General features: G+C 43.0%; 2 protein-coding genes across 2 annotated transcripts; both read left to right on the top strand.

Annotated features, from left to right (window-relative positions):
- Positions 1 to 43,173: 43,173 nt before the first annotated feature.
- Positions 43,174 to 108,680, top strand: PARD6G (par-6 family cell polarity regulator gamma). Its single transcript, XM_048289546.1, has 3 exons — positions 43,174 to 43,291; positions 56,040 to 56,262; positions 105,920 to 108,680. The coding sequence occupies exons 1-3, from the start codon at positions 43,220 to 43,222 to the stop codon at positions 106,777 to 106,779; spliced, it is 1,155 nt and encodes a 384-aa protein (XP_048145503.1). The 5' UTR covers positions 43,174 to 43,219; the 3' UTR covers positions 106,780 to 108,680.
- Positions 108,681 to 109,748: 1,068 nt separating this feature from the next.
- On the top strand, positions 109,749 to 116,789 carry BLOC1S4 (biogenesis of lysosomal organelles complex 1 subunit 4). The gene is made up of 5 exons (XM_048289361.1): positions 109,749 to 109,996; positions 110,355 to 110,426; positions 111,639 to 111,740; positions 112,408 to 112,542; positions 115,807 to 116,789. Exons 1-5 carry the CDS (start codon positions 109,784 to 109,786, stop codon positions 115,903 to 115,905), a joined length of 621 nt encoding a protein of 206 aa, XP_048145318.1. The 5' UTR covers positions 109,749 to 109,783; the 3' UTR covers positions 115,906 to 116,789.
- Positions 116,790 to 124,937: the final 8,148 nt, after the last annotated feature.

Genomic DNA, 124,937 nt, shown 5'->3' with positions numbered 1-124,937 from the left:
GCTTTTCTTCAGCAGCAATGAACGGTTTAACAAAAGCACAGGTCCCCAAAACCACATCATGTAGGGGTAGAAATGGATGTGAAAAGGCTGATGCATTAGTCAGTGACAAAGATGTTTCTTACCTTAGTGGAAGAATAAAAAAAAGAAATTGCTTGTGTGTGATATCTTCTGCTGCATAGTAATGTGTTAGTATGTTAAAATACAGTACATGTCTGCACATTGTCTCCTTCAGGAGATTGTCTGTTTTTCCTTTTTTTAAAGACCACCTCAGTAAGGATCAGTGTTCTAGCACACTGGTAATTTCTTTGGAGTTTCAGTAGGGAAGGAGACACACAGTAGCTGCCACCTCCAAACTTTGGCAGGCTCTTCCATCTCTGATTTGAACCATCAGCACAGCTAACTTGATGCTCACAGAAAAATAATAGGAAACTCAGCTGATTTTAGCACACATAGATAGGCTCCCCAACCACCCAGACATAAAAGACTTCTCACAAATAATTGGTGGTGAATAACTGATGCAATTAAAACATCCACTTTTCCTATCCATGGGAGCAGATCGTTCATTTCTGATTGCTTCAGCACTTTCTGCGGGATCTTTGATCAGCTCTATAAAGCACACTGTGCATTTCCATTTTCTGCTTCAGATAAGTTTTATCACTGGACCAAAGGCTTAAGGAATTAATTTAGCCCATGAGTCTGTCAGGCATAGATTTCAGTCTAGGGAGAAATGGAAATCTCTTAAATGCCAAAGCCTTCCCTCTAAGAGCCATGTAAGTCTGCCGTAGGTGCCCTGCTTTGAAATAGGAGTGCATATGAAATGCAGCACTTGACTGCAGAGATAACAAAGCCCATCACTGGTACAAATGAATCAGATATTTGTTCTTGTTTAGTTTTACAGTCCTGTTAGAGACTTTTAGGCCACACCACTACATAAGCTGGCATGTGTCCATGTGTTTCTGTGAGTCTTACTGCAGTAAAGGGAGTTCTTTGAAAGAGCAGGAAATTAGTGATTCATTAATTTAAATTGCTGCACATTCCATTTGAGAGTTGTATTAAGGGTACTCACTGCATCCAGATCTCAGTTCTTCTAACACTCCTGTAAATTGCAATACTACATCCATATAAAATCATCACAATGCAGAACATCAGCTTTGAAAAATCTAAACTGGTTTCAAAAAATCATCTTAGTCTCCCTTTTTTGAGTTCTTCTTTGAGTTTTGAGTGTAATTTTCCAGTGGAGATTATTTCACAGTCTTAAAATTCACTTACCACAAACCAATGTGAAAAGCAGACTTCAGACAGTCACAAGCATACAAGAAATGAAGGAACAGAGACCAGTGGTCAATGGTCTTCTAAATTTCAGCCAGAACTTCCAGGAGTATTTTCACATCTTCATTTCTACAGAAAATTTTGCATGGGTCAATATTAAGACAAATTATAGCTCTGGGTAGGCTCTATCTTGTTTATGTCAGAGCTGTTCTCTTGTCAGCACAGAATCTCTAAGTCTTTTTTGCTGTACATTCAGCACTGCGACCATTGTGCATAGTTCATCCTCTCCCTGCTCCTTTCCAAAGGAAGCAACTATGTGTGTAGCATAGTGTGGTAGGATTTTGTAATTGATGTAAACACCTGCAAGGAAAAGCAGCCCCAGTTCACAAGTTAAATCAGTCCTGTGGATATCTGCAACAGATGTGAGCTAATTAAAATTAACATTAAATGATATTAACTATAAATTAACTACATTATATTTGAAAATCCACTTGAATTAAATTACTTCTGTTTCCTTCCCTTTATTTTTTCTATTACTAATATTGCCATTTAAAAGGCACTCTATTTTCTGAAGCCTTGTCATGAGGTTTGTTGTTTTGCTGGTGCTTCTCAAATCCCACAGTCCAGATGAGCAGCGCTCTGTGCTTGCATGGTTGAGCCCCCTTGCCCACAGACATGACTCCTGATGCAAACAAGCATCTGAAACTACAAATTAGAATATTAGATTCAATTGCCTCATGGCATTCAAGGAAATGGCCATTTCATGCACAAATTAGAGGGTTTGCCAAAGTGAAAACACAGAGCAACATGGAGGAAGATGGCCTGAAAATGCCACCTGCAGAACGTATACCCACAGCACCCAGGCTGATGTGCACAGACTCTGGGACATTTTCTCTTTTTTGCTGTATCTGCAGTGGGCTGCACAGGCATCCCTTTATGATCTGCAATTATGCTTAAATGCAGTATATTTAACTTTATTCAGACTTCTGGCCTGTAGGGCTCATAGAGCTTTCCATAACTTTCCAAGGATTTTTTTTCTGGGTTTTTCTTTGAATATAGAAAAGCAGAGTGCAGCTCTTTCCAAGGAGGATATGGCCCATAACATCTTCTAAGTATCAGCTTAAGCTTGTCCTAACCTTTATTTCACCAGCACCATGCACTTATTTGCTAATAGGAACATAGGAAGGTTTCTGTCCAGGGGTGATGCTTGTATGATTTTGACTACAGTGCCAGTTGACATTTGTACCTCCATCCCATGGCACCTGGCTGAACATCTCCCAGCCAGACCCGGAATTAGCACAAAGCTGGAATCTCACAGGGCCCAGCCTCTGCCAAGTAAGGCTCTTCCTTCATGTCAGTCTAACATGCCAGTCTCCCACCAGTAAGGGAATCCCTGTATTCCATTCTCAGCCTAATTTCCAAGGACACAGAGAGTCCCTTCTCATCCCCCTCCTTTATTTTTCTGTGCTTCTCTCCTGTAAGAATAGGCACTTTGTTTCCTATTTGTGAATGATGCTGAAGGATAAAAAAACTGTGTTTATGGCAGTTATGCTTAGCATCCATAACAAGGATCTGTTTTATTCATAACCAAGGAAAAAGAAGCAGTGAAAGCCAGGAGATTTGTTCAGGTAATTACAGCAGGAGAAGAATTGGGTCTTGATCAGGAGGCTTTCATTGCTCCTGTCCCACCCTGCATGAACACTGGGAGCCAGTGTTAAACCAATAGAGAGCTTGAGAAGGATTATCAAGGCTTTTTGTTTTAACCTGCTTATCCTGCTTCCCTCAAAGCTCTTGCCCAGAGCACTCCCAAACACCACTTGCCTGACAGGGAAGGGAGGTGCGTGGGCACTCGAAGGGGTTGTGGGTGATGGGGAATCAATGGGGCGCAGCAGCAGCCTTAGTGCTGCATCCCCAGCTCCGAGGCTGCTCAGCAACTCTTGGGCACAACACAAGTTAAAAATCTTTTATCAGGTTGGCCAGAGATCACAGCTCAGTGGCACGAGCCTTAAGCTCTTTTCTGACTGGGGCTAGAGTGTTCACTCAATGCTCCAAATGCCATGTTAATACCTTCCAGTCGCTCATAACTGATCAAACTCCAAGTAAATATTTTACAGAAGACCCTTAAGCATCACTGTAGATGAACTCCTAATCAGTAGTCTGGGAACACATGTGGAAAAGTCCAGATGTGCTTTACTCCTACTGTGGTGTCAAAATAAATCATGCGCTCCAGAATTTTTCATGGTTTCTTACCTATCTTATTCAGTCTGTTTTACTAAAACAGATTAATATTTCCGCTCACATTGGTATGAGGACAGAGCCACAACCTGCAGGTTTGCCAGCCTTGCCTGGCTCAGGAACACTTTTCAGCAGGTACACTTTGGGCTGAGAGCACCTTGCCTCTGACTTGAAGCCCTGTGCACCAAGGGGACATTTGTGCTGGTAACAGCTTTGGTGTGCAACAGTGCTTCACAGACAGGAATCCAAAATGCAGTTGTAACTAGAATCAGGTAATCCCAAATTTCTGGGGGCAACATGTATCAGTCACACATTGCTACACATAGTGGCCATGTATAAGCACATATATTAACATAGATGCACAGATTAAATGCCAGAATTTCTGTATAGTAGCCAAGCATGTGCATATTTATTTTATTTGGAGGTTGCATGTACGCTTTCAATCAAACAAAAAACAACAGGGATGTCTTATTAGGAAAACCATGATGGAAGCATGCATGGGATGCCAGAGACAGTAAAATTACCCTCTAAGCAATTAAAGTCTTCTGGAGGTTTGCTTTACACTGTAATTTAACATTTCTGGTGTAAGCAACTCAGTCAGACTGACATTTAATTTCGATGGTTTGGAACTGTGGAGCCACTGCAAAGCTGGGAATAGCTGGCTGCCACTGAGTCTGGTCCAGCCTGCTCCAGCAGCCAATTTCTGCTGTTGGCGGGGAAAGAAGGCTTTGACATAGCTTCTCCCCAGCTGCAGGACTAGCCAGCATGCATCCACCAGCCACGTGGGCTGGGAGCTCCACAGGGCTGCTAGGTAGAGTCCCTGAGTAAACAGAGTGCCTGCCATTAACAGCACCTTTGGACCAACCAGCTGTTAAAGTTATCCTACATAATGATTAGTGCACAGGTGGTAATTATTAGTAACAAGTAACTACTAAATTACACCTGAAAACCTTGTTGTGCCAGCTTCTGAATAAAGACACCTGAGGAAAGACATCCCTGCCCTGAGTTCTTAAAGCCTTGTTTGGTCACTGTTGCCAGGCTGTGGCCAGAAGAAAAAAACCAAATCACAAAGTATGTTTTGAGCTTTATAATTCAGGGGAAATTCTGTACTAAGAATTTGCAAATAGTGTGTTCCCCCCAGCTGCTGGTTATCATGACTCCCAGAGGTGAGCTGGTAGAGGAGAAGTTTGCAAAAAGCCTTGCAAAAATTTTTTGAGACAGCATTCCACATTATGACATAGGGCCATAGAATCTTTTAGGTTGGAAAAGAGCTTTATGATCATTGAGTCCAACCATTAACCCAGCACTGCCAAATCCACCACTAAACCATATCCTCAAGTGCCGCATCTGCATGTTTTTTAAACACCTCCAGGGATAGTGACTCCACCACTTGCCTGGGCAGCCAGTTCCAATGGCTGACCATCCCTCCAGTGAAGAAATTTTTCCTAATATCCAGTCTAAACCTCCCCTAGTGCAACCTGAGAGCATTTTCTCTTGTCCTGGCACTTGTTACCTGGGGGAAAAGACCAACCCCCACCTGCTTCAACCTCCCGTTGGGTAATTGCAGAAAGCAAAAAAGTACTGCTCCTGAGCCTCTTTTTCTCCAGGATAAACACCCCCAGCTCCCTCAGCTGTTCCTCATAAGACTTGTGATTCAGATCCTTCACCAGCCCTGTTGCCCTTCTCTGGACACACTCCAGCACCTCAATGTTCTTTTTCTTGTTAGGGGCCCAAAAGAGAACACAGGCTTTGAGGTGAGGCCTCACCAGTACTGAGTACAGCAGGATTATCCTTCCTCTGGTCCTGCTGGCCACACTATTCCTGCTACAGGCCAGGATGCCATTGGCCTCCTTGGCCACCTGGGCCCACTCTGGCTCATGTTCAGCCACTGCCAGTCAGCACCCCCAGGTCCTTTTCCACTGGCAGCTTTCCAGGCACTCTGCCCCCAGCCTGTAGGGCTGCCTGGGGTTGTTGTGACCCAAGGACAGGACCCAGCACTTGACCTTGTTGAACCTCACACAGTTGGCCTCAGCCCACTGATCCAGCCTGTCCAGATCCCTCTGCTGAGCCTTCCTGCCCTCCAGCAGATCAACACTCCTGCCCAACTTGGTGTCATCTGCAAAATGACTGAGTATGTGCCTGATCTCGTCAGGTCATCAATAGATATATTATAAAGGACTGGCCCTAATGCAGAGCCTTTGGGGACACCCCTTGTGACTGGCCACAAACTGGATTTAACTCCAGATGTACTTAATGCCTCCTTTACCCCCGTGTTTAACAGTAAGAGCAGTTGTCCTAGGGGTACACAGCCCCCTGAGCTAGAAGACAAAGATGGGGAGCAGAATGAAGCACCTACAATCCAAGCAGAAATGGTCTACACCACGGAGACACACACAAGTCCTGCACTTGCCTTACAACAACCCCATGCAATGCTACAGGCTTGGGAAAGAGTGGCTGGAAAGCTGCCTGGAGAGGGATAAGCACATCCAGCATTTTGAAAGAAAGTGTGCAAAGCATTAAATAGCTACAAAATATATCAAGACTAAGTGATGACATGTAGATGAAAAGCATCCTTTCACTGTGTTTAGCCTGACTGGAATTGTTTCTGTGCATTTGGAGGCTGGATTAAAGACAGGATTTGGACAACATAGTATCATGGTCCCAGGGGACTAGTTATTCAAAGTTATCCTCATATAATCATTGCAGTGTACAGTGCAACATAAGAAAAGGATTTTAATCTGTTTCTGTCTAGATATGTTTTCTCATCACAGAAAGCACCACTAAAATTTTTAAGCAAAGAATGTATCCTGCCACCACTGGGATAGACAGCAGCTCATTTGCAGGCTGGAGTGGTCCTCATTCAGCCTACTGTACCGATGGCCCATTGCAGAGTGGGTGGCCCTTTCCTTTTGGCATCAGGATCTCTTTCTCCTCTAAGTCCTTCATTTCAAGTGAAGATCATAAAAAGGCAAATCCTCTTGAGATGTGTGTTTATTGGGCAGTTGTTAAAACCTGCCTGAGCAGAAACAAACCAGACACACGGGATCCCAGCAGGTCCCAGTACCCTCTGCCCTAAAGAAACACTCATGTCAGGCTTGTTCCCTTAAAGCTTTCCCTTACCTTATAAAATTTACTATCCTATTTTTCCTGGGATCATTTGTTCATTAAACATCAACATCCTTATTTTCAGAGTAATGACATTTAAAAGTATTGCCACAGGGAGCCCAAATTAGATCAGGGTCGCTGCCGTGCCAGGCACTGTGCGTGCACAGAAATAGTTGTGTGGCTGGGAGGACTTTTTCTCTTAACCTCTTCCTACCAGACCTACCACACTTGTTGAAGCCCGATGATGACTGTGGTAGGTACTGTCAGCATCTGGCTGACCACAGGGTGGGGAAAATCGCATGCAGCCATGAGGAGGTAGACGTGGTATTCATAGCAAAAAGTTGGTATCTCAATAAGAAGAGACTCTGTAACAGGTTTCCATACTTGTCCATAGCTTCACTCCTAGAGTACATGGGCTTCAGTAGGGCAGGGCACCAATTCCCTGCGCTATGTTCTAAGCTATTTGCTTAGCTATGAATCCGCAGAGAAAGCTAACGAAGCCAGCATTGCTTTCCTAACTTCAGTATTCTGGGCAGTTTCACAGACTTCATGTGCTGCTTCAGGTTTCTGAGTCCTCTCAAGGAAGGATGACAAGAATGGTATTTAAAGGAGATAATTTGCATTCAGTACTATTTAGGTTCCTCTCAGCCAGGTAGCCTTCAAGAACAGCATACACATGTCAAAACTCACCAAGCAAGCCAAGCAACCTCCCTGAAGCAAGCGAGGCAGATGCCTGTGAGGCCTTTGCCGGGCTGTTTGCCCTGGCACCTGAGCAGAAGCAAATGCATCCTTGCTGATAAGCGTAGGCTTGCTGTGTAACCTGGTTACCCTGCTCAGGCTCAGTGTGGCTTCCAGACAGCTCCTTTCCCTGGTCCATGTAAGCTCTCTCTGGCAGCATTAACACACCTTGTATGTAAATGACTGCAATACACCCTTGGAAATAATTATTTGCCTACTTTTAATGAGGCATACTGATAAACAAGCAGATTATAATGTTGTTGTTGCCTTAATGCTGATGTGAATGTTTAACTAACTCACCTAAGTGTGGGTAACTGGTGTCAGCTGGGTAAAGAAGCTTCCAGTATGCCTTTTAAAGACAAATATTTTAAACCAGACACAAACAGAAAAAGCAGTAGGGATCTAGGCTTGCTTGACTGACTGCTCACACTCATGGCCAGGACAGCTGCTGGGAAAGCCAGCCTGGTCTCGAGGCACTCCTGGGAAGGATGGCAGGCTGGAATACACCACTTTCTAAGGAACCCCTTGGTGAGGCTGCAAATGCCACATGGGAATATCAGCTGAATATTGCTGGTCTAGAAGTCACTAAACCTCTTAATTTTATTTCTTGACTGTAACCTAGAGATAAGGGTCTTGCTGTGACAAATGTGTAGGAGATGTGTAATAAGGCTTCCAGTGGCACACAGATGATGCAGTTTTCCTTAGTATTTAAGGCTGAGGCTGAAAACTCAGCCTTTGCCAACCAATATTCAAGCCTACGGGTATACTTTAATCATGCCAGTTTAACTGCTGACAACGTTGTATTTGTGCTTTTGTTTCTCATGTTTGTACACTGAAAACAAGGCATTTCAAACTGCAAAGCACAGCTGATGTGAATAAGAAAACACAGTTGTTACCAGGAAACAGCTGATCAATATGCAGTGCCACAGGAGCATATGGAGAGTAGAATAAACCTGGAGTAGAATAAAGGGCTGGCAGGAGCCGTGCCCAGGGTATTTTGCACATGGGGGACAGGAAAAATATCCAAGAAATGAAAGAATGGTTCTAGATAAGAGCTTTTTCTGCAAAAGCAAGGCTTCTACTCACCTGCAAGGGATGAAGTTCAAAACAGATTAACTGGATAACATGGACCTCTCAAGGAGTTCAGGGATTAACCATCAGAACAGGTCCAGATGCAGCTGCTGGTGATTAAAGGCTGTTGACCTCAAAGCTGCAGGAGGACATCGGGTGTCCTCATCTATGTCACATTACAAATTTGGACAGTGATAGCAAACAGCAAAGCTTGCAGGAATGACCCTTCTAATTATTCTTTTCTGCTCTTGATTTACTGTCATCAGGAGATCAGCAATTCTCTTAGGTTAAAGCAGAATGACCTTGTTCTGCTGCCTTGTGAAAAGGCTTTTCTGTCTTTACCACTGTCTCAAAGATTGGTGAAGGCACTGAACAGCTGGAAGTCATGCTGTTTGTCTCCCTGGGTTTTTTTGCAGAGTTACTCTTTACTGTCTTTAGGAGTTAAAAAATCTCCTTTCCTTAGGAGATTTTCTTAGTGTTATGTGTGTTCATTGCAGGGATGAGAAAAAGTATTTTCTGGCAGACCTTTCCCCTTTCCTTGGTTATATACCTTCTTCCCTTGCTCACCTCTCCCAGATAACTAATTGGGACCATCTTCCTGAGTAAATAGTAGGTGTTGGAAAGAATGGAGGTTTACGTTATATATTGTATGCTTCTATCATCTTTTATATTTTCTCCACACTGTGTAATAAGGTATTTTATGAAAACATTAGGGCACAGTTCTAGAACGGGAAAGTTCCTTGAAAAATTCAGTTTGCATGTGGTTGTGGCACCTAAGTGTGTGCTAATCTTCAAACTCCAAACAATGGAAGTACCCCTATGAAAAGTGAATCTATGTGAGGTTTGGGGGTTTGTTTTATTTTTCCTTTTGAAAGTATGTTGCCCTGTGATCCTTCTTTTATGTTGTTTATGGTGAAAAAGCGTTCTGATCAACCAGGGGGTTGGTGGGAATTCTTTCTGCTCTTGTACACTGTACCCCTTGCAGAGAGTGGAAGAGAAGAATCTGGAGTGCACAATAAAGATATTAGATTACAACAGAAGGACTAACAGGACTGATGCACAGGGGGCTCTGCATCTGAGAGACAAATTATTCTAAAGAGAAAGAGTGAGTTTCACTTCTTTTATGGGGAATGTCTTCGTTTTATCAATATTCTATGGTTTGTGCAGACATCTTCACACTAATTAATCTGTCAGAAGAGTTGTTGTGCAGGATTCATAGAAATTTGGTCAGTCCTGAGTCTAGAAAAATCACTGTGATCTTTTTCACTTTCCCAGTTAATTCTGTGCTGATAATGGCTTGTGTCTCACTGCACAAAACCTTTATCTGGTATTGCTCAATTCTGCCTGCCTTCCCTGAAAGACTAACACAAATAATTCCTTCTAGGTAGAGCAGCCATCGCTTGCTTAAGATCTGAATCCTGCAAACATGCAAGATTTGTATTTAACTGTGCTCTAGTTTTCATTCCCATTGACGTCAGGAGAGCTGTTCAGACAGGGAAAATGAAGTGTTTATGTGCTTTGTAGAAATATTAAGTTTTGCCCTTCCTCTTGCTATCAGTCCTGCCTCTCCCAAGTGCCTGTGAAGGCATGAGACTGTCCAAGCATAGATGACCCATGAAATAAGCTCTGAACAATTAAAGGGGAAGTCCAGCTGTGCATCCATGGCCTCTGCTTTCAAATGCTGCTTTTAACAGTGTAGCAAGAACTGTTTAAAACAGCAACATTTTCTTTGAGAGAGGGAGAAGTTGTATCACAAGGATTAAATAACTCATCAAAGAGGCGGGAGCAAGCTCAGTTACAGGGAATTTTCAGTCCTGCTTTCTTTCTGTTAGACAACTGCTGCAGAGACACAATGGCTTTAATGCCAGCTGCTGATGGGAGAAGGTTAAAGCCTTTGGCTCCAGAGGGAAGGATCCCAGGCACTTTGCCTGCAGCATAACAGGGAGGCAAAGGCCAATGAAGTGGTTGCTTCTGGCATGATTTTTTTTGATATAACAGAAACCTAGATGGAAAACACATGACAGTCACAGGCTGTGTTAATACAAGTGGGGGAAAATAGAGAAATGCAGAGGCTGTCAACCTCTGGGGTATCCCTGAGCGTGTCTGAAAGCAGATCATGATGGAGCTGAATTTGCTGTGCTTAGGAGTATTGACAGACTGCCAGAGGGCAAGGTATACAGAAAAGCCTGGAATCAACCTCAATTCCACTAGAGAGGATGGTGTCTGTTAATCTTTGGGGTCCTCTTGTTTTTGTCTGATGTCAGCTACTCTGGTAAATCAGGTAACACAACGAGCTTCTTTCACTTGGAAATTCTACTTATCTGTTCAGCATGAGCCTCCCTGGAGCAGAAGTCCTCCTCCCTGAGACAAAGGGGCTGAGTCACTCCCCTTCTCTCCACCACAACTGACCACAAATGCCCAGGGCCAAGTAAGTACATTCAGTGCCTTGTGATGAGATGGGGAGCAGGTGTAAAGGGCTGGGACTTAGGAGCCAGAGACAACCTGTGGGCTGTGAGCCTGAAACCTGTGTCCTCCTGATCAGTGAAAGGTACAGAGAGGAATCTGGTGACAGGAAGACATGAAACTTTAAAGATGGGGAGTGGAAACTGATGTCTGGTATTGCTCCCCTTGCTCAGTAGGGGATGTAATGCCAGCATCATCAGACTGCCAGAAAGAAGAGGCTGGGCTGCTCTCTAGGTGATGACTGGGCTAGGGCTGCCCAAAACCAAGGCATCTTATCCTCAGCATGAGCACACAGTGCCGCAGACCAAGCTAGTCCCGGGCTACAGCTTTTTCCCAGGCAGAAAAACCACCTTCTAGGAATCAGGAGTCTCTTACCCTGGAGGGTTTGGCTTTTGTAGAGCACCAGAAGTATCATTAGCCAAGCATGAGGGCAACTCCTGCCGAACTTGGTCACCTGTCAGTCTTGTCAGGAAGCACCATACTCGGCGCTGGGCAGATACCAACAGTGTAGCTGTGAATTTAGTGTGATGGACATGTCCTGAATGAACCTTGACATGTCAGATGTAAGGATCCTTTACAAAGTGATACAGATGATGTCAACAAATTTAGATTCATTATCTTAATGAATTTGTAGCCATTAAAAGAGAAGCTGGGCCATGATCTTTACTTGTCTTAATAATAAATTGTAGTAATTTTGTCATAAAGACGTTTAGAAAAAATTCATTTTGCTTAAGATATTACATAAAAATGTAAGTTACTTAAACATAAGTCCTATTTCCCCACTCAGAGCAAAGACTGAATTGACAGGTGGAGGAAAAAGTAATTTTCTGAGCTTTCGGGAAAAGGTGCCTGGCACGACCAGGCTCTACATTTTAACTTCATCATTTGGAATAGTCATTCATGTTGTTATAAGAGAGGCAGCATGCTACAAAACCAGACCTTGACTATCTTGTACATAACCTGTATCAGAAGTAATGGCCCTAAAGTGGACAGAATGGCAGAGACCTGGATCTGCGAGGACAATGAAGGAGTTCTTGGAGCAGCTCCTCCACTCTGTTCTCCTTTCTGCAGATCTCCTCTGCTGCATCTTCCAGAGGTTCAGCTGTACCATGCCAATATGTGAGTGCAGTACCAGGAAACATCCTCACACCAACTTCAGGGTGTGAGCTAAAAGGGAACAGTTCAGAGAAAATGGAGAGCATGAGCTTGGAGATGTTGTGTGTCTTCCACACTCCTCTTCCCCTCACTGCTGCACGTGTGCTCAGGGAGTTCCCCACTGGGCAGAGGAACCTGCTGCTGAGCTCCAGGGTGGGCAAGTGCATGGTCCATCCTCAGAGACAATTCCTCCGGCAGTTCAGCTTGGTTTAATCCCTTTAATCCTTTCCTCAGCCACCTGTTGGAACCACAGAGAACAAAGCACCTTTTCTTTTTGCTGCGTGCTGATGAAACATGGTGTCTTCATTACAAACATCTATCCCAGAGGGAGACAGATTACCCCTCCAGCCCCACTTCAGCATGGAAGAGCTAGCTGAGCTCCAATCACATTGATTCCTGTACAGAAACCATATTCACCTATGCTGCCCTCAGTTTTCTGGTTGTCTTTTAAGCTGAAGAATATATAGATACAGCACTTAATTAAAAAAACCCAAACAAACCAAACCCAACAAACACAACACAAAAAACCTGATTGTGTAAATGTCATTTTAAAAAATCTATATATTATATTTTTCCCGCAGCCATATCTTTTCTCTGATTTCCTTCAATACTCCATTCATTCATTTACATACTGCATGTAAGTCAGTATGGTACCAGCTGGTACAGATATGGATTAATGTTTTAAACTGTTCATTTGTAGTGGGTGCAGCTTTCTTGAAAAACAGCTCTGTTTAATTGCATTTGGACAGTGGACATTAAGACAGTACTCTCCGGTATCCAGTTCAGGCTCAAGTATGATGTGAGTGGGGGCACTCTTCCTCAAAAATCCTCTTTAGTAAATTGAACTGCTTCTAGGGCTTTTTTTTATACGTACTGTTGGGCAATTCAGTTCTTTACACTGAATGTGTGACTAAAGGCACAGCGGAGTACTCTGGTACCTGAGACTGGGATCTGGTTCCAAATGGCGGGAGGTGGAAGATGGCTTGCCCTGACCTGTAAGAGTTTAAAGTACAAGGCAGATGTGGGGGTTTTAGAGTTCAAAAAAATGTATATGTGGATGGACTTCATAAGAAAATCTTTATTTTGAAGTAAGGTTAGAGGAGACCTAACAGTTCATAATAATAGTTTCTAAGTTTACCTTCCTGTTTGTCATAAGACCACACACAAAGATGAATGACAGGCAGCGGCCTCATGCTGACAGTTCGATAAACCAAAGCTTTGTGTGTCTTATCACATTTAATTAAGGCCTGAAAAACTTGTGGCCAACAACACTTGTTGTGGCTGTGTTCATTTGTAATTAGCATGTCAATCCCTTCCACTTAGCTGGCTGCCAGTCTGAAAGTCCATAGCAGGCCACCATCCAAAACATGGACTTGTGGGTGGTGTTGGCTGCTAAGTCTTTTATGTCCCTGCTGAAAGGAGAGGTGCCCTCTATGGTGTTCTTCATAAATATCCCTGCCTCTCCCTGCCTCTGTTATTGTGTCTTGCTCATGTAGGATTTGACTGTTCATTTCTGAAGGCAATTTTAAAACATCTGGAAGCAATTACTTTGCTTTCAGGGCTTTTTTTACACTCACCCTTTTTTTTGCACTTCAATCAACTTCATTTGGCCACTGGGGACTCCAAAGAGCCCTTTTCTGAGCATACCCCAGCACGTGTGAAATAAAACATCATACTTTGCTTACTGCCACAAGGCAGGTTTTGTTTCAGCTTAATCCTTAACTGATGTTCTGAGGCCTAATCCTGCTTCCCCTGTGTGCTCCTGTGCAGGGAATATTGTCCAGAGCAGGCTGCAAAAGCCTGGTGGATGTCTGTGCACTCATCCAACAAGACCCATGTGCCCAGAACCAAAAAGGACTGTGTTAATTCATGTTTTCTCAATACCTCCTTCCAAATAGGTGGCTCCAAGGACTTCCACGGTGACCTCCTCCCCAGGTCTTCTGAGAACTTCCCCATTACAGCCCACTGTCCCAGCGCAGTATCTCCCATTGATGCAGGGATCTTTTCAGTTGCATCTGTGCAGATTCACCCATAACTTCTCTCCTGGTCTCCTGGAGCTGGTGCTAGTAAAAAAGCCGAGGGAAAAAATGCCACTGGCCACTTGTGACCTCTGAGCTTTTTGACTGGGGCTCCTGAGCACAATCACAGGGTAGCCAGTGAAAGGTCCCACACTTCTTTTCCTGCCTGTAGGCACCATAAGGAGTTCCAGATGGAAGTGAAGGACATGCCACCACTCCCTGTGAGAGGCAGTTTCCAAAGGTGCTGCATGCTTTGTGTTGTATGCCAATACAAGAGTGCTTGTGGCCCTTTTCACAGGACTCTTCATCCTTGGCTGCTTGACTCTTCAAACATCCTCTTGTGTGAGCCCAGCCTGGCCCAAGTGCCCTGTTTGCAAAACCTCTGGTCCTGTGTGACTCCTTGTGCACCAGGTCGCAGAAAGGCAACAGCACATTGCACTGGAGCCCCAGATGTAGGGAGCATTCTTGACACCTGTATGTGTTTCCAGTAACTATTCTCATTCTTATTGTTCTCTTATGTTTTGATGTTTATTTTGACTCTTATTTAACACATCCAATAGAAATTATTAAATCTTGTAAGAAACATACACAAATTTGCTGTATTACTGGAACATTTCATTTGTTCCCATTGAAGAGACTAAGCTGGAGAAAGGGAAGAATATTTCTGTATACAAGATTGCAAACACTTCTAACTTTCAACCATATAAATAACAAAAAAAGAGTAATGTATGATACACAACTCATTCTCTGAAAAAACTGCATCTGTTTGAAAAAATAACTGATTCTGCATAGTTTGGGATTCTTACTTAGTTCTTCGAATCATCTAATTCAATGGGGCTTTTTACGTCTTACTACTAATTTTTGAAAGTTTTAAAATATGCTCATTCTGACCCATGGAAAAGGCATCTCAAAGCATCACATTGTTACATATAAGTGTATATGTACACACATGCATACACAGTAAGTCCATCTATTGTAACACACATATATATATATTTCAGTATACTTCCAGAAGCAAAACCGCCAGGAAAATCTTCTTGTCTTCTTGACAGCTCTTCATCTTTGACAGATGTTTCTAATAAAGCAAATGCAAAGGGTTAAACAATAGCTCTGTTGAAGTCAGTGTGGCTTCTGCCATTCATTCCTTGTAGGGCCAGTACTGCACTCCAGTCTCTGCCCAGACCGAATTAACAGAAATGTTAACACCACAAGCTTTCCACGTGGGTTTAGATCCAGTGTGAATATCAAATCATCTGTGACACAACCCCCCCCACGAGTGCTGTTAACAGCTTGAACGGATCATCTCTAATGTTATTAGAAAAAGAGGAAATATTTGAATAATGTAATTTGCTGTTGCTTATGCATTTGTCATATTTTCTGCTATTGCAATATAAAAAATAAGACGATACATTTTCGTATTTGCATATTATGTCAGTTGAACACTTTCATACAACACATTAAATATGTTTCTCTAGCTTTATCTCCAGGAGACAGAGCAAATATCCCCAGATTGAGGGTAACACAGGGCACTTGGCAAAGTGTCTGAATTCAGAAATAATTTGGAGAAGTGCTGCTGCAGAGTGTAATTCTCTTACTGCCTGCTTTTTGCTCCTTTCCTTCCATGGGGAAAGAAATGGAGGGGTATTAGAAATGTTTCTGTTACCCATTTCTGAAATAGTTCTGTGTTAAAGCTAAAGAGAGACAGGAGATGTTTCTCTCCTCATTACCTTCAGAGTGACCTCGGCATCGGTTTTGCCTGTGGAATGCAGGGGTACATCTGCTCCACATCAAAGTTCATTCCACATTTTTCTGTCCTCTGTCATCCCATATTTGCAGTACATTCCCCTCTCTTTCCTTAATTTTCTTTTGCTTTTCCCCATTCTTGGCAGACTTCAAGGACACTGGAAAATTCACCATAGCATGTGTTACAAAAACAAAGAAGAATAAGCCTTTGTTATTTGAGGATCATCAGAACCATTTCTGATGAATTCTCAGCACTCTTGCATGTGGCCTGCTTTTCTAATTCTGTTATTGATATAATTTCCAATATAAACTTTTTCCATCCACTGTTTATTTTATTAGGTTTTGGTGAGCTTTGCTGCACATGGGTTGCAGTTTGGATTGCAAAGGTACCTTTAACCCTGCAACAGCAAACTTTGCTCTGTAAAACATGAGTTTTTCTATTATTTATGGTGCAGAGGTGCCAAAATCAACACACACAAAAAAAAGAAAGTATGACAAACCTCAATAAAGGTTGACTCCTCAGCATAGCACACAAGCACACATTTGCTAAAATGAGATGCTGCTGCCCTCTCTGCTAGCAGATATGTTCCTCATATGTTCCAAGAAGTGTAGAGGCAGATCTCTGCAGTATTTTCCTCACAAGGATGGAGCCAGAAGATTACTTGACTCTGGCCTGACTAACCTATGAACAAGTAATGGTCAGAGTAAATTTAAAATGCCAGACAATTTTGTTGTCTGGTCTGCAACTTTTAACCATCTGCACTGCACAGGGGATACTGAGCTTCTTGGGTTTCCTTTTTAACAAGTTTTCTGATTTCCTGTAGGACATTGTCTGGATCTCATCTTCTAAAGGACCAAATGATTCATGTTCTAAAGAATAACATTGGAACTACACAGGTTTTAGTCCCACTCACCACCACAACATTTTGTACTCTCAGGCCCTTGTGCCACAAGTTAGTGCATTCAATGTGCAAACTTCAGCCTCCTGCTATTAAAACCCCCACTCTGCTGCAATATATCCATTTCAGATGCACTGAAATCAAAGGTATTTTCAGGGTGCCACATTGGGCATAATAGAACCAGCCCATGTAACTTGCAGGACTGCCTGGGGGTGGCTACCATGAGCAGCGTGAATAGCACCTTCTCTGTACCACTTGGCCTGGCCACACAAGTGCTTCATGTCCTGCCATAGACTCTGTTGTGGCTGCAGAGATGCATCTGAAGATACTGAAAACTGCTCCACCAGTGATGACAAGAAGCATTATTCCTTCTTACTGCACAGTGAAATACATAATATCTTTGAGCATCAATTTTGCTGAGCTAGACGTGAATTTGGCTTCTATGATGGGCATATGGGTAATCAGAACAGCTTTAGGCATCCTCCCTATCCCTTCTGCCCCAGGCTACTCCTGCTGAAGGCTGGGTTGGTTTATCCCATGTTTGCATGTGAGCCTCTCAGTACCAGAATGCAGCACTAATGGTCACAGCAGGCTAATAATTAGGTCTGCTTGTAAAATGCTTTGAGAGAATAAGATCTTTTCCTTCTCTTCACACAAATCATCTTACTCATCCATAACTAATTCCCAAATTACTTCATTATTTGTCCCCAGCTACCTAACCCTCTATACAGAATCTGCATGCATAATTTGCATGGATTTGAGACAGGAGAGGAAGATACAATTTTAGTTTTATTCGAACTCTTGGATTTGACTTTGGTATAGGAAGCTCAAAACCAAAGGCCCGGAAGGGTCGTCTGGGTCCTACTTCATTTGCACATCTTTTATCCTCTTCAGGCCTTTTAACAGATATCTCTCTCAGAGAACAAACTTGAGTCCTTTTTCTTTCCCTTGTGTTGCATTTTTTGTCCAGGAAGGCCACTCACTGGTGTAACACTGGATCAGGGATCAGTTTTCAACAGCTTCACCAGTGTGACGAGGACCATTGCAGTGCTGAGATCACTATAAAGCAGGCATAGAAGAGAGTCTGTGGCTCTTCCCAAATTCATTGGTGTGCTTTTTTTTGTAATTCCCATCTGCATTGCATTTAGTGCCTCATTTTCCAGTCGCTTTTGTTTTCAGGAAAACAGAAACAATTTGTGCCATCACATTGCATTTCTTGTCTATAGTTAGACAAAGGGCAAATGGTGAGAATCCATTGTGAGCATTCACTGAGTCTTGTCTGAGCTCCTCACTTCTCTGCCTTTGAATTCCAGGGGAAAAAACCCTGCTATTCTCTTTTGACTGTGAAGAAACATTTCAGTTTCAATCTTGCCTTTTAGGTTGTTCTGCTCTCCAGCCCATTGCTGGTTTCACAGAACACAAATAGTTGGAATATGCCATCTATGGGCCTGAGGAAGTCTTGCAAGCTTTAATAATTGGTTACAGAGGCCTGTTCTGCTATTTAAAGAGGGAGGCAAGCTGTATATTCCATTAAAGAAGTAATGGCAATGTTTGGAGGCAGCGCCCATCCCTCATCTTAAACCACTCCAATTCTAAATATAAACCTGCCTGGCCACACAAGTGCTTCCTGTTAGGAAGCAAATGTTGTTTGTGTCTGATTCAATAGCACTTTACAGTGGTGATAGGAAGGAGAAACAGAGGGAACAAAACTCTCCTGATGTTGTTTTGGTGTTTGGTTGGGTTTTTTTAAAGTAAAATATAAATGTGTTATTTATGTGGATTAATGTCCTACTTCACACAGCTCCTACCCAAGTCCCAGCTGCTGAGCTGGCCTAAGGCCGTCTAAGACTAGAGCTGGACTTTCTGTTACTCCTATCAAAGTCATATTTGGGGATAAATAAGGCTTATTTGGCTGGCAGCACCTTTGTAAGTGAAACATCATTTCAGCCAATAAAAGGCCACAAGGTGAAAACTTCAGATAGATCTGACTGAGCAAAGAAAGCTTGTCCTGAAAGTGCACAGCATGACAAATCGTGAGAAATCTCCATGTAACCAAACCTCAGCAGCAGCAGCGAGAGGTACTTAGGAAGGGAATAGACTAATGTTCTTATTCACAAGACTGGATTCACTGCTTTTCACACTGGAGCTGCTCAAGTGTCAGTAGAGCCAGAATTCAGCCCTGGTCTGTGGTGTGCTCTTCAGTGACCCACTGGAGGAGGAGAGAGGATTCAAAGTAGTCATTGCTCCATGTAATTTGTGGTAATTGCTCATGTGCATGCTCTAGCCCAAAGTTGATTGAATTACCCCTCAAAGAGAGACAGTTAGCTGATCAACTCAAATCACCTGAAATTTATCTTGACCTTAGAGCATGGACATGGACACTCATCATGAGCAAGCACAACCTGTGGCCAGGGTTAACTTCCCCTCACCACTCAGTGGTGCAAATTCTGCTCTGTGTTACACGTGCCTGTAGAACCAGACATATCAGGGACTGAGATGAGTGAAAAGAGGTTCATGTCCCAGTTTAAGTCATGGCCACCAGGAACTAACCCAGTGAGACAACAACAGTATCAGCCAGCACTTTCAAATTTGGAGTCTTTGGTGCAGACCCTGAGACCTGTATTTAGCATCTTTTGACAAATTAAGGGACATTGTCTGTCTAGCACCTCTCAAAAGAAAGCAACTTCGGTTTTTAAATATTCTAGGCATTTAAGTCAGAGGACAGCTGTTACTCAGAGGTTGCCTATTAACTGCATGCCAAGCCAAGTCTTTCCTGGAATGAACCTGTTGCTTTGTGCTAAGAGTTTGCATTAAACCTGTGTAAACCTGCTTGTTCATTGATGGCCAGAAAGGTTGTGCCCAGAGCAAAATCAAATGTAAAAGTCCCCAAATTCTCATGGGGATAGTGCTCAGAATCTATTTCCTGAAAAATATTACAAGGGCATACAGTAGAAAAGGCAGCCTAGTCAAGAGACAACCACTAGCAGGCACTTTACAGTGGACACTAAGAACAAGCAAAGAAAGAGGCCTCTGGCCAGAGACACTGAAGCTGCTCATGCCACAGGCAGAAGCAACCTCTGAATTAAATCTGCTGCCACCTTCTTGAGTAAGGCTGACTTTCACTGATGTGTTGGTGTGGTTCACTAGATGCTCCCTCAGAGTAGAAGTGATGCAAAGCCCAGATATTCTCCTCAGCCAGCCTCCAAGTGATTCTTGGTTTTGCCTCCCAGTGATGTTATCTTGAGGTTAGTGGCCTTGAGAAATAGTGACCAAGTCAATTACACTCATTAAAGAGAATGGCAAGGCTGAAAGCAGAAGGTTTTAAGGGTGTGTGAGCGGTTTCTATCAACAGTGAGCTAATATAGAAGGGACAGCTGCTCTGCACTCTCATTTAATTGTTTCTGAGTAAACATGTTCTTCAGCAAAGTGTGATATCGATTCTCTCACTTGCTGCAGACACCACTGCAATTAGGTTCCTCTCATACATCTCTTGCTTATCCATGAACTGCTACTTTGACCTGCTACTCCTTCTTCATATCCTCAGACACTGACAGCATCTAAATCATGCCAATTTTCTGCACAGCTTCTTGCTCAGTTCATACACATATCTAAATATTCATCTTTCTCTAATCTCCTAAAGCTCTCCTCCAGGCTTCTTTGCATCCCTACCACGGCTCCCACTTCTCGACAGCATCAAATATATCCATTTTCAAAGCTCTTCATAAGTGAATTAAGGATCTGGTCTCCCTTTCTGGATATAGACAGGACTCTTGAAGACCTTCAGTGATGGCCAGAGAGGACTGTGGATGTCCACTTCTTGCAAGTCAAAAACCTAAAACGATAAAATGATAGTTGCTAGCTGAACTCAAATGAGTGCCAGAAGTCTTCCTTATCACATAGCTCCACAAGGAGCTCCAGGAATTACTGTGGGGGAGACTCCTCTGAGGAGCACAACTGCATGTCTTCCCTCCTTCTTGTCTTTCTCCGAGTGTAACTCATAAAAGAAAGTGAGTGCCAGGGGGATGTGAGGATCTGTCACAGCAGTTTCTAGTGCTCTGTTGGTGGGTCTCAGACCTGTGTCTTGAGAGTCGTGCATTTGGCTTGAAACACGTCACTGCTGGTGTCATGGCATTTTGAGATTTGTGCTCTGGTGAAGCACCAGCATGTGCTCATGCAGAAGTCCACAGTAAAGTGGGAAAACAGATTCCAGACGCATCAGCCGCAGTTTCCCGTTTGTTATTCACAGTTTGTTAGATGGGACAGGCAGTTCACTGCCGAGTTCCGCTTTTCAAATCCGTACACTTGCTGAAAGTGATGGTTACATTATTATGCCAGGTGCAGAGGGATGAGTAGGAGTACTTAGCTTTTCATCCACAAATAAACACTTTTCCAAAACTTTTTTGAAGTAGCCATCCCAGCATTTAGCTTTCCTTGTGCTTAATTCCATTGTTTTTCCTGTGGGTTTGTTTAAAAACAGGAGAGAAAAAGGAGAGGAAGTCCGTAATTTAGTAACTACTGTAACTTTTCCAAGGACAAAAAGGAGATCTGATCATGTGTGTGCTTTTTGGTGGGACACAGAAGGCAAAAGAATAGATTAGTCTAGACTAGACTAGAAGCTCTGTTTGGAGACATAGTGGCTCACCTTTATCCACTATAAATGCTTTCTTCCAGATACATGCCCTAAGTCTGATATGTGTAAACCGCATGCTGTGAACTGCTGGGCCTAACAGTCCAAAATAACTAAGAAACCACAGAATACATCTCATTATGGCCTGGTGGCTGTTGTGCAAAGCTTTAAATTCATGTTTTGTTCTTACCTTAGTGTTTGCTGGCTTCGGATGGGGAGCAGAATGTTAGTATTTCCTTCACTTGGCAGGAGATGGCTGCACACCCCACACCATCCAGCGCTTGCAGGTTTTGGTGCTCGATTTGTTGGCTGGCTCTCTTCTTCCACTGCATGGGCACAAACAGCAGTGAAATCCAGCATTTCCAGCTGGCTGAGTGAATGAAGCCACTAAAGGAGCTTACTAAAAGAGCAGCCCTTGGAAGGGTGAAGCAATTAACACCTTCACGAGGGTGATAAAAGAAATAATGGTGATGGGGACAAAGAGGCTTCCCAAGGTCACAGCAGGGTCGGGGCAATGCCAGTGGCAAAGCCTATGGCTCTCCCTTCCAGGACTTGGCTTCAGTCACCTCTGCCCTGGCTCAGCAGTGCTCCCACTGGCCAGAGCACAGGGTACATGATGCTCTGTGTAACACGGCCACCTTGGTTCATAAACAAGAACTCTGGGGCTTAATTCTGCTTTCTTTGACTGGCCCAGATTCATGCAGCAGTTCCAGCACATCAATACTGTAAATAAAAGGGAGACATGAAACTGGGGGGGTTTTAGGCTGCTACCACAAATGGCTATTTATTTTCCTTTGCTTTGTGGTCTCACTGGCATGCTGCCTGTCTCATTTTACAGTTAAGAAATGTGGACCTCCATCACATGGTACTTGTCACTTAACTCCAGACAAGCTCTGACATCTCCTTTTGTTATTTCTAGATGAATAAAACAGAAGAAACAGCTGACGTATATGGAGAAATTACACATGTTGTGATTTCAAAAGAAATCTTCATCTGGTCTTTACGGAGAAGGTTTTGCTGCTTCAGGAGTCCTTGGACATCTTCCATTTGAGTCTCAGTGAAACCAGGTGCACCCAGTGCCTCCCTGCTTCCTTGTGCTGGGCTCTCTGTCTGCTCAGTAAGTTTTACCAGTGCCAGAAACTCAGAAATGGTAATTTATGCTTACTCATGGGAACAAGCATTGCCTGCAACGAGAGCTCCTGCTCCCATGTAAGGGACTTTCCACTATGCAAGGTGATCAGTCCTGCCCATCCTTCCTTCCTACATTATAGTACCTGATTTGGTGTTGCCCCAGAAATCCTGGTTTAAAAGCTTGCACTGTGCTGGAGGATGGACCACTCTGAGCCCTTCAACATACCACTGTAAGCCAAAGAAAAAGGATTAAGGCTTGTGCTCCAGGTGTGCAATAACTCTACTCATGAGAGGCTGAAAGTCCAAACAAAGTCAAGGCATGTGCTTCCATACATTACATACATTGCATAGTGAAGCACCAATCTTCACTCTCATGTAACAAAGTGCAGCAAGTGTTTCATGGACATAACCTGGGAGCAGTGAAAATGGGGATAGAAAGTACTGGAGCAGGCAAAACAGGGTAATGTCAGTCTCAGGGAACAAGTTCTAAGAAAGCGGGACTAGAATAACACTAGGTTGTTCTTTAAATTGCTATTTACCAGATAGGATGTATGTCTATTTGAAATTAACAGCAGCATTAGTCAAAAAATCTATTTAAATCTGCTGGAGTCAACAGGAAGGACAGTTGGCCACTGAAATATCTCCAGATCACAATTCATGTCTGAATAGGGAGGTAGATTTGGGATTTTAAAGGATGGTCCATAACAAAACAGGGAAGTCCAAATGCCATGTTAAATGCTTGTTAAATAGAATTTTGGTTCCTTCCTGTTCCCACTTGTGCAAAAAATTGGTAGGTGGAATAAATAGTGTATGGCTCTTTTCTCCCTTGGATACCTCTACTGCTGGCTGGAGAGAGCACAGCACTCTTCAGATGGCAAAAGCAGGAGGAATTCCTTTCGTAACATCTGCCTACGTGAGGGTCCTGGAATTTGCATCTTCCCTGAGCCTGCTTTAGCTCACCTCCCTGCCTTCTTGACATTCCCCTCTTGCCCAGCAGATAAGAGCACATTTTCAGAACCAGTTTTGCAATTACCCATCTTCTCAGTTTTCTTTCCTGACCTTTAAAGGGGATGCACCGAATAAATGCCTTTGTACAAGCGCCAGACTTTCTGCAGGGTGGCTGTTTCAAAGGAGTAAATATGATCTTTTCATAAATACCATGTCAGGCCCACGTAACTCACAACTTATTTATTACAGTCCTAATGCACACCGTGGAAGCCGGGGCTAGTGTTGCACAAGAACATCCATCTAAAGCATTTCAGAACTGCAGAGCAAGGTAGACAGCTGAATTTTTGTGCAAGCTGCTTGGCTGTTGTTGAGTCTAGCTTTTACTTGAGTTTCATGAAGCGTTTAAAGCTACTCAGAGTTTAGAAGAAAACGATAAAAATATTGCAGCCTGTGAATTGTTTGTTAGGCATGTGCTCTTGGCATTCAAAATCCAAACTAGTGACCTAGGTACAAGGACAGAAAACTCTTCTGTGACGTTGAATGTATCAGTTTGTCCCCACTGACGAAGCCTCCTTCAAAGCCTTTTGGTGAATACACATCCCCACAGGGCTCACCTGAGCTGGACAGAAAGCAGCTTTAATGAAAAGCTTTCCCACACTTTGCTGGCTGTCATGGTATTCTCAGGAGGGAAAAATGGCCCCTGTCTTTGGCATGTATCAGTTCCACACTTGTGTCCCCAAACCTGGGCAGCGGAAGCCAAGAGAAAGTCCTTGTTTTGCTGAGACCTGGGGTGCCTTTACCCAGATGGCAATCAAAAAGCAAAATTTGTTGGGAAGCATGGCAGGGTCACAAGTGTCACTGCTTTGATTTAACCCCTTCATTTCCCAAACACAGCAGCATATGGGAGGATTTCACCCAGTATGGAAGAGCCATGGGTTCAGAGCATCACACCCTGTGGCTGGCTTTCCTGCCACACGTGTAGCATAAAAAGCTAAATCTTCCTTCACTTCTCTGTCTTCCCCTGGTGCACACATGCTTGGCAGACTGTGAACCTTGAGGAGGTCGTGGGTCCCTGTGCTTCAATGCAGTTGTGGTCAATGTGGTTGTGTGCCTGTGCTCGCAGTTTCTGCCATGGAAATTTCGTGTGTAGCTCTAACAGATCAGGGACAAATATTTTATACTTAGCAAAAGCAGAGAAACCAGCTGAGGGGTCCCATTGAGTATGCCTTGGCATTTTTACACAGCTGGATGCTTCTTGAAAATGTGGTTTTAAGACCTTTGGTGGAAGCAATTTGTCCTTAAAGATGCAAAAATTTTCAAGGCCCGTTCTGTCTGCTGTCATCCCGCACAAAATCAATAGCATTTGATACATCCTGAGACAAAGGCTGCCATACCAATAGTAAATGAACGAGATAAAAACAGTTAATGAGCAAACTGCATTTGCTTTGCTCTGTGCTTTATGGTAAGTCACAGACATAATCATAGACAGATCTTAACCTAAAAAGCTCTGATGTAGCATACGTTGCTGCTGAGGTGAAAACACTGGCATACTCCTTATCTCACACAGCCTGTTTTTGTTTATCAAGACACAAGTAGGTATCAGCACTGGATGCTTAGCTTTCACCTCCAAATCTGGCTTTCAGAACTAGTGGCCAGATTGCTTCCATTTTTGGAGGGTTTGAATTAAACATCAATTGTTTCTGGTGGTGAAAGTCCTGTAAAAGCAGCAACTCCTCCAAGAGGTTTTGAGAGCCAGCTTGCTTGAGAGCAAGTATAATGAAATCGTGAGTAACTGTGCTTTTTTACTGTAATTTTCAGATGGGAAGAATAAATCAGAATCACGAAAGGGATGTTAACAGAGCCAAAGTCATTTAGAGTTTAGGTTTCATTAAGCCATTGGCAAGATAAAGTCTTTTGTGGCTCTATATCAACCTTCTTACAAATAATCCAGAAAGCTGTACTATCTGCTGAGCCCAGGGGTAATTTCATTAGTACTCACCACATCTTATTTGAATTACACATACAGATGGGTGTTTAAATTACAGGAAGACTTTGTGTTTAAGAGTTTCCGCATCATGCCGAGGCTTGGGAAAAAAAATCAGGTTTGACACATAATAGGGATTGATGTGCTACTTCAAATGCTGGTGTTACTGGAAAGGAAGGAACTTCCACAGGAAGAGCAAAGGAAATTATACAGGAATCAATAAAGGATGCTAAAAATAGTGCTTGACTTATCTTCCATGTGAGTCAAAATACCCTACTAAAGGGATACACACGCTGTGTCTTGGCTGGTATACCCAAACTGCTCTTACTGGTGTACAGGCTGTCAGGGTTTCCTCATAAGTCAATGGAGAGAGGCAAGAGTCTCTAGAGCACGGTCCATCCCACTTACCTAAGGAATTGCCAGCAAAAAGAGAGTGCTGTAGAACCTGCCATTTTCCTAATTGCCATCAGCTTCACATGCTTAAAGTCAAGCATGTGCTTAATTAATTTCCTGGGGGGAGCTCAGGGAGCTGAGCACCTGGCAGGACTGAACAGCTAGCTTGGAGGAAAATGAAGAAATTTGCAAATATTCTGGATGAACCTGATGAACAAAACTGGGAAATGAGGAGAGCTTGCCTGCAAGGATGACTAAGTTGCAAGCTTGGAAGCGTAATAGGTCCCAGGAGAGAGACTATGATTAGTCAGGTAATTTACAGGTAATACACTTTCATCATTTTCTACTTAGCATTAATTTTCTACAACACCAGGCAGGGGCTTGCTCAGAGGGGAGGAGGGAGGTAGCGGTGGAGCAAGGGGCTGGGGTGGCATAGTCCTGGGGGCTGCCATGCCATGCAGGGAGCAGAGCTCTGGTCCCTGAATCCCCCCATGCCTTGTCTGGCTATGCTTTTTCTTAGACAGAAGCTCTCTGGCAGCATCCACAAGCATCCTCTTTCCATCCACCAGGCCCCTCTGACAGCATCAGCACAGGGCGGTCATGCTCGGAAAGGGGAACCACCAGCCACAGCCATTTGTCTACACACACTGGAAAAGACTTGGTATTTTGGGATTTGAAGCAGAAGCTTCAGCTCAGGAGTTCACAGGGATTTTAGCTGTGCAAAGCAGAAGCAAAACTGAGCAATGTGAGTTGGGAGATGATACTAACAAACCGAGGTACTAACAAACAGTGGAGAATGCCACAGGGAAAATGACGGGTGCATGGAGAATTCCGGGGGGAGAGAGGATATCACTTGTCTTAATTCACATTTGGGATTAACCTTTTTATGCTGTAGTGACTGTTACATCTGACTAGGCAGCTGGTCAGATCTGTTAATTAGATCTATTTTAAGCCCACTTTAGATGAGTGCTCTTTAAGAACAACAGATTATATGAAGGACAAATACACTAGTACCCAAGGTCCTTCTGCAAAATGTGAGAAAAGATGGTTTGGGCAAAATTAAGGAGGAGATTTTTGTTTCTTAGATGCTATTAAAGCCTATTACACAAATTCCTCAGGGCTCTTTACACTCCTTAGTGGGGAGTCTGTGACTAGATTGAGAGCAATACAGGGCCCTAAATTTAAAGATTATAGCCTGTAATATGTCACAGAAAGTTTTTAACATCGCCCCTGTTAATCAGCACCAGACAAACATGTGCAAGGAATAATACCCTCCCTACATGCCTCCCACCTCCAACCTCCCCATCTTGCAAACAAAAAACTACAAGAGCCAGCAGATCTGTTCTGGCTTGTTTTATTTCACTTTGAGCTTATTAAAATGCTGTGTTTGCAGTTTATATTTCTTGGCACACTGTTATTTCAACGACATTTTAACAAGAACTGCATAAGCAACAGGCAGATTAAGAGAGTAGCTTGTTTCATTCTGTGTTTTGAAGGGATCCTATGTAGTCTTATAATCACCAATTACATTATCTGTGCTACTTATTTGCTTTTGATTTACTTACTTCAGAGGATGAACACAAACTTATCTGTTTTCCTCTGTTTTCTACTCGTTTCTGCTTTCAGTTTCTTGAGTACCAGTATGACAAATAGAACAACAACCAAATTAATCTCCCAAAAGCAAGCGTTTACAACCCTAAAGGATTGTCTGTGTGGAGGTTTAAATTAAATAGGAAAAAAACCCTTTTATTAAAAACAGTGTTTGTAATGTGTGACTTCACTTCCTTCTCCTCTACAAATCCAGACCTTGGTATACAAAGTCCCTGGCATGGAGCGAGTACTGCTTCCATGGCTGGCTGCTCCCCAGCTGATAGCTGCTCTCTTACTCTTGTGAGGTTTGGACAGGGCAGCAGCAAAGACTCCCTGCAGCCCTTCATAGGTTGGTATCATCCAGAGCATTGTTGCAGGCCTTTGTTTTGGCTTGGTAAACACCCTTTTAAAAATCATTGCTGGTTCCCAAATAGGTTGTTCAGGAGCACTCAAATCAAGCTGTTACCTTCTCTGTACAAGCTGTAGCTGTATCTGCACAAGTAAATTCACTGTGCCCTGCTCCACTCCCTGGCACCAAGGGCCCCATGACCACATGTTTAAGCTCTGCTACCCACCAAAGTGTGCCTATACTCAAGCTGCCTTTTGGGAACAGTTTCTGGGTCAGCAGATCTTTGGAAGATGCTCTTTGGTAGGAGCTATGCTAACAATTTAACAATACTTTGCAATTGTTCAACAATTGGAACAAAATTGTTTAACAACAGAGCAAGCAAGTTCTGCCTCCTGGGAATAGTCCCATGCATTGTTAGTGGTTGTGTGCTTGGACTACTAAATTAATGTTTGCGTGTGACTCCTCTTCCTGCTGCTCAGCAAAGCTTGATTTGGTCCCACCCCAAGTTCCAGCCTTGTACTCCTTCATCCCAGAACTGAATGTCCATAGCCAGGCAGCACAAACCTGATGCCATCCACAAACTGCCTGAACTTCACCCCCTTGTTGTGTCTCTCAAAAGATCAGCCCATCACTTGGGAGTCTAATTTGATGTCCTTAAAAAATGTGAGCCTTTTTTATTATGTCCTGAGCTCATGTAATTCTCAGGCAATCCATACAACTTTTTCCTAAATTCTGGAACCAAAATTCAACTGACTTCAGTAGTACAGAGCTAGTATCACAGCTCTGTGGATGCTCTGCTCCCCTGGATACGCCGGTGCCTTCAGATGGTGAGGGGTTGGGCTTCAGCTGAAAACTTTTAAAATAAATTCATCTTCTGTGAGCTGCACAAGGCAGCTTTAGCTCTATCTCCTGAAACCAAGCCAAGATGACAAGGCAAAATGTTTCCTTTCCCCTAGTCCAACAATGATAACATTTTTCATATCAGGTTCTTTTAAGAAAAAAATATACTATGCCTGAGTATATGGGAAATAAGTTCATCTGACTATTTCATCTCTGTAATTTCTTCCCTTTCTTGTCAGCTTCATTTTTTCCATAGGCTCTGAGAAATGAGCAATGCTTCCCTCTTTGTCCCTGGAAATAAACAACTATCCCATGTGAGCGTTACCATCAGGAAGCAAAGCTGAATCTGCTATTCCCCTACACACTGATTATTGATTGTTTGGTCTCTTGGCTGTAATGGTGCTTTCTCTGTCCTGTCAAGGGTGATATCAATGGTGACATCTCTGACAAAGGTCAGTGAAAATCTGAATCCTGTTATATATATACAACCCAGAATAATTCTGGGTCAGGCTTCACTGTCTGCCAAGACCTCTCTCATCCTCACTGGGAGCCCTGAATGTCCTTCCTGTTCTCCCCTGGGAAATACAAGCTAGTCATCTTCTAAAGGTTAAGGAAGCTGGAGTGACAGTCAATCACTCTGCAGTGGACCTACTGTAGCTTAGCATAAAAGTGCCAAAATGAGTCAACATTTTAACCACAGGAGAGCTTTGCCTTCCTCTTAAAAAGAGAATTGAGAATGGTTTATACCAGATTACCTAAATAGGCAGGGAAATGGGGAAAATAGTCAGAAATTATTAGGGTTTGGTGAAATGAACACAAGGCATTTGGACAGAAAGTGGTCTATGGCCTGAAGAAAACAAAGTCCTGTATCAGGAAATGACAAGATGATGTATAAATGCAGATGAAGAAGGGATGGTAAATTTGTGGCAGTATGTTCTTAAAAGCTGGGGGAAAATCTTATCATGATGTGGAGTCTGGTATCAAAGGCTCATTCTGAAACCTGAGGAGGTAAATACAAGTCCAATCTGATGTCCTGACACTAAAAAGGCAGAAGAAAACGTTTCCCACAACTTTCTTTTCTAGGAGAAGGAAGTCTTACTGGCATCACAAAGCCACTGGGTTATCCCCAGCTGGGGAAACAGGAGGTGAATCAAAATTTCCCAGGCTTCCATATGGAGAAGAACAGTGGTGGGGAATGCCAAGGTAAAAGCAAGGAGCTGCTCCATTCTGTGTCAGGCTGTGCCCAGCCATGGCAGTCACTTCAGTGCCATCAGCAACCTCACAACAAAGTGATGCTGGACAGTAGAGGAGGCAAAATGTGGGATATCTGGAAGGCAAAGTTGTCTAAAGCCACCTATTTCCACTGGCAACAGGTTTGAGGTCCCTTATTCAGAGATGGGATGATCTGGTTGAATCCAGAAGGCAGTGTTCTAAGGAGCTTCAGACAAATTCCTACAGGAAGAAATAAGCAAACAAGAAGGACTCCTGGCCTGTTTTTGATGTTCTTTCACTCATACAGGTTCATTAGCAGACAAAATTGTCTTACAGGCAGCACAGGCTCTTCTTCCTCACACTGCTTTTCCAGCTTCTCTGGCAGGAGATAATGACTTGTCAACTGTCTGAGGCTCATTAGCAGCATAATTTCACATTTTAACTTTCTTGCTGCTATGTTTGAGGCCCAAATCCTGGCTTCCCTGTCCCTATGAACTAACTCTTCCTGTTGTGGAGAAAACCCTTGGCAGTGTATTAAAGGGAAAAGATACCTTTGGAAATTTTCTTTTTCCCCGGATCACTCTTCAGTCATGCACTTTGAAGATTATTTAAACTGGGAGACCTGCTTCTGCAATCTGGTGGCTGGGTTAAAAACTCACAGGTTCCAAGGTACTGCTTATCTTCTCAGGAGTGCTCAAATTGCACATGACAAGCTCAGTGACACAGGGTTCACCATTAATTTTTTATGTTTATGTCTGTCACCTATTCCTTTACTTAGTCTATTTCCAGAACGCCTAACTGGTAGCACATTTTTCAAAAAATAGTTTTAAATAGCAAACCTAGACATTTCCCATGAGAATCCCCAGGAAGAAATATTTAGGTTTTATCAGTATTAATTCTTAGCTGGCCCTTCCTCCCAAGAATTTTTGTTCCACTAGGAAATGGTTTTGAGGCAACTGCACAACGTAACTTAAAATATGCTGCCATCATTCCAATCTCATCCTTTTCATGAAGAGAGAAGACCAGCAGCCAGCCAAGCACTCTTTGTACTTGTCTTGCTTATGGCTTTTGTACAGACTGTAACCTTCCTAAAGAAACACAATTCACCAAACCTAGCTGGAAGGGACTAATGCTCTGAGCAGCTGCTTGTAGTAGCAAATGAACAGTACAAATTGATGCCTGACATAGCCCTGCTGATGGGGTGTTAATGAACTTCCAGCCCAGAGAACCCTGTCTTGGACATGTTTTCCAGTTACCTCAAATGATAGATGGTGCATTTCCCCAGTTGTTGCACTGTAAGTAAAACAACCACCTTATGTGTAATGCCACTCAGCCTGTAGCCTCAGAAAAATGTTAGGATTGGATACAAAAGGAAGAAATAAATAAAAAATAAATGAAGGATTGGGAGCAGCATACAGTACTGCTCCTCCTGATGTGTTGTTCTGGCTTCTAGCAGCTGGCAGACAGAGGTTTCTAGAGCCAAAGAACATCTGCAGCTCTGTGTTTATTAGCCCTGATAGCATGCCTTCCATAAGTCTAAGTGCTTCAGAACTAATTTAATCTTTCAACCTTCACAGCATCCTACAGCATCCCACTGTTTAATGAAGTGCCACGGGGGAAAAATACTTTCTCTCTGTGCTTTTAAACTTCCATCTGAAGCTTCCTGATTTTTGTCTTATGAGCAAGTGCCAATAATTACTCCTTATTCACCTTCCTGTCCCCAGCACAGGAAGGACATCAACCTCTTGAAGTGAGTCCAGGGCCACCAAGATGACTGGAGAGATAGAGCACCTCTCCTATGAGGAAAGGCTGAGAGAATTTGTTTTGTTCAGCCTGGAAAAGAGAAGGCCTAGGGGTGACCTAATTGTGTCCTTCCAGTAACCTGAAGGGAGCCCACAAGAAAGATGGAGAGGGACTATTTACAAGAGCATGCAGTGACAGCACAAACTGAGAGTAGGTTTAGATTAGATATTAGGAAAAAATTCTTTACTGTGAGAGCAGTGAGGCACTGGAACAGGTTGCCCAGAGAAGCTGTGGATGTCCCATTCCTGTAAGTGTTCCAAGACCAGGTTGGATGGCGCTCTGAGCAACCTGTTCTAGTGAAGGATGTCCCTGCCCATGGCAGGAGGCTGGAATTTGATGATCTTTAAGGTCTCTTCCAACCCAAAGCATTCTGTGATTCATTCACTTAATGATGTTATAACCTCTCCAGTTTTTCCTCTCAGTCCTCTTTTTTCCCAGACTGTGGAACTTCAGGTTCATCTTCCGTATTAGAGAGGCTGTATCACACCTCAGGCCAGCTTTTTTGGCCCTTTATGCACTTTTCAAATTCTGCTATGCCACTTTTGAGAGATGGGGCTGGGACCAGGCCCCAGATAATTCAGACCGATATTCACTGTGGGTTTATATAGTGACATCGCTGAAGCTTTGCCCTTCCCCTCCTAATCTGTGTTTTCCACTAATACTGCATCAATGTCCCATGAAACTGCTGATTTTAGAAACCAGGTACCAAATCTCTGCACAGCTACTACCCAAACAGCCTCACATAGTCCTTACTACTTCACATGCTTCAAACTATTTTTCATTTAAAAAAAAGCTGCTGTACTGCTTTTCAGGTGCAGGCTTGCCAGCAGGAACTCATAATAGAGGCTACCTGCCACACACAGCCAATGCACCTGGAGTGGGGTGCCAAGTGTCCAGGCCAGCTCAGCGGGCAAGATGAGCAGCCTGCCTCAGGTTCAGGTTGCCTGGCATTTCCTGGCATGAGATCCTGCCTTTGCTTCCTTACGGCCCTGCCAAAAGTGAGCAAGCTGAAATCTTCCCCGGGTGCCTACCTCAGGCTAGTTTAGTCTTGTTGGAAGTTGATTTCAGTTTGGGATTTTTGTGGTTTGGAGGGGGTTGTTTGGGATTATTTTGTATTGTTTCTCCCAGGCAAAACAGCTCCACCATTGCCAAGGAAGAAGCTAGGGAAGGTACCTCTTACCCATATTTAAAAGAATCAAATTGTGGGATCTTTCATTTGGAAATTACTAACACTAGCAGGACTTGAGAGAAAGATTGTATTCATGCAGATGACATCTATGCAGCATTTTGCTGAGTACACTGAGTAGGAGATTGATGGCATCGCCACTGACATGTACCTATTTTTTCCCAAACATGTGAAGAGTCCTAGTTTGAACAACTTTCAGAGATCTGAGTGGTTAAATTTTCAGAAAACCTTTCCTGGTTAGCCACTCACAGATCCTGCAGGTCATGCTAGGCCAGGGCACCCTAGTGGGGTAAAAGCCTCATCAGTCCTGTGATCAGCAAAGACCCCAGGCTTGGTGGGAAACAGCTCCAGGCTGCAACAGAAGAAACAAGCACCCAGATAAGGAGGAGGATCAGTGAAGAAAAGCAGGCAGGGAACTTTAAAAAAGCAGTAGGGGAAGAGCAGGAGAACCAAGATTTACCTTGATGGAAAGGAGTGACTTGCTCTGGAGAGGAAGGAGAGTAATGAGGGAAGTTGTTATTTACAGGATCCTGTTTTATCTCTGTCCTCCAGCCTGGATCCAGACTGTCGAGCTTCCAGCCCTTACCTAGCGTAGGTACCTTCACCTCCCTCCTGTCCATGTGTGTCACTACCTCAAGCACCACAGGTACCAACAGACTGGATCCCTGCTCTGCAGACAGGCTTTTTTTCTACCAAGTTTCAAGTTTGAAACATGGAGCAGGCTAAAACCAAGTATCATCACTTCCCCCTGAAAATCAGCTGGGGCCCATCAACATTTTGCTGACTCCTCCCAAACACCCACTCTCCAGGGACTGCTTTCTCCTGGCGCTCAGGGGAATAATGTCAGATCCCAGCCAGCTGCACGGCGCCAGTGCAAAGGGAACAAAAGCCAAGGCAGTTGTGGGAAAAAGGCCATTGTTCCAAAAAATTTAAATGATGTCACTCTGCTCCCTAACAGTGTCAGTAAAGCATGCTTTCCAATAGCAAGTGCCTCTCTCTGCAGTTGCCTGCAGTGAGGGTACAAGGCACGGAACAGACTAATCTGCTTTGCAGAGGCTTCATGATTATCATAAACCACCATTTTTCAGCATGGTCTCCCTTTCCCCCTGGACACAGAGCTGAGCAGCACCGTGGTGTGGGCCTGGATCCCTTGAAGGGAGCTCACCCAACACGAGGATGTGTGGGCAGCAGCGATGGCGTGAGCGTACCTGTCCTCAGAGGCAGGAGAGCTGCTCGTGCTCCTCGTTACCGTGCTCCCACTTACAAGTCATCGCCATTTGCATTGTGACATCTGCTAGAAATCTTAATCATGGGTTGTGGCCCCAGTGGAGTAGTTCTGAACAGATGTAAGAGTTATGTTTCTAATGATCTTAACACCTTTCCTGCAGGGTGGCATCAACACAAGTTAATTAAGTCTCGTGCTAAGCCTGTGATGCAGAGTTACAGCTATTTCTCTTCATTCTGATTTACAAAAGAAGAAGATGAGGGACCAACTTATACCTGCTACTCAGTCCTAAACCCCAAGCCCTCTGCTGGCCCTTCTACTTTAGCCACTAGGTGCTCTCCCACCTGCCAGGTCATCAACAAGTTTTGACCTGTTGCTGATAAAATTAACAGACTACGTCCAGTGTCCCTAGAAAATCATAACAAAGTTTTATTACAAAGATGAAAATCATGAAGAATTTCAATGTTTGTTATTCTCCCTACATCATTGCCCTGGAAGTGCCTTTCAAAAACCTGGGAGCTCACACTCATACCCATATGAATCATTAGGCAGGTGTGGGATGACTTAATTGTCCATGGGTTGTTTCTCTCTGCCGCTGCCCAGCATGTGGCCCTCATGACACCTGCACCTACAGATGAATCCAAAGAGTGAAAGCCAGACATATCTCCATTGCATGCTACAGTCCACTCACGCTGAGCTGCCTGCATCGTGGTAAAACCCAGCCAGCATGAAAATCTGTACCATGGGTGACAGTTGTAATACCTACGTCTTGTGGGAAATATCCTGGGAGATCAGGATGCTGGCACCCTCAGGTGATGCATCCCAGAGCTGTGTGTACAGGAGGACTACAGGAAAGAGGTGGGTCTGCTGCACCGGACGTGCTCAGGTGGACTTTGTGCAGGAAAGGTTGGAATAAGGCTTGATAGATATCCTGCCTGTCCTCTGAATCTTTACAGAAAAGGAGAAAACACTTCAGCCACTGTATTGACATCTCCCTTCAGCCCTCTTGCTACTTTCCATGAGCTGGGTACAAGTATTTCCAGGCTCCTCTAGCCTGGAAACAAGGGAAGCTGGGACAAACTGGGCTTAGTGGGCATCACTCTTTGCCCACAGGCAAAGCATGTGTACCAGCAAGGCTGAGTCCCCAGACCAACAGTAATCCCTTTCCACAGACAAGCATTGAAATTGCATTTATTTCTCAGATCAGATTCTCTAAGGAAAAACACAAGCAGAGCTGTCAAGAGAACTTCAGTCAGATGGAGCAACTGTTAAGTGGACTTTAAAGTAACTCGAAGCAGACACTTAGAAATGGAGATATGCAAAATCAAGCAACTAAAAAACTCTAACCTGGAGTTTCCGTAAGTTCTTTGTTGCACTTGCTGAGCAAAACTTGCTGATGTTCATGGTGATGGTAAAAATCCCAGACAACAGTCCTCAGTTAGAGGAACCTCATAAATTAAATCCTCTCTCTTTTATTTCATAATCTTTTTATTGCAGAATCACTCTAGTAGACTAGCCTAAACCTAGAGTGCTGCAATCAGGCACCCTTCATTCAAAACTCTTCGAGCTGTCAAGGGAAAAAAATAAAGAAGTCTATTTTAACCCAATTTTAATCCATCAGTTCTGAGATTAATGATTTGGCGGGGTTTTTTATTCATTTATTGTGGATTTGGAAGAATTGGCAAAACTGATCACAGAGAAGGCTTGATTTATGAGTGAGTGCTCTAGTGCTCTACTACTCTGCAGTGCCCTTAGCAGTCAAAACAGTATTTAAGAAAATACGTCTTGGCAAATGTGCAAATTATTATGAAGCCCTTTCTACTGGTGTCTTGTATTTTGAAGAAAACATTATCATTGAAAACTGAGGCCCCTTTGTTGAGCTGCTTATGCTGGTGAGCTACAGGCAGAACTGTACTTAGTGGGAATGCTGTTGAACAGATGGGATCCCTGTTTTGCACATGATTCTGGAATGCAATAAAATTGTTTGGTTCTGGGAAACAGTTTTTTCCTCCCATGACACTGTCAAAATGACCAAAAGGTCTGATTCTGAAATCCATACTCCCATGAGTAATTCTCATTCATGCTCAGGAAGACGCAAGTTATGAAGGGAAAAAAAACTACAGGAACATCACCTCTACTTAGAAATATTCTCATTTCCTGATCTTAAGAGGGCGGAAAAGTGAACTTGCTTTGGGAGTAAACAGATATGAAGAACCCACATACATTGCTAGCAGCAGAAGCATGGGAAGGAAAATATGTAAATGCATCACAACCAAAAACCTGTGCTTAGTTCAGCAATCTGGCCTGGAGAAGTGGTGTCAGGAATCTTCTGAGAGATTTCTCTTTTCAGCACCTTTGGCCAGCAATCCCAAACACTTCCCATCCCTTCTCACCTCACAAAATCATGCTCTTCAGTAGCAGAGGTTGGGGAAGTCAATTGGCTAAAACACAAAGGGCCAGATTCTTGGCTGGTATAAATCATCATGGCCCCCCAAAAAAGCCACACTGAGGCTCTGTTGCTTTACACCCACTGAACATCTGGCCCTCAGCCTGTGGGAAGAGAATATAATGTGCCTCATGCCTCATGCATTTCTAAACAGCTGCTCTGAAGGACTTCTTCAAGCCTCACATGAGGCTGTTTGCCTTCATTGAAAGCTCTGGAAAGGATTGATTGTGCACAAATGACTTAAATTTCAGTGTTTGCAGGGCACAAAGGCATGCTGAAGGACATCTCCAATGTAGTAAGCTGCTTCTTGGCAAATCTCTTTGCAAATCAGGTAGGTGAAAAAGAGATTATGTCCAGTCCCAGCCAATTAGAGCTTCACAGTGCCCTTCCATACAGGAGTTTGCCTCAGTTGTTCTGACAGGATCAGGTGATTTCAGCCTGCTAGAGCTATGTGCAGTAAGCATCAGATGGAGTTTGCTATGTGAATATGTGACCTTTACCACTAACATTTTTTTATTATTATTTTTAATCAGGAATGACATCTTTGAATCTATCTTTATCTTAACACTGCCACTGGTCCAGCAAATCTGCCAAAGAAATTTTGCAAAGAGCAGACTTAAAAAGTCAGCTGACACTTTATCTTTTTTTTTCTAAGAAGCTTTCAGCTTCAGTATGTTACATTTTTCAGGAATTCAAGTCAGTAAGCAAACAGACAAGATTTGTTTGTTGTATGACTCACATGGCTAGGACAATTTCTTATTATTTTCCTTTATTAGCAGGTGAGACCACAAACCACCACTTCTGAGAGGGCTTGACTTTCTAATTGGACACAGTGCCTTACAAATTGCCTAAAGCTGCAATTGAGGAATATCGGGGTTGCTTATTTAAGGTGACATTCAGTCACTTCCCAAATGGAAGTTCTCAATAAATTATATTCTCATGAAGATTCTGGTTGCTCCTTGCAGTAAATTGCATTCCATGCAACACTAAAAAACCTCTCTGTGCTCTTGGTGAGGGACTGAGTCAGTCTGGGCAAAATTCATACTCTCTTACCAGACCCTACACTTCAGCTGCCAGGAAACAAAGATGGTAGACAGCATTCAGATAAGTTAAATTGTTACCCAAAAGAGATTAAAAGCAGTGTGTGATTGAGAAGAATGGCAGAAAGGTTCCATAGCCAGGATTCTCTGTTCACTGAGCAAGTTAGATAAGCACTTCAAAGGAAGATATGATTATATCTTCATGATAGCAGTTTTCTCTTACAGACTTTAACTTTGAAAATTAACAACACTAATTTTCTTTCCAGATCTGGTCAGCTTAACTCCATTAGAAAATTTGGTAACTACTGCAGAAAAATTACTCCAGTGTCATAGTGTGTTTCAATATTCATAGTTTCACACAGAAAAAGTGCTTGGGAAGATAAAGATGATGCCATCTGCATAAATTATTTGATAGTATTGGACTAATTAGAAGATGTGTGCTGCACTTGCCAACTCCCAATTATGCTTCAGTTTCCTGTAGAAGTAGGACCAACAACAAAGGCAGAAGAGAACCAGGCAGACCCTTGCACACCCGAGGCCTGTGATCAGCAGTACTGCCTATAAATCAATTATATTTTATAAGTGTTTGCAGTAATCATTCTAACATCATGAGTAGCTGCTATCTGCAGAGCAGCACATCGTAAACAATGTTTTTAACCCACAGGAAGTAGAAGAACCTACTTCTGAACACTGGCAGAGGATGATATCTATTTTTCTGCTGCAATAAATGACATCTGGGAAACATTACTGATTTTTCCTGTTTTTCTCCTTGGTAAAGAGCAGAAAATCAAGAACCAAAGCAATTGAAAGGGAGGTAAAGATCATTAAATTCAGCAGACTCATGTACAGAACAAACACAGTTTGAATATTTCTGTATTTCGTGGGAAATGTCGAATCCTGGCGAGTCATGTAGGTAAAGCATACTTTGGATGCAGAACAAGGAACATGATCCGCTCTCTTCCTTCCTCCCAACCCTAAACTCATCTCTGGCAATGAAACTCACCTTTCCCATCCTTGTAAAGTACTGTTGCTTTTAATCCCAGTAGAGGTGTAATTTGGAAAGGGGACAAATGATCTCATAACCCACCTTACTCCCTCTCTTGTGATGCTCAGAGTTTGGCTGCTGGGATTGTGGTATCCCAGCAGCTTTGGTTCCTGAATTATTTTCACGCTGATACTAAAGCATAACTGGTTTTATAATATTCACCAGTAAAGCCAAATGGGAAAATTTTCAGCTGACACAAGAGCATGTTGGTCTGATCTGCTGAAGCCAGAGTACTGGTGTGCAGACACCCTGGGGACCTCAATCCACTCTCCCCAGCACATCTCTCTGGATAAATAGTGGGAGCTGCAATGGCAAATGCTCATCCTCCTGCTTGCTTGTGAGCTCTGTATGCAGCTCAGCAGGTGCCATTCCCTCAACTACTGCTCTGGTCTCCCCTCTTCAAGTGTTTTGTAGTAAAGTTACATAAGATGTTTCCTCAATGCTTCATCATCCTTGGTAGAAAAGAAGCATCAAGTTCCCTACCCCTTGAGAACAACCCCCCTCTCTGCTCTTTCTCCTCTTGAATGCACACACATCTCTCGTAGGACTGAAGGCAAAAGCTCTTAAAAGAAAAGAAAAAGAAGACATTTCACTACCACAAGGGATGGAACAATGGAAAACCATTGGAGCAGCCGGTCTCTTGTCCTGGAGCATCCATTACTGCTGTGGCTGGTGGCATTATTCTTCTCACTCCCCTCTAGGTGACTCCTGCACTAGGGCAATGGATGTTCCCTGGCATTGTAGTTTGAGTTTGATGAAGTAGAAACCATCTTCACTGTGGCAGGAACATTGCTCGCTATGAGCAAAACAATACTTGTCATCCCCCCTCTTCCCTTCTTCGTGCTATGCTTCATTTTGGTTCACATTTAAAGAAACCAAAACCAGTCTGTCGTTGCAGCAGTTTCCCCAAGCCCTTAGGATGTGCTCTTTGTAACTCTTGCAAATTCAGTGCAGGGAGTAGAGTTAGAAAAATAACTCCTTGGATGTGAGTCTGGGTATCTTTTCCTCTCAGAGCATGTAGATGACTTGTTAATACTGATGAGGCATGCAGCAAGTCAGAGGGAAGCCCCCTGCATGCTGAAAAACATGGTTGCAGGAATGTGAGTCTGACACATGTTGCAGCACTTTTTGTCGGTCTGATAAATAAAAAACAGTGAAAACAGGAAAATCTGAGTATTTTTTTAATGGCCTGTTAGAATCCCTGGGCTGTGGCATCCCTGTCCAGTTTAGGGCAAGAAAGAAGAGTATTTGGTGAGGTGCTGCATGCAAAAAAGGGTTGGGTGACAGCAAATGTGCCCCCATGTTCCACATGCATCTGGGAACAAGGCTGCAAGGAAGGCCTGAGAGACGGGCACCCGGGAAGAAATGGTGATTTAAAAGCTCTGCAGGTCAGAAACGGGGTAAAGTAACCACAGATTACTAAAACAGATGAAGATTTATAGAAATTGTCAAAGGAATGCTGTGCCCTTGGCAAGCGATGAGAAAAAAAATCCCTGAAAGGTGGCTGAGCAAAAGCAGTTAAATTAAAACCATCTTTGTGACCGAGTCTGAGGAGGAAAACAGCTGGCAGGGGCTGCAGAGCCTCGTGCAGCCCGGGCTGGGGCGGCCTGGGAGCACACCCAGCGCTTTGGCTCCTGCTGGTGCTCGGAGCCGAAGTCACTGCTCATTACAGCGCAGCACGGGCATGGAAAGGGGAGGCAAGAGAAAAACGAATTTTCTCAAGCTGTCCCAGTCGTCCCTCAGCTCTGCTCTGGAGGAAAGGGACTAAAGCTGCAACTAATTTGGGAATAGGGAAAAGAAAAGTGTATCGCAGAGAATTTACAAGAATGGACTGAACTGGATTTCAGTGAAGCTTTGTTGAGAAGCATTCACTTTTAGTAAATTATTACATGTCATTAAATAGTATTGATAAACCATACATAATTTATAAATACTTATGTAATATTCTGTTTTTCTACTAACAAAAGAATACAGCCAGTTTTTCATACTGTGACCCCGTACTTTAGCCTAAATAATAATATCTCCAGAAATGGATCACTTCTCAGATCAGAGTGGGTTAAAGATGTCTGCACTGATCTACAAAAGGATGGATATTTAACTCAGATTGAGGAAAAAACAGCAGAAAACAGATTTTACTGAAGTAATTTGAAAGGAACCTTTCCTGGCAGTAGTCTCTTCGGAGGTATAAAAAGCGTATTTCCTCATATCAGTGTATTCACCTTGTTTCCTGTAATAATTATTTAATGCAAGGTTGAAAAATTGGGAAGGAATGGAACAGCCAAAAAGCAGCTTTTCTTATTGGTGAATTTAAAAAAAGGAAAAAAAAAAAGGAGAGGCAGCAATCCACCATTTCTAAACTCTTGTAGAAGAAATAGAAAAAAAAATACTAGCTCCACTCCTCAAATAAAGTAATTTTTGTCCTCAATATACCTGTTAGCTTCAAAGACAGGGTAGATGAGAAGAAAAGGATTGTCTATTCATGTGGCGGTGGAAAGATGAACAGGATCTGCAATTGCTGGGGAAGGGAGAGTGGAAGTCCCTTTAGCTCTGCTGGTAAATAAACCCCTGTTTTATGCTTTGAAACATATATCTTCATTCTTTATGAATTCAGTATGGCTTACCAGCTTTTATCTCACTCAAAAATATTTATTTTTTATTCATTTTCATTGTATTCTCATTCTGGTTACATACAGCTTGGTAGGCATTATTAGTTTGAAGAGTCTTTATTAATATAAAAGAGATGGTAATGAAACACTTGCGCTCCCTGAAGTAAGCATAAAATAAAAGACGAGCGAGTTTAATCTGTACTTCTCAAATGGGCATCACAAATACAACAAGTACCAAATTTAAAATTAAGACTAAAATCACTTGCTGGTTTCTGCCTATTGAGAACTTTGTTTCTTAAAAAACACCAAAAAAAAAACCCCAAACAAAAAACAACAACAAAAAAACCCCAAACCAAAACAACAACCAAAAAACCCCAAAGAAACTGAAACAAAAAATTAATACATCTCTTCCTCCTCTGTGCTTGTGACTCTAAATTCAGCCACATCATCACATGAGTAAAGTGTAAGTCCCAGGACTGTTTCCTGACCGGGGAGGTAATGCAAGCAGCAGGGTTCCTTTCCAAGGGTCAGCTGGAGGACAGGCAGGCTGGAATACCATCCCACCCGAAGTCCCTCTGCTGCTCCCGATCATGTGAGCAACACCAGCACTAGATCAGTCCTTCAGCTCTTGATTAACTTCATGCCAGTGCTGGCCTTGTTGCTCCAGATGTTGAACCCCTGAGCCATATAGATCCAGCTGGATTTCAAGATCCATCTTTACATAGAAACATCCCAAAAGGGGTGTTCAGCCTCTGAGCAACCCGGGGATGCTGTATCTCCACAGCTTGGCCTTGGCTATCACAGCAGGAAAGCAAAGCTGCTGCATTGCTCATGCTAAGATGAAAAGAGGAAAAGATCAGGTTCATACAAACATTTCTTTTCTCAACTCTCTAGACTTTATTTTTCCAGTTTAACTTACAGCAAGCCTTCCAAACACATTGCAAGCCAGAAAATGTGGCAAATGTTCATTTCAGGTTCATTTTCCAATAAGATGAAGCTGGTTTGTATCTGGGGCATGTGCTTTGATCCTCCTACTTGGAGTCACATGAAACGTCAACTCAGTTCCTGTTTTTTGCCCCTAAATTCGTGAGTATTCCCATCAGTGCCATTGACACCTGCAAGTCTAGAGAAGAGATGGGTGGCTTGTAATGTCTGTTAGGACTTTATGCTCCTTGCTTAGATGGGCAGACGATCCTAGGAGATGTCAAGCAGCGGAAAACTGGTTGCACAGGTCTGTGCCGTGTCCTGAGCTTCTGTACATCACGACTGATGTTTTGGGCAGGATTGTGTGGGAAAAAAAATACCACTTTCAAAGGCTCTCAGTGACTAAAAGAAGTTGACTGAAGGAAAAAGATCTGTTAAAATTAAAAATATCCTTGGCAGGAGATGGAAAGAAGTTAAGTTCTTTCGAGATTCTCAAATTAATAACCAACCTAATTAGTAAGAGCTGCTAGCAGAGGGAGGCAGTCCACCGATTTATTTCAAGGAGGGCGTGGTGGAAACTCTCCTCCCAAACCCGGTGATCCGTGGTCTCAAATTAATGACTCGCAGCACTTCTCAGATCCCAACCCTCTTTAAAGATTAATCAGCGCTGTCTGGAAAAGTTTGTGCGGGTCTCCTTTGTGGCACACAACGGGCACCTCCGAGCGCGGGAGGCCACCCGGGGGGCCGCCGTCCGGCGGTACCGCGGTGCGCTTTGTGCTCCGTGCGCGGCTGCGGCAGCGGGACCCTCCGGCCGCCCGAGACGCCGATTCCCGCACCAATTCCCGCAGCGCGGCGGCTCCGCCGGGAGCGCCCGAGCCCCGCGGCCGCCGAGGGGCGTGTCCGGGCGGTGCGGGGGCGTGTCCGGGGCGTGTCCCGCAGCCCAAGGCGCCCGCCCGCCGCCGGCCCAGCCGGAGCGCGAGCCCCGCGCGGATCCTGCGGCCGCCGCCGCTGCCGTTGGCGCGCGCGCGCCGGGAACAAAGTGGCCGCAGGAGCGGAGCGCGGCGCGAGCGGGGCCGGCGGCGCGTGCGGGCGGCCCGGGGGCGCGCGGCCCGCGGCGGGCGGGCGGGAGGGAGACGGCGGCGGCGCGGGAAGGGGAGGCAGCGGGGCCGGGAAGATGAACCGGAGTTTCAACAAATCTCAGACTCTGCGGTATCTGGAGTGCAGCGCGGTGGAAGTGAAGAGTAAGGTGAGCAGACCGCGGCGCGGCCTCGGCCGGGAGCGCCCCTGCCCGGTGGTGCTCCCGAAAATGAATGGAGCCCCCCCCCCCCCCCCCGCTCCTTTCCCCGTATCTCCGCTCCCCGCCCGGTGCGGCCGGAGCCGTGTCCCAGGCGCAGCCCGCAGAGCGGTGACGGGCTGGCGGCGGCTGGCGGAGAGGCGGGATCACCGCTCCGGGCGCAGCTCCCGGCGAGCCGCCCCTGCCCGGCCGGAGGCGGCGGCGCGACCCTTCCCCGCCCTCCCCCGGCGCGGCGCCCGCCGCTCCTGCTCCATCTTTTGTTTCGCCGCGGGGACTCCGGCGGTAACTTCGTGGGGCGGCTCGGGAAGCGCCGCTGGCCTCGCCTGGCGGGCGGGCTGGGGCTCGGCCCGGGGGCAGCGGGAGGCGCGGCGGCGGTGCCGCTCCCGCCCCAGCCCGGGACATTTCACCCCTCGGTGCTCCGACGGGCTCCCGGTGGGCGGGATGGGTGCCCCGACGCGTTCTGAGGAGAGGGGCGGAGGACCGGGAGGGAGAAGGGCCGGGTCCCCCCTCCAGTCCCGCTGTAGGTCCGAGCCGGACGAGCCAGAGAGAGACCTGCGGAAAGCTTCCCCCTCCTGCGGCGGCTGTGCCGGGATGCCGGCACCGGCATCAGCTTGTGCACGCTGGTGGTGTTGGGGAAGGAGCCGAGATCGGCAGGGCTGCCGGAGCTGGCCGCCTCGAAGGATGGTGTCGGGTGGCTGTGCCTCACGTTGGTCTTGCTGAGCTCTCGTCTATAAGCTTTGGTCGCTCTCGGTTGAACCAGCACGTCAAAATCTTGCCTGCACCTCTGAGGTTAAAAATAAGTAGCATTTAAGCAAAAGTGAGAAATCTCCCTGGAAGTCCGTGTTTTATACACCTATAACAGGCAAGGTGTAGGTAGTGCATAAGTTGAAAAGAGTATGGATAACGTTAGCCTTTCCTGGAGTCCCTGATCACCTGCTGAGATGGTGTTGAGGGTGATGTCTTTGGGACTCTGTGCTTGGTGCTGCTCATTTTTGTTCATTGCTGCTGTTAAAATTTGCATTCAGATCAAATGGCCTTGAGCAATGCATAGAGCGGAGATGGCTTCAGCGGGAGAAGTACTTTGTGTGCAAGGGAGCCTCCAATCATTTCTAAACATGACACCTGAAATGTGGGTTCAGGCCCTTATTTCCTAACCTTCTGTTGCTGCTTCAAAGGGTGCAACTGGCCTAGAAAGTTCCATTTTGCTTCTGTAGCTGGAAAGTTTTGGTTCGGCTTGTACTGGTTCTAAGATGTAACCCACCCACGACATTCCTTGTGGCTCCCAAAAGCTCCAGATCCTATCTCTGTCTACTGAATTATACCCCTTACATTCTGTTGGCTTTAAACTAAAGCCTTGACCACATACGAGAACTTTTAAGTTCATCCTCTCTCTTCTACTTCAATATTGCCATAGCTTGAGTTTGTTCTATTAACAGAAAGCAACCTTATAGTAAAGAGCTCATAGCTTCCCTTACAGCTGCAGGAATTCTGTAAGTGAATCCTACCTGGTTCTATAGGTACAGAGTGATATATAGGGAGGTTGTAAGCCTGTGAATGATTGTGGATTTTTAGAGGGAAGGAAAATAAACTTGTATGGGCGGGAGGGGTTGTCACTGCTGATAGCCCAGAAGTTACTATAGAGAACTCTACTGCATTGGAAGAAAACTTCAAATAGAGGCTAACTTCAAAATACCCTCTTGAGGGCCTACACCCAGTGATGATCCGTGAACCTGCAGTGTGTGTCAGTGGAAGCTGTGCTGTTGAATTTCCTGGTGCTGATGGGTTTTACTGTTAGCATGCCTTGGGCACAATAACAGCTAGGCTGTTGATGCAGCAGGCTGTTGGTGCTGACATTGCAAGATGGTTTTATTTTGCCTGTAAAGCTCGTAGGTTCCCTGTCACAGAGTTACTCTTCAATGGTCTGAAGGAGGTGCAGTGCAAAGCTCTGGCCAATGGTACCTGGCGAGGTACTGTATAAAGACCTTATACCTGTTACAAAAAACACGGTGATCTTGTAGGGTCAGTTGTGATGCTGGCATCCTTTCCCTGTGGGTCACTGTGCTGTTGTGCTGTGATCATCTAGAAATAGGGATTGTTGAGTTTTTTTGTTTGTGGGGACTATCTAAAGCTGGGGAAACAGAAAGATTCAGTAATGCTACTTTTGGTAGCCGTACGTAGTCAACCTTTTAAACACTTAGTTGCTTGTGTTTTGTAAGTGTGAGGCCTGTCTGGGCTTGCCTGAGAACTTGAAAGTTGAGTCTGAGAACTCATGATTTTGCAGCTATCGCCTGCGAGCGCAGGCTGCCAGGTGAGCGGAGGTGGGTGCAGCTCAGCCTCTGCGCCGGGGCATGCTGCTGGCCACGGATCAAGGGATTCTTGGTGGCTTTTCAAAGGCTGGGGAAGTGGCAGTCCGTGGGCAGGTGGAATCCCTTTTAGCAGAGGAGCTGAGTGTGAGAGAGTGCTGCTTTTACACATTGGTGTGAAATAGCTTTTCTCCTCTGAAGATCGAGTTTGATCAGAGGGAGCTCTGGGAAAAATGGTTGTGGGGAGCTGGATGGGAGATAGTTTGCAGATGCTGGGGTTTTGATATCCCTGCCTCTGTTACGATAACCAGGTGGTTCCGTCCTTAAGGATAAACCGGCATCCAGCTGGTATCTTGCATTAGTCATAATTCAGAAATAGTTCCTGTGAAATCTGATTTTCCTGGATTTTCTGACTTTCTTTCCTTTTCTCTAAAAAAAAGTTCTTGAAAGCCAGTTTATGCCTTGATTATTGGAAGGGGAGAGTTTGTCAGCACTAAGTATCATACTGGGTAAGACACTTCTGGAAATCCCCAAGTATCCTCAAGTTATAAGGTTCCTGATGTGTGCCAGAGGGTTGTTAAAAACAAAGCAGGATGGGGGGTGGGGAGGAGAAGGAGGGAGCATCTTGGTGTTTGAACTCACTCCAGTTTTCAACATCCTTCTTGTGCCAAACGGCCAAAACCTGCAGGCGGTATTCCTCTTTTCTTGTCCAGTAGACCTGTGAGGTTTGTGGATGATCGGATTTCAGTGGGTCCGAACCAGCCTGTACCTCTGCTGAACCTAGCTTGACCCATCCCCCCTGCTGGGAACGTGGCCCAAAGTATGCTTCAGCTCACGATTCTTGTGTCCGTGGATTTTTAATGTCTGTGACTACATGGTGGGGACACTGGCAGCGATATGTTCTTTGGCTATGTGTTATTGCAGAAGGGTGAGCTTTGTGGCACTGTGTTGTACTTTTGGTGTATGTCAGGTCACTTTTTCTCTGTGTGACTGTAAGGTGCTGCAAAAGCTTCATGGATCTCTGTGCTGCAGGAAATACTGAAGGGGAAAACCCTCCGCCATCTGTGCACACCTCTGTTTTCAGACATGGCAGTGGTGGAAATTGCTGCAGTCTTCTGCTTTAAGAAGTCCCCTTCTGTCCGGCTCCCTGCTTTCTCACTTCCTCTGCCTCATCCTCAGAGAGCTGGCCTTAAAATCAAAACACTTCAAAGCTTATTGCTAGATAGAAAAGAGGAAGGGTAAAGAGAAACCTGCTTAGAAGTTGGCACATGTCATAGGAAAATATTAAGTGAATTGTGATTACACCTTAGCCCTTCTGTCCTGTCTTTCACGACAAAATAAATTAGAAGCTCCGTTCTTATCTAGGTGTTGTCTCTGTAGCTCAGGATTAATGTTTCAGCCCTTTTAGACAGGATCTGAAAACACATTATCTTGCTGGCTTAGAACAACTGTGTATTCTCATGTGTCTAGTACTCACTGGCTCCTTTCCTCTGTTGGGTGACAAGTGAAGTATCTGTCCCCTCTCAAGAAACTGCCTCTAATCTCTGAAAAAGGTTTCCAGATGACCCTTTCTGTCCCCTTTTTTCCCTTTTACCAAGAGCTCCAGCGCAATGTGTGGGGCTTTTTCTGTTTGTTTTGTTTGGGATCTCGTGGCCACAGGCAGAGTTCTTAACCTATTTTTCATTTTCTGTCTTTAGCTCTACAGAGAGGTTACAGGCTTCTTTGCTTGTGAGTATAAGCCTACAGAATAACAAATGCTTTTAAAATAGGAATTCCTACATTAGGGGTGGAACTTCTCTTTGATTATAACTCCATGTAGCCAATCTTCTTTCGTCTTGCTGAGTGAAAAAAGATTTTATGTTTTGTTCCCTTGAATTGTATACACAGCATTTCAAACAGGAGGGTAGCTATCAGCCCAAATATGTATTTCTTTTCCAGTCTCTTAGATATGTTGGAGTAGTAGAAGATTGCCTCAGGCCTTTAAATGATAGCACTTTGAATTGTTTGTGAAAGTGTGTGTTGGGGTTTTTTTTCCCTTTGAAACTGACTGCTCCATGTTTCTGGCTGAAAAGCAGCAGAGTACTGTTTTTCTGTTACTGCTATATGAATTCTTGTAAACTGTATGTACTAGTAAGAATTAATTTTCATGATTTCAAAAATGGCTAAATGTACTCATTGTTCCCTGATAAAAGTCCTTTGCAAAAGAACCCTTTGTTGTTGATGAACCCTCTGGGACAATGGAATTTTTGATAGTGGCTGAGGAGTGTAAAAGCACAGCTACCTGGCTCACGTGCTGACTGTGGCATTTCTGCCTTATTAATAGTGTCATGTTTTCTTGCATTGCAAACTGATTTACAAATCAACAATAATGTGACTAACATCCTACTACTATAAACAACCTCATTAAGATAAATAGAACCAGTTAATTATAACCATATTTTTTTCATACTCTTCTCCTGTCCTGTTTCGGCTCTCATTAAATGTTGGTGTTTAGATGGGTGCTGCAAATGGATTTTTAATACATTTTCAATAATTTTCTGATGTGTCTTGGGTAGACGTGATACTGTTATGGTGTTCAAAGACAAAAAGCATGTCTGGGATCAGCTCTGCTCTTACAAAGTCACTAGCAGCTGAAAGACTGTGTTTTGGTCTGAGGCATGTGTAGCAGTCAGTGCTTTAGCAAGCCTGCCCAGCTGCCAGATAGGTGTAGCATTCAAACAGCTTGTGTGTGCTTTGTCCTGCTCAAGTGCTGTCTCCCCATCTTAGAAGAAGTGTGCCTGTGCTGTTACATAAAGATCGCTGGTTTAAACCTTTTGCATCTTCCCCTCGCCCCTGCCAAAGTTGCTGGTACTGCCTGTCCACATGACTGTTCAGCTGTGGCAGTGCATGTATGCATGCTGTGTATTTGAAAGGTATGAAGTGTAACACCAAGCAGTGCTAAAACTGCAGCAATAGCTGTAGAGCAAGTTTACTTTTAATAGGCCCCTCTAAAGAGATTTTAAAGGTCTGGTTCTGCACTGTCTGGTGTTAACTGAGAGAGGTCTACAAATTGTGTTTTCCAGACTTTTGTACTTTGATTTCACTCTAACCCTGAAGCTGTACAGGCCTTCTGAAGTTTCAAGAAAAGTTTTCCATGTGTAGCAGACTTCAGAATAGATCAAAAAGAAGCACTCTTTTAAAATGCTACAGAATGTTAAGACAGACTTTAAGTCTGCTTAAAGTCTTTAAGCAGTACTTTAGATTCTTCCAAGTTAAGGTCATACTTGTCATACCTGGAGTAAAACCAAAACAAGTGCAGTAAAAAGCCCTGTAACCAGCTGATTTAACTTCTGTTTTTGAGCTTGAAGACATATTCGATTATATGCAAACCAAATGTGGCACGGACTCAGAAAACCGCAGTACTTCCCCCTCTCAAATGAAGACAGTGTGCCACAGTAATAGCAACTTGAGATGGTCTGGATTGTTGCAAAACATGTCAAGAGAGAGACTGTAAACATTAATCTCTTAAGAAGGGTTGCCTCTGTTCTTTTCCCTCCCATTTTGCTGGGCTTCTCACAGCAGCTATTGTGCTTATTCTGATGTGCTAGCTAGCACCTACTAAACTCCCGGTTCCTCTCTCATTACAAATATTTGTTTTTCATGGTAGGATAGCTTTCTGAAGTGGTCATACCTAGTAACCTTAAGTCTGTCTACTAGGTGCCATGAGAGAAAGTGACCACAGCTTTCAGATGAGCCACAACAGTGCATTCTGTGCATGCTTGCTGCCCTTCACGGATGAGAGGCCAAACCTTTCAGCTGATAAGTGTTGCACAGACAAGTCATCTTGTGATAGTTCTGTTCAGGAGTCAGCTGCAATAAGCACCAGCGCAGTGTTACTCTCTTCTCTAACCCGTACTCTGGCGCTGTGGGAGCAGTAGTGCCTGTAGGAGATACAGGGAAGGCTGGAACATGTGCTTTGAGCTACCTGGTGTGTCAGAGCATTTCTGTGTGTAGTGGAGGATGTGCTCTGGTGCTCAGGCTTTGTGTAGTCTCAGGTCTCTGTCTAGTCACAGAAAGATGGTAGTTCCTCCAAGAGTATTCCTGAAGCAAGTATATTGGTATGGGCTTGGGTGCCAGCTATGCTAACCGGATGGTTGGCACTGACCAGAAGGGCAAGGACTGCTACCTCGTGTTCCAGTATTCCCATACTCTCCCATTCTTGATCCTGCCTCCAGCTTCTCTCGTGTTTGTAATACTTTTTAGTCTAGTAACCTGGGAATTTCTGATCTGCTTAAAACTTCGTCCAGCCAGTCTGTCTTACGTGAGTAGTCTTCTCAAATTTAGTCTCGCCACACTGAAACTGTCCTAAAGGACACGGAACAATGGACCTTTCAACTTTAAAGAGCACCTCAGAAAATTAAATATTGTTTACAGCCAAGTCAGAAAGGAATGTCTCCCGTGTGAGGTTAAAATACCTGTGGAGGCTCTGTCTAACAGGCTCCAGGACTAGCCACCTCCAAGGAGTTCTTCAGAGGTGCAATTAAAAGTGCCTTCCTGTGTAGTCCCTTATCATTCCCTTTGTGAGAGACTTTGTGTGCACTTAATCTGAGCTTTTAGGAACTAGGAAAGGTTTTCCAAGGATTGACTGCTTGCCCCTAATTATCTTTACAATGGCAGGCCAGCAGTTGCCTCCAGCAACTACCAGACATTGCCTCCCTCTAAGTGAAGGCAAGATCTCCCAGTACAGAGGTAGTCCCGTTCCCATTGGAAATGTCTGAAGTTAATTCAGGCAGAAATGTCTGGGGAAGGGTGTGGTGCACCAGCCCCAGGGCCACCCAGCCCTGTGCCATCCCTCCTGCTTCTGCCCTGCACAGCTGTTCCCAGTCCCCCTGCAGGTCTGGCCAGGGGTGTGCGTGCATGTGCATCAAATTACTTCTCTGCAGCTGTTGCTGGCACCGAGCTCGTGGGGAAACCTCTGGCGGCAGCTAAAAGAGTCTTAAATGAGTTTGTAACCAGCCAGAGCCCTTACTGGTTACAAGTTTCCTGTATCCATGTAGATAGCTCTCAGTAAATGTTCCGAAAGTGGTTTGCCCTTGCTAGAGACCTGTAGTAGGGCAGGGCTGCCTTTCTGCAGGAAGCTAGGCTCACGGGCTTATCACAGTGTTGACCAGACCTGATTCCTTTGTCCCTCTGGGTGGCAAGGTGCCAAATCTTCCTTTTCCCCCTCATGCTGGCGGTGGCATGCCGTGGATGTATGCATCCTGTGCTGTATTTGTGCTTAAGCTCTGTGGTGTGATAGTGTGTGTTGCTTGACAATACAGGACCACCTTGGTCTCTATCATTTGCAGACAGACTTTGGTTTGTTCCCAGAGATGCAGGGGACTGGAATAAAAAAGGAAAGAGATTTACTTTTGGAAAGGTAGACTTGGCACTTAAATCACAGATTTATTTTAAGGGCTTTGCTTTCCTGTGAATGATTGTTTCTTGAAGGAGAATGGCACTGGGGGTTTAAATATCAAGAGGTGAGACAGTGAGGAAGGCTGGCAATGTGCTGCTTGGAGGCAGTGCCGGCAGAGATGGCAGGGATAAAACAGCTGTGTGGGTGACCTGATAGGAGAGGAACTACTGGAGCAAGGGTGGCAAAGAAAGGGATGATCGGTTCGAACAAACAGGCTGATAAAATTGTTTTTGTGGATAACTTATTTTCACAGGCTACCATGTGGCAGTGAGTCAAAATAGGCAGTGTAGTGGTCTAGTTCCCAAAAATTGTGAAATAAGGTAACTGAGGCAGGGGAAAGGGTAACCTTGGCTTTAAGTTGCCCTTGAGCTGACAGCTGAGCACCTGTGAAGACATCTATGTGAGATTGAATGAGAGGTGCATCTCATGAGCAGAAGGTGATCTGAGGGTGGTGGGAACAGAGAAAGAAGAATTTCTCTTCTAAGGACAGGCCACTGGAGAGGGTTGAAGGAGTTACGAAGATAGTTCTTCCAACGAAAAGCAGAAATGTGAAGCATTGTGTCAAAGAAGCATGAACAAGAAGGGGAACCACTGGTTTTCTCTGGTAAGAGAAACTATTCTAAGCATTTAAGATACTAAAGCATGGCTGTGTTTTTCTGGGAGAGTAAAAGGAGGGAATAGAAGGGAGAAGGGTAGAAGTACGGCATGATGTCAATCAGGAAAAATGTTTGGGGGAGAAGGTAATGAAATTGTGTCTCTGATGGGATTTCTGTGAAGGGCAAATAGAAGATAGGCTGTCTTGTTCCTGTGACTCTCTATTGAAAGAAATAGTGAGATGTGAGCAGGGGACTGAGCAGAACGTGAAATTCCACCAGCTCGATCATTTTAGTGAAGCAGAGCTGCTGTGGAGCAAGCCATTGAAGAGAGAACTTGTTGCAGAGACCATCTGCTTGTTTGGTGGCATCTTGGCACTAGTGACAACCACTCTGACCCTGGGAGCAGAGCAAGAGAATTCTGTGTGAGCTGGGGAAGATGTAACTGTGGGAGAAAAAGGGGACAGAGAAACAGAGACATGAATGTGACAGCAGAGCTCTGAAGTCCCAGGTGAAGTCAGCAAGTGCAAAACCATTTACACTGTCTTCCCTCCTCCTCTTTCTTGCCCTCTTCTCATTCTCACTGATAATGCATCCCTGACTAGGCCTTCCCAGTTTTGAAAATCTCACATGCAAGCAGAAATTACAGTCTGTGCAAGGATGAAAGTGTTTAGTTTTCTTTCTGTTCTTGAGTTTTTTACTCCATAAGAGAAGTAGGTGGCTAATGTAACTCATGTTTATTGCTGAATGTTGTTCTTTGATGTCGTCTTATTACAATAGCCTGATTTCAAAGCCAGCAATAAACTAGAGGGATGGCACTCCATAAACACAGGGCTTCATTTTTGGCCCTGTAAACATCTTGAAACTTAAAATTTAAAGGAAAAAAAATTACTTGCTTTCTTTTGCTTGCAAATAACTCTTTCATTTCACAAAATAACAGCTCTCTAAGTAAACAAACCTCAAAATCCTGCTCTCTCCTCTCTTCTGACCTCTTGTACCCTTTAGCCAGAAAAAAAGCCAAAGAAAGCAGTTGATTGCTCTTGATCAGCCTGTGTAAGTTTTGATCAGCTAGCTGTGTCTTCCTTCCTCTTTAACACAACTTTTATCAGAACACTTTTCTGGGCATCTGTTTTTGCTCGGGGTTCCTGCCTGATGTATTTTGTTGTGTGCTTTTTGTCATGAAACTGCAGACAACAAATATAGTGGTTGGCTGATACTTTGAGGATCTTGGAACGGAAGTTATTTTTGTGAAACAGAATGTACAACTTTTTTCTAAGTTGGATTTTTCAGTCATAATAAGCTCTGTCAGACTAAATTCTTTTAAGTGAAATAGGCCTGAGTAATTTACTTCGTTATGGAAAACTAATCTGCTTGTTAAAACTGTTAGTTTATCACACCGTGTGGTACAGTGTTGTTCTGGCAAAGACTTTGCTGGCAGACACCAGTCCTTGTGTATCTTTCTGTGAAGGGATATGATAAGATGAACTTTGTGACTTAGAGAAGCAGGCAGTCGTTTTGGCTACCAGAATGTGTAGTTTCTGTAAGATACACGGTGGATGTTATCTTGAAATCCTGGCTGAATACAATGCAGAGCACCCGGTCTCCAAGCTGAGTGGTACTGCAAATCCCATTATTACTGTGATACTCTCTATCAGCCTCATTAGGGATGATGAATGAGCTGAAGCATTTTTTTCCCCTCTTCTGAAAAGACCTGCTGACAGTGGTTGCTGCCTGTGTATATGCACAGGGTGAATAAATCGGCTAAACTATTACTACAGTAATACTAACCTTTAAACAAAAAGAAAGTCATTCTCATTATCTGCTTAAATCTCTTGACTCTTCCCTTCTCCTTACAGAATCACCTTCTAGCTCCCTTGCCTCAAAAAGCTGGGTCTTGCAGAAAGCACAAGTGAAATCTCTTGCATTTGTTTACCATTGTGCTATTCCCAGGCAAATGAAATTGACTCTTGGGCTTTCCTAAGGCTGAACATGTGAACAAGTCAATTTGACTGTACAGCATTCCTGTCAGACCTCAGTGCCCCAAGCCTGCAATGGCATTCCCACATGTCAGGCTCCACTGATCCAGTAGTTTCCAGTGTGCCTGCAGGGGCTAGGCTGGGAGGCTTGGCCCTTTTGCCAGTTGTCTTCTCATGTGGCAACTTAAGCTGAGCTTTGGGTGATACCAGCCAAGTGCTAGTAACCATCCTTAGTTCTTTCCTCTGTCCTTTTCCATGTCACTTTCCTGCTGGATGCAATGTCCCTGCACAGGACCTGACCCCTGCCTTGGCTGTGTGTTTGGCAGAGCAGGATGGATGGGTTCCCCCAGCAGACCACGGGTCTGAGGGGGCTGTGTAGGATGGGTGTTGTACTGCCTGGGGTCAGACTGCACAGCAGCTGCTTCCTCGAAGGTACCATGCGTGCTAATGGTCCTAAACGAGCTGTCCAGTAAACAAATGGTTACTGCCATTGGCATCTGAGCACCCTGGCGTTTTGGCTAGAGGAATCCCAAGGAATCCTGGGTTCCTGTTCAGGTGTGCAGAGCAGTAGATGCAGCTCCAAGCAAAACCTTCAAAGACCTTGTTCCTGCCCCTTTCGTTTATCATGTAGATAGATATTAAACTTGACAATTGAAGGTGCCTTTTTCTAGCTTGAATCTATGAAAAAGAAAACTTTAAGAAAACTTGCTAAATAAAAAGGCTTAAGCTTTTTCTTACTTGGTTTGAAGTGTGTCCACAGAAGTAAAATTCCACTTGGATTTTTCTGGGGAGGAGCAGGGGGTGGAGGACAAAGGAGGAATGTTTTTTCCTCCATTGGAACCAGCTGTGGTTTGTTCGCCTTTTGTGCGTTTGGATGGGCACTCTGAAATCCAAACTGGAACTAGCAGTTAATATTACAAGCAAGCAGCATAATTTGACTAAACAAGCTTTCAGATGATCACAACTAGGCTTTGATGCTCAAGAGTGGGATTTTCATAACTGCGGAAGTAATTTGAGAACATGCTTGTGCCCAAAGCCAATAGGGTTATGTTGGCTTCTTTTTTTCTTTTTGCTTGAAGATGATTATGGTGATGATTCATACTTTTGTTAGTCTCAGCAGAAGAGTGGCTTGCATGTATGGTTGATTTAACAGCTGAGAACCTCTAAGCAAGTCATTCTCCATTTTGAGGAAGAATTTGTCTGGAGAGGATTCTCCCCTTTTTTATTTCTTTTTGTGCTTGTTAATTTTGTGTCTTTGGTTTTTAGCCCTGGTATTGGCTGACTTTGCAAATAAGAACTTCCATGAGGTCCTAGTTACAGCCTTACTTGTTCTTGGATGTGTGGCTGTGGTTCCATGTGTGCAAGAGTGAGTTAGGATGGTTTTAGAGGTTTGGTTGATGAACAGTAGTTTACTCATATTCTACAATCTGAAATATTGAAAGTACCGGAAAGGTGGTTTAAGCTTCTTAGTCTGACTAGATTCCCGTTTTCATTATTTTAATTTCCTGAACTAGAGGATCACATTTTTCCCTCCTTAATAGCATATTTTGTTTCTAATATCAGTCCTTTGAAATTGTCTCCCCAATCACTTTGACTTACTTAAAACAGCTGGATGGATTTATAACATTTTCTATTCTCTTGTGCCAAATCGCACCCTCCTCCTCCCATTTTTTTTTTTTTTTTTTTGACAACCACTTAATGGTCCATAAAGCTTTAAAAATAAAAACCAGTGGAGTGACAAAAAAACTAAAGCCATGAAAACTAACTTTCCTTCTGCTGCATGGATTGCCAGGAAATTCAGGGGTCATGTAGAGTGAGTGTATTTTCTAATAACAAGCTGTGCGCTCACATACCATGCTTCTTTAAAGGTCTTGTGGTTGGAATCCCAGTGGTATTGATGGGAAACGTGCAAAGAATTTTTATAAGGTTGTTTGAATAGCTGAGTAACTTCTTTTGAAAGCAATAGAGTGAATACAGTGGAGAAGAATGGCTCTGTGGATGCCTGAGATGATGATAATGCATGATGCACCTTCAAAGTTAAATCCTACAAATTCAGTTAACCTCTAGAGGATTTAATGAAAACTTAAAAGAAATCACATTTTAAAAATATTAAGATGGAACACTTGAATATACCTGTGGTGTCTTGGTAGCCATGGTTATGTTCTAATGGGAGGGCCTAAAAGGCCATTAGTAGACTTGTAAGCGCCATGGAATAGGTTTGAATGGTAGAAGTTGGACTCGGTGATCTCAGGAGTCTTTTCCAACCTGATTGATTCTGTGGCTCTCTAATTCTGTGAAAAGAGAGGTGATGTATACCACGTTCAAATGCCAGACTGGAGCATTGGCCTGTGGTGACACATCTGCTGATGCTGTGTTCGCTTTCTCTTGCAGTTTGGGGCAGAGTTCAGAAGGTTCTCTCTGGATCGCTACAAGCCAGGAAAGTTTGAAGACTTCTACAAACTAATTCTTCACATTCATCACATAGCCAACCTGGAAGTGATGATTGGATATGCTGATGTGCATGGAGACCTTCTCCCTATTAATAATGATGACAACTTCTTCAAGGCTGTTTCAAGTGCTCATCCACTGCTCAGGGTTTTTATCCAAAGACAAGGTAAGATGCAGTTTCATTTCAGTGCCTCAGAGTGTGCTATGGCAAGGGGAAGAGTGGGTTTGTGGCACCCATTTAAAGGCTGAAATTACGTAAGAGGCCTCTAGGAGCCATCTTGCTCTTCCTCACAGGCACTTCATTGCACCTGGCAGGAATGTCATGGCTTCATAGCAGGTAGAGGGACTGCATTGCTGCCTGTAAGGTGTTTGAAAGATACCATGCTGAGAATCACCATGAGCCTCTTTATTTTCTGAGGGGAATGTGCCTTCTGCTGCTGGTACTGTGTCATCACTTGAGCATGCCAAGGGCACCATTCCACTTGGTGGAGGGAGGGGATCTTGGTACTACTACTTCACATTTAGAAATCTTATCTGTCCATCTTGATAGTCAGTGTCATACCCAAGTTATTCATGCCAGGGTAGTGTATGAATGCAAACAGATGTGTAAGTTCTGAAAGGAAAAAAAAATTGTCACAAATGACATTTCTTTGACTTAGTTAACCTGGCAAACAGGCAAATGATGACTTTTTTTCCCTCTGTCCTTACACTAAGGAGTGCTGATTCTTCCCATTTTGAATCATCAAGCAAACCTTGGGCAGAATTGCCTGAATGTCAAGATGACATCAGGTTTAAGTGGCCTGTGTGTTGTTCTCCCTAAGGACCATGTTTGGCAGTTGCTTCAGAAGAGGATTTGCTTTTATAGCAAGGTGTCTTCTCACAGAGCTCCTTAAATCCCAGGGGAAGCTAACACTGTATTAACACTTCACTTCCTCCAGTTTTGTTGTTCTTTTTTTCAGCCATGTAGTGATTTATAGCACAGGGCTTTTGGAATTAAAGTCTCATCAGCAACAGATTCAGAAACAAGACTTGATTTGAGACTTAGAGCAGTCATGTAGCTTTTCTTGGCCTGAACTCTTGCTGTGTACTGGTAAGGATTTAGCAGGAGGCTCCAGCCGGCTCATTAGTGTGAACTGGTGTAGTGTGTGGTTTGATTTGGTGTTATCAAATACATCCAGGGCTGTGTGGCTCCTGTCTGTTCAGAGCATACTGTCTGCCACTTTTTAGATGTGATTTTTTTTTTTAGCTGCGCTCTTTAGATGCTCAAGGAGGCAATTAAGAGGATTTAGAGCAGTTTAGTTGGTGTGTCTATTAGGTGAGTGGAAAAGTCTATGGGAGAAAGCTTGCTCCTCCTTCTTGTGCAGAAAGTGTAAATGTGGATCACAAATCCAATTAGGTCTTCCTGCAGTGCCTGTTAGGGCTTGTGAATGTTCATGGTGGGTCAAGTCATGAGAAATCCTTTGTGTGACTTTGTCATGCCTACTTCAGTTCAAGTTTATTCATGTCTCTGGATCAGTCCTGTTCAGAACACAGTTGTCCCTGCTCTGCTTTGGACAGACTGCAGAAACTGAGTATTCCTAACCCTGCACTGGGAGGGGGTTGCCACTGAAATGCTGATCACGGAAGTAGGCAAATCAGAGAGCTGTTGTCTACATATAGAAAAAATTCTCCCCCTTCTTCTAGGATCAGTGTGCTGGTTATGAGGGTTTCTAACTTGTAATCTTAATGGAAAAGGGCATTATTTCCTTTTTTAAAAGCTTTTCTTTTACCTGTTGCTCAGTGAGAAGGATCATGCTGACAAGTGAAGGAAGACCTGTTCTTCCTCACGTGTGGCAAAGCCTGAAAGCTTTCCCAACACACCTTCTCCCTCTGTAAAGCTGAAGGGAACAGTAAATTCTGGCCCATCCCTTTGCTTAGTGCTAGCTTTCATAAGGGACTCCTGAGGTTAGCATTTGAGATTCATACTTGTGAATGGTCCCTAACAGTCATGCTCATTTCCTTTGCTTAGACAAAGCCTTTAGAAATTCTTCCCTTCCAGAATGAAAGCTAAATCTTCATCTCTTTTTCCTTTGCTCTGCTGCTCTCTTTGTTTTCAGACTGGGATGACAGAGCAGTGCTAGTCCTTCTGTTGGAGGCCTGCATAAGAGAACGAGGTGACTAGCACCAAGAAATTGTTGTGCCATTCTGGGGAATGTGGTGTGCCTGCAGAGCTTCAGCTCACACCCTAAATTCTGACTTCAGAGGCAGGAAATTAGGGTGACAGGGATGCTAGTAAAATATGTGAGCAGTGGTCTCTTGGGACTTTGAAGGAGACTGCAGAGCACGGGCTCTCTAGACTCTCTAAGATACAGGATCGCTGCTTTGCACTGGGAGTAGTCCTGGGAGCTGGCTGCCAGAGGTTGTTCTCGCAGTGTTGTAGAGTAGGGAGGGTTTCAGGGAACACGGCAGAAGTATGCAGGCATAGAAGGACTGAATAGTTGAAGGTCAGGTCTCTTTTTCTAGCAAAGCAAACTGTTTATCAACTGCATGATTAGTCATCCTGTCTGTTTTCCCCGTTTATAGCTGAGTTATCCTTTCTCTTGTCAGGTTAATTTTACAACCATGTTAAAACACTTAAAACATTCTCAGAGGGGCAAAATAGGTAGCTTAGTCTTTGCACAGTAATAGAGCAATAACTTCCTAGTTTGATGTTTCTGTTTGCCTAGGTGTTTTTCATCTGAGCTTAGTATTGCACTTTTTCAGTTCAAAAACCTTTCTCTCACTTGTCCCCAGATGCAAACATTGTGCTCGTTGCTTGGACTCTTCATGCCCGGTTGGTGTCCAGGTGTAGGATGGTTGTAGGATGGTTGTTGTGTTCCCTTTTTTTTTTTTTTTTTTTTCCAAAAGTCTCCTGAGTGCCAGATTTTTCAGGATCACAGTAGTCCCACGCAGGGGATGTTAGTGCTTATGAGCCAGCCATTTTAATAAGGACTAGAATTGGTGTTCCCAGTGTGCTTGCAACAATTGCTGTTCCTAGTTTTTGGGTTTTGAAGAATCTGGGACATTTGCAGGTTATGTTTGAGTAAATTCAGCTATAGCAAGTTTTTATAGCTCATGGTGATTTGTCCGCTGAAAGTGTATGGTGCTCTTTTTTTTTCTTTTTCCTTCAATACCAAATTACAGTGCAGACAAAAATCCTGATTAGAGAACCAGGCTATAAAAAGAAAAAGCAGTTTTCCTTTGACTTGCTTTCCCAGGCTGCAAGTGTGGGTCATGTCCTGTGTTGCAAACTGATGTGGCTCTTTTGGCTTCATTAGTACAGTAGTGATTTACATCAATTGATGCTTTGAGCATGAGGATTTGTTCACTCAGCTGTAACTGCTACCAGACATACACAGAACTCCTTATGGAAGGTGTCTGCTGCTGTGGAAGGGATGGATGTCCCAAGTACCTCAGAACAATGCAGGAACTCTTATGGATGTGTTTGACTTGCTCCATAATAACTGAACTCTTGCATTTTAGCCAAGAACTGCATCAAGGAAGAACTTATCTGATGATGCTGATCATGTTTTTCAAGACTGTTTGGTCTGTGTCTAAACTACAGCACTTGAGACAATCTCTTGTATACTGCAAAAATATTTAAGTGTAAGCTATGAATTCAAGCAGAAATATAAAACAGAAAAACTGAAAGGAGTTAGGTTTACATACTGTGAATGAATTACATTATTTCTTGTATGATTAAACGGAATGAAATTATCATCAAATCTTGCTTTAATGCCTCTCAGGCACAGTATGTGTTCAAGCTGATCTGTGTTGGAGCATCTTAAATAGAGTGGAATAAATAGCAGAATTATAATGAGTTCTTCATGGTAAACCTGCCTCAAACGACTCCTTGAACTTTGCAGGGGAGGTATAAGGATGTAAATGGAGGACTACCAAGTAAAAGAGATTTCAGAATTTCTCCTCTTTTGCTTTGGTTACCTACTGAGGTGTGTTCAACCTAGAAAGTTCAGAAACTCAGGAAGTGTGGCAAAATGAACAAGCTGATCACCCTGTACTCTGTGCAGTGCTTTTTTCCCAAGGTTTCTTTTTTTCCAAGTGGTATGTCCAGGACCAAGTACAGCAAGCAGAATGAACAGAGTGGTTAACTGAGCACACCGCTGTAAATCCAGGCTAATGATTCTGATTCTGGGAGAACCAATGCAGGCTGCTTCTGACCAGACCTTCACTTCCTACCAGTCGTCAGGGTTTGCATGGGCAGTAACAGAAAATCTGCTGTAGCTCAAGTTGCAAAGGAGGTGGGAGAGGTGGTGCACAGCCTGTCTGGTCTCATCTTGATCCCAGACTGAGGTCAAGTGAACTCGCCTGAGAAGCCTTTTTGTTTTGTCCCCATCACAGCAGGAGGTATGTTCTGATTCTATAAAAGTAACAATAAATTAATGAATGGGGGGGCACTTTGTCAATCATAAAGCAAATTCTTGATCAGATTCACAATCTTCCAGCAGTAAAGTTAATTTTAAAGCTTTCTAAAGGTTTAAATGGTTTCATTAGAAGTGTCCTGCAAGTAGGAGACAGATGAAGCACTGAAGCGTCAGGTGACAAATTTGTATGTCAGGTTAACTTTGTCAAGTATTACACTTCTTGCAGGAACATGAAAGGCAAAAAAAAATCCAAACAAACCTGAAGAGCATTCTAATAGCCAAAACCCTAAACCACACTCCACAGCTAAATGGAGCAGGGCCTTACATCATAAATTAGTAAATACCACAAATTAACTGCAGCTGTTAATTGACGTGGATGGAAGTTAGAGAAGGCTGGTGATTTCTAATACCTGTGTTGTCTTGCATTCTGCAGTCTGGAAAACTGAGTGTGTAAAAAGCCATCAAGTATCATCTTCAGAAACTTGGTATATTTTCTTTTGTAGTTACGTTTTTTAATAGTCTCTTACTGTTACAGTAACCCAGTACTGAACACCAGCGATTGCTTTCCTCCTTGAGTGGTTAGAACTGCTGTCTACCATCAGTTCTCACTTAAAGCTTGATCCAAAATCAACAGGGGAAAAATGTGCATTTACCTGGTTGGGTTTTGGATTTGGCTTGTTTTAATATAAAGATTGGAAGATACTGTTTTTCTTCAACTACATATAGTGACTGATGTATTTGAACTGCTGTGCCATGCAATATATTTGTGCATGTTCAGAAGCAGTTCATAATTCTGCAATTCGTTATTTACCTGGCAAAGTTTTGTTCAGCTCTAAGTACCAACATCTGTGCTTGGCTTTCTTGTATTATAAAATCAGAGCAATCACACTCAGTTTTAAAGTAAAAATGTGCTAATGGGACTCATGCCCAGGTCTGCCTGAAAAACTGATGGTGGGTTGTTTTATTGTCTTTCGTACTCTGAGCAGATAATCCCCAGGAATGGTTGTTGGCTGTCTAACCCCATGTGTTAAACACAAAAACTGGCTTTGAGGCAGCAGCTACCTAGGACTTTTAACTCTCTGCTCAGCCTTCTGGAGTGGGTACAGTTACAAAAGTTTGAGTTCAATTCTTTCACATCATCTTTTTGGTTCTTCAGTAACCCTCCTATTTGTTTTGCAGCACAGGCATTGACTTTGCTTTCTCAAAATGTTTTATTTCCAAACAAGAACAATGTGATTTTACTGCTCTTGTCAAAGGTATTTGATATACTGAAAAATAAAGCAGGTTGCAGCATGTATGGAGGGAGAATACTGAGCTCCTTCTGGTCTTCCTTTTGGTTGAGCTGAGCAGATTTTCACAATGGTCTGCTAGGAGTCTGAGGGAATAAAATAAATTTTAAGTGCAGAGATGGTGATGAGGTCTTCAGTTTGTCTGCTCCTGTATAAGGAGGGTGGGAAGGTGAAGAAGAAACTGCTGGCACTCGGTAGCTCATGGGTGCACTGGAGGATGTGGCTCTGCTGTTGGTCAGACTGTCCCAGGGCTGCTACCCTATGGCCTCTGCCCTGGCACTAATGTGACCCAGTGGCTGAGCTCCCTGAGCCAGCACTTCAGCAGAAAACAAGTTGCTTGAGTGAGGAGCTAGCATGGGATGGGCAGGTTTAAAGCAGCTTAACACTGCCATGAAGCAAGTTCTGTCCTGGGAGGAAGAACTTGCCTGCTTCTAACCTTTGGAAGTGTGCAATTCCACTGGATTTGGAAAGGAGGCAAAGCATCTTGTCTTAGCTTTGACAAGATTAGACGATGGTGGTGAATTTTGTGTTTGTATAATAGGAGTTGCTGCTAGGCTTATATTAAATCCTTTTATGATTTTCTTCAGAAACATCTCTGGTTTTGAGCTGGAGGGGTCTTTGAAAGCTTGTCAAGCCAAGTAATCTTTGTCCCACTCAAGTCCTTTGATATTTGAAGATAAGTAAAATGCAGCTGTTTGTTCCAGTGAAGTCTGGCAACAAATTACTGTAACTTCTCTGTTCTACCTTTCATGTGCAAATGATGAGACTGAGTAATCATTATGTTTCTACTGGTTTATTAAGCAACTTTAAAAACATAAAGTTTTTAATCTGGCTTGTCAGACATAAACAAAAACAGGCTTGGATTTTGTTGCTGGCATGGTTAGTGATACCTGGTGGCTGAGCAGAGCCATTGCGGGGCTGCTTCTTCCCTTCTCCTCAAAAACTCAATTTCTAGAGTATGAGGATATTTGATTTTCATCACCAGTTACTTTTAATTGCAACCAGAACAGCTGCTAAGGAACAATTTTCAGTGAAAGAGGGGTGGAAGTAGCACAGCCTACAGCTAGGCTTTGTGGGGTCGGTCGATAGCTGATAGTGGGAGCTGTCACAGAAATATGCACTGCATAAATATTTGCAGTTGCAGTGTACAGTAAGCACAGAACAGAAGCCTGGCATAAACAGCAAACATTTGTTGCACTTCCATGTTAAAGCTACATGGGATTTGTTTTCAGTTTCAAGGTTTAATAACTTAATAATAAATACACATAACCAACTATATTAAGAATAAAAATAGACTTTCACAGTCTTAAAAATTGCATCAAGCTCATACCAGCACCACAGACTGTGCTGAATTTAGGCTAAAGAAACTTGTTTACAGTGGGAACTTGTGCAGCCTTTAATAGGAGCCTCTCCTCAACTCCATGCCTATCTTCAGTTTGTAACCCACATAAGAACAAGCAAATAAATGCTCTTCCATCCCTCCAAACTTCTGTTTGTTGTCTTATAGTTGTGGATTGCTGCCCTGAAGGTACTTAAAAAAAACCAAAATACAAGAACTCCCCAATTATGTATACTCACAGATAGTCTCAAGTAATGCTATTTCTTGTTTCCTTCCTTGGTCTGATGCTTTTTATTTAAGATAGTGGAGCTACTCTGGTAGGTGGCTTGGCTGTATAAAAACAGTGGTGAGGAAGACTTGTCAAATGATCCACCTCTGTTATGGTCCCTGTATGAGGGGAATTTTCCACTATTTACCTTTTCTTACCTTAGTAGTCAAAACAAGAGATTCTGTTTCCTGCTCATGGCTCAGGTTTTTTCCTGTTGTGCCTAGCTGTCATTTCCCTTCTGTGAGTGATGGAAACAAGTATAATATGCAGATAATAATGAGAACGGACAGTCCCTTCTTTGACACCAGATTTTACCTGACAAGACCTCACAAGTCTGAAGTAGCTTTCATGTAGTGAATTAAGGTAGATAGCACAATAAAAATATTAACTCAAGATTCAGGCCTTCAGGAGCAGGTTTTCTGCTAAATTTTTGAAGTATTCTAAACTCCTAAGTACATTAAAGGTCTTGGGATGACTTAATTGGTAGACTCTTGCACTGAAAACAAGCATGTAGTGAAGGATATTTCTGCTAGGTGTTTGTAGTAGGCATTGAAAAATTAACTCCAACTATAGTTCAACAAATAGCTCCACTCAAACTATTTTTTTAAGTAAATGAAACCTTCTCTTTTGTCTTCAGTCTACCTGTGTTGTTGGGATTGCATGTTTCAAATTTAAATGTGTCAGTATTAATACTGCATAAGAATTCTGGATATTTTTCAGCTCCAAGAGAGAAAGCAGTTTGCAGGAGGTTGAAAGAACCCTTTCTTGAACCTGCCCCTGATGATGATCTCCTTGGATCTTATTTTTTCCTCTGTGCTATGTTTAGAGTAGTAAAGAATCCTGTGGGAATATTAAGGAAACTATTAACCTAGAAAACTTCACTGTTGTTCTTGCTCTTCAGGCCCCAGCCATATGCTGATATTAAGTAACCTCTAAAAGCTCCATGTGAATAACTTCTGCACCACTTATTTCCTCCACCACCCCCAATTTTTTTGCAGTTTTTCTCATCTTTTTCTCCCATGCTTTCGTTTTTCTTCCTCTCAGCTGTCAGCTTTCTACTCCTTGCCTCAGCTTTTTAATTGCTCTGCAATGCTGTTGCTGCCTGGGCAGGAGAGTGTGTTAGGTGAAAGCACACAAGTGCTGGTGTTGTTTTACTCCCAGCACTAGAAAAAGACTCCGAGAGCAGTGACAGAACAGGTATGGAACTAACACTTAGTGGGGAGAATTGACCTTTTTCTGTGAGTCTTGGACCAGTTAGTTTTCTTCTCTGATTATCCCTTTGCATTAGAAACAATACATTACTTGAGAATTAAAAAAAAAATGTAAAGTTTTGAAGGAAAATGATTATTTAATTTGAATTGATATGTAAATAAGAAATTCCGTACTGTTTAGTGTCTTTGGAAATCAGCTGGGGTTCAGTGGAGTTGGGGAAAAGCTCCATCTCTGCACGGGCACTGCAAGGCTGCCTGGCTGCTGGCAGCGGCGAGCTCTGAGCAAGCCTTTCTGCCTCTTCAGCTGCTGTAGGTGAACGCAACTGTTTCCTTTAAAGCTGAGTTACCAGCTGAGGATTTGAAAAGGACTAAAGCTGTTTCCCTCATCCCTGGATGCCGTGGAGGTGTCCTAAGAGGAGGTCTGTTAGTTATGACCTCAGGATGGACACTGGTGGCAACCCATTTGTTCACTTTATTACCCTGGTTTATCATGGCTTTGTTTTCATTCTGACAAGCAATTTGGTAGTTTTAGTAGTATTATGCAGTGATTTTGTTTACAAAATAATGTAATCTCTACATTTTTGCTTTTGTGTGCTTACTAAGGTGTAGTTTTAAGTGCAGCTGACATGAGTAAAGGGGAGGAAAACCTGTTGCATTAACAAAATGTGTTGTGTTAATCAGAAAACCATAAAGTTTCTTGCAGTTTGGGAGAAATTCTTTCTGACACTGAGTGAATAAATGAATGCTTTATAACAGAGCCCATAAATAAGTCCAAGGGTAGTGCCTTTGTGGCTAATAAAAATTAAGAATGGGAGGTTCCTAAGCTCGTATTTCTGGAAATAGCATAACTCCAACATGCCTTATCCTTTGGGGGGGGGGGGAAGTATAGCACATTTGGAGTACAACATGCAACAAGAAATGTTAAAAATTTTGTTTCAAAACAATTCTTAGCTGCGACAAAGAATATCAGTAGCAGGAAGAGTGTCTGTATCTGCATTATTCTTCAGTCACTTAAAAGTGCACTGAATACTGGTTCAGTGTGCTCATTGCATTTTAAAATTCCCTGCATGTTAGAGAGGAGAAGATAGGACATAGGCAGTCAGCCTTTATACGTCAAATTCTGGTACAGGATTTATGTGTACTGCTTATAGAACGTGTGATCCTTGTTTCCAGTGTTAGACTGAACTTGGATCATGCAGTGCTATGGTTCAAAAGTTGCTTCTTCATCCATGAGGTTCTTTAATGAGGGAGTTACTTTTCTGTAGGGGTAACCACATGATGTCTCCATTTATCAGCTTGTACCCAAAAGTATCCCAAATGTTTGCCCTGGACAGACAGTAATTGAGGCCAAACAGTGCTGACAATGATCTGCTAGTGAGCTTAACATGTGCATGGGTGACTGAAAATGCTAATACTGGTCGTGATTTTCACTAGATCTGGCTAACACTTCTTGTGTAAATAGACCAAGCCCAGAGGCACATCAGATTGTTTTTTTTAGTTGATTTCAGTAGTTGTGTGGCTGGTGCTTTTCTGACCTCATTGAGGTATCTCTGCTTGTAATGGGCTGTGAGTCTGGAAAAAAAGGAAACTTTTGAATTTAACTTAGTTTTCTGTTCAGGTCTCTTGCCTTTTGCTTGTGGATGCAAAGGTGCTAGTGTTGTGGAATTTTCCCTTCTCTGTTCTTTTGGCTGACTTCAAAGGCAATGTGACAGCATTACCTGGCAGCTTTTGTCACCCATGTGTAGAGTTAACATTTCTTGCCCTGAAAGAGAGGAATCGAATAGCTGTCTGCAGGCTGTCCTGAGGGTCCCAGCTTCCCCCTAGAAGAACACTAGTTCCCTGTGCTGTATTTTGCTTAAAGTGGGATTTAAAGTGGGATTTAATTTCTCCTTCCTTGGCTACCATACCATAGCACACCTTCCCCTGCCACATGCAGTTTCCTGTCACCTGGCAGGGGACATGCTGAGTAACGCAGGAGCGTGGTACCTGTGGGTGTAATAGAGGGTCTGTGTTAGAGGTTGTTCTTTGCTGTACGCTGCTCTCTGTTGTACAGAGCGCTGCTGGGCACTCTGGGGTGCAGGGAGGTTTATAAGCTCATCTCACAGGCACGCCATGTCATCTAGAAGGGATGGAGAGAAGAGGAGAGGGGGAGCTCTGGGAGAAGCGGCAGACTGGGTATCTGTTGTGATTTAACGTGCTGCTGTGGGCAGAGTGGCTTGGCAGTACATCAGAACCCATCTCCTGTCTCTGAAACATTCCCAGAAGCAGCTGGCCACAGGAGCCAGCTCATGGGGTGCAGATCACAGGAAACAGCTTGCCACAACAAACTCGTCTTCCTTTGCTCAGATGACCCCTCAGCAAGGGTACGTGTCATCTGCATCAACTCTGGCAAGTGCGCAGTGATGGTGAGCAAGAGGAAGGATGTTGTTGGAGGTGTGCATAAAGCCCTGTCTTACAGTGGACTTCACCAGTGTTGATCACCAGACCATGTGGAGAGCATCCCTGCAATTAGCTTGTCCTGCCTCTGGATGCCTGGAATAATAATTTCCCTGGTGGTTTTTTTTGGCACTGTACCTCATTTGGTCCCAGTTCAGCTAGTAAGTGGCGGTGATGTCCCACACCCTTCCTCTCACCAGTTGCATCCTGAGATCCCAGAGCTGTATTGCATCATGAGGAAGTACTGGAGCTACAGAGTGTGGTGCAGGTGCCTTTCTACCGTGATGGGTGTCATATGGTGTGTGGGTAGCACGCTCCTGGGTCTTGTTGATCTGGTTTATGGGTGTGTGCTTATCTTGGAAAATCGGAGTTACTAGCTCCATCTGTCTGCCGAAATGTTATTGCCTCTGTTTCAGACCACTTCAGTTCCATGTGGATGTCCCAAGAGAGCTGAAAGAGATCAGTGTGATGAAGATGCTTAATGTATGTGCATCAGCAGCAGCTGTGAGAGGGAACCTGCTAGTGTAACCTAGGTTAGCTAGGCTGCTTGCCAGCATCTTGCTGAATGGTACCTTTCCTTGGTGGGGTCTCACAACTGGTGTGAACTGGGCAATTCCAGCAAATCAGGTCTCCCTGCCTTAGAGGCCTCCTGGCCCTACGAGGCACATTAGTGTCAGTAGCATAAATTGCTGGCTAGCTGCTTGCACATGGAAGTAACAAGCAGAGGTTGCGTCCCTGCTGAGGAGGAATCACTGTGGAGGGTATGCTGCTGGAGGTATTTCAGGGGTTGTGCTGAGATCCAAAGGTCTGAAAAGGTGGCTTGCTACAGTCCCATGTCTGTAAGGTGCACACAGGCTCTGGCATGGCTTTGCATCCCTCCTGCATGATAAGGCTGTGTCAGCTCTGTGCCATGCGGTAATGGCATCTCCGTCCCTGCTTGTTGCAGGGGGGGTGGACTAGATGACCTTTAAAGCTATCTTCCAACCCAAACTCTTCTGTGATTACTCACATTTGATTCCTGCTGTCTTGCTGAGACATTGTTCCCTGACTCTTAGTGTTTGTACTGTTTGAAGGCAAACATAAGATTTGCTTATGTTATTAGCTTTCATGCAGCCTAAAATAAATCAGGAATGCTTGTTATTGCATGCAGTGAACCCTGTCCTGTTGAACACGGTGTTTGGCTACAGTGCATGTGGATGGGCTTTGTGAGGTGACCCAGAGGTTGGTGCACTTTGGTGCAGAGCACTAGGTCAGAGTTCAGGGTCAAAGGGAAAGTGCTGTCCCTGTTCAGATGCAGTCTGGGCCTCTTCAGGCTCACATGGCACCTAACTTCTGACTGTGCACTTGGCTGCTTCATCAGCTTGCAGGAGGTCTCATGGTTCTGAGATTGCATCTTCATATCTCTGAGGTTTCCTCCAGAATCTGCCTCCCACAAACACAAAGTTTTAGTAAAATTGGAAGTGCAGGGGAAGAGAGAATGCATAGGAAATATCTATGAGAAAGAAGGGGGGTGGGAAAACTGGAGGGAAAAAAAAAGGGCAAAACCTCACGGGTTTTAGAAAGACTTCAGTTCCAAATTCACATAGATTTTTATCTGCAAAACCTTGCTTCCTAGATCTTTTGCCTAAAGACTTTTCCTTAAATGTAGTTAAAACATGAATAATTTAAAAACAAATAATCAGTTTAACTCTATAACACTTAGCATTCTCAACCAGCTGGCTTGAAAATACAAGTGCAGAAACAGTAGCTGTTCTGAACAGCAATTTGAGAGGCTTAGGTAGCTGATATCCCACAGTCTGGCTAGAATGGCTCTGGAGAAACCCTACCAGGGAGGACATCACAAGGAGGGTGGATGCTGAATTTGGATGGTAAAGTACAGTATACAGTACAAGCATTTTATCAGTGTCAATGGCACTGAGAATATTGGCATTTGGAAGAAACAGAGTGGTTGTAATATTTGTCTACACTTCTTGTGTTTATCTGAATCTCAACTCAATCTTTGGCAGCTTGAATGTCAGTAAAATAAAGTTCTGTTGTAAGGCATGGAAGAGTAGAGTGACTGAAGCACAGCCCCCCAAGTTGCTTGCAGTGTAGAGCTTCTGTGGGGAGCTTTGCTTTTCACTCTTCAGAGTGGTGCCTTTTTGGAAACAGAGGGTGGGAGACCAATGATTGCTAAGCTGCCAGTTCACACAGGTGGTGTGTCTGCCAGGGTGGTGGCACAGTCACTGCCACCAGCCACTCCTGAATAATGTAATCATTTCCATGATAAATCAGATGAGCTTTTGCAACTTGCAGAATCCTGCTTTCCCAACAGCCGGAGGTGGGTAAGCTTTTTTTTCCCCTCTTGTGATGTGCAAGTTGTATACCTAACTCTTTATCATCCCACTAGGAGCTAGGTGAACAGCTTTTGCACTGCTCTGATAAGCTTTTATTGAGGACAACAATCATCAGGTGTTTTAAAGACTCTTAGATCCTATGCTACTTAGTTGTTTTTAATGATGAGGAAAAAAACTGAGTTTGGGTGTGTTGTCTAGTGCATTTTCAATTGGGAATCCAATCAGCTAGAAAATAATTGCCAGCTAATAGTTTAAAAATTGTTATGATGAGTAATCTGCTCAGAACACGTGTATACTTTGATTTAAAAAACTGTCAAAATCACAGTTGCACAATTTTTAAAACGTTGTTTCCTGTCTGTCATTTTCTCTCTGTCTCTCCAAACACCAGCATGATACCACTGCTACACTCTGCTGCTCTTTATTTGTACCCTGATTCCCAGCCCTCCCAAGGGGGCAATGACCAGTAACAATCTGAATAAGCAGCAGCCCAGGACTTTGGAGGAAGGTGAGGTTCAAAGCTGATGATGGGCCAGGTTCAATTAAAGCCCTATAAAGACTCCAGGGAGAAGAATTGTTCCTCCAAATTGGTTTTGGTTCCTCCAAATTGATTCGGACTCCTCATAGATGAAGGTGGTTGTCTGACAGCTCAGAGGATCTGATGTGACCAATGCAAGACAAAAACTCTCATGTCTGTGGGAACTCTCTTGCCTAACAGATATGTAAATTGGGCACTGTTAAAGAGCTTCTTCTCTTCAGACATGGTCTGTTTGTTTTCAAAGCTAAAGATGGGGTTTAAAGGGAAATCTACAACCACAGCCGTCTTCCTCATGGTCATCTCTGTGTGCATTCCTCTGGAAATGCTAAATATGGTACCTTATGCCTGAAATTTAAGTACCGATTTATAGGGAGGAAGGGAGTCTTATTTCTGTTTTGAAACTGTGTGGTACAACCTTTTTTGTACTGAAATATATTTACAGGAAGTCTTGGGCATATGTTACTCCCTGTGCTCTTTGTGTGGCAAAAATTGGAGAAAAACATCACTTCATACATCCATTCTGTAACTTTTTGAGCCAGGCCCGCTTTTTATTTTTTTAAAAAACCAACCAGACAAACCTAACAGCAGTTGTTTTTTTATTTTGTATGTTGACTACCTTCTGCAGCTGCTGGGAGGTGTTACATGTCCAGTTTTATTATCTCAGCAGAAGCTGGGTAAACAACTCCTGTGCTGGCGTGACACATTTAAAGCAGGCAAAAGCCGCTTCAGAACGCATCACTTCTGTAGGTAAAGAGAGGAGCTGTGGGTGTGTTGTCTCGTGTACCTGCATTATCTTTGAGAGGCAGGTGAGATACTGGCTCCTTAAATAACAACTCTGGTCTTAAGCAAGTGTTTCATAATGAAGTTATTTGACTCATCAGCTACTGGGAATAGCCCAGGTCCACTTTGCTTGTGGGGAAGCAGGGCTCCATGGGAAAGGCTTTGTGAAGGCTTAGCACAATTCTCTGCTTGCAACTGCATTAGTCTGTGTTTTCTCTTGTGGCTGGAATGCAGTGTGGTGGTAAATTGGTTAAGCTTGGGGCATGAGGTCCTCTCCTAGGCTGCTTGTGCAGTTCCCCGGTTCTTTTGCACAAAAAGGAGAAAGAGACCTTATTTTGGAGTGCTGCCACTGTGTCTGCTGAATCATGACCATGAAAACTGCTGAAGGGGGTCTGTGCTAAATAACAAGTGTTGTATGCCAATGGTTATTTTTGGTGGTTTCAATTACAATCCTCCTTTCTCCAAGAACCACACTGGTGTTTGTATAAATGGATGCTGAACAGCAACAGCAAAGCCATTGAGTACCAGAGCCAAATCTGAAGAAGAGTGGACACGTTTGCAGCAATGTGCCTGCTCTTCTCAGCTGTTCCACCCTGTGACCCTCGTCCTCTTTCTTGTGTAAACATAAATGGAAGCAGTCAGGGACATCTGTATTTAGGAGCAATATCAGGAGCTTAGCTGGGAAGAGGGAGCACAGAGGATGGAGCAGTTGTTAGGCTATTCAGGCTTTGTCTCAGTGGGAAAGTATGAATGCATTTAATACTGTATTTGCACTCTTGGCTGGCTGGGACCCAGCACTGACCACAGTGCCTGCTGATGCTGCAGGGATTGCTTTGGCTTTTAGTACATGGATGAAGGAAAAACACTTAGGGAGCTTATTAGTAGGTTGAGAAGAGCAACGTTCTTTTCTTTCCTTTCACTTTTCTAATTTTGTTTTTATTTTTCTTTTCCATTCTTTCAGCAAGACTCACTGTTTAGACATCTTGTGAATAAATGGAGGAAACTTTTTGACTTCTGTTTTGAGGGGAAGCCAGGAGTGACTAACATTCCTTAATCTGATTTTATTGCACATTCTTGTCTTGGATATGTTTTCTCTTTTTTCCCTAACCAGATGAAGAAAACAATCCCTGATGCAAGTGGCTTCTAAGCTCTGTCTTCCTGTAGCTCCACATGTAGCTCTCTGTATCCGTTTGGGAACTGACTTCACATATTGTTTTTCTTTTCATGCTAAAAATCTTTCTGCAAAATGTGGCTTGAATAAAAGCAGGAGGGAGTTCAGATACTGGGAGTCCCTAGTGTCAGCTGAGGCAGGCAGCAGATAATCCCTGCTCTGTTCTGTACATTCATTAGCATTCTAGAAATACCTGATGTGTCTGTTTCCTGATTAGGAGATCTCTAGTCAAATGCTTGTTTTCTCACATGAAACAAAGTATTCAGAATTTGTCTGGAAAAAATTAGGAATGCCTTTCCATGTACATAACTGGCTTTTTTCATTTGCATGTGTTGCTGGCCCCTGTTTGTCAGGGACCTCTCTGCATCCTGGTAAAGTTTTTGGCACACAAACAAAGCACACTAGCTTGCTCCCTGCACCCCCTTTAATTTCAATTTCTGCTTCTTCCTTTAATTGGCAGATGTGGGACATGGGCTTGACAGGAGTTGAGAGAATTGAAAATTATTTGAAGGGGAGGGTTATCCTAAAGAAATGTGATCTAAGCAGGCAATTATCACTGAAATATGATTGTTGCTATTGACGCTTGTTTACAGCTTGTTAAGTCTTACGTGTGTGTACAGTTTTCGTTTTGTAGGCAGATGGCTTTTAAGTCAAATAACGAGTTCTGAGTGTGCTCTCCTAAAGTGAAACACTGCTTCCTTCCTTTCCCTCTACCCCCCCCCCCCCCCCCAAAGTGAAGTTTAAAGTCTGCAGCTAACCAGGAGTGCTCCATTCTACCAAAGACAAAATGTGTCCTGTTTGTTTAATAAATAATCAGGTGGCTTTGATTTTTTGGCTTAATTTAGTCCAAGTGCTTGGGGGCGGCTAGATGGGAATGTGGTGTTGGGGGTGGAGACTTCCAAGGAAAAATTCAAGGGGTAGAAAATTAAAGTAGCCGAGTAGTATCCTCTGTGCAGGCTGGGGAGACACACTGTTGCTCATAGTTTCAAAGAATGAAACAGTGATTTCCAAGAAAGTATGTTATAGTTAACATGCTCTTAAGCTCGGTAAACTTCAGCTGCTTTATTTAGCTCTGGCAGTGCAGGGTGTTTTTATTTGCAAAGCTCTTGCATTCTAGAGCCTGTGGTCAACTTCTGAGACACTTCTGCAAGTTGTCTAATTTTCATAGTTACCAAGGAAAAAAAATTGCCCTGAAAACACAAGCAGTGCAAGTATCTAAGGGCATAGTGGTACAGGCAGCTGCATTTTGGCTGCTCTGCTTTCTTGGCTGAACATGAACTGGTTTTGCTCCAGAAGCCACATAGCTGGGTTAGTGTGGTGCCAGGTTCGTACTCTGTGCCTTGTGTCCGGAGTGGGCTGGGAGAGCAGCCATTCACTGTAATGAGAGTAATGCCTTTGGCCTTGGTCCTTTGTGGGGAATTTAACAGAACTATGTATATTTGTTTTATTTTTGCTGTGCTGTGCCCACTTTCTGGGTGAGGAAGTGGAGGAGGGGAATTTACAATGTGTGGCTCACACCAGTTATTCACTATACTATAAACAGATATTTTCTCTACTGCAACTCAATTTTTGTAGTGTATGTGGTGTGAACAGTTCTTTACCAGCATTAAAATAAGCACCTGTGCAGCCAAAAGGGTCATTGGGTGACAGTGATCAAATGCATGCCCTCAGGGCAGATTTTCCTGAAAAGTTTGTATGGTCTCTATCACCACACATTACAGGAAGGAAGAAAATTGGTGGTTTCCAGAGGCTAACCTCAGTCCTTTGATGGTGACTCACAGCAATGGGGACTAGAAGGAAAGGTGGCCTGAGTGAGGAGTGGGACTGATGGAGGCTGCTGTTTGAGGGCAGAGAGTCAAACTCTCCTGAAAGCACAGGGGTCTGGCTTTGCTACTCACACTGTTTCCTAGCTGGATTTGAATCCCCCTTTGCATGCACCAAGTTACCCTGGTCATCGCTTCCTGAACCAGCTAGGGAGAGCGATGCAGACAAGCGCTGTCGGCCTTGAGAGCATCGGTGACTGCGGCAATGGAGGGAGGAAATGAAATGCCAGTGTGTTGTTGTAAAACTCCTTTGGAAAAGGAGGAAACCTTACTTGATGTAGTTTTTCCACTTATACTCAGGTTTTTGCCATGCAGCCATTCTTTGCCTGGCAGTGTTTTTCAGGTTGCTGTTGCACAGAAGCTCATAAGACTTTGAATTATAGTATGCACACTAATAAGAATTTATTGGGTTTTTCCCTTGAAATGAATAAAAACACTCCCACTTGGTCTCTCCTAGCTGGAGAAAAGCACACTGTTCCCCTTGTGTTTTCCTCTTCTCTATCTCAAGTGCTCTTTTGTGCTGTGAGAAGTTGCTGCAGATCTGCTGTGTGGATTGTGCAGCTTTGTTCGCCCAGCTGCCAGAAGTGTAACCCCTGTCTGTCTTCATGTGGGCAAAGGCAGATCTCTGGAAACCTGGGGAAGACGTGCATGTGGGAAGAGGGAAAAGTATATGGTCCTGTATTAAGCTATTAAGCTGAGACAGCAACTGGAAGTCTTGGGATTGTTTTGAGTATTGCTTGAAGCTCTTCAAGGCATGTAAGGGTGTGTGTATGTGTGTGTTTATGTGTAATTTACATTCTCTGCAAAGTCTCCCAGAAGTGACAGTCTCTTTTGAAAAAAAGTGAGGTTATTGTATCGGACCAAGTTGTGCTTTCAGACTCTGCAGCCTAGCAAAGTGTCAACCTTTTCTTGGCCCATGGCCCTGCACAGCACTGCCCATAAGCCTGGTGCAACTGGTGGTAATGCCCATTTTCTGGGGGAGGTTCCTCAGCCAAGGAGCTCTTGAGTGGCTGCTGATACCCCTCCCACTCCACCAGTAAGTGCTCTCAGCTGGATTCTTTGTGCCAGGGTCCTTGTCCTGGCTGCTTCTTCCCCGCTGCTGGCTCCCTCCCTGCTCCAGCAGCAGCCCAGCGCCTGGCCCAGGCAATGGACTTGTCAATGCGGTGTCATCTTCCTCCTTCACCACTCCCAGCCTTGAGCCATTTTGTAAGCAATGCTGCAAGTGGTGGGGGAGCACTTCAAAAATAGTTGTAAAAGCTGTTCTTCAAGTAAGTGGTTTCATCCAGCGTTGTCAATGACAGACTAGAGAGCAAGAGCGAAAAACATGCTGCAAAGATTGCATTCATCAATTACACACTGGCATCTGAGAAGCAATTTGGCATTGGGGGGAGCCTTTATTTAATGTGCTGTGTCCTTTTTTCGCTGTTAAGGGCCCAGAAGTATGCAGCAAGAAGGCAAAGAGGCTTAGGCAACTTTTTTCTTTCTCGTTTCCCTGAGTGAGCAGATGAATTGAGGGGGGAGAACAAGTGTCTGATACTGGTGTGGGGTAAAGGCATGGAAAGTTTGGTATGCCTGCCTTTTATATTTTCATTTGGATGAGGAAGGCACTTCTGAAGTGACCTTCTTGACTTATCCCACTTCCTGCCCTGTGTGCTGGCTGGCATTGCTGAGCAGTGTCAGGAGATGAAAGCTAGATTCCTTCTACCTAAAACAAAACCAGAGGCTGCATTCTCAAAGCCCACCTGACTTGCCTGATATGCTGGGTGTTTGATCAGGGGCAGGAGACCTGGTCTGAAATAGAAGCCTCATAGACCTTTAATAATCTGGCTGTTGAGACCTTCTATATCATTGTTCTACAGGTTGCTTCAAGTGGGCCAAGCTATTTGGAACTGCAGAGCCAGCTCTAGAGTGCTGGTAAGGACAGGCTGCCCAGAGGGGAGGCAGAAAATGGTGAATGTCGACTCACCGTGGCTGCAGACTCCCATGTTCCAGTGGAAATGTGTGGCACGCTTTAGTGCTGCCTTTCAGTGGGTTTGGATTTTTGGGTGGGTGGGGTTTTTTGTTGTTGTTATTGCTTTGTTTTGGGGGTTTTTTTGTTTGTTTGTTTGTTTGTTTTCTATAGCTGCCTTTCACGCTGTCATTGAAAGTTGTCAGGAGTCCTTTTTTCATCATCTTGCTATTTTCTCTTCTTGAGAAAGAATTGATTTTTTTTCTTGTTGTAGAGAACTGAACTAAATGGTCTCTTGAGGAGCTTTCTCAGTCCCTGCATATCAGACAGGTGGTATGTGGTAGGAGTTTTCCTTGGCTGCCATGTGCTCCTGTGGAGATACTTAGAGATGCCTTTGTGCCTTTCACAATAAGTGTATGATTTCACTGCAGTCTTAGCATATTTTGGCCGGATTGAAATAATTGTTAGGAGAGTGAATAAGACAAAAATCGAACATAAAGTGGGGGAAGCAAAGCCATACTTTTCCCCAGAAGAGGGTTACAAAAGGTAGGTAGCATGAGACAGATGGGTCCCACTAGAAGTGAAGTACTATCTTTCCTCATGGGAAACACTGGAACAGATTGCCCAGGGAAGCTGGGCATGCCCCATCCCTGGAAGTATTTAAGGCTGGGTTGGATGGAGCTCTGAGCAGCCTGGTCTAGTGGAAAGCATCCCTGCCCATGGCATGGGGGTTGGAACTGGTTGATCTTTAAGGTCTCTTACAACCCAGGCCATTCTATGATTTTATGATGTTGCTTGCTCTTCCTTCTTCTCCTCTCCTTCTCCACCACAACATTTGAAATTGCCTGAGATGGAAGAGGAGGGAACGTTATTGACTGACATAAATAGTAAATAAATAAAACCTAATCTGAATGAAGGATGCTGTGTCCTACATGGCACACACCTTGCATAAGCTCATTATGCTGTATGTTTAAATTTGGCCAGCTCAGGAAGCAGTTCTAACCATTAGCCACCATTAATTGCCTTGCGACTGGATGGTTGGGATGCGCTCCTGGCACAGGAGAGAGAAATGCATTAAAGGCTCTCCAGTTGTCTTGTTTTGAAGCTCCAAGGCAGATATATGTCAGTGTTCTTAAACCCTCATCAGTAACGCAGCGTAGTGACCCTCATCAGTAACGGAGAGCAGTTCCACACCTTAGCAACTTGGTCTTTCACAGAGCTCTCCATTACTGAATTGTAGCTTGTGCTCTGTGTCTTGCCTCTTCTTGGGGAGCTTGCTGCTTGCTGTGACTGTTGGCTGTGCTCTGCCCCATTCAGGTGCACCAGATGTTTGCTCTAAGTAGCTGACTGTGAGAAAAAGCCTCTGTCTTTGGTGGCTAGACTGGTTTTTGCCCTGACGATGACTTCATCTTTTGACTATGCAATGTGTCTCAGACTAGGTCTGCTGGAGACACACCTGAGTAACTTCAGTTGTGGAGATTATTAAAGAAAAATGTTCCCCCTCTAGTTATAATAAAACTTCTGCCATCCATTTCCTGAGTCTTAGTGCAAAGGCAGTCTCTGAGTGAGCTATTATGTTAATTCTTTTTTTAAAATAATTTCTCCCTTGTTGTTTGATCAGGATTCAGTGCCAGCATTGCTGGATCAAGTTAAGTTCAGAATACCTGGTTTTGCTGCTTTTATATGAGGGAAGGAAATGGTATGCTACTCTGTCCTAGAAAAGGAAATCCTCCCTGGATCGAGGCATAAAAACTTGATTCCATTTAAACATGGCATGTTATAGCAGGAAAGGGCTGGAGTGCCTTGAACCTGCTTAGGTTTAGGCTTTTTGCTGTCCAGCCCTGTTTCTGTTAACTTCTTAAAACAGTCTCTGCTGGAATTCACATATGTTGGAAGCTGCTGTTCACCTCCTTGATCTTCCTATGTAAATCGGCAATTGTAAGATGAGAGGAATTCACAGCAGACTCTTGACTGCGTGGTCTCTTCTATTTAGTAAGTAGAAGAGACTTCAATGAGGTACTGTGAACCTCTGGACCCAGAATTAATTCAATCTAAAATTAAGTTTGCATTACATTACAACCTTCTGCCATCTGCACTGGGCTGTACCTAATTTATAGCATATGCTTCTGCCCCGACTTCTAAAGAAGCATTTCCTGGCTGCTGCCTCCATCTCAGGGCCTGTGGGATCTGGCATCAAACATTGTTTGTGTTCATTGATGGGGACAGAAAAAGGAAAGGTGTAGAACTCCTCCTGCTTAACAGTATCTTTTTTCTGCTCCTGAGCCAGATGCTTTTGGATGTGGCCTTGGGTGCAAAATCGTGTTCCAGCAGGTTGAATGGGAGGATTAGTAAGAGCCAGCTGTTGGCAGGAAGGTATCTTACTGTCAGTGTCATGGCATGAAATCAACTGGATCACTATAGCTCTTGTATCTTACTGGGGAACTTTTAAAAAATGCGTTAATCACTTTGGGAAATCTGGAATCAAATACCAAACACTTCCCCCCACCTCCTAAACTGAGGTGAAAATCCTGGGAATTCTTGGTTTTGTTTTTGATGACTGCTGTATGGCATGAACAAGGACCTGCCTTTATGCAGTGGGCTTCTGTCCTGCTGTGTCTTGACTAAAGCTTCCCAAAATTTCCTCCTTCAAAGTCTGAAGCAAAGTTGCAGTCTTGCTGGGTGAAAATCAATCACCTCATAAACAGCAAGATTTTGAAGAATCTGAGATGTCCCCAGGGAACTGCTTACAGTGAGAAAATTCACTCACTGCAAGTGTTGTGGGGTGGCTGCTGGCACATGTGAGGAGTTCTGTGTTTCTTCTGCCTGATAAAATCATAGAGCACAGTGTTGCAGAACTCTTGACCTTAGCTAGCAGGCAACATGACTGCGATTCATTTGGTACTGGCCAGTCTTTTGGAGATAAGAGATTAAAAGATTTTTAAGATGGCTCTTCAGGTGCCATTTCAGTAGATGGTTTTTTGTCCTGATGTTTTTACACTACAAATTTGACAGTGTGCCTTCCAGGGTAGCTTGTTCTTAAGTCTGTGTGTGCTCTGTAAACCAAATATTTTTATATCTGAGTTTGAATAGGCTGATCACTAAGATATGACTACGGTAGAGGTAGTGGCTGAGGTGGAAAAGCAATGGGTCATTAATGTGTGGGCTCTCTTTGAAAGAGTATATTGTTTTTCAGAGTTCTTCCATTGCGCACATCAGGGGTGTTTATCTTGGTTTGCAGTCATCAGTGATTTTCTCCTTAGATAAGTGACCAGTAGCTGAGCTGTCAGGCAAATGATTTCATGCCTGCACCACCCTGGCTGGGCACCTAAATGAGAACCAAAACCACAAACCTAGGGCTGCATATTGTGTGGCTGCTGCATTTCATAACTGCTGTGAAACAATCACAGTGGGGCTTTTCCTTTCCAAAATGTCAAGACAATAGAGATATTTCTTCTAAAGAAAGAACAAATGGAGGAGGAAGGCTCTAATTGCCCTTTAAAAACAAAATCCCTATCTTGCTGTGCTGCTTGTGGTCTAAAATTAAAATGTTAGATTAATCTTTGAAGCAATGCAAGAATCTCCAAGTGGTTTTCCTCTATCCACCCAGTACATGCCTGGGTTTCCCACTTGATTTAGGAGCAAACCTTTTGTAGGGATGAGCTGAATTTTGTCTGTTGTTGCCATGAGCAGTGAGATGTATTCAAAATTGAGGAGGCAAGAGGAGCAGTACATTGATCTCCCTTCTCCTCCTCCAAAACAAATAAGGGTTGGATTTTTATTAAAACCACAGTTAAGTTTTGTTTCTTAAATGAAAACACACGCTTTATTGACTTTTTAAATCAGGTCTAGCCCTTCCAGTCATGTTTTGTTATTAAATGTGCCCTTCTCCTAGTCTCTCTGAAATCACTTGCAAGTGGAGTTTAATAAAGAATATGTTTTGATGTTTTTATAGTAAAGAGGGAGGAGATCAGGCTCTAGTTGATCTGCTAATGAGACTCTTCTAGGAAATCTATCCCCAGTGTTCATCTCTGTTTGAATTACTTCTGTAATGGCTGACCTTCCCCTGTGCCTTGGCAGAAGGGCATCTGCTTTGCCAGCAGGCAGGGGATGAGATGCTGAAGCTGTTCCGATGTTTGTCTTGCTGATTTTGCCAATACTGCTCCTTCTGCCCTCTGCCTTCCTTCAGCAGCTGCCGCTGCTGAATGAGGAATGCATGTCCTGCTATGTATGAAGAAGGGAGAATTCAGTTTTTGGTTTTATCCTATTTCTGGCTTCACTGAAAATGCCTGTGCTGTCTTATTGGGGAGAAGAAATGAACAGGTTTTCATGCTTGAAACATCCCAGATGAATGGTTTTCTATCCTTGCTGCAGAGATTGGTTAAACCTGGTGTATGGCTTTGAAAAACTGTTCTCTGGAACCTCACTTGCTTGCAGGTCTGACTTAGAGCAGCAGGTGTTAACCACTGGTTTCCCTCCGACGCTGATGCCACTTTGGTTTGCTGGTTTTGGCGACTGGTTCTGCTTGCCAGCATTCCATAGGTCTCCTCAGCACACGGAGCCAAGCTGTGACTTTGCAAGATGCGTAGGTGGCCGTGCAGTGTGTTGCTAAAGCTGCTTTAATTTCTTCACGAATATGTCTGTGCTGGCAAGATTCAAGCTGACTGTCACAGCAGTCTCACAACACCATGGCTGTATGGCACAGCAGACTTCTTATCCCCTTGCTCCCGTGAAGTGAAGGAGCTTCTGCTGACTAGAAAGGCTTGAACTCTTGAAATCTGGAGGAGGTGAGTGGCAGATACCAGGAAATGTCTTGTCCACACTACTTGGTGCAGAAGAAGCATTACATTTTGCTGATGTGAAACTGTGACTTGGTTATTTTGTTTTTGTTTGGTTTTTTCTTTCATTCCTAGAGTCTCAGCAGACCGTCCTTGCTGGGAATCCGCAGGAAATGGGTGGCTGGAGGTGTCTCACTACTTTATGAAAACATGTCAGTTGTGTGATGTCTGCTCTTTCGGCAGGTGGTGCTTATACAGTGAATAGCCTTACATGGGGTGTGGGAGGGCAGGTTGAGTGAGGAGTGGTAATGCTGATTTGACATACTTGAAAATGCTCAAGCAATTTGTTGGAGTCTTTCACGATCAGGTCTAGTGTGATATGGAATGTCAGGGGAGCCAAGGGGAGAGAAACAGATGCCGAAGTCTGGATTACACTCCCTTCCTGCCCAAAAAAAAAAAGGAACAACATAAGCAAATGCAATAAACAAAGGACTTAATTATCTTCTGTTAACTCTGGTGAAAGTGAAGGGTGAAGTTTTAAATATAGCTAAAAACCATGAATGTTTTCTCAATAAGTTTCTCATAAAACTGAGAATTATGCTATATTTTTTTTACTTGACATGCCCTCATGCTCTTATTTTCAAGCCTCAACTTGTCAAAACTAACATGCCTGTTCCTATTCTGTTCTTGTAAATTCCTGACTTCGTCATAGGTGAAATAATGGAGCAGCAGCTCTGAAATGCTTCTGCTTGCAGTCCAGGCCCTTGCAGGCAGATGCCTTCATCATTCAGAGCTAGAAAGATAGAAGCTGGGAACTCGTGAGATGACAAAGACCTGGCTATACCAATCCAAAGGTGACTGCTTCTGGCCAGAGAATCGTGTAAGGAGTTCTACAGATGTCAGTATATGAAGCACTGATGGGTGAGACTGGGAAAGGGAAAGGAGGTGAAGAAGCTGAAGGCTTGTTTTGGCATGAGAATAAATGCTTGTGAACTGATAGAAATATACCTGTGCTGCAGCTCAAATGATCTCTAATCGATGGAGCACATGACTTCAGAGAGCCTTCCCATGACACAAAGTGGAAAAAAAGCATCTAACTGGCTTCAGGAGACCACTCTATGAAATTGAGTGTCGTAGTGAGGGATTGGACACGTACTCTGTACAATTCCTCCAAACCAGAAAGCTTACAAATACCTTACTCTGCCCTTCTAGGCCTCTTGTTTCTGGGCTGAGGAGGAGCTGTGTGAGAGAGACTTGTGCTGTGCTGTTTTGGAGAGTTGTTAGAGAACTATATATTCAAACAGGAATGAATTATGACAAACATCAAATCAGTTTGGTGATCTGGCAGCACTGAATACTGACAGCTATACTGCATTGTGTTGGACTTAAAATCCATGTTAAAACCTGCTCTGGTTGAGGACAGAGTAATTTTGCCAGAAATATGAGTTGGAGTGTGTACTCCTGGAGTAATGTGGCTGCACTGTGCAGACACTCACTGCAGGAGATGGGTCAGTCTGGTGGTGCTGACTCGGGAAAGGCTTGGCGATAATCTTAAATCATGACCATATTTATCATGTGACAAAGCTTTATAAATTGAGTGGCTTTCATAGTGAATCCTTTCAGCCTTTGGCTACAGGGACAGTGAGACAGGAGTGAAATGGCTGATAAACTCCAATCATCCAGCTGTTAATGAAGTATATGCTCAGTTTTTCAAGTTATGCAGAAGAATTTTCAGGTGGGTTGGATCCAGTATCCAAACTTGAATGGGCATGTTTTCAGGCTAAGTGCTGGGTACAGCTGTACTGGAATACCTTATAGCAAAGGCAGGGTGGAAGATCTTTTGTCTTAATTACCTGAACAAGCTTAGGCTGGAATATGTTTTCGCAAGGCAGTGTCATGTTTTGTGGGATTAAGTCTGTAACCTGGTGTTATCCAGCTTGCTATTTTTTTCACTAGGAAGAAAGTTGACCACCTCTTCTGGATTGCCAAAGTTGTGGACAAACATGCTTAGTAAACTAATGGTGATAGTTCAGTATCTAATTCTCATCATCCTATTCCACAGAATGGCTCTGTGAATTATTCTCATTTGGCAGAGTTGCATGACTAGTAAGTCGACTGAAAACTCACTGCATCCTTCCTTCAGCAGCTGTTTGTTTCATAGGTTGCAGCATAGCAGTCACCACTCCTGAAAAAGAAATGATGTTTTGGGAGACTCTGATGTAAGTGGGAATATGAAGGAGGTCAGCAATATGCCACTGGTTATTCAAAGGAGGTGAGATAGGAATTGTTCTAGGCACATATGGCACAGGGGCATTTTGTATGTCTTGGCTTTTCCCACACATAATGTTTGCACTGCTTCTTATGCTCTGCCCTCTGCCCATGTCTGCTCTTCTCTTCCTTTCGAGAGCCTGTTAGAGTCATCCTTCAATTCCCATCTTTTATTCCTCAGGAGTTCAGTAGGGCATACACACACAAGTGATTGATAAGCCTTCAGTTGCAGAACTGCTTTTACTTCCACAGCTCCCAAGAGACTGGTGTGGTTTTGGGCTAGCCCTGTTCTTGTTCAGACATCTCTTAACATGTCTGTCAGGTGTGCTTTCTTTCCTCTCCCTCTCCTGTTTTTCTTGATAGCTGTGTGAGATCATCTTTTACCAACACCCCTACCACCCTTATCCCTCCTCCCAACACCTAGCATTACTTGAGAGAACAGAGTTGCAGGAGTTAGAGATTTTTTTCTGTGGTCTCATTTGTTCAGGGAACAAGAATTCTCTGCTGAGTGCAGTATAGCATCTGGCCCAACCTCCCGTCTCCTCTGCCCTTAGTTCTGTTTTTGTGCTCTGCTGTAGAAGTGGAGCTGTACAAGTCCATGGCTTCAGCAGCTGAGAGGGGAAGCATGGGGAGTAGGCAGGAAATAACATTAGGGTAGGGTCAAAATTTATCTTGCATAATGTGGTGCTGGGTTAGAAATGCCATGTTTTTTCCTAGTTTTAAGCAATGCTCCTGTCGTTCAGCAGCACTGAAGTGGAATGGTGTGACTCCTGCCCACTTGCAAGTTAAGCTTAGTCTTCATAGAGAAGTCACCCAGACATGATGTGATAGATCTATCCCTGTAGGCTAAAGAGCTTACAAAGTACTGTTCATTGACCACCTGTGCAGACTTTGGGTGATGCAATCCACCTGTCTGCATGTTGCCAGGAGTAAGTCTTCAGAGGACACCTCAACACTTGTTTCTGCAAAAGGCCAAATGCTGTTAGGTTGCAAATGCTGGTGCCAAGTTCCGAATGGCTGAGGCAGGCGCTGGCTTTGATGGCCTCCAGAAGACTAGGCCCAGACCTTGAACACTTGACCAAAAACAGAAGTCAGGATTCACTGTCTTGGTAGAAAATAGATAAATCTCTGAAAGATAGATAATATTTTTTTTCTGCAGCTTGACAGCACATCAGGCTGATGCTTGAACAGTGAAGTTCATGAAGCAGATCCAGCTGCAGCTCCACTGACTTCAGTGGAGTGATAGTGATACATGACAGCTGATGATGCAGCCCTAGTAAATCTAATCACAGCACGTGGATGCCTTACCAAGTAGAGTTCCTAATGTATATTTTGACAATAAAAGCTACAGCTGTCTTTTTCTAGAGGTGAAAATGAATGATTTTGATGTGAGTTTGGAATAGGGTTTTCTGCCTGTATACTGTCTTCAGTGGAAAGAAAAGAGGATACAAATAAATTAGCACTTTGTATCTAAGTGGGGTGAATTGTAAACTTTTTCTTCATCTGCCTCCTGGAATCTGTATTAAGAAAAGCATATCTCAGACTTAAGTGAGGTGTTTGAGGAAATCTGTGTAGATCTATTGATTTATTGTAGATCTATTGTAGACCTAAAGAGGTTTTGTCAGTCTTTAGCCCTGGTTTTAGTTCCATCCTCTCCCAAGTATTGAGTCTCGTCATTACTCAGTGCTGGCCAGAGTGTTCTTTCTACCTCATGACCTGATGCCTTACGCTCTAGTTTTCTTATCGTCTTTTGCTGTGGCCAGCCTTCTAGGACTATACAGACTTTGACTTTTGTAAATGCTCTCAGTGCTTTTTTGTAGTAAGTGCTCCTTGTAATGTAGTCATTAGCTCAGCACTAGCCCCTTTCACACCCCACTTTTCTTCCTCTCACCTCTGTTCCTGTTCATTTTTATTATTTCTCTTTCTCCACTGTGCTCCTCTAAATATCTCTGTAACTGAGTGTCCATGACAGCCTTTGGCTCTCTGTGTGTACACTGGGTTGCTGCCTTGTATGCCTGTGCTGTAAAATCCAGATTCTTAGAGTGGATGTCTATAAGCTTGACTGTCTGAAGAACAAGCTATGCTTGCTTTTGTTTTTCTGGAAGTTAATTTTTTCACTTAAGTAGCCACAGTTTCAGCGAGCTCAGCAGATGGTCACATGCTTTCTGCTCCCGCCACAGTAGCACTTAACACTGCTTTCCATCTGCTGGCATATCACCTTAGCTCTGCTGGCCTTCATTAGTGATGCTGACCAGACCCTAAGTATTGCTTTAAGATCCTGTCAGAACCTCCTAGGACAAACAACCTTGGTTTTTATCTGCTCTTACTCCAGATCTCACTCAACATCAGATGCAACCCTTTCCTTTCTTTAGATGTTCAACCCACTACAATGTCCCTTCAGAGTTTAACCAGATTGTCAACATGAGCTGTGGCACTGTCCCTTCTCCAGGTTCCTCTGCTCATACTGAAGTAACTTCCTGTCAGTTCTCTGCAGCTTGGGCTGGGAGGATGTCTGACATTTAGAACAGAATCTGGGTTATAGCCCTGTGTTTAGGAACTTGGGGTTACATTCATGAGTGGTAAATCCACAGGTCAGCTTCTCTTTTGCACTGCAAGGCAATGAGCAGCCATACAGACAGCAGTCATTCTTTTGGAGCCAGTAGTTGGCTGGTAACGGTGGGAGCAGCACATCCTGCAGTCAGCAATCTGACTTTAAAGGCCTTTTCTATGCAGATATATTCACACAGAGTTTATCCACCCCTCTGATGTTGGCCACATGGCCTAGCTTCAGGGAGTGCTCTGCAGGGCTTATCATCATCTGTGCTCCAGCGAATGTGTGCACGTATGTGTCTTTGTTCCAGAAGGAGCTTGATGAGGGCAGAGGTTCTTCCCTGTCCTTTTGATCCTGGGGCTGCTCGAGGACTGGTAGACAAATTTCAAGGATTTATTCTGAAGCCAGGACAGATGAACAGCCAGTTACTAGCTTGCTATCATTGTGATTTTTGTTAATGGTCCTTTAAGTGCTTCCCTTATCTTCAAAGCAGAAGTCATGACTTTATTTCCTGCCTGCTTTCCTCAGTAGCTGCTTCAGAGGTGGTGTCTGTATAGTCAGGTGATAACATGCATAAGATTGCTGATTACTGCTATAAAGGCATCCAGAAATAGCTGATACAGAGCTATCATGTGTATTTCACTTTATTTAACAGCCCTCTCTCGACTTGAAAAGTATCCCTTCCAAAGCAAAGTCTGCAAATCAAACTCGGAGCAGGCAGGGCTCAGGCTTTTGAGCTAAGACAACATAGGAAACATTTACCTCCAAGGAGCATTGTTTTCAATGTGTGATATAGCTTACTGATCCTAAGTTAGTAGCTTTCTACTACAAAATTGCACATAAACTGCATTAAATAATTTGGTACTCCCAGAAAATGTATGTGATGGGGTTTTTTTTGTCATCCTGGGAATTTCTTAGGAAGGGAGCAAGAAGACAATGAAGTGAAAACTTTCAAATTATGGTAGAAATTCTAGGAGAGAGCTGGGTAAATTGACTTGGCCTGGAAACTTCTCGTTGTTTATCTAGGAGGACTCAGAACAAACAGTTAATGCACTTGATATCCCACAGTCAAGAAAAGGTCACTGTAAAAATCATCTTGTTAATACTGGTCTGGGAAACTGCTGGCAGCATTACTGCTACTTCATTAACCTGATGAATTCCAAACCTCTAGTCTCCCATGGAGGGAGACTAAAAGCCATAGCTGGTGACCTGCAGGAACTAGCAGTGACTTCCTCCTGATGGCTCGGAGACTGTCAGGGAGGAAACGCTCTTACCTGGCCACAAAACCCAGTGACCTGGGAAAGGGGAGAAAGATAGTGGGTTTGGCTTGCTGTAGCAATCCTGAGATCAGGCTCCAGTCATACCATGCCACAGCTTACGGCAGCCTGAGAAGATAGAGTCAGGGACCAATTGAATTAGCCACAAAAGCTAGGTGGAAGTATGGCAAGAAGTCGACCCAAATCCAAGCTTGAGTACAGTGGGTTTAAAATTCTTAGTCTGAGACCTAAACTTATAGCCTTGAACTGTGGAGGTATGCTGGAATTGAATTCATGGATTGAATTTGTCCTTTCTGCAAAACTACCAACAGGCTGGATGTGGTCCTCATTATTCACGTGTCTGTTCATAGCCCTTCTTCAGAACGTAACAGTATCAATACTTCTTTCCTACTGCCTTTCAAATGTGTCTTCCATACTGCTTTTTACCTTTCATGGTGTAAACAGAGAAAAGCTTTCACACTGAAAGTCTCTCTGTGACTGGAGTGTAACACTGACATAAGCCTTCCCTTCTCTTAGGTTGCCTCTTCACAAGCAGTATTGCCAATAAAGTTCAATTGAGGCAAAGTTGCTTTTTGGGTAGAATCCAGTTTGTCTTCAGGCCTGTTCTGTCTAAACTTGGAAACTGTGGAATGTTCAATACAGTGTGGCTGTCTTCCAGACAGCAGTGGGCCAAAGCAAATGAAAATGTGTGATTGAAAATTGTGAAATGCTTGTTCATATGTATGTACAAATGTAATTTTCATATATATATATATATATATATATATATATATGGAAGACATTGCATTCTTTTTACAGGAAAATTTTGAGGATTGTTTACAAACCAGTGCTTTCTCTGCTTGCATTTTCTCTTCCACAAGCTTCAATGTTCTCCATATTCTGTTTAGAATTTGAAGACTTAGTGTACCAAAAATGTGGATCCAGTCCCTGCCCTGAAAAAAGTCTGTCAGGAGAGACTAGACAGAGTTGCTGCATGAGCAGAGTGAAGCAGGCCAATGGCTGACAAATTATTTGCTTCTCCAAGTGGTTCATCTGTCAATGGCTCTGTTTTTTATTGGTGTGGTGATTGGGTTTTTGTCTCCTCAAGCTTTCTGTTATGTGGAGCCAGCTGCTGGAGTGTTGCCTGTATTAGTATGATCAGCAGTAATCAAAAAGGAGTTTGCTTATCAGCCAGGAGCATCCTGGACAACCATGTCTCTTGTCAGGATGAAAGAGCTGAGGGTGGTGTTTAGTTAGCAAAGATCAGGTATGTCCATGGGAAGCTGGCAGCGTTGGCAGGTTCAGACTGGACCTGTTGGGTGAGTTTGGCAGAGCTGCACTATTGGTACGAATCAGCCATCCGTGAATATGCAGAAACGAGAGCTGCTGTCTGTGTGTTACAGCTCAGTAATGAGCCAGTTGGTGTTCTGAGGGCCTCACTGCCCTTACTCAGGAGAGATGTGGTGATGCCCAGAGCAGGTGTGTTCTTTCCTAACACTGGGCAGGAATCTGGCTTTTATTTGGGGTAGGAGTGTTCATGAGAAGACCCACAGTGTGTCTACTTCCCCTCTCCCCATTTTGCAGTGATTAATTGGGTAAGAGTAGGACAGAGCTGTGCTCAGCCCTGGCTGGAGCAGGTGGCATCCACCTGTGCATGCTGCAGGTATGTTCTCCTTGCAGTGGCACTCCCAGCTTTCCGAGCTTTATTTGACTCTCATGCTTGGAAACTAGTGGCTGTTTGCCTGCATTTTGTGGTCAGGTTTGAGTTTCAAGTCTAAGGTACCTTTTAGCGAGCCAACTCCAGCTAACAGCTTGTGGCTTAACTTTTAAGGGACCTGTAAAAGTAATACAGCATCTAAACATAAAACATCACAAAGTCAAGCCTGTCCTAAAACAAAATTACAGATCCTAGCTTTTGGAAGCTGAAGTCTGTGCGTGCCTGGCAGCTCAGTGTCAGAATCCATCTGAGCCCTGACAGTGACATTTGGGAGTGCAATAGCATGACACAACATACACCTTTTTTGCACGGACATCCTCTGAGAGGACAGGGCCACATCTCTCCTCTGATGTCACTTCCTACCCTAACAGGCATTGAGCAGTGTTTTTCTGCATGTCCTATTCCTCTCATGTTAGTTGCTGGTCACCTTCTGCAATGATTCTTCATCCACAAACTTCATGTTGGTCTTCTAGATAAACATCTGTGCTAATGACACACAAATCGGTGTGGGTTTTCAGGTATTAGCTTTTAACTGGAAGTCCTTTCCCAAGTAAGTTTTCAAGTCTTAACAGTAAACAGGAATTCCTCCACTTTCTGCACCCCACTGACAGCATGACTTCTGATGAAAAATGTTTGAAGGATGTGACCTGGCATATCTTTTTATTTTAGAGATGCTGACAGGTGATAATATGGTCTGTAAATTTTAGAGCTAGAATCTCTTGGCTGTGTTGCTGGCAGAGGGAGACAGCAGAGGGACAGCTTTCATGCTCCATGAGACATGTGAAGGGGGAAAATAAAAATGTTGGAAGAGGAAAGAAGTCTGATACAGTAGTCTGTCTTCTTTTTTTCAAAATGGCTTTCCCTGCTAGAGCAATTGAGGGAAATTTATCAGTATTGGTCTTGTGTAAATTACTAGAAACAAAAGAACTAACTTCTCCCTCGTTCTGAATCAAGCCGTGTTTGGCTGCCTTACCTTGCCCCTAGACTGCAAGGCTTGATACAGAAGTTGAATTTGGAAGCAGTTTTGTCAGGTGGTGGTGTTGGCTGCTGCTGAGCTGATGAAAACTGGCAGTAGGCAGCAGAGCTGGCAAAGCCCCCTGTGAGAGGAACTGTGGTTCAGAGTTTTAGCCAGTTTCGGTGACAGCTTAGTCATCTAAAGAGAACGTGCTGTGCAAACATTCTGCCTAAACCAAGTTCTCAAACTTTACAAGTTACTCTGATTGTAAATGCTTTATCAAGATGGTCACTTAGATCTATTTATCTCCATTGTAATGTGAGTGATTTCTTGAAACAAGCATAGTGAGAACACTATTATGGAAAGGCAGGCTTTTTTTTGAAGAGTCTGCAAATAATTGTGGTTGGTGATAAGTGTGTGCTGACCACTAATACCTGCATGAGCAACTAATACAACCTGCAATAACTGCAAATGCCGGTTGGGGACATTTTGAGTGTGCTGCTGCCCCATGTGCTGATAACCTCAAAAAATGGAAATCTGAAAGTGAATTTCAGAAAACTATTTCCTCATAAGAAGAAATGAACATGGGTCTTGTAAGGCTACCTTCCTTGAGTTTGCAAAGACAGTTTCTGTTGGCTTAGTAAATAAGAATGTTTGAAGTGCCCTCACAAGTGGGCAGCAGAAGCTTAGTATTTTAATAAAGAAAATGAGGCTCTTGCAAGGCTTTTATTTTGTGGGTTTGGGGCTACAGTGTTAAAAGCTTATGACACCTACATTTCTGCCTGTTAACCATTGACAGCTGATAGGGCATAGTGTATACACAGTGAAGGAGACAAAACCAAGATTTAAGCATCTTGGTGAAACTGTTGTGCCTTATTTTAAGTCTTTCTTAAGGCGTCTATAAATTCCAGAGAGGAATAGGGAAGAGTTTGTACTCATGGTTGCTTTCTTCCACTTGGTGGCCTTAAGGAAAGCATCCTAGAGACTTGCAATAATACACACAAATAAAAAGGCTTGAAAGGATGTTTATGTAGTCTATTGTCAGATAGTTTTAAAACTTCTTAGGGTGGGGCAAAGGTGACAAGATATGTCTCCTGATTTCTGAATCAATGTAGTGGAAGGGATTTGCATCCTTTTTTTTGCAGTCCACTTTGAAAACATGCAATTGTTGCATGTGATACTTGCTCATACAAGTGTCCAGCTTTTTATAAAGCGTTTCTGGTAATGAAGGCAGTTGGCATGCTTTGGAAAGAATAAATCCTCTGAGGATAATAGATCTGTTAGAAGTAGACAAAAACCAGCTTAAGGGTCTTGCTTCATTAATACACTTTCTCTCAAGTGGCTGCTTAGTGGTATTCTCACAGCTTCCTAGCCAGCCTTTGGTCTGACATTCATCCTAACTTTACCATGCTATAAACTTGGCTCTGTGCTGTTCCCTCACTGTCTGCTTCAAAGGTACAGTCGATGCATCTCCATTAGCCCTTTTTAGAAGTAAACTTTTAGCTCAAAATGTGCGTAAGTCATGTGCAGAGTGTATTTGTCATGAAGTAAGAAGGCTTCCTTAAGTGCAGTGCCTTTAGCACTGCTCATCAGGTAGCACGGGTGTAAATTGCTAGAGGTTATGGAGTCAACTGATGTGTTGAGAGCCCCTAATTCCTCAGTTTATTCTTAGCCTTGGCTAGTAAATTGGTGCCACCTTGTACAGTATTAACCATCTCATTTGACACATAAGCAGTCCTTTTAATTATTCAGTGCCTTGTTTATTGATATCTCCCTCAAAACTCAGTTTGACCAGTACCAAATGGGTTGGGGTGGAGAGTTGGTTTGTTTGTTTTTTTCCTAACAAGCTGGGTCACACCTTGCAAATTCTTGATGATGGTCAACTGTAGCTCCTGAAAGCTAAACCTTCCTCAGGCTGTCAAAATCAATCAGGTTGACAGCTCCCCACCCTGTTCCTGGCTGTGCTGAGCTGCTCTGGTTACTGTCCTGTGGGTATCCTGTGCCACCATGTCTGGCTCCTGTTTGTGAAGGCTTCCTCCTGCTTCCCAGAGATAGGACAAGGTGGCAGCCGCTCTGGCCTTCTGCATTTCCAGTGTCCGAACCTCCTGCTCTGCTAAAGGCCTTGCAGAGATCAGGCAAGGACAATATGGTATTCAAAAGAATTCACCACTTGGTGTAATTCTAATATCTAGTATTCTTCTTCAGTGATGGGGATAACTTTTGAAGATCTCTAATTTTCAGGCATATTAAGTTTTAAATTACTTCTGAACTGAAAGTTTTATGACCTGTGAATTGGAGATTTGCTGTTGGCCACACTTAACTAAAAGTACTGAGACACGAGCTTGTGTAGGCTGGTAAACATAGCTGCTGCCTCACCAATTGGTGACATTATTTCCTTCTGGATATTCCCTGTTGGCCTACAAGTCACTGCCAAGGTATATAGAGTGACTCACTCCTTGTAGTGCTTCCAGGGTGGAAATTCTAAAGTCTAAGCTTGGAGGTGACAATAGTAATAATTTTTTACATGTTAGGCTAGGCATTGGGGTGAGCCCAAAGGGAACACATCCATATCCAGTAACTCCCTACCTAGCAACTACCTTTTGCTTACTGAGTAGATTTTTGTGAGGCTGGTTTTCTGTTTGGGAGATTCACTCTGATGGGCCTGTAGTTTTAGGGAGGATTTTATGTTGCTCTTTGGCAGTAAACTCCCATTGTGAAGGAGCTTGGGCTGACGCTGCATAACGTGACGAGTCTCCTACGCAGCATCCTCCCACAGCCTGTCAGCCCGAGAGCACAGCGCTGGTGCTCTGCAGAGCAGGAGGGAGAGAGTGCTGGGAGCTATTGGTTAATGTGATTATGAAGTTAGGAATCTCCTCCTCACTTCCTGTGGGCTGTGTAACACAAGAGCAAGACTTTTTAATTAACACAACAATCTGAAGCGAGCAAAAGAGCAGAGCTCAGCTAAAACAATTTTCCCGGCTGTTTGGGCGAGCAGATGATGTGAAATCTGGCATGTTAACTTTACATTGGCCTTTGACTGATCTGACATGAGAGGCATAAAACCAAACAGGGCAGTGGTGCTTTCCCAGGAAAAACATGTTACAGATGAGATTCTCTCTTCTATTGACTGGCTTTTTGATCTCTATGATGCCTAACTGGTCTTGAATGCCTCACCACTCTTTCAGTATACTTTAGGTACTCTTAGTATCAGGATTTTCCAGATTTTTTTTTTTTTTCCTAGACAAGCAAGTAATTCATAGCCACAGCCCTTTTCCTTTTCCCAATTTTTTTTTTCTTAAACTTTCAGTACTGTATCTGTGTATTAAAAAGTGGAGACTAAGAGTTCAAGTGGATTCCTTTCAACTAACATATCATTTGATTTGCCATGGTCAAAGGCCTGACTTGTGTGAAATGAGCTGATACAGACAACATCAAGATGAGCTGTCTTGTGTAGAGTTTTAGTGTGGTGATGTGGATGTTAAATTGCATCCATGCAGAAGGAAAATCTGGAGCTGAGCAGATAAAAAAAATATGCCTGGGTAAGGAAAAGAAGCCCAGAAAAAAAAATTCTACTTTTCTGTTTTATTTTATTTTTTTCTCGCTGCAGCTCCCTGAATTAATGTGGTGTTAGCTGCTAAGCTATGGACAGGTGTTGTTAGCTTTGGAACTTGTTTAACCTGTCTTTTTGATGCTCTCTATTTGTCCTTCAGCATGGAAGGAAGCTCTGGGATCTTCTTGGTTTCTGCAGGAGGTGCCCTGCACTGCTGCTTGTGTAGAAGAAAAGGATGCTGCACTTTGGTTCTTGGCCACCTTTAAATGTGTCCGTAACGCTTAATATAAGCACTAAGAAAACTTCCTTAACCTGAGTTGTTGGCTCTTAATGTTGATCTCTACACTGCAGCTGCAAAACTTTGTCAAGCTGGTAGACTGTAAATAAGATGTTCTATTAGCTAGAATGCTAATGAGGACATGTTAAAATACAGCACAAATTTGTGCTGAGTGTTTGTATCCCCCCCAAAGAGCATCTTCAAGAAGACATTTTAATCACATCAACCTCTGAGCCGTTGTTTTTGTTTTATATAGCTATTTGTCTTCACTTTTCATGTCCTTGGAATGTTTTTCTTAAGATGGAAAGCATCATCAAATAAAAATTCTTGTCTTGGTCACCATTTGGCTCCTGTTGTGTGAATTTAGTATGGAGTTAGTAATACTGCCTGATCTTTAATAACAAGATCTTGCCAATTCCTGATGCTGTCTAGCAATTTAAGTGAGGTGAGGAAAGACATGGAAAAGGGAGACTGGGCTTTTGTCTAAAGAAAGCAGAAGGTGGTTTTAATTCGTTCTTGTTTCATACGGGAGGTGAGGATGTGAACTGGCTGCTCACAGTAGAGCCCCCGAGGGACTGAAGGTGGAGAAAGGTCACAGAAGCAGACACAAGAAGTGGTGAGCCAAGATTACTGGTAGCAGTTCAGTGTCTCTGGGCTGGGACACAGCTTGTATCGAAGCTTGTCAGCTTAACAAGCAGTTGCCTTTTGTATTGAGAGGATGCTTCTATTGAAAGCACTCTTGGAAACAAACTATGCAGTGTAATGAAAATAAGTCCTAACATACCTCATCTGTTCTTTCCTGCCTTTGAACCCTGCAAATCCCTCCTCTTTCCTTTAAAGCTGCTGGGCTTTGCGTAACCTCTGATGTATTCTTCAGGTTTTTAGTTTAACCATTTTAATGGGAGCTTAGTCTCCCATGAACAGTAAATTTTTATTTTTAGCACTTCGGGATTCACAGATGAAAAGGACTATATGTAATTAGCTGTCTTGTGTGGGATGCTTTTCTTTATGGTGTCTTTTCTGGAACTTAAAATGGTAGTAAATAAGGAGGAGCAATTCCACACTAAGGAGTTGCACAGCAGTAGTCTGACCACAACTTAATTTTCCAGCTCCAGTAATATTCAAGTCCTAACATAGTTTGTGCACTTACAGCAGGGATGAGGCTGTGAAGGCTGTATGTTCTGTCAGGTAGATGTCTGCCCCTGCCCCCCAACAATTAATAGGCAAATGTGCTGATGACTCAGTGTTGTTATCTCTTGTGTAACAGGAAAACTGAGATCATTAAGGGAATTCCCAGTGGCAGGAATACTGGGTGTACCCCTGGCATTGGGAACCTCCGTTCATTGTGGCAGGAGATTGTTGGCAACAGAGATGAGGGCTGAACTTGAGCAGTGTCTGTGTTTAGCATCTCTGGAGCAGCCATGCCAGTCAAACCATGAGCAGCCGTGCCATCACTTGCTGCTGCTACTGGCAGAGTTATGCCTCTGTTCGAAAAATCTTGTTTGGGTAGAAGCTGTAGGTCTGTATTTTGGTATTTGGTACAACTTTGCTGGTGAAATACGTGGAGTAACTTGTGCTCCCGGGAGACATGTCGATGCTTGCAGCTGCCAACACTGATACTCCTTAAGGAGGCAAAATGCTTGCATGAGGCCTGAACTATATTTAGTAAATAAAGAAAACGTTTTCTTACTTTTGATCCAGTAAATAAGATTTACAGGCCATTTGAGCTTTTGAGCCAGTCAGCTTCACTTGCCGTGTGTCATGTTTTGTTCTGATATCGTGGAACCTGATCTAATTCTGTAATTTCTGAATAATCACTTCCTGTCTGCCACTCCCTTGTTTGTATCATGTGCTCATAGGAAGAAGCACTTTTTAAAAGGAAAAAGTGCACCAGCCATGAGCTTACCACACTCACATAATGATGGAGCATCTCAAAAGTTGTTGGAAGAAGGAAGCCAGGTTTTAAGTGGTGTAAACATAGGTGGTGTATTTGGGATTTTTTCCCTGTTTGTTTTTTCCGTATTGCAGATCAGTTCCGAATGTTCTATGAAAAGAGAAACTTCACAGTCCAGATAGTGGTCATCTGTGGGCTAAGTGTCTCAAGTATGCAGGTGCTGTGAGTGTCCACAGATCTTGGGGAGTCTCCTCAGGTGCAAAGCTTGCCCAAACTGCAGCCTTTAATTACTTTGTGTACATAATTGGGTATGGAGCTGTAGCCAGTGATGGAGAAAGGAATACAGCATTATAAAAATGTTAGGGAAATCACTTAGCCAGTAACTCTACACAGCTGATCCTTCTGCCTGAATCACCATGATCCTTTAAGCTGCTTCAAAGTAAAATATGCAGTTTGTACTGACAGAATTGGGGATGAGAGTTAAGGGCCTCTTGCTTTCTGATGATGGACAGGAAAGGTTATTGCTAATCTAACATAAAAAGTAAAAAGTTGATTTTGTTTTAAGCAGTGGAAGCCATGGTTATTGTATGTTAGGCTTCATTTCTGTTTTGAGGAGGAGAGGTGAGGACATTGCTGTAACCTTGCTTCGTGGTGTTAGGGCAGCAAAGGAAACAAGGAGGTAATGTGCTGCTGTAGCCCAGGTAAGGGGCACTATTGCAGCAGGGGTTATGGGAGCCACATAGTAATGGGCCATATATGTGTATGAGTGTGAAGACCGCAAGGATTATGATAAATATCACACTGAGATATTTAGTGAGATAAAGTTTTACTCTTTAAATATCTACTGTTGTACTGGAGGAAAAAAAAAAGATGTATTGTGGAGCTTCACCCTCCACCGAGATGGTCATTGTGTCCTTGGCTCTGTAGGGAGGCTGTGCACGGGGCAAATCCCAGAGCGGCAGTCCTCCTCGGACTGACTTTTTTTCATCCCTTCCTTAGCTTGTGGGTAGGGGCTCTGGGTACACCAGTAGCAGTGTTCAGCTGGGGGCAGCTGTGCACCGGGGATGGCGTTGGCATTTTATTTCTTCCCAAGTGGGAAGTTCTTCCCAGCCTCTCTCTGTAGAGCAGATCAGCTCTGCACTGCCTGGCACAGGGCTGGGCCTCTGCAGGGGTGGCTGAGCTCTCAAGAGAAGTATCCTTTGCTTCTGCCCTCATGATCATCCAGGAAAATTCTGACTTTGCACTCTGCAGGCAGCTTTTACTGCTTTGCAACCTGTCCTCAGGAAAGAGGGCTTCCTGACTCTTACTTTGTTTATAACTGGGAAGATGATTTCCATTTGTGTGGTGAGCAGCCTTGTCCTCTGAAGGGGGAAGAGTGCCTGCAATGTGGGGAAATGTTACAGATGCAGTTTGAATTGTAATGGACTGGGCTCTTGACCTTGCTTCTCCTCTGCATTAGAAAACAGAACATTAAATGTATTTATATCGTTGGCGTTTGCAACTTTTCTGCTTTGCACCAGCAGCACTTTGAGGTTGCTGCTCCCTCATCCCCCACCACCTGAGGGGCCCGTGATTTTGCGTCACTTGCTGATGCTCCTTTCCAGTGCCATCATCTCTGTGTGGGACGCGCGGGGTTGCTCTGGCCAGACTCCTTGTTGCGGATGATGACTGGCTCGGACCTGCTCGCGCCACGGCTTGGTGCCTCTCCTTCTCCTCCTGCCTGCGGGCTTGCTCCTGCCCGCCCCGGCCTGCTCCAGCCTGGGGAGCAGGGGGCTGGAAAACGAGTCTCTGCAGGGGCAGTGCCGCCTGTTCCTGCCCCACCAGAACACAGGAGATAAGCTGTCTGGGATTCCCACAGCTCCCCAGTCCCAGCAGCCAGGAGGGCATCCCGGTGCATCCGGGAGGCCACAGGTGGAGGCAGGAGCCTGCCAGCGCCATAGGGCCCGGGGCATCCGGGGCAGCGGCTGTGTGGGGCTGATGAGAGGGTGCAGCTGTCAGGGCTGGCCACGACCGGTGTTTATCTTGTGACTAACCTGACTCCAGCCAGCAAAGTTTGGGAGACTCCCAGAGGTCGTGACTTGAAAGACAAGTGTTGTAATTAATTTCTTATGCCACACTTGTTTTGAAGCCTTTTTAATTCCATGATAAGAGGCAGAATCTGGACTTCATTTACAATCCTCTGGGTTGGAGGCAGGAACCAGAAAAGTGCTTTGTGAAGCACTGCAAATGTTTTTTACTCCCTCCTCCCTCTTTGCAGGATGTATGTGGTATTATCACACCACAACAGTGAAGCTATAAAAACATTACTGTGTCCATTTTTTTTGAAGAGAGGAAACACAACCTCAGAAGAATTTTAACTGCGTAAATGCACATCTTTCTCTGAGAAGGTCTGGTAGCAACTTCAGAACACTCCAGGATAAAGAGTGTGGAAGAGATCGCCATTTATTTCTTTGAGACTTATATTTTCATTAAATATGAACTTCTCCACAGTTCAGTGATTTTTTAAAAAATTATTTTTACTGGTAATTTAGAAGAATAAGTGAAAAGGTACTTCCTAGCCTGCCTGTCTGAACTAGCTTAGGATGAATAAGGTGTTACTCAGCAAAAGAATGTGTGAGAAAGAATTACTTCAGAACAGAAACCAGTCTTTTTTAGTAGTATCCTTGTATCTCACAGATTTAATGTTTGCAGCAACTGAATGTCTCTATTGCCACCTTTGAATACATGCTGCCAGTTCTGGGATATCTTTTCCTTCCAAGAAGAAAAACTGCTTGCATGCTACAGAAACATGATTAGCAGTTACCTGAGCACGGGGTAATAAAAGATTCTTGATCACTATCAGTTTTACTTTTAGCTGTGGAGGGAGGATCACCCTAGACTGGAGAGAAGGAGAGCACCTGGCAGAGAAGGTGAGTGTAAGTGGCAGACAGTAGCAGAAGGGAGTGTGAAGTACCACACTGGATTCAGGTTCCCTCGGGTGAACCACAAGCTGTGTTAGCTGGGTTCTAGAGGTCCTGCCTTCCTGGCATGGCTCACCTCTGTTGGCTGTTGAAATGATCTTTGATGCTGATCGAGTTACCTCTGAACAGAGGAAAAGGCTGTGCTTTAATATTGTCATCTATAGGATGATGGTTCTGATCAGATTCAGTATTGCAGCCCTTAAAAATGATTTCCTTTTACCTATGGCTGTGTAAATACTCTCGTTGTGCAAATACACCAGCTTTATTTTGTACTGCCTAATGTTGTGCTGCCTTTCCAAGCTTCATTTGAAACTTCTCCTGAGGCTAGTATGAGACAAAAATTTTGTTTCTTGTCAGAGGTATGAAATTCATATTCTGAATTCATATGATCCTAAGGTGAAATTTTTTTATTACTTGTGGGTTTTCCAAATATTGCAGCTATGAAAAATAGAATTATATTCTCCTGAATTTGCTCTTTGGCTCAATGCATAAGCATTTCATGCCTTCCACACTTTAGACTTGTGCAAGAAGTAACAATTTTCCACTATCAGTTGGGAAACAGTTAAATTCAGTATTTTCTTGGTAAAATTTGCCACTTTTTGAGTCATTAATAAGATTTTTATTGTATCTGCACTGTCCAATAAGAGTTATTGCAGTTTCATCTCTTGTTTTGCTTTGTGTAACACGTACACATTTTCTGTTGGAAAAACAGATTCCTTTTGTGCCTGTTTGGGGGAGCAAATGGTGCTCCCCTCAACTGCCTGATCTGAATGAATAGGAGAGTGTGTTTGCAGGTCAAAAACGGAGTGGTTGAAATAGGATAATTAAAGGGTTGCTTTTTAATAACTTTACATCTTAAAGTTTATAATATTGACTTGCTGAATAGATTGAATGAAATTATTGGTTGGAGAGGGTGGTTTTGAGGGCAATTTTTTATTTTCCCCAAACATCTTTGAATAGGATCGACAGCCCTTCCTTTTTGATACCATCAGCTGAGTGAATAGAGTTGCTGATGTTTGCTGGGAGTTGTTGGATACATGGTGATAGGCTTTTGTCAGGCCAGCAGGAGAGCTGTTTACAGGTGATGCTTTTGCTCTCTGCATGGGCCACCGATCCATTACTGCTGCTGGGTGTCCTCAGTGCTGATTGTCCTGGGAAACCATCTCACCATCAAAATCTCCAGGACAGCACCGGTGATCTGGGATGAACATAATAATGATTGATATCTGAGAAGTGCAGCATAAACATGAATTCTTCCAACTGACCTCCTGCAGGAAGTGGGAAAGATTAACTAATACTTTAAAAAAACCCAGCAATGAAGCCAAAGCTCAAACCCTGTAATTTTCTAGTGCTGCAATAACATAATCTCGGCATAATGTGGTTTGTGGAAAGCAATAAGGGGAGAAGGCTGTTTCTGTCATGTTTTATGATGGAAGAGAAGTCACATGTGAAACTTAGAGGAAGAAAACCCTGACAATCTTAGTAAACACTATCTGCACTTCCACTGTAAAATTTGGAATCCTGTAGTTGGCTTATGGGACAGTTTGGAGATCTGGGTTTTGATATTTCTGAGGGCAAGGATAACTTTGGGAGGTACATGCCTGGGTGCTTACTTATATTTGGTAGCACCCATCTCTTCCAAAGGTGTCACTTCTTTCATGGGGCAGACTTGCAGGCCGTGCTGCTGCATTGGAGTGGGTCTGGGAGTCAAAACCAAAGGCTCCTGCTGGGAAAGGAAGAGGTTCAGCAAGGGAACAGTGGCCTCTGATGACAAGCAATGAGAAGTGCAGGAGGCCACACCAACAGTGCAGACTAAAGTCCCAAGGAATTGATTGTCTCCATCCTCAAGGCAACCAGCTTAAAAATGTTTTTATACGTCTGACACTGTAAAGACACTAAGATTAATGCAATTCTAGTTTTGACTGCTGTAACATGCTAAACCAAAAAACAAAATAACATTTACCTTCTTGAAAGAAGGTAGGATATTACAAGTTTATAAACGTCTTGGAAGTAAAGATAGATTTGTGTTAGACATCTGTGTTAGATTTTAATCCTAACCTACTAATGAACATTCCCTAAGTAGGAAGGCAAATTTATCTCTCTAGTCCTGACTGAATCAATGGAAAAAGAAGGTTGCCTTTTGCAAAACTGCGGTTTACTAGGCCTAGTTTGTGCTTCTGAAGTCCTGTTGAGTGTTAAACTATAACATTCAGGTAGTTTTCTAAATGTTGATAGATCGTGTCCAGTCTTCTGATACAGTGCTATGAGGAGAGAGAGAGGAATGAGTATCTCTGTGTGGGACTGTGCATGTGTGGGATCCATTACTTGATTTCTGACAGAATAGCAGCTACAACTACTTTACGTATAGTGTGGTTTTTTGGGTTGGTTCACCCAGAGGTTGCTGGCAGCAGTGTGGCTGGATTTTTTTTTTTAGTATTTCTGCAACACATACAATGCAATGTTAGCATTCAGATAACCTTATTTTTCCCGCCATTAAATACTCCTTGATGAGCAGTATTGGCACTGGTCCTCCCCCCAAGTCATAGTTCATTTCATATCTGTTTCCTCTTAAATCCCTTTGCATGCAGTCAGCCTTACAGGTTCATAAATGAGAGACTGCCAGCTTATTTGCTGTCTGATTGCTTTCACAAATGCTTCTGGTGTTGATCTTTCTGAGAAAACAGAAAGTGATCGCAATTTCTGTCAAACATGGACAGTGTTTTGTAGCCGGAACACAGAAAGGTAGAAGGGTTAAACATGACACGTTCCCTTGAAATGGCTTTATGACTGCTGCTAATTTGAATGCTCAGTAATAGAGATCTGTTGGATGGAGGGGTTACCCTTCACTATTAATGACTCATTGGCCTCCTTCCCAAGCTGCCTGAAGTGCCGCTCTCCCTAGTGGAAGTAACTTTGTCTTTGAAGTACTTTCCAGAGCTGTCAACTAATGTTCCACAATTCCCAGAGGAAATAATAAGCCATGAGTGCATGTACACTGAAAATGTAGAGTCTGAAATGAACTGTTCCTATAGGAGCCTGGCAGTCTGCTTCTCTGTGGAATTTGGCTTGTTTATACAATCTTATCTGGCTAAGCTTTGGTATTTTATCTGGCAGGCAGTTCCTATGAAAAGCAGCTGTCCAAGCAGTGGGAGTGGTGCTCCTGGTGGTTTTTTCAGAAGGTCTATAATTTCTTGTTTCATGTAAATTACAGAAATACAATACTCTCTTGGCTACAACCAAATGCTCTAAGCAGTTTTCTTAGCCTTATAAATAGCCCTTTAAATATGCTCTGCTGTTATGTCTTGTGTGACTTAACGATAGGATTCATGATGCCCACCAGGAAGATAGAAGGTGTTCTGTAAAGTCACAGGCTGACTACAGAATTGTTAAAAGAGCACCTCAAAGGTTACAGATTTTACAGATACGTTTTTTAGCTACCACCATCACCGTTGTCAAGAAAGTGAGTCCTTCTCTGCGTGAAGAGATCTGTGCATGTATCTTCTCTAACAGAAAGGTCCTTAGGGGTAAGTAGGTAGTGATAATGTTATTAAAAAACCCCAAAACCACCCCACCAACCAAACACATAGTAACAGAAATGATGCACCCAAAATACTTCAGATTTTGTGTAACTCATTAATAGAGAAAATGTTTCTTAAAATGTACTGAAAGCTGAAGCTTTTAGGGGAAACAGGGCTATTCAGGGCCTACAGAAGAACTCAAGGTATTTTTTGTGTAGCTTTGGCTTGCAGATTCAAGTAAGAGAGAATTTAAATGCTCAGGAGTTCTCCAGCTGTAAATTATGTTCCTCATCTCTTTTTACAGGAAGAGTATTTTCAGTCGGAAGCAAATTATGGGCACAAGTAGAATTCAGGTCCAAGTCTTTTAAAGTTTAGTGGTTATCCAGGATTATCCATCCAGTTCATAGTACATCTTATCTGAAAGCATTGCATCTTGAAGATTAGAATGATCCATATAATCTGGCCTGTTCTGAGAAATGATGGACATTTTCTAGGCCTAAAAGACTAATTCTCTCTGTGTCACAATACAATGTATGTAAGCAACATTTAACTCTGGCCTCATTTGAGACGTAAGAAAACATGATACCCTGTAAGATTTAGGGCTTTAAGCATTGTTCAGATGTGCCATTTGATGACACTTCTCATGCTAGTATACATACAGAGTTCTATAGATCCCTTTTGCTCTACAAAAGGGGAATTTGATATTGCAGCAAATGAAAAATGAGCTCCGTCTGGTTCCATATGGTATATTCTGGTCTTGCCTGAGACCTGGCATCAAGCGCAGTCCATTTCTTTAGCTGAAGTGACATTCCTGCTTGAAATCCTATATGGTGAGAAACTCAAAACCTAACAAGTTGCTGACCTTCATTAAAAGTGTGTCATCATAAATTATGCACTGATAGAGTTTCCATTTCAGTCTGACACATGCCACCTGAGCAGTTTAGTAGTGGAAGGGGGCAGTGCACCATTGTGTGTCCACCCTGTAGTTGATAAAAGTGAATGATGTTGGATAACTTCTCCCAGTTCCCTTGTGAAGAAGGAAATTTTATTTTCGTTGTGGTAGAGATTGATGACTCTGCTCCCACAGCAACAGCTGATGTTAAACTTCAGCTGAGATACTTTGCTTTATTCCTTCAGCAAGATTAGTGGTTCTAAACAACATTGAGGGTGTAGCTGTTTTGTTCTACAGGATTTTTTGGGGCTTTATTTTGGTTTGTTTAGGTGTTTTGGGGGTTTGTTTGTTTTTTGGGTTTTTTTTTTTTTGTCTGTTTGTTTGGTTTTTTTTAAAGTGATGTCTCAAGCGAATGTAATTACTGGAGAGCAGGTTATCTTGAATTCAAGTAATGTAATAATCCCTGTATTGTCAAAGAGCATGTATTCCAAACTTGAATTTTTTTCAAGAAAATAAAGCTAATTAGTCTTTTTTTTCTTAAAAGCTCTTCAAATGAGCTCTCATTTCTCCAACCTGTAATAGCTTTTAACAGTTTTTACCTATTAAAATTAGGATTTCCTCTTCCTCATATAGAATCCCATTTAGAGTCAGAGTTTGAAACTAGTGCTTGGCACTGTTTTAAAAACAAAAACTCCAGTCATCAACAAGGCATGGACTTCATTTTTTTTAACATGGTCCAGCCCTGTAATAGTAAATCCTAGAACAGTCAGTGGTCCCACACTGAAGGTAACCTGCATTACTTGTACTGTAATCCCTGCTCATGCCTGGTTCATGTTTGGAGGAAAAAGTTTGCATTTTTGTGGTGAGATGGGCTTTTTGTTATTAAAGGAGGTGGTTGTTTTGAAGCTGTTCACAGGTTAGGAATGCTGGCAATCATCTGGGGAGACTCATTAGTGGGCTGAGCACAGATGAGGAGGTCACAGGCACAAAACAACCGCTTCTTTTGTGCCATTGTCCTACTGGTGGGTCAGCTCAAGGGACGTGCTTCAGAAATGATTTATGTGTGTTAGGAGGGCCATCATACTGTGAATTTGCTACTTCATCACCACAAACTTGCATCTTGTGAGAATTAACTCTTCTAGGTTGTTGCTAATTAATGGAAAGAAAACAGTTTTGTCAGCAAATATTTTGCAAGTTTGCCCTAAAGTAATTAAGTATTAATGTACTAACATAGAGAGAGAGAGGGAGGTAACAGTTACCTGGGTGCTTCCAGGGGATAGATGGCTAACTGGGGCATGTGTTTTATTTTACAGTGCAATGAACTGTACTCACTTGCCTAATTTTCTGAGTCTTTAAGGGATGCAGGTTTTGTTTTCAGGTTTTTTGTCAGTACTGCAAGAGACAGTCTTAAACACATAAACTCACGTGTAATTTTAATTGGCATCTTAAGCTGAAAATTTGTGATAAAGGTTTTCTTGGACCTTGAAGCACAGCACTACTATTCTACAGCACTGTATTTCAAGCAAGGAAGAATTTGGATTCTAAATCTGAAGCCCCAAGTTGTTTTCATAGGACTATCACAGAAATTTATCAGTGAATTGTGGGGGTGAGCTGGGTACACTGTTGGAGACTGTGGTGATGAAAGATATCTCTTGTACACCCATACTTTACAAGGAAAGTATCAGAATTAGCTGAATGTAGATGGTGATCCTGTTGATGGAAGAAGAGGAATAATACCTGGCTTTGGCTGCAGTAATTGGCTACTGTACCCAAAAGAGTAGACACTGCACTGACTGTCCACCAGGAGAACTTGAGAAGGTGCCATTTCTTCCACAGTCACTGTTTTGGCTGTGAATACACTTCCAGAAACCAGTTAGGAGCTTCTTGTGTTTGGGTGATTTTAAGGACTTCCAATCCTGTGCCTCACCAGTCTAAATAACACAGAGCTGGTACAGCTCTGAACATCCTGGGAGAAGAGAGAAGAGGTGAATGTGAAGTTAAACACAACAGACTTGTCCAAGGAACATCTTCATTTCACAGAAACTTCTCCCTCAGGATGACCTTTCAGATGCCTTGTGATGTCCTCAGGGTTACTATAGCCAGTGTAAATAAGTTATAGGAGAATGCAGAAATAGTCTTTCTGAAGTCTTCAAATGATTTTTTTCCAGCCCAAAGGACTTTGTAGGATCACTGTATAACTTCGGCTGGAAGGGACCACCTCTGGATCCCAGCTAATCTAACACCCTGCTCCGAGGAGGCTCATTTAGATCAGGTTGCTACTACCCCATTTTTTTAGGGTCCTTTAATTAGTGTTACTTAGTTTCCCTTAATTGAAGTCTGTCAATAATACATCTAGAAAGTGGGCTTGAAAATGAGACCTTGCAAGACGTAAAAATGCAATTATAAGCTTCTTTTCACTAACAGCCTTTTTTCCCCTCCAACCTTCATCAGGTAGAGGTCTTACTTTCTCAAACATTGCTATGAAAGGTTGATTTGTCAGAGAAGCAGTTTTCTTAGTGGCAGTTCTGTAACTGTACTTTTGTATTTTACTGCTCGTCTTCAACAGGAGAATAAACTGAAAGTCTGTTAGTTTATCTGAAAAGTGTTACTATGCTTAAACTCCTGGTGAAATAACTTTCCAGCTAGTGCATGGTTTACGTTTAAAATACGCATAGTATTTTTATTGTGAGATGCAGTGATGCAATTTGTACACTAATAACTTCATGACTTAAGTATTTTTTATGCAAAGCACAGCATGAACTTCTTATGTGGAATAACTTAGTTTACTTGGATGCTTTAAAGGTGATCACTTTACACTGCTACAGAGACTGAAATATTTAAACAATTCCTTAAGCTGCAGGCCCAAGAAAGGCATTTTCCTGTGAATCTTGCTCTCAAAGGCAGGAGTGTGTGTGTGAATCCATGTCCATTCTGTGATCCTTAGCATACAGACTAAGCAGAGGAGTTTTCTTCTCCCTGCTTCTCTTTCTGCCAGGCTGCTTGCTTATGCAGTACCTTTTGTTACCTGGCACTTTTAGAACGTTTTATTGCTGTCAATTTCAGCTGAAATTAAGTAAAATATTGCAAAGAGAAGAGTGATGTATGAAGAGATGCATATTAACAAAAATTCCTTACTAGAAAAGCCGAGGCTGAAAACATATCCAACTACTCTCTTGCACTCTTGCTTTCATGTTTTGTACCTAAGGTTAAGGCTGTGTATTGGGTATTAAAATACTCCCCAATTCAGACTTTTAGGCTAGGAATGTGTATATATATGCGCCTTGCCCACTTGAGATGTATGTGTAAAATTACAATCCAATCCTGAAAATACAGTCTTGCGTCCAAGACAGTATATCAGGCAAGTAATTGCCTTCTGTACAGCTGACAACAGGAGTTAAGAATCAGAGGTCTCTGTTCTCCAAAACATGGAAGAAGTATGGGGAGTCATTGTAAACAATCAATTCATTCTGAGTGTTGTGCTGATGGACGTAAAGTGAAACAAAGATTAGAGTAAATTGAATAATTAATTTGATTTTTTCCCATATTAGTATTATTTTTTTCATATTATTATTTCCATATTACATATGCCTTCACTGAACGAGTTTGAGGAGGAAAATGCCCTGCAGACTGAATTATTCTGTTTGATTGATACATTAGTACTTTTTCTCTTTCAGATGAAGTGGACTACAGCAATTTCGGGACCAATACGCTGTCGAGGAAGAAGAAAGCTCTGGTGACGCTCCGCAATGACAACCTCCGCCGGCGTCCCCACATCAACATTAGCATGCCTCATGATTTTAGACCAGTGTCTTCCATAATCGATGTGGACATTCTTCCTGAAACACACAGGAGAGTGAGGCTGTACCGACACGGGTGTGAGAAACCCTTGGGATTTTACATTCGCGATGGCACCAGCGTAAGGGTTACTCCTCATGGGCTGGAGAAAGTACCCGGTATCTTCATCTCCCGTATGGTTCCTGGTGGCTTGGCAGAGAGCACAGGCTTGCTGGCTGTGAATGACGAAGTTCTGGAAGTTAATGGCATTGAAGTAGCAGGAAAGACTCTTGACCAAGTCACAGACATGATGATTGCCAACAGCCATAATCTCATTATCACAGTCAAGCCAGCAAACCAGAGGAACAATATTATTCGGAGCAGCAGGATGTCTGGTAGCTCTGGCCAGTCTACAGACAGCACTGCGAGTCACCATAGCTTGCCTACATCCCACGTGCTGCAGAACTTCCACCCTGATGAAATGGAGAGTGATGAAGAGGCTGACATTGTCATCGAGGGTGGTCTGGAGCCACAACACATTCCTAAACTGCACAGCCTTACTTCCAGTAGCCTCTCTCGAATCAATGGCAGCAGCCTTAGCCACAGACTTCAAAGGGACCTGGTGCTCAACAACAACTCTGGCCGAGAAAGCAACGGCAACATCCACAAATTACTCAGTTCCTTAAAAACTGATCCCCGCCACAGTCTGGTTATCCCCAGAGGAGGTATTGAGGAGGACGGAACAGTCATTACACTTTAGTAGCAATTTCTGCAATTCTCCTTACAGTCTTAAGTGCCAATTAGGACAATCGACTCGTGCAACATGTGCACAAAACGGAGCTGATATTCTCATAGACCTCACGGGTGCAGAAAATTGTTGCTTTCTAGGAAACGTGGCATCTGGAGTTAGGCATAAAACTGTCATGCACTGCCAAATCTGTCAGGAGAAAGCCAGAGTGCAAAACCTGGTTTATGTCCCAGCCCCGAAGTTTGTTTTAGTTGGTGTAAACCTAAGCAGTCTTACAGGCTACCCATGGCAGTGTTACATACTCGGGGTTGAAAGCATGGGTAGATGTATTTATACATGCATGTATATGAATTAGATTTTAATAGTAACAGACATGTCTATTTGAAGTGGAACCTGGTTTTCTTCTAATACCAGCTAAGGAGAGAGTGCTTCTTAATAGCCATCCCGTCTTCTGCTGTTACACACAGCCCTTCCGCCGACTTGTTTACACCGTATTCTCAGCGTTGTCTAATCCAGACAAGCTCTGTGAAAGCAGCCGTTTCCTATTCTGGTGGTTACAGCGTTCGGGAGATGCTGCAGATGTATTTTCCAAAGGAAACTGTAGATACCTAAATCCATATCCATGTAAATCCGCGTTCTTCCCGCGGCCCGAGGGGCGGTGCGGGACGAGGCCGTGGCTGCCGGGCCGTGGGCGCCACCTGCCGGCCGGCGGGGGCAGCGCGCTGCGTTCTTGTTCTCTCTCACCATATTTATTAGATAATACCTCCTTTTTATGTTTGTGGTTTTTTTCCCTCCCCCCATCATCTCTGTTTTTTCAAAATCATGGTTCGTGTGAGTTTTTAGGCGTGCAAGTCTCAGAGCTGACACAGGTCCTTGCTGTACCTTTGGGGCACCCTGAATCCACAAGGTCTTTCCTTGACAAAAGATTGCCCTGCAGAGTGGAGGGGTGCTGACTGACTCTCAAGCCTAACTTAGAATGGTTCTGTTATTTTTGGACTCCTCTAGTAATAAAGCTTAATCTCTACACAGGACTTCTAGAAAGTTAAAATATACTGGATGTTTGGGAAGCTCAGATACCTTTGCTGGGTGGCCAGCTGGCTAGTGAGTGACCAGTGACTGTTGAGTCAGTACCTGTCTGCTTCTGGAAATGCCATGAGTTTTATGAAAGTGGTCTAATCTAAAATATTTTGTTATATCTTGATCAGTGTAAGGAACAAAATATAAATGTTTTAAAATGTATTTTTCTACTTTTAGCTTGTGTCATTTGCTCTTTGTTTTTAACTTTGTAGTACATTAAAGCTTTTTTTATATGGTGGAATAGACATTTCTTAAATATTTTATGAATATGAAAATTCAGGAGTCTTGGTTTGGAAAAATTGCATTCTGTTTTGGAATCTGTAATGGCTGGAAAAAGGATGTGTGGACTAATTCATTGTCGCTAATTTAGAATACCTGTGGAACAACCAGTCTTCTGCTCATAGTTAAATATCTTTGGGACATTGAACTTAGTTTATTTCTTTTAGATTTGCTTTAAGAGTTTATTTTAAAATCCTTTCACTTACTCTAACTAAAACTTTACTAGGTATCGAAGCAGCTATAGAGCTGTACTTAGTTTTCCCAGCACAGTAAGAATAGAACATTGATCCTGTTCATCTTAAAACTGTGTTTGTACTTTACCAAAGGTTTTCATTTTTAAAAAAGAACCTGATTATTGGTGCAGTAAAAAAAATGAATAGCTGGATATGCTTCAGGCAATCAGACCATCTTATCAGGAAAAATTTGTTACACCTTAAATAAGACTACTTTTATGAATAAGTGGATTTGTCTGGCTGAAGTTACTCGTTTTACCTTAGTTAACTGATGAAAATGTGACCTGTCTGCAATAAAATGTGCACTGTCTTACTTCTACTCTATATTTTTTTCCCTGTGCTGCAAGCATTTTTTGTGGAAGTATCTCCCTTTCCTGTGACAACAAGGTATCCGGTTTGGGTGGCTCTTCAACTATGTAACCATGTTCCTGCCCTGCTTTTCTCTGTACCAGTACAGACTTCGATCACTTTCTTTAAGCTCAGTGATACCGAGTTTCTTTCCATAGTGTTTTTTCTGAGTGTTGCTTTTACTAAAGGCTGCTGTTATTCTGATTTCCACTGGAACCAACTATCTTCCTACCCTCCTCATAGCATGGCCTGCTGCAGACCTCAGGGCTTTGAGGGGTAATTCTGGCTCCTTGGAAAAAAGCCAGGGGCATACCTCTGCCTGCCACTGCACACCTTTCCCCGGAGCCTCTGGCTGTCAGTGCCCATAGAAAGCGTGCTACTACACTCTGTCCAAGCTTTTCCACCCCGTTCGTCGCAGCAGGGAGGAAGCGTAAGTTGTTTCACACACACGTACAAATTACAAACTGAGAACAGCCAACTGTTGATGTGTTGGCTTTGGATCCAACACCTAGTGCAATAACTTTTAAGGCTTGCAAACATATTGTGCAACGCCGTTTTAGGGAAAACACACACACTCACACACACACAACCCAGCTGCTGTTTTGAGTGCCCCATAACGATAAGTGAAGCTGTGTTACAGTGTCCTCTCACAGTGACCTCCCTTCCCAACTCAGGCCGTAACCGGAGCAATCTGCCTGGAAACGCGGTTCAGCCGCTCGGGTTTCACACACCGGGGCCCCTTCGGCTATGGGATTAAATTACCGAACGGGGCTTTAAGGGTGTGTGGCTGAGGGAGCAGCGGCACGCCAGCCCTCGGTAGAGGGCACATCCTCCACAAACGCTCCCGCAGACGGAGCAGCGTTCCTGTCCCACCGAGCGGCGGGGACGGCGGAGCCTGAGCTTCCTCCAGCCGGCAGCGCTTCCCTGAAGCCTGGGGACCGGCGATGCGTGCGCTCCGCCCGCTCCCAGGCCGGGCCGCAGGGGCCGGGCCGATCCCGCCCCGCCCGCCGGGAGCGCGGCTGCGCCGGCCCGCCCGGTCATGTGAGGGGCGGTGCGGCCCGGCGGGAGCGGGCGGTGGGATGGCGGCGGCCGCCGGCGCGGGCGAGCCCGCTGGAGCCGAGCTGCCGGACGCCTGCCCCGGCGCGGACAGCGGGAACGTGTCTCAGAGTCAGAGCAGAGCCTCCGGCCTCGGGGAGGCGGAGGACGAGGACGTCTCGGAGGCGTCGCTCAGCGCCACCGCCGCCGCCTACTCCGCGTACCTGCTCGCCGACCGCAGCCTCTTCAGCGAGCAGGTGGGCGAGGGGCCGGGCCGGGCCGCTCCGGGGGCTCCTGTGCAGCGCCCGGGCACAGCTCCCGGGCACAGCTCCCGGGCACAGGGGCATGCGGCGGGCCCGGCGCCGGGAAGGGCTGTCGTGGGAGCGCAGCCCTCTGGAGCTGGACGCTCCTGGTCTGGCGCTGTGCAGGACAGGACGTACCGGGGGTCGCGTCCCTTGCGCTGAACGAAGCCGAGAGAGGGAAAAGCCGTGGGATTCCTGGGAGGCTGGCTGTAGTCTGACCGGTGTCCATACTCGGTGGTCTTGTTTGTGAGACTGGCTGGGGTTTTGTGTGTGCGTGTGTTTTCAAGTACTTCAAGTGACCTCTGTTTTGCAGATAGAAAGCTTAGACAAGAGTCTAGAAGACTTACTGACCAGGGTGGATGAATTCGTGGGAATGCTGGACATGGTACGTATAACTTGCATGTGGTTGTGTTTTCGAAGTCAGAACACAGTTTAATCGGTGTTTGTAAGTAAGACATAGACAGGAAGAAGCCTTTAGTCTAGGCAGATTCCAGTATGTAAACACATTTGATAATTAGATGACTTATTTTGGTAATTAGGTAACTCATGGATGAAAGCTACCAAACTTTCACATCAGAGCAAAATGTGTCCATATAGCTATAGAATCATAGAATGTCTTAGGTTGGAAAAGACCTCTAAGATCATCAAATCCAACCATTATCCCAGCACTACCATGTTCATCCCTAAACCATGTCCCAAAGTGCCACATCTTCTGAATACCTTCAGGGATGGGGATTCCATCACTTCCCTGGGCAGCCTGCTTCCATGCTTGACAACCCGTTCAGTGAAGAAATTTTTCCTAACTGCATATTTATGTATTTGTATTCTTGTCCATGTACATGCACGGAATCCCATTTTGAATGGCGCAATGACAGAGGTTTAAAAGAACAGTATGATATTCTGCTTCTCCTTTAAAATACATAAAGACATCCTTTGTGGGTTTTTTTAATGAAAGTATCTAATCAGAGTTGCCAAACCACTAAAGCTAGATTTGTCTTCAGGGGAGGGGACCCTCTTTTCCGAGAGGCAGCTTTGTTTTCACTTTTCTCATAGGGTTAGATGGGGAAACTGAATGTAAAGTTCCTGTAAGCTGACACTGGTAGACAGGCTGTCTTTTAAAGCATAGCACATATGGTTCTCCTGCACAACTCTTAAGGGAAACTTTATTGTAGGTCTGGAGGTTTTTTTAATATCAGTAAACTAAGATTTTTGTGGCCTGACTTTTTTAACAAACCTGAGGAAAAGTACAGGTAGTAAAACTTAAGTGAAAATTTTAGTTTAATATATTTAATTCTTTAGTATGTCTTGGAAAATCTCAGTTCAGAAAAGATTGTAGTAGCCTATTTTTATTATAATTACGAAGGTAAATATTAGTCTCTGCAAAATACATTTTCTTCAAAGTTTCTTAGAAACTATACAAAAAAGCTGTAGTGTATTGATTTTAATCTAGTGTTTTTATACTACTTTTAGTCTGGTATTTTTAAACTCTAAATTTTAGTCTGTTCATTGGAGCATAGGTCTAGCTTCCAGAATAAAATCTAGTACACATTTTATTTCATTCATTGACTTATGTATCATTTCTTTGAATTGTCTTTAGATTCGAAGTGATTCCTCTCAAGTTGTCAATGAAAGTATACCTCAAATTTACACAAAAGCTACAGAAATGAGGCAGATATATAGGAAGATTGACAAACTAGAGGTATGTATTTGATATTTTCTAGATGCATTCTGTTTCCTAACGGGAGGAAGAGTCAATGTCTGCATATTTGTGTGTGCATGCACACACATGGAGTGAGCTCAGGTCAGTTGTGTTCTCCATGTCCACTCTGGGTTCTGTACTTCAGGGTTAATAAAGAGGACTAAATTTATTAAGAATTTCTGGGCGCTGTGCGAACCCCAAACATGTTTTAGATCTTTTGTTAACATATTAAAAAAGAAAAAAAGTCCATTGACTGGTTGAAGCAAGAGAGTTTTTTGCACTAGCTTTCAAAATTTCAGAATCAACTAGAATGAGAGGTCTCTTGATCCCCAATAAAGCCTCAAAGTCTTGATTCAGACCCTTGGTTTTTTGATTGTAGAAAGGCAGGTAGAAGTCAAGATTCTGAAAAATCCAGGTTAGTTTTTTGAAAGGTAAATGGGAAAAGGAAGATTGTTTTATTAGATTTAACCTGGTTTTAAGCCTTTTAAGTATCTCAAGTAATTTCTAGCATTAAAATGGACTTGTAGGCAGAAGGGAAATAGAGCATGAAGCTTTTGACTCCTCATTTAAGCAACGGATCTTTCACCACTGTTTTGCAATACATAATCCTGTTTTATTTTGTTAGTGAAAATGTCGTATTTATTTTGGGGGTTTTTTTCCCCACTAGGCTTTTGTGAAAATGATTGGGAATAGCGTAGCTGGACTGGAAGAACGGGTCATAAAGGCAGAAACAGACCTTGGAGCTTTTCCAAGCACGTTCAGGAAAATCTTGCACACAATCAGCATGCCATCCTTCCTTAATGTAAGTAAAGTTTTGCTGCCATGTGACCAGCTTAGTTGCTCTGCTTACTAGAGCAGATGATTAAAAGAAGAGTAAGTTTTTTACACGTGTAGCTGTACCTTTTTTATATACTTCATTAGGATTTTTACAGAGTTCTCAGGCTTCTTTAAAAAAAAAAAGATAACAACCCGACTTAAAAATATAATTTCTTACAAGGATTTGTGTAACGTTGCAAAACAAGGCCAAGCACACAAAGAAATGAATGTGAAGCACACAAACAAGCACATAATGCACAAGCCTTTATACTAAAGCACCCCTGATCTCTCCTGGTATGCAAAACGAGTAGGAAGAGCCTGTACAGACAACACTGCTAAAGAATCCTACTGCATTGATAACATCACTGCACAAATGTTACCAAAACAGAAAATGAAAGCTAATATGCACAGTATTTTTAAAGTAAAGGTCATATTTATATTCAATCCACCCTGTTTGATAATCATGCTACCACCTTGGTGAACTTTCTAAGGATGCAGTTTTCTCTGTCTTTACAAAAAACTTGAAATGCTCTCTTTGGTGTATTTCAGAGATGCCTTACCTAACACTGAACTGGCATTATGCCTCGGGTTTAAAATAACCTTCTGGTTAAAAAAAAATTCACCTGAATACCTGATGCTTCTTGACATCACCTGCCAGTAGTCCATTTATAAGTTTTGCTCTTTTGCGTCTTGTCAGCTCACAGATTATTTTATCTTTGTATATTCATCCTGTACTAACTCAGGTTTCTGTATTCTGGTAAGAAAGCTGGAAAAAATAGCTTCATCGAGGGGGAGAGGAAGAAGGTTGTGGTTTTTTGAGGTATTTTTGTTCCTACAAATTCCAAGCATGTGTGGCATTAGAGAAAAATACATATAAAAAGAACATGTGTTGTCTTGTTAAGGCTCAGTTCAAGGAACCTGTTCTTCACTACAGTTTACTGTGCAGTCTTTAAGTTAGTTAATTTCTCATCTCATTCCTTCATTTTCCTTGCTGTTTAAGTTTAGGGTTCTGTCATTTTTTCTTTAAAAAAAAACCTAAACTAAAACAACAACACAAAGCTGCTCTTTATGGGCCAGTTACAAAACTAAAAAACTGCTTAAGTTGCCTTGAAGAATGTTCAACAGTATTCCATTTTTTTGCTAAAAGCAGTTATCAACCATGGAATTATAATCTTCAGTTGAAAAGTTTGATAGTTCTAAGAAAGTGCTTTTTTTTAGTGTTGTATGGGAATACTTAATCAAATAAGCAGTTTTTCCGCAATTAAAAAGGTAGAAAATCTTTGAAAGTGTCAGGAAGGTGAACCTGGCATCTCCAGTGGTTTCTTAGAGTATGGATAGCAATAAAGTAACATTCAGAACTTACTGGCATTATTTGATTCACTAAAAGGCAGGTTACTGTTCCTCAGTGGTTCTGGGTGCTGCATAGTAAAATACCTCTTTTCAGTAGTAAACACAAGTGTATCAGAGTGAAAATGCCTGTAGAGATTTCTCCACGTGCCTGACATTTAACTGGCTCAATACATCCGTGCTAAAATACATGGTTTGGAAAAGAAGGTTATTCTGATGTCATAATTTTCACTGTAGCTGTAGTTCACATTTCATTGCTAGTTTTAATTTAGTCAAGTTCCCTCATTCTCTTCTCATTTAAATGTATGTTTCTTTACACAGAGGCTGTATTTTCTGTTTCTCAAGATGTGTGTTTATAATCTCCCTTTCAGACTTTGCCCAAAGTTCTTCCCTTGTGAATACCAGGCAGTGTAAAGAACAGTACTATAAGACTTCTAATATCACTAAGAATGTAGACTCTCAAAAGGTAAAAATGTCTGTTAAGCAGCTGCAAAAACAGCTAATCATAAATGTGTGCTTAGGCAATTGTGGGTACTGTGCCTGCCTATAAATTTCCTCATTGGATTGAAATAATCCCCTTGCACAGAGGCAAATACAGCACCTCTTAAATCAGTGTCAGGAGTTGCAGAAAACCTTAGTTTCCCTTGCTTGTAGGGTGTTATCTCATAGTACAGAGTAGGAAATTATTTTGAAAATTACAACTTTGATTTTGAAGGTTGCTTTTACATTTGGCAAAACTTGTGATACAGAGAACACTGATAATATACACTGTTCATAGATTAGACCTTTGTTTATATTTTTTAATTTCATCACAACTTGAATGGCAAAACAAACTTAGAAAAATTAATGTTATTGTAAAGTTGAAGACAATTTAGTATATCAGCAATTTTGTATATAGCAGGAGAATGTGTGCTTATTTCATATGGAGTACGAGTATACAGCTCAACTGAATATTGGGAAATTTCTGCTTTGTTGTTTTGTAGGTATGGTTACTCATATCTTCATTTTGGTGCTGTAAAAGCATTCTAAACTCCAAGGGTACTGATGATATTTGGTATGCTTTTAACTTTATTATTGGTGAAGACTAATTTCCTCATTCCAGACTGAGGGCTCTACAAAATAGTTCATCAAAATCTTTTTATTAGTTTAAAACAATTTTTAATGAATGAAATCTTGATTTCAAGCACTCTATTTAATGCCATGTATTGAAAACAGACCCTGGGGCTGTGTTGCATTGCAGCATTATTTGCATGCAGCAAGGCTGACAGAGTAGTCACTAGTGGTCCTTGATGTCGTCTCTTCCAATGAGCCATTTGATACAGCAAAACCACATACAGTTAATATTTAAAAGAAACATGTACACCTTTCCTGAAAAACAGTGTAACAGCTCTTTTTCAGTCCACTGCCAGATTACTTTTAACAGTGAAGAAGCTCAGAAGGAGCAGCAACCTTCTAGAAAGAAACATTTGCTAGGTGTGTTTCCATAGGAAGACTTTGTGAGTAACTAAATGACAACACAGGCCTAGAGTTGAGTCAAAAGAAGCAGCTGAGGAGAATTCAAAGGCTGGAGCAGAGAAGGTAAAGGTGTATGGCTTGGAAAGGATGAAGGTTACAATGACTCTGCCATCAGCTGGATGGTCCAATTTGGTTCCTGCAGTGCTGGCATCTCATACATACACATTCCAGGACTGAGCCTGGTTAGGTGCTGGAATGGCAAAGATCAAAGGCTGCATTTCTTCAATAACATTAGGAACATGCCAGACTCATCTGAGCTATGATTCAGAATTCATTCAGCTAAGGAGATACGCCTTAAAAACTTTTCTTGTTTTGCATTTTAGCTCTGCAGGCTTTGTTTTAAAATGCTTTATGAAAAAGGCGAAAAATAAACTTATCTAATTTGCAGAAATCGTCTTCCTCACGACAACAGCAGAGCCTCTATGAACCTCCAGTCCTCTTCAAGACTGAAGACTATTTTCCATGTCTTAATGAAGCACCTTATTGATGATTTTTGCTTTGGGATTGATATGAATCAGCCAGAATAGAGAGAGCCAAGTGAACAAAAGAAATGCCAACCTCAGAACAGCTGCATTTTCTCAGCACTATTGATGGCATATTGCCGTTCTGATTCTCATTGTCTTCCTTCAGGCAAAAATTTTCAGGTAATCTTTGTTTGTGCACATTATTTCAAAAGCCTTCCTAAAACACCATCCATGTAAGTTTTCAAATTATTTGGGGGAAGGAACTTAAGAATATTTTTGCATTACATTTTTTAAATACAGAAATAATAGGAAGTGTACTATTGTATATAAGTTTTTTAACACGTAAATATCTGTGCTGCTGCAGGTGTAAATAGCTATACCACAAGGATAAGGGGGTTTTGTCTTTTTTCGTAATGTACTGATTGAGGTGAAAGAAAAACCATGCATAAAATCATCTATTCCAAGGTTTTAAGCCTGGTCCCTGCAGTTTGTACAGAGAAATGCACCACATTGGGATGTACTTGTTGCAGGACTTGGAAGGACTTTGAAGATTATCAAGGAATCAAGGACATGGCTCAATGCATGTGATGTAGTCCCAGTTCATAAAGCAAACATCCTGCCCCCCACTGGTGATCCTCACAGTGACCCAAGCTTCTAATTATTGCATGATTGTATTGTTTGATGTGTAACCAGGTGGGCATGAAGCAGATTTATATAGAGAGAGATATATAGATCTATAAAACCTGCTGCCAAAAGGAACAAGTCTCTAAGTTGAGGGAGGGATGACCCTGGACTGAACCTCAATCCGGTACCTGACCAGACTGTTTTTTCTTCACAACTCTCCGTGGTACTGAGGCTTCCCATGCTGATTGCAATTTATATTATCAATAAACTAATAGCTGGCTAACCCCTGTTGTGGTCTTGCATTTCACTGGACAGTATTGACCCACGTAGCAGGTGTTAATCACAAATTGTATTAATCTGAACAAGTTTTACCACTGCTGCTCTATTGCCAGTGTAACTCACTAAAAATACTCAAAATTCGAGTCTGGGAGGAGTACTTTAGAGAAACAATATTTCTCTAGATTTCATGTTGCACGCACAAAACAGGTATGGAGTTGCAGAGCAGAGATTGTATATTAATAGATCCTGTCTCCAAAGAGCAGCAGGGATTGGGTTCTAAACATCTTCAGTATCTGAAGCAACATTTTTTAAAAATTAGAACAAAGATTTTGAAGTCCAAAAGCAGTTCTGATGTAAAACTTACCTGAATTTTAACATCAAGACTCTAGAAAAATAATTACATGTAAACATGCAGAAAGAAACAGACATGACTTTGAAGAAGGGCTCCCCTCCCATCCTCCTTGCTATCATAAATAATTCATTATTCAGATGTTCCTCTGGAGCAGCACTTACATTTCTAAAAGGTGCAGTACCTTTCAGTGTATGCATAAATAATGCTTGAAGGTCTATCCCTCCTCTGTGAGATCTAATAGAAGTACATACTTAGTGTAGCAGCATAAGGCTACAGTCAAATACTCTAAGCATACTAACACTGGTATGAAAAAAAGTTATCTTTAGAACAGCTTTCTAATTAAATGAATCACCTGCCCAAATAACTTTGCTCTCTGCTGAGTGGAACCAAAATGCAGTTTCTTTTAAACAGATGATGTTTGAAATATGAATGAAGATTTCAGCAAGTTTATACAGCTGAGTATTTTTCACACAATATTGTTCATATTAATAACAGTGAAATTTCCTATATTCTGTAGTGGCCTTTATGTTGAACTGTTGTATGGGAAAAAAAGGGTTGTATCTATCTTCAAGGCACACCACAAACAAAAATTAGGCAGTTCCTATAATTAGTATATTTCTATGTTGGAAATGCTCCAAAATATTTTTATTACTGAAAATAATGGACAATACATGGAAAAATTTTTAAGGAAATGCTATAAAAATACAGACAATAAATAAATTGTGGCTTTTAAAAATACATGGTACAAAATACCAAGGTCACAGTTCATCTGTTATGAAATTAAGCTCACCGTTATGAAATTAAGACATTCTCATAATAATGACAAAATGCACTCTGCTGTTGAGTTTGTACCACCTGGGCTGTCTCCTTATTCATGGTCAGTCTCACGAAGCAGGAATAGCATAAAAAACATCCCAAGAGTTCACACTCAGTAAAGAAAGACTCAGAATATTCCTTTATTCTGTCTGTTACTACCTTGCATTAGTGTAAACCCAGTAATAACTACATCATGAGCTATGTTCAGTATTTACCAGGTTGCCAGCTGTAAATAAAATCTGCATCTCAAAATCCACCGATATCATTTTTCACAGACCCAGAAAGCTGTACTTGCATCTTCCCTTACACAATGTTTGTCCTCTTGCTTGAGTTCCAAGATACAAGCCAGTAATGATGGGGCTATGTCACCTGTTTTTAGCATGAAGAGCTCTTCATCCAGAGCTGGTGTAAAGCAAGATGTGATTACTCTGCTGAGCTGCTAAAGGTTGGGTATCAGGCACGTGAAATGAGCTAATGTTTAATATAAATAAAGAAGTCTACATGCAAATCTTACTTTTCTTCTATGACATTAGGCAAACATTTTAAGGCAATCATGGCAAAAGTTATGCTAAAAGTTTTTATATTCTTATAGTTATGTACATTTTAAGCCAGTGTTAACTAGTTAGCCTAATGCTAATTGAAACTAATGCTGCAGCTTTCTAAAGATTACCTGTTTGCTGTACAATGTATGTCAATATGTAAGAGAAGCTCCATTCACAAGATATGCTGGTTGGAATGAATGTCAGAGGTCTACATTTTTCTTAGCTCCTGGACAAAAATCAGCATGATCTGTCTTATATAGATATTTAGTTATAGATAAACTGTGCCTGAAGTAGGCACATAAAGATTGGTATTTGTATTTATTTTTTTTTTGGACCAGCATATTTTGTTCCACTTGAGCAGTGCTGCTGCAACTGCAATAAAGCCCAAAGAAATTACAACAGGATGCAGATGACTGCAATGAAAAGAAACAGGTTTGATGATTTATCTGACCAAATAAAATAATAAATTACTTAAAGATGCACTGGATTACACTGACATCAAAACCTGTGGCATTTCATTGCTTCTGCTGACAATAACCTTCAAGGTTAAGTAGTTTTACGTGCAATACTAAGAGTTAAGTAGCAAGCTTAAGCTGTAAAGAGTGATCCTGAGTGACAGACCTCCCAGAATGAGAAAGAAGAGCAAGATAGCTTGTACCTTCATCTGTGAAAAGAACTTTATATTTGAAATTGGTAAAAAATGTTCCCTTAAAAAAAAGAAGAAAGAGGAAAATGTTTTTTAAGTGATTACTTTTTAAAACTCCCTCACCTTTCATAGAAAAGAAATCTAGTCTTGGACCAGCTACCAACAAAATCCTTGAAAAGCCAAAATCCCTATCAGATATAGCTATGATCAAAGAGGACCACAATGGGGGTCTGTATCTTTCTAGCCACTGCAGCTAAATCCATCAGGGATGAGGAGTTTCCCACTGCTGGGATTCACATCCCTGTAGGAGCTGAGCAGTTGTGGCAGGCTGTGCTGCAGTGGCAGAGTAGAGGCTTTGTCCACTCAGCTGCTTTTGTTGGTTCTACTTCAGGCCGATGGGTGGTAGTACAGCCTAAAGATGGTAGTACAGACCCCAGCTCCAGCTGATCTCGGAGATCTTGGGAGTTTTCTTGACTTTCTTGCTTGATGTTATCTACTCACAAACTCTTTCAATGCTGGTCATTTTTATGATTTTGAAAAACTTTTAAGTGGTATGCGAATGGTGCATGATGTCTTAAAAGTGGTAAGGAACAAGCAAAGCAGAAAAAAGGAGAGCAGAGGGTACTTCTCATGGGCAGTACAGTACAATGCTGGGGAGACAGAATGCAATCACCTATAGATACAGTGTGAAAAGGAAAGTTTGAAATAGCGCCTTTGGAATTATGTCAGAGTAAAGGATATGGTAGGAAAACCAAAATATCCTGTCTAAAATCCACATAGAAGACTCGAAACGATATTTCATTTTTGTCAACTTAAATATTGGCTGTACGTTCTTTGGTGGACTATTGAAAGTAATAAAAAAGACATTAAAATTGCATAAAGAATCATTCCAATGTGCTATCTATATGGGATCTTAAAAATTCTTTTGAAAAAGTATATTGAAAATACAGATATATAAATGTGCTGACAGAGCTAAGAAAATTAACTGAATGTTAGCAAGAATTTCATCAGAGGGTTCTGAGTGAAAAGACAAAGGGACAGAATTCATGGGGGGAAAGAGCACTGACTGAGAAAAGAAGAATAAGTATCCAATTCCATTTCTTATCTCCCACTGTTTCAGAAGCTGTAGGTTTCATGAGAACAGCTCGATGCCTACATTATTTAAAAATAAATTAATTGCCATCTGTTCCTTACAGGTGACAGTGTCAGGAGTTTCTTTACAAGCAAGAGATCTAGAAAGCAACCTTTAGCAAAAAACAAAAGCAGAAATTTCCACAATCCTAGGACTTTAAAACTGAGGGCTGGCACTAAATATGACAGAAGCACCTGAATTATTTCTCTGTGATTGAATTTAAAAGGTTTGTGGAGAACTGCAGACTGGCAAAAAAAGCTGTTTCTGATTGATTCATTAAAAAAAGAAAAAAGGAATGGTAAGAGCCTTATGCAGGAATGGAAGAGGCAGAAAATAGCATAGCCAGGAGATTAACCAGGGTACGTGCCAAGGTGTGAGCTTGTGGTGACAGAGCAATGAGCAGCATCAACAGATGAGGGCAAGATCCCTGAACTGCGAGGTATGAATGGAGATCCACAACAGACATGACATACAAATGTGATATTGATGCTTTTTTTTTTCCCTCCGGTGTGCACTACTCCCAAGTACATATATATAGTTTTAGGAGGGGCTTTAACTGTGCCAGAACTGTGGACCAGTTCTAGTGTGAGTGTCTGGACTAGGCTGCTGTTACTGCCTCTGGTTACTGCCTCTTTCTTGAAAGCAGTAGGACTGGCAGGTAGTTAGCCAGACCATTGGGCTGTTCTGGCTAAAAATCAGTCCTGCCAAGCCAAACAGTCCAGCCCCAGCATTGCTATCCTGGCAGAAGGGTGAGGGGTCACACTTCTCTGCTCCCAGCCATCCCCCTGAGAAGGCAAGCAGAGCACTTTCCTTGGCAGTGTCTCTCCATGTACTGCTGGGGAGATGCCTGCTATGGAATTAACATCTGTTTCCCTCATGTTTCTTTGATTAGCCCTTTTCTCTACAGGAATGGCTTTGCAATTTGATTGGAAACACAGAGGGAAAGAAGAAGAGAAAAGAAATGGGGTATTAGGAATAACCTTCTTGTCATTACAGAGATGTCTGTGTCCTGTTCATATGCCTGCTTCCAGCAATATTTTATCAACTCAAACGTGGTGGTTCAACTGCTAGTGATAAGCAGTGCTCTTATTCTTGGTGTCAGAGGTTGCTGGGAACTTCTTTGGAAGTGTGGCTGGTGCATCTAAAATCCAGTGTATTATTAAGCAAAAAAATATTTGGGAGGAAAAATACAGAACAATATAATTGAACAGAAATTATGTTTTCTTTCTGGATTTATTAGCTTGACTTCTCCTGAATTTGTGTTTCTGTAGTTGAAGGACAACACGAAGCAGTAATGCCAGAGGAATCTTGCCTAAGGAAAATCAACTATGATGTTGTTAGCTGACAAGGTAGATGAGCAGTGCCATTGCAAACTCATTACGTGTGCCAGGGAGATAAGTCAAGATTCTGCCAAGTGAGTTGGATGAAATTATGAGGACACAGAGTCAATAATAGAGGTCAGCAAAATCAGGGTTGTACGAGATACCAGTGCCCATCTTGAATAGATAGCATTCTATCTCTCATTAGTTAGCACCATGGGACTGCCTCTGGGTGTAAAATGGATTCTTTTGGGATTGAATACAGCAAGAGACTTGCTCAGGAGTTTAGCTGACATGCTGCAACTGCTGTTGGGTATTCATTCCATGCTGCTGGCCATGCACTAGTTTTAGGCCGAGATGAAACTCAGTGAAACATTAAGCTACAAATCCACCTGAACTGCTGTGCTGAAGTACTTGCTAGGACAGGCATAGCCCCAGGGTGGCAAACAGCGCTCTGGGGGGGTAAAAAGACTGAACCAAAGCTCGCAATGAATACAGATGTGATGGTGCTTGAATATGGACATTGTGGGAAAAGCATGATGTAAATGTCAGGTAGGAAAGCTGCTGGGGAGGAGATGATGGAGGGATTGACATAGATCTTCTAACTGGAACGAGTTCAGTTCAATTCAGGTCCACAAAGACAATTAAGAGACCGGAACATCTCCTATGAGGAATGTCAGAGAGAACTGGGATGGTTCATCCTGAAGAAGACTCAGGGGCAATCTCATCAATGTGTATAAATACCTGAAGAAAGGGAGTGAAGGAGGGGGAGACAAGCACTTCTCAGCAGTTAGGACAAGAGGCAATGTGTACAAAAATAGAATCTCCTTGCCAAAGCACCTTCTCTGTTGCATCCCACATCCATATTTTTGAACTGTGTTCCCACAAGCTTCTTTTAATATCCTCTAATTCTTTTATTGGAGGACGCAATCAACAGTCATGAGCCATCTGTGTTGCTCATCCTCTTGTAGTAACGTCTGTAATTTCCTTTTCCATGATCTCTTCCATTGGCTGAAGAATCATAGAATGGCGTGGGTTTGAAGGGACCTTAAAGATCATCTGGTTCCCCACCATGGGGAGGGATACTTTCCTGTAGAACAGGTTGCTTAAAGCCCTTTTACTTTGTGTATGAAGCTTCCATGACCTTGCTGCCTTTCTGAGATCCTTCTCCACTTCTGCTGGTTCTATCTGATCCTATTTGAGATCAGAAAACTAGGACTCCCCATGTAATTTAAGGCAGAAGGAAATCAGAGGTTTAAACAGTACCACAACCTGCCTTTTTCTTGTTTCTTCTCTAGTTATTTCCCAATATCAAATGTGCTTTCTTGTCTTCTTCTGAATGTTTAAACTGATGGTTTCCAGGCCCTCAGAGTTGTGTGATCTCATTCATGAGTAACTGCTCAGATTAACTTTCTGACTCATAAAGTGGTTCATGTACAAGGATATTTTAATGTAATAGCTAAATTTGTAGCTGTTAAGCAGGAGCTACTTCCAATCAGTAGGATGAGGTTTTGCTAAAACAAAGGTTTATCAAAATCGGGTATAAAAAGTAGTAGATTGTGGGGCAATGCACAAGAAGGCAAAATACAGGTGCTGGGTTGGTCAGTGTGTTTGTGTGGATACCCCACTACTGGAGGTCAGCAACTGGCCTAGTTGTCCCCTTTGTGCTCACCTGGGCTGTCATTTCCCTTTTCTTATCAAAGCTACAGAGCAGTGGTCTTGGTAAAATGGTGTTTAAACTCAAACTGAGGTACTGTGCTGAAGCAGAGAGCCCATGAAGCGTGCTCCACATACTGTTCAGTCCACTGCAGCCTTGGTGGAGGGAGGTAACACTTTAAGGAAATGACAGACACTCTCTTTTCAGTGCTCCCAAATCCTTCTTTGTGTCACAAGTCTGTCCAGGGTACCTTCTTCTCCCCCTCTTTCCCTTAACTCCTCTGTATCCTGAGACTGAGCTGCCTCTTACACAGCCTCTTCCCTCCCTGGTGGGGTAGAGGGGAAGCGTTCTGAGCATCTGGATAGATGGGAAGTGGCATTTCCTATGGAGGCTCCTGCTTTGAGCTAGTTGAGAACAACCACGCTGACAGTTTTACTCTGATTCTTTGTGAAGCAAGAACCCCCGTAGTTTGAGCCATGTTGAGGAACATCCCAAGTCTGAAGCAGGCATTTCACTGCCCTGCTCTGGCGAGATTTTGTGTACTTTCAGACATTTAGAAGAACCTGAAGAACATCAGCTGGGTGGGTGCTGGGCCTCTCGAGAGAATGGCAGTGCTCGTGCCACCCTCCTTTGAACAATACTCATACATTTTGTTCTCCAAACCTTTGCTTGGAACCCAGCTCTTGAGACTGTTGTTGGTTCCAACCCCCACCATGGCAGAGGGATTGGAACTAGATGATCTTTAAGGTCCCTTCCAACCCAAACCATTCGGTAATTCTGTGATGATGATTAATCACACGCTGCTTCTATCTTGCAGTGTGTAGGAAGATGTTGAAGTCAATGACTATTCTGCAATCATAGTCTGCTGTTTTCTGTGTGAGGGTTTTGTGGATGTGGCCATCTGATAACAGCACAGTGCTGATAAAAGAGGTATAGCCTTGCTTTTGCACTCTTCCTCTTTTCAGCTCAGTTATTTTCATTTTCTTCAGCAACTGAGCATTATGGTCAAACTAAAAAGCAGTATTTTTTCTTACAAGAAAAATTAACATCTCCAACTGTGTTCAAGTTGACTTTTTGTGATCTGCTACACAACCTGGCTTAATTCACAGGTGAAATGGCAATACCAATAGAGAGCCCAGAAGCAAAGCCTAGCAAAACTGTAAGAGGAGGAATATTCTCAAATATTCTACCACCACCATTTTTTGCCCCATTTTCCTTTTCCATTTTTAAAAATAAGCAATTTTCTTGTTGCCTGATACAGCTTTGTGCATAGTTTTACAGTTCACTCATGGTTCTTGTCACTATACATGATGTTATTCCTATGTGATGTTTTTATAGTCATATAAATACTGTTGGTCCTTAGGGTTGCTTGTTAAGGGTGTCTGGGGAAAACAGATTTGTTGCATTTAGAATTTCTCACAAACTTTTTGTCTTCATGGTTTGACTTGTGGAGAGACTGCTCAGTGTTGCATTTAAAAGAAGGATGGGATGCATCCACACCTCCCTGGCAGGGCCTATATGTGACAGTGTTGTCATATGTCTGTCCCAGTCTGTGTGGACAGCTAATTGTACCTGATAGATGCCAACTGAAGGAATGAAGTAATGACTCAAAACATTGATGATGACAGGTATTTGCATCAACTGGGCCCATCAGAGCGTGCACATGTGAAAAGGTTCATCTCAGGCTT

The sequence above is a fragment of the Corvus hawaiiensis genome, chromosome 30 (genome assembly GCF_020740725.1).
Source record: "Corvus hawaiiensis isolate bCorHaw1 chromosome 30, bCorHaw1.pri.cur, whole genome shotgun sequence".
NCBI classification, from domain to species: Eukaryota; Metazoa; Chordata; class Aves; order Passeriformes; family Corvidae; genus Corvus; species Corvus hawaiiensis.
The sequence above is the reverse complement of the archived record's forward strand: the minus strand, read 5'-3'. Positions and strand labels throughout refer to the sequence as shown.

Coding starts and splice junctions, on each gene's coding strand:
- BLOC1S4 (XM_048289361.1), top strand. CDS start 109,784: ATGGCGGCGGCCGCCGGCGCGGGCGAGCCCGCTGGAGCCGAGCTGCCG. Junction 110,427..111,638: donor TCGTGGGAATGCTGGACATG/GTACGTATAACT, acceptor AATTGTCTTTAG/ATTCGAAGTGATTCCTCTCA. Junction 111,741..112,407: donor GGAAGATTGACAAACTAGAG/GTATGTATTTGA, acceptor TTTCCCCACTAG/GCTTTTGTGAAAATGATTGG.
- PARD6G (XM_048289546.1), top strand. CDS start 43,220: ATGAACCGGAGTTTCAACAAATCTCAGACTCTGCGGTATCTGGAGTGC. Junction 43,292..56,039: donor CGGTGGAAGTGAAGAGTAAG/GTGAGCAGACCG, acceptor TTTCTCTTGCAG/TTTGGGGCAGAGTTCAGAAG. Junction 56,263..105,919: donor GGTTTTTATCCAAAGACAAG/GTAAGATGCAGT, acceptor TTTCTCTTTCAG/ATGAAGTGGACTACAGCAAT.